This window comes from Myotis lucifugus, unplaced genomic scaffold, assembly GCF_000147115.1.
Source record: "Myotis lucifugus unplaced genomic scaffold, Myoluc2.0 scaffold_12, whole genome shotgun sequence".
In the NCBI taxonomy this organism is placed as follows: Eukaryota; Metazoa; Chordata; class Mammalia; order Chiroptera; family Vespertilionidae; genus Myotis; species Myotis lucifugus.
Window position 1 is genome coordinate 8,238,752 of NW_005871060.1, and position 144,179 is coordinate 8,382,930.

The following is a 144,179-nucleotide window of genomic DNA, read 5'->3' on the forward strand; positions in this document are numbered from 1 at the left end:
GAGTAACTAACCTCATCATAGTTTAAGTAACTCAGTATAAATACTTTCTTGATGGCAAGTGGAGGAGACACTGAAAATTTAGGGGGAAGTTTGCTAGTCCCTTGTCACACTCCACCACAAGCTATGTGGGGAGGGGAGTGTGAGTAGCTGATGCCTGGCAACCTTGTAAAGCTTCACATTTCTCTATTAAAATTTGGAAATTTTTATCATCATCATCCAACTAATAAGTATTCTTCACAATTTGAGATTTCCCAAATTCATACTTACTGGGGGAAGTCGTGGAGGTGGGAAAAATGGGAACTGAGGAAAAAATGGTAGTCCTTGGGGTGGGTAAAAGCTAAATCTCTGTAAGAAGAAACACGATGTCAGTGATTGCACACAATTGCAAACTTATTTTATTTTTTTAAACTTTTTTTAATTGCTTAAAATATTACAACAAGTAGTACATTTGTCTCCTTTTTTTCCCCCTTGACCTTCCCCCGGCCTCCCCTACCCCCCAGTGTCTTGTGTCCATTGGTTATGCTTATATGCATGCATACAAGTCCTTTGGTTGATCTCCTACCCCCACCTCCCCCAATTGCAAACTTTTAAAATGATGAACATGCCCTTTGAAAATACAACTAGAAGTTTACCTGACCACTGGAACTGCCTCCAGATTGTTCGAGCTTGTAAAACAATAACAGCAATGAGGTGAAGCAACATATGTGGCAAAACATTACTCATTACAAAGAGATTTTATTCTAACTGAGGGTAGGTAACAAGCTGCTACTGAGCATGATACTCATCAGTAATGTGGCTTCACCTCTGAAATAAAACACGGCTGAGTATCTAATAAGGAAAAGTTGAATTAATTCTGCCCAGTGATCAGAATGGAAATAAGTTTCTTCAGATTAATTAATACTACATGCCTGTTTTTCTTTGAATCAACAATGTTCTCAGCATCTGGAAGTTAAAAGTGAAGGGAGATGGAAGTATAAGTTTAGATTTGGTATCCCCAAACACAAATTTTGAAAGCTCCCTCACTTCTTCGAAAACCCCTCTGTTAAAAAAAATGTGCAGGGAAGAGGGTTTCTTGCCTACTTGGTGTCCTACGTATTCAGACTATAATAGACACAGGTTAGACTCATAGATCTCACTTGTATAGATGTAGAAAGCACGGCTATAGTCAACCTGAGGCAGTTTGGGGTAAGGGTATCCTACACAATAAAAGCGTGGTATGCAAATTGTCCCCTGGACAGGGAGGTCGTCAGGAGTTTGACCAGGGGGTGGGGCCAGCCGGGGGAAGGGAGGGAGGCCCCAGCTGGCAGCTGACAGCCACTAGGGACACTACCAGTGCATGAGTTTTGTGCTCTTGTTATAAATGAAACTCAATTCAAACTGTGTAATTAGGACCTAGGTCACGCCCTAGCCAGTTTGGCTCAGTGGATAGAGTGTGTCAGCCTGTGGACCAAAGAGTCCTGCATTCGATTCTGGTCAAGGCCATGTACTTCGGTTGCAGGCTCCTCCCTGGCCCAGGCCCTGGTCAGGGCTTGTGCAGGAGGCAACCAATCTATGTATGTCTCTCACATCGATATTTCTCTCTGTCTTTTTCTCTCTCTTCCACTCTCCCTAAAAATCAATGGAAAGATATCCTGGAGTGAGGATTAAAAAAAAAAAAGAGAGACCTAGGTCACTGCAGAATATTTGTTCTCTTTTGCTAAGTTTATTTAAGAGTTTCCTGTGCTCCAATTAGGACTCTTCAGTGCTCCTGCATTTTTATCATTCTCTGCAGGTCCTGAGGTAGCTCTTATAACTCACTTTACAGACTGGGAAGCCACGGGTTTCTTCCTCGCTCAAGGTCACGCACTTAGCAAATGGCACCATGCAGCTGGGATTTGTATTGGGAAGACCCTTGGGCTGAAGGAAACACGGGACGTGTCTGGGTCTACAACATTTCGGGACTCCACGATCCTCTTTTGTGAAATGAGAACATATAGGAAATGCTTTCTAGCCCAGAAATACTGTCTCTAGAATGGAAGTGGAGTGGGCAACTGGCGGGGAGTACTCACAGGGATGGGCAGAGCAGTGGCAGTGCTCAAAAGGCCAGCCAGGATGAGAAATTCCATTCTGAGGGAGGAGTCTGGAATGAAAGCGTTAGGACAGTGGTCGGCCAACCGCGGCTTGCGAGCCACATGCGGCTCTTTGGCCCCTTGAGTGTGGCTCTTCCACAAAATACCACGTGTGGGCGCACGTACAGTGCGATTGAAACTTCATGGCCCATGCGCAGAAGTCGGTTTTTGGCGTGGGAGAGTCTATTTTGAAGAAGTGGCATTAGAAGTGGGGGTACGTTCGCTGAGGTCGACCCCTCAGATTGAGGATGTTTTTAGCAAAGGCCAGCTTAGGAGTACCCTAATTAAGTTAATAACAATGTACCTACCTATATAGTTTAAGTTTAAAAAATTTGGCTCTCAGAAGAAATTTCAATCGTTGTCCTTTTGATATTTCGCTCTGTTGACTAATGAGTTTGCCAACCACTGGGTTAGGAGATCATTATCAGGTTTTTTTTTTTTGCCTACCTCCTATTCCCATTGTAAGAGACTGTTTAGGGAGAGGAGTTGAAATCGTGGTCAGGCTAACTTCTGCCTCTAGATTCAGGCTCTGTAAGCCTAGACTGTGCTTTAAAATGCATTGAATGCCTTTAGATGAGACACACATTCTCTGGTTTCATAGCATTGCATTCCTACTCTTCCTCATAATCTATTCCAGTGGTTCTCAACCTTCTGGCCCTTTAAATAAAGTTCCTCATGTTGTGACCCAACCATAACATTATTTTCCTTGCTACTTCATAACTGTAATGTTGCTATTGTTATGAATCGTAATGTAAATATCTGATATGCAGGATGGTCTTAAGCGACCCCTGTGAAAGAGTCCTTCAACCGCCAAAGGGGTCGCGACCCACAGGTTGAGAACCGCTGATCTGTTCTGTTCGGTCCCTGAAGTTATTTGAATTTGTTATGCTACCCACAGATCTTCAAACACCAGTGTTATATCATGCTTAGTATTGGGGATGTACCATTACTGGCTCAAATGAGATTCCTTATGTAATATACAAATAAATCCACCTTGAGCTTCTATGAACCCTGTGAGACTCACCATGGTCTGGATGCTGTTACTGACAATTTTAATTTCTCAAGGAGGAAAGGATCTGGAAAAAATCTTGTAAGGCATAATGGGTTGGCAGACAAAAAGCATAATATGAGTAGATTCCATAAAGCAAATCAATGTCATCTTTACTGGCTAGTTGATTCAGAAAGCAAACCTTTTTATAGTCCTCAATCACAGTTAATTTAAATGAACTTACCTTGTGAGTTTCCAGTCAAATCACTGAACTTTAGAACTGAATTTTGGAAGAAAAATTCATGTTCTTATTAAAACTTGTTCCCAGGATCTGAAGCAAGATGTACTTCTTTATATATAAGTCACTCTTCAACTATTTCATATGTATTTGAAACTGAAACTGATTTAACTTTGTGCCATTTTATTTTGCCTGAATTTAAGCAACTTATCCCCCTCTCCCTGCTTTCCCCACATCTCTCCCTTGTAGTTTTCTTCCTTAGATTCAAACCCTTGAATTTCTTTTTTCCTTTGTCAACTGAAACTATTAGAAATCATTAAATTCTCCAACACAAGAATATCTTACATTCTTTTATCTAGTGCAATAGAATCAACCCAAATGACACTGTATGTCTTTTTAAAAAATTACCTTTGCTTCAAATGGCTCTCGGAGCAAGAATTCAAGGAGCAGTGTGATCTCCTAGTACCTCTATGCCCATCTAGTATTTAAGCTGTATTACTAATGCCTTCATGGGTATGGGCAATATGAGTCATAAAATTCAAAGCTAAAGTGAATAATTGTTTCCAGACTAGAAACTCCAACTCATAAAGTCTCTCAATTGCACAGAGATAGGATTAAAGACTGATTACTGAGAAAATAACTTCATCCCCTTGGTTGGGATTAGGGTAATGTCTTTATCACAACCCACAATTAAACACTGTGACCACCAAGAATATTAAAGTGCTTCTACAATATGTCATTTAGGGCAGTGATACACATGGGAGCCTGAACAGATAGAAAATGTTAAGCTTCTAAAATTTTCTATTTTTAGATAATATTTTTTATTTCAAAATAAAACATTTTTAGTAAATATTTAGGTAGTGTCTTCAGCATTAAAAATCACTTTTCACTATTCCAAAACATGCAAAACATTTAAAATGATAATTTAGATCTAATTAATACCACTAAGTACAATTTCACTGTTCCCAGCAAACTCATGAATACAAACTTGTTTTGTAATTAGTTAAGACCTCCCATGACATTTCTTTAGAGCTACATACAAAAACATTCTAAATTTGGGATAATTTCTAAAATTATTTCCCTCATTGGAAAAATATAATAATTAGATTTTGACTAATCAAATTGAACTTAATTACTTAGACATGACATGGTGTGATGTGCTCTGGTTAAGAACAAGTGACTCACTGAGCTAAGAAGAGAGATAAATAAAATTTTGAAGTTAATCAGGGAAGATTATCCTGATAAAAACAAACTCTGCCGTAAGTATCCTACAGATAAAGTTCTTAGGGGCACATTCTCTCAGTGACTATCAGAGATAAAGCTCTTACCAACAACACATTTCTGATTGTTGAAAGAAATAATCAGAGATAATTGCATTGATGTCTTTTCTTTCATGTAAGAAAATATGTAAAAAAACATTTTATTTTCTTTCAAATATTTAAAGTAGAGTAAGGGAGACAAGGTCTTTCAGATCCTAGAAACTCTATTATGGTGTCTTTTATATTTTTGCAATCTAGCTTTTACTGTAATAATAGTTACCAAAAATGAGCTCAAATGAGAACACACTTTCTCTTAAGACAAATGTTCTTGCTTCAATTTACAGTAGTGATGTTTACCGCTGACTCTATTGGACATCAAGGCAATTCAGGAATCTCCACTGTCCGTGTTATCTTTACACTATTTTGAGGACATGAAATGTGTAGAATTTTTACAGGGCCACCCTCTCTCCCCAAAACACATGGACACCTGCATAAAAGCTAAAGTTGTTGTATCAAGCAGTGCACAATCGTCTACATTTTTTAAAAAAATATATTTCATTGATTTTCCACAGAGAAGAAGGGAGAGGGATAGAGAGCTAGAAACATCGATGAGAGAGAAACATCGACCAGCTGCCTCCTGCACACCCCCCACTGGGGATGTGCCCGCAACCAAGGTACATGCCCTTGACCGGAATCGAACCTGGGACCCTTGAGTCCGCAGGCCGACGCTCTATCCACCGAGCCAAACCGGTTCGGCAATCGTCTACATTTTTAATTGAATCGATAAAGAACACTTGAATTCACTTGTTCCCTGTTTAAACTTACATTATGACAAAGGACATTCATGAGCAACTACCATTTAACAACTGAACATTTGTTTCCCATAGGAAACGTCTCTTCCAACCACGTTCACACTTGTATTTTTTTTAACTAATAGGGTCTAGGAAGCACAATTATAATTTGATATGAAGCGTGAGCCCTGGGTTGATCTTTCACATATAGTTCTTTAAATAAGTGACTGGAAAAAAACTTGAACAAGTACTTGGATTTCTATGGATTTTATTAGGGTATTAATACATGGAAAATAATACACATTCACAACAAAAGGGCATTGTTGCATTTTCTCGACATGCACATGGTATTACAGACAAAAGGACGTATCTCATAAATTGATACAGTGTGATGAGTTAAACTGTTTACAAACAGCATACAGCATTTTGCATATATCAACTTCACTTAATGTTAAAGTCTTATTTCCAACATCAATGTTAAATGGCTGGTGCATATACAGTTATCTAGCAATTACTCATTGTCTTCTCAGACATGCAAACATTCTGCTAAATATAAATCTACACGTATCACAGCTGCATGGATTTCAGAAGTGGTCAGCATAGAGGAGGATGCTGGGAAGTTTGAGTTCTTTCAGATCTTAATTCAAAACAGTAGGTTTTCATCTATGTCTTCTGTAAAAAAGCGAAAACAAAACAAAGCACATTTTTAGGAAGTAGCCAGAGTAGTAATAGAAACAAACAACATTGGAGCTGAAGGATTAGAACAGGCAGCATGATGGTTCTCAGCCCGGGGAGGGCATTGGTCACCTGTGAAGCTTAAAAAAATATATAATTTCAGGCTTCATGCCTGGCTTCCTGAATCAGAACCCCCAAGGGTGGGCCAGTGGCGTGTGTACATTTAGAAAGCTCTGCAGGTAGTTCTGATGGAGGGTTGAGAACCACTGATAGAGATGTTGCAGGGATGCCCAGACAAGTAATGCCAAGTATACTAATCTGTAAGGGTTGTTAAGATATAATGGAAATAAGTGGAGGTCCAGTGACAAATCAAATTTCCAATCTAGTAATTGGAAAAGAACTTGTTGCTGCACCTACGGAAGAAGACAGCATCCTCAGGGGGCTATAAGACTGCCCCTTACCAGTATGGCCCTCCCTCACTCAGTAATTGTTGCAGACTAAGCTACTACCCTGTCTGGGGCACCAGGTAATTCTCCTGCCCAATATAAATCTTCCTCTCACTCCAAGAGTGGGAAAAATGATGAGTTTGGTCTATTTCTTCGGAGCACTGGCTTCATTTGTAAAATTGGGATAATAGTTTCATTACTTATAAACTAATTTATATCCTATATAATAAAAGCCTAATGTGCTAAGTGTCCAGTTGTCTGGTCGGCCGTTCAACCAAAGTGTAATATGCTAATGATATGCAAAGGCAACTCAACTGCTCACTATGACATGCACTGACCACCAGGGGGCAGACAGTCAATTGGTCGACCAGTTGCTATGATGCGCACTGACCACCAGGGGGCAGACGCTCCAACTAGTAGGTTAGCTTGCTGCTGGGGTCCGGCCAATTGGGACTGAGTGAGATGGGGTTGGACATGCCTTGGAACCTTCCCACTAGCCCTCCCCACTGGCCAACCTCCTGCGTCCCTCCCAGCCTCGATCGTGCACTGGTGGGGTCCCTCAGCCCTGCCTGTGCCCTCTCGCAATCTGGGACCCCTTGGGGGATGTTGGAGAGCCAGTTTTGGCCCAATCCCACAGGCCAGGCCAAAGGACTCCACTGGTGCATGAATTCGTGTACTGGGCCTCTAGTTTGTTTATATTCTTGAATATATCTTGAATAGGTTTCTAATATATAACTTGAATGTGTTTATTTTTCGTTTCCTTAATGTAACTGCCCTAGTTCAAGCTCTCATCAACTCTTGCCTAAATCTACCACAACATCTTCTCAATTGTTTTTTGGCTTCTCCACAATGCAACCAAAAGAATCTTCCTTAAATATAAACCCAATGAAATCACTCCCTGTTTAAAACACTTTGGTGATCCTCCAGGACTCCTAGGGTGATGTTTTTAACTGGCTTAGTAGGACCTGCATGATCCAACTTGTTTACCCTATTAGTCCCACTAGGAAGGCTTTCCTAAAAATTAGTGTGGATATGTGTCAATAAGTATACATACACATGTTATGTCCTGGGCAGTAAATAAGTAAGACTCCACCACCTCTTAAATGAACCCCTTTTTAGACATAGAAGGAAAATGAGACCTGTGGGGGACGAGTGGCATACCCTAATTCACATAGCCAGTTAATGACAGAGCTGGAATATTTGAGCACATTTAGTTCACATCAAAGGCCATTAAAATTCAGGAAAAGTCTGGCTAAAATTATCGTGTCCTTCTGTTGATTTCTCAGCCCAGAGGGAAGGAAGGATATACTTATAAACTGAGACATACCTGTTTTTGCTTTCCCTATCTGTATCCCAAAGCAGTAACTTGTTTACTGGTTCTGACTGAATGTTTCATATCTGCTTTATTGGCTTACTGTGTGATAATTCTTTCCCTTCTTCATAATAACGTAATCACAGCCAAACCACACTGAACAAACAAGACCATTAGGAGCTTTGCAGTCACTGGACTTTAAGCTCTTCCTGCTCCTCCCAGACAACCGCCCAGCCCAGAGCCTGAGGGAGCCTGCGTGCTGAACAGTGGCCACAGTTTCCTTAAATAAACGGTCTCTGTTCATATTTGTCTTTTGCTTCCTTCTTTAAAATCAAGTGCCATCTAAAAGGGCATACACAAGTACGTCCTGCCCCAGCCACGTTATTCCCTCTCCAGAATGGTGGGTGGCAGGGGGAGACGTGCACGCGTGCGTGCACACACACACACACACACACACACACACACACACACATCTCAATGTGAGAGAGAAACAAGAGAAACACCAGTTGGCTGCCTTTCACACGTGCCCCAACCGGCAATCGAACCTGCAACCTTTCAGTGTACAGGATGATGTCAACGAACTAAGCCACTCTGGCCAGGCTAGGTGATTTGTTATGCAGCAACAGACAACTAATACACAGAACTGGTTGCTTACAAAAACATACATTCTTTGCTCATTATGGTTGTGCTTATTTCACAGAATAATATTGTAGAGAAAAAGAACTAATACTTTCTGCTTGCCTATTTATCAATAAACTAGAGGCCAGTGCAGGAAATTTGTGCATGGGGAAGGGGGTTCCTCAGCCTGGCCTGAGCCCTCTCACAATCCAGGACCCCTCACTCCTAACTGCCCGCCTGCTCGCTCCTTACTACTTGGCTCACCACTCCTTAGCGCTGCTGCGCTTGCCAGACATGAGTCCGGCTTCTGGCTGAGTGGTGCTCCCGCTGTGGGAGTGCGCTGACCACCAGGGGGCAGCTCCTGTGTTGAGTATCTGCCCCCCTGGTGGTCAGTGTGTGTCATAGCTACCAGTTGTTCTGGTCCTTCCGCCGTAAGGGTCGCTGGGCTTTTTTATATATAGACTAGAGGTCCAGTGCACAAAATTTGTGCACTCAAGCGGGGGAGGTGCCTCAGCCTGGCCTGTGCACTCTTGTAGTCTAGGACCCCTCAAGGGATGTCCAGCGGGAGTAGGCCTAAGCCTGCAGTAGGACATCCGTAGTGCTGCTGTGGAGGTGGGAGGGGCTCCCGCCACCATGGCTGCGCTCACCAGCTGTAAGCGGGCTTCTGGCTGAGCGGCGCACCCCCTATGGGAGTGCACTGACCATCAGGGGGCAGCTCCTGCATTGAAAATCTCCCCCCTGGTGGTCAGTGTGTGTCATAGCGACCAGTTGTTCCACTGTTCAGTCAATTTGCATATTAGCTTTTTATTATATAGGATATATAGATAACTAATTCATCATATTCACAGCTCTTTCTAATTTCAAGGCATTATACATGTGCATAAAGACTACTTTAAAAGTGAAGTTCACATAAGTTATCTCTTTTGGGGAACTTCTGATCTTTGAGGAACTTAATTTACTGCTTGGTCATATGTTATTCTACATGTATATTGTGAATATATGTCTGAAACCTCAGTCTTAAGGATTTGATCTTCACTGTTCATTTACATTGTAAGCAGTTTTGATTTTCTATTTTTAAAAACATCTTTCAGCCCTAGCCAGTTTGGCTCAGTGGATAGAGCCTCGGCCTGCAGACCAAAGGGTCCAGGGTTCAATTCCAGTCAAGGGCATGAACCTCGGTTGCAGGATCCTCCCTGGCCTAGGCCCGGGTTGGGGCATGTGCAGGAGGCAACCCATTGATGTGTTTCTCTCACATCAATGTTTCTCTTTGTCTCTCCCTCTCTCTTCCACTCTCTCTAAAAAGTCAATGGAAAAATATCCTCAGGTGAAGATTAACAACAACAACAACAAAAAAAATCTTTCAAATTTTGATTATTGAAAACATGCTTGCTCATAAAAATCAACTCTAACTTAGGAAAAGAAAAGCAAGTAGATTAAGACATAACCTAGCAAAATAAATGTCTAAATTTAAATTCCTCCACTGTGGGAGTAAGTAAAGAAAAACCCTCTTAATTTAATTTTTTATTTTTGTCACTGAAGATGAAGTAATGGGTCACTTTTGGGTTAAAGGAATACTATTGGGATACAACTTGTGATGTAAGACCCAGCTCTTGTTGGTGTGTTGGTAATGAACTCTGAGATTCTTCTGATGTCTCCCATCGGCAGAAGCAGGCTGGCTGTTTTACTCTTCACATATGATTTTTTAAAAGTTTGGTCCAGCCTGGCTGGTGTAGCTCAGTGATTGAGCGTTAGAATATGATGAATTAGTTATCAAACCAGGAGGTCACAGTTTGATTCCCAGTCAGGGCACATGCCTGGGTTGTGGGCTTGATCCCCAGTGTGGGATGTGCAGGAGGCAGCTGATCAGTGCTTGTCTCTCATCATTGATGTTTCTCTCTCTCTCTCCCTCTCCCTTCCTCTCTGAAATCAATTATATATGCAATGCCCAGGTTAAGGAAGGATATCAAATCCTTTTCTCAGAAGGGCAGCCTTCTGAGATTTGCCACAACTCTCTGGGCTCACATCATTTTATTAGGCTTAACCAACTGCTGAGACCTCAATGCAGTTATCCTCTAAATATTCACACTTGCTACTCTTTGAGCAGCATAAAGGGAGTCAGAGATAACCTTGCCATGAGAGTACTTTCTCTGAAGGAGTCCTGCCTGGGATGCTGCCACTTTGCAGTTTCTAGGTTTTGATGGGAACACACAGCAGGCCGTCTCTATGAGGGCTACAGGGCTTAGGTTCCAGCGGTTCTCAACCTGTGGGTCGCGGCCCCTGAAAATACATCCTGCATATCAGATATTTATATTACGATTCATGACAGTAGCAAAATTACAGTTATGAAGTAGCAACGAAAATAATTTTATGGTTGGGGGTCACCACAACATGAGGAACTGTATTAAAGGGTCGCGGCATCAGGAAGGTTGGGAACCACTGGTAGAGAATGATGATGAATTTACCTTCTTTAATTCCAAAGCAGTGGCCCCACTCCTTCAGGGTGATGTGCTTATCCTTGTTGGGGTCACACTCATCAAAGAAGCGAGTGATGCAGTGTTCCATGGGCACCAGAGATGCTCGCAAAGGAGCGAGCTCCGAATGTGTCAAGACTCTGCAATGAAATTCATGGCAGCCTATTAGCTGAGTAGCTTGTGTGTGAAAGTTAACTCTTAGAATCACCAAGGGCGTCTTTCTTCCACAAGATTGCTGACTATGCCAAACGAATAGAACGCTCATGAAAAGTTGCAAATGAAAGAAACTATCTTTGGGTAAGATAGACAGCTTTTGGGGTGTCAATTCTTAAGGTTTCCTTTTTTATTGAAAACTGCCCTCCCGCCATTCTAAATTTGTAGGGGTGCACCCCAGAGATCATGTTTCTGCAAACTGGCCCTACCTGATTGTTCCAGATGTAGCACTTGACCCAAGTTGGGCCAATCAGATTATCTTGGGACTTTAGGATCAAGAGTGAGAGAATTAGAAGAGTCTCAGTGGGAAACGTGTGAACTTGGGAGCTGGGGTGTGGCCAGACTCTATTATTTTCAAAGCAGTTTTGTGTTTAAACACCAAACCACATTTATTTGACATTTCAGTCTTCTAGACTAGAACTGGGAAATCCCCTAAATCTGTTTAGAATTCTCTTTGTCGATATAATTAGACATTAAATCAGTGAAGTGACCTGGTCATGGGAAGGTAAAGAGTTCTTACCTGTCCATAGGATGTTGGTCAAGTTCACTGAACTGCCAGTGTACAGGATACACATACATGTGGTAGTTTTTCTTAAAGTCCCTTAAGAGAAGGTCAATGGAATGGTCCCCAGCCAAGAGTCTCTTTTCATCCAGGTAAATTTTCTTGACCTGGAATTAGGAAGGGAGAAAGATCATCAGAGAAATGTAATCAAATTATCCCTTGCTAAAGCTTACTTGAAGAGCAATGTAATACCATGACGGAGGAAAACAAGCCCAGGCCATTGTATGAGACCAAATGAAATGCCTTCTAATCAACAACAGCCTTTCTTTTTTCTACATAGAATAACAGCCAACAGTAAAACAACTTAAGTTTTCAGAAGAAATTTGTCCTTTTTGATTTTTTTCTTTTAACTAAATAATGTTTATTGCATTCCTTAAAACTATGAGAAGATTTTAACTGATTTAGGCAAAATTGTTGATTACTGAGTGAAAAGCCCACTCTCCCCCCGTTGGCATACTCCATTCTTAATCCTCGGGGTATTGCCATCCACTGCCTGCTCAGGCTCAGTGCAGCCCTAGTGCGATACTGTTTGTCCACCCTACCTGAAAGTTCTGTTTTGTTTCTAATGCTCTCACGGCTCTCTGTGATGATGTAATAAAAGAGAGGGGATAGAAATTATTTTGGGGAAATGTGTGCAAAACTCCTAGCTTGTGGTGTTACCCGTTATTTCACTGAGTAATTGGAAGCAATCAGAACAGAACTTCTAACCATTCCCATGACCACATCTACCACCTTCCCTCCTTATCAGTGTGCATGAACTTCCTGTGCTCCTAATCTAAGCCCTCCCCTCACTGGTGCCCAGAGCCCACCCCTCCCCACCCCTCCTCATCTACTCAAGATAACCTATGGCAGTTGGGCACCTTTCCTTCTTCACTGGCTTATTTCCAGAAACACAGGAGATCCTCCACCATCTCCCACTGGGAGCTGGAACTCTTAAACTTACATCCCCCTCCAGCTTCCTCCCTATTTCACTGTTTTCCTTTGCAGCAAAATCTCTTGAAAATATTGTTTATACTTGCTGCTTCTGTATCCTTCCTCTTATTCTATTTTGAACCCTGTCCACTAAAGTTTTTCTCCTCTCCATTCTGCATTAATAGCTCTTGTCGAGATCAACTATGATCATCACATGCCAGATCAATGGCCAACTCTTAGTCCTCCTCTTACAACCTATAAACAGCGTTGACACAGTTTAGGTGCACCCATCTTCTTGTTTTATTTTTTCTTCATAGCACATTCCATCTCACCTGGCATATTTTATACATTTGCATGTATGTTCATATTTGCATATGCAAATATATACATATGCATGCACAAATCATATATTTACACATGCACATATACACTTATTTGTTAAGAGTCTGTCTTTTTGCCTAGAATGTTAGCTCATGAAGGCAGATATCTTTGTTTTGTTTATTTTTGTATCTCCAGCACATAAATCAATTCCAGCTACTGGAATAAATTTTTCCTGGGACCTTCTGGAATCAATATTCTGCACATTTTAATATTAATATATTACTGACATTGTGAGTAATGAATTCTCTTATACCATAAATCTATGTCTGGCCTATGAGGGCAAAAAGACATTTAGGTTTAAATAATATGTCTGGGCATGAATATATAAATGCTGAATTGAGGTTCAGCTTGCTTAAACAGAGGTTGCTCTAGGTATGAGTTAGACAGCTCTCCCTCAGGCTACTGCCCTTTGCATCGGAATGGGGTGGTTTAGCATGTCCCATATCTTGTGGCATGAATGGTCACCGCTACTATTCCATATGTGCCAACCAGACTGGGGAGGCAAAGTGGGCTTTTGCTATACGCTTAGGGAGGTAACCCCCTCCCCACCTATGCCCTCACACCTTTTTTCCTCAGGCCTTCTGGACAGACGCGTAGGGAGCTGACCTGTGCATAACTTACTTTATTTCTCTGCTTCTCATTTAAATATCCAGCATGTTCAGGGTTAGGCTCATAAAGTTGCATGAGGATATTCTTGAGCCAGTCTCTCATTCTTAGAGGGAACTGAGTCACTTCAAAGTCCGTACAAGTAGGAATAGCTGTTTCAAGCAGAAAGTAAATCGATGTTAACCTTTGGGTCTTACTCCTGTCCTATGGCAAGTCCTCAGAACAGGAAGTGTGTCGACTGACAGCACCCTCACGGCCCAGCCACCACAAATGGCCCTTAACCCTGGCGGCACAGCAGCACTGCCCTGGGTGTTGAAGAAACCTATCAGATGCCAGCTTCCACTCAAAGAAATTCTGATTTGATTGCTCTGGGTGGAGCCTGATATCAGGATGTTTCACAGGCTCCAACGGTAGCTTAGATGTGCAGCCAGGGCTGAGTACCGCGTCTCCAGAACCGGAGAGCTGGGACTTAGAGGTGGAGGACACGGCTGTTTATCAGGAGAAAAGAGAAAAAGCTAGAAGTTAGCTCTTACTGTGGTCACCATGCAATACTTTGAAATTCAGTGGCTTAAAGGAACCAACATTTGTTTTTTCAGTTCTGCTGAGATACAATTGACATACAACACCGCACACATTTAAGGTGTGCAGAGGAACGTCTTGACATGCATATATTGTGAGATGATTCCACAGTAAGTTTAGTTAATATCCATCATGACCTCACATAGTTACAAAAATTTTTTTTACTTGTGATGAGAACTTTCAGGATTTACTCTCTTATCAAGTTTCAAATATATCAGACAGTGGTATTAACTATGCAGTCAACATTGCATCGACGGTTTCTTTCTTGAGACCACTGCAAGCCCAGCACAAGTTGGCAGGAGGGCTCTCTGCTCATGGCAGTCTCTCTGGGCTTCAGCACGATGGAGACGCCACCTCTCAACACAGGGAAAAGGGAGCGGGGAGAACCACACAGCGGCTCTGAAATGCTGCTGCCCAGAGTGCACATGGGTGATTTTTGCTCAAATTTCCTTGGACAAAGCAACTGATATGGTTACATCTAAAAGCAAGGGGCCTGAGACATTCAGTCCTCTCCTGGGTCTAGGAGAGGAGAACCGGAAATATTAGTGAGCACTGCTGATGTGGAGAATCACTTAGCAGTGAGGAGATCCAAAGACAATTGAGAATATCCTGGGAAAGGAAGAGGATTAAAAAAAAATACAAAAAAACTTCTGGAAGAATATGTTGTCATAAAAGTTCTTGGCAGAGGCTTAACTTGACTAGGGAAAAGGACAAATAATTTAGCAAAATTCCAGTGATTCATCTCAATTATTAAGTGGATAACATTGTATAGTGGTCCTGAATCCCAGCCACACATTAGAATTGTCTAGGTTACTTTAAAAACAAATGGAAAAAACAAAACAAACCAAGGTTCCAACCCAGTTCAATAAAATTGAAATCTCTTATGCTTAAAGCCTGGGCATTCTGCTTTTTCTTCTTCTTTTTTTTTAAGTCTCCCAGGTTGGTTTTAATGTGCAGTCTGGGTTCAGGACTATATTAGCTTTCTCCTGTTAGCATATGTATGAGCACATGTAAGTATGTTGTTCAGATATGCACAGATTCACCCAACCCTCTGAGCAATGGTGGCTGGTAGTAGTGATGGACTCTTACATTTGCAGGCTCCGAAGTAATCCAGCTGCAGTTGGTGCCCCTTTTTGGTCCCCTCCAGTCTGCACTTAGTAGCAAACAGATGGCAGGAGCTAGCATAGGTCTGATTGTCAGTGCCGCAAACCTAGGAAAGACAAGCACGAGAAAAAACTCATGTCCCTGCATGCTCATTGGGAAAACGCTCAGCTCCTTAAAGCTCACTGTGCTGTGCCCCACAGGTGGTCAGGTAGGTGAGGCTATTAAAATTATAACTATCCCATTGGGCACAAAAAATTAACTAAGTTATACCAATGGTGATGACTAGTTAACTTCAGATAAGCTCAGTAGAATGAAACTGAAGATGTTCCAAGGATAGTGACTTTTAAAATGATTTCTATAGATCAGTGCCATTATTACCTTTCTAGGGCACAGTTGAAATTTTTTGATTTGGCTGCCATTTGTTCCTACTTAATATTAATTCAAATATTAGATGATAACCTGGGCTTTTACCTTTTTATTACAAAAAATTTCAATAGCTTCTTTCATGTAAATCACTAGTTGGTGTGCCGTAGAGACCAGTTTGTAGAATACTTACCTGGTCGAGGAGTTTTGTAGGAGGGCAAGTCATTGGATCTTGGCAAACACAGTGGGGTTTTCCTTGTTGGTCAGCCTTGCACATGTGTCCTCTTTTACACTGGAAGTTCATGCAAGAATCTAAGATAAAAGTTTGGACAGGGTAAGCTAAATTGAATATATAAACTCAAATTCACCCAGATAATTAGCTCCACTTTCATTAAGAAGGGAAAATTTGGGAAAACTTCAGAAACCATTTTAATGTCAATTTTCAGGTCAGGTCCTCTGGCATAGACTATGTTACACAATAGTCTAGATTGTTCTATACACTTTGGCTCAGAAATTTAGGAAAAACAAACAATAGTCATAGTCTGAAGTCTATAGTGCAATTTGTCTAGAAGTTAAGTAAGCCATGAGAATTTTGTTGTGTTGGAATTAAAAATATTTGTGATTGGGAATTAGGTTTTAATTAAATATGGGATCTAAATTTCCTAGTAAGTTATGGATTTAAGAATCAAGAAGGTAGAATTAATTCCTCTCAGAGGCAAAAGGATTTAGATAAAATGAATTCTAAATTCAGTAATATTGCAACAGGACTTCCATTTGGTAAACACACATACTCATAGCTATATCGTAGTCCCCCTCATCTGCAGGGAATACTTTCCAAGACCCTCAGTGGATGCCTGAAACCATGGATAGTACTAAACACTTTATACTACGTTTTTTTCCTATACATACATACCTATGGTAAAGTATAACTTATAAACTAAGCATCGTGAAGTAGCTTTAAGCTACTATTGACCTTCTGGCGATATGCCAGGGGGGAGATTGTTGGTTTTGGGAGAGCCTGGATCATCATGATGATATTGATGGCTGGATGTCAGGAGCAGATGATGTTCATCACTGGAAAAATTTAATATTTTTGGACCGATGTTGACTGCAGATAGCTGAAACTGGAAAGCAAAACTGCGAATGGGGTAGACTACTGTATATGAAATGCGGGCAAGAGAATGTCTACAACAGGCCCTGACCAGGTAGCTCGGTTGGTTAGAGCATCGCCTGCCTGATATGCCAAGGTTTCAGGTTAGATCCCTGATATACGCATACAAGAAGCAACCAATGAATGCATAAGTAAGTGGAACAACAGATTGATGTTTCTGTCTCTCTTCATTTCTCTCTCTCAAATCAATTTTTAAAAAGAGAGAGAGAATGTCTATAATTTATGAGAGCATTTCCTTAGGGAGAACTGGGGAGAGGAGAATTCTGTGAAATAAAGGGATAGGGGTAGCCTGATATAGCCGATTCCATCTCTTCCTTGATATAGTCACAAACAGCCCATACTCACCAACATCGTATACTCTAAAGTTGCCTTCAGTTGAACTTTCATCTTCATTCAGTGAGCTCTCTGCTTTTTTGGCCTTTATAATAACAAGAGGAGAAGGTTAAGTCTATTGGCAAGCTGTTACCTATTTTATATTTCTGATGTGCATACATTCACTGAACTTTTCATATCCAAATCACGTCAGATCTCAAAAAGAGACACCAGTCATAACTGTGGAAATAGACAGCAATCCTTTGAGAACAGGAGCTATTTCCATCTTCCTGCACTGGATTCAGGCTCTATCTCTGGGGATTACGCAATAAAAGTTGGAACTAACTAACATCAGGAGCAAAGTTGGAACCTCCCCTTGGGATTGGGGAAAACAGTAGAAATAGAGTATCATCGTGCAATTCTGTGGGTAAGACATGTTACCTCAGTAATCTCTGTGAAGCTCCTGGTAAAGGTTCCTTACAGGTTCTAAAGTGAAGAAAATTCCTCTCTTAGAATGCAGCAGAGTTCTCAGAAATCGAGGTTATTGACCTTGCCCACCAAAAGCTGTCAAGACTTCCTGGTGGGTGGCTGCCAAGGTTTTTCACAGAAGCTCCAAATGATTAAATAACCAAATAACAATATGCTTCCCCCTACCCCTCTCTCATTCTGCTGTCTCCCAATTATCATTTTGTGTCTGTTTGCTTCATGAGGTTTGTAGCTCAAGTGTTTGTTCTTCATCTTTATAACTAAATCAGCAGACATTGCTGGATCTCCTGTTATGTTAGAGGCATTTTGCTAGAAGTTGGTAATCCAACTTGATATGACCTGACACCTACCTGCCCTCAAGGCATTAGAGCAGTCAGTGTCTCCCACCCCTCCTATCTGTCAGAGTCATTGTTTACCATTCTAGTTAGCTCCAGGGACTTCCAACGGCCAGCATCTGTGTCTTTGTGGCTTCAAAACTATGGAATTCTATTTAGCCTGCTCAAAGAACAGACTGCAAGTTGTAGGGAACTGACACCCCTCTAAGCCTGAATAAATCAGGTACCTTTGATTAGCTTCCTTTCCTTTCCTGTGTCACTTCTCCACTCCTCTTTGTTCCCTGAACTTCTAAAAAAACAAAACAAAAACAACAATTCTGCCCCCCACCCAAACACACACACACACACACACACACACACACACACACACACAACAAAAACAAAACAACAACAACAAACAAAACCTGCACTAAGATTCAAGATCTGCTTCTAGGGGAACCAAAATAAAGTAGTCATTTTCAGCCTAATAATGGAGATGCAGAGAAAAATAAGAAGCTGCAATATATTTAGTAGTGTACTGATAGAGGTAAGTAAGCATAGGAGACTGGGAAAGCACAGAGAAAGGTCATGGCTGCTTCTTGATAAAGCTAACTGCTTTATCAGACAAGCATCACTGTAAATAATCTCACCCCTTGGGATTCTCCAGGTTCACTGGCATCTTCATTCTCATTCTCAGGAGCTCTTTCTCTTTGCTCCTCATATTTGATGTGATAGCTATCAGAAGTAGCCCTTTCAGCCTCCTGGAAGGCCTCGCTTGGGAGGAAGTAGTCGTCGCTTGCACTGTGCCTGGGGCCATCATCACCACCACCAGCAGCAGGCTCTGCGAGTAAAGCCTCAGAAACAGTCTTTTTCTCCTTCTCCTCAGGGTTGCTGATAACTTCAAGGCCAGCTTTTCCCTCTTGGCTCTGCCATTCAGTATCTTGATTGTGCTTCTTGATTTTTGATGCAGTCTCCTCTTCCATTTCTTCATTGGAGTTATCCTCTTCTTGTTCTTGGTGACCCTCCTCAAATTCATCTTTCTGCATCTTGCTTACTTGAGTTGGTTGACTGGACTCTTCCAAAATATCGTCAGATAGGGCAGTGTCTTCTTCCTGCTTGCTGTTAGAATGCTCCTGGGGAAATTCTCCCTACTTCGCTTGGCTCTAGTCTCGTCCCTTCCTCTTCTCCATTTGGAATGTTTGGATCCTGCTCTTGGTTTTCTTCATCACCTAGGTCTTCACCATGTTTGCTGCTCCTGTTTAGATGATGATGTGAATCAGTTATAAGCTGCTCTTGGTTTTCCTCTGTCTTTGTGATGCTTTCTTGTTGGTTAGAATCTACAGTGGGACTAACATCAGGAGCAAGGAAATCAATATTCTCTGGGAGTTTTTCCTTTTGAGGCTCACTCATATCTTCTTTTAGGTCCAATGTACCTCCAGCGAGTGCGTCCTCTAAATTCTCACTTAAGTCACTTTCACTTTCCTCTTGATCCTGTAATCCCTGATCTGCTGACTGGTCATGATTTTTCTCCTTTAATTTTTGTACTGCAGATTTTTCAGCCTTAAAAGAAAAATGTTTATTTTGAAACAAATGATAATTTATTATATACCTCACATTTACAATTCATAAAGCCAACATTTAATATTTATTATTCTTTGTTAATATAATGACATGTAAACTTACATTTATAATGTTCTTCATATTCTATAGCTACAAGTTTTACCTGAATTTGAATTTTGTGAAATGAAACAATTATATAGCACCTCAATTGAAGGAGTAAAACTCATTAATTCTCACAATTCTTTTAGTGATCGGAGGCAATTGATATGATATAAAAAATTAAACTGAGATGAGAATGAAATAATCCCTTTGGCCATGCTTTGAAATGGAAAACTTTGGAGAATTTGGAAATTATCTTAGCATAACTATGTGACTTTTACCTGATTGTTGGGCTGCTCTTCTACAGATACCATAGTTTCCTTTTCATCTTCTGCATCTTCACCCCCTAAAATGGGCACCGTAGTGTTGCCAGGTGTTACTAACAGTTCAGCCTGTTGGATGGAACGCAAGGACTCAGCAGTTGGTTGGGAATGGTCAGATAGGAACCTTGCATTTGTCTGAAAATTAAAAAATTGGTTTGTTATTCATGTATAGATGTTAATGTTTAAAATTTTTAGTTAGTCTGTTATTGTCATCACTAGAGGCCTGGTACACGGGATTCATGCACTGGGGGTGGGGGTGGGGTGCAGGGACTGCGGGGATTGGCCCGCTGTGGGAGTGCCTCTCACCCTGGTCAGACGAGTGGCTGTGGACCCCCACTCTGAGCGGCTGCTCCACTGACCACTAGGGGGCAGCTCTTGTGTTGAGCGTCTGCCCTCTGGTGGTCAGTGTGCATCATAGAGACTGGTTGACTGGTCATTCTGGTTGTTTCGCCATTCAGTCTCTGGGCTTTTATTATATAGGATTATTAGTAGCAATACACTTCATTTCAAAAATAAAAGATATTCTCTAGAATTTATAAGGATACAAGCAAATGTCCAGAATATAATCTTAAGTGAAAACAGAATCCCAATCATGTTTAAGAAAAAGTTATACATGCAGAGACTGGGTGAAAATAAAGTTTCAATAACAATAAATTTTGAGTTTTGGAATTACTTTCTGTGTTTTTCAAACTTTTACAAAGCAATTGTACTTTATAATTTTGAAAAATATTGTTTGTATAGCAGAAAGTTGAGGTTAAATTAAGTTAACCATAGGGTATAGCATTGTACGTTTGCTTAAGTTAATTACTCACTGATAATTAGCAGAAAGGCTATAAACCTTTTATTCAATATTTGTTTACTTCCTTAACATTATCAGCCTATATTCATCAAGAAATCCTTTAATAAAAATAATTTAATGTCAACTAATTAAAAAACTGTGGAACAGAACACCAAGTCTAGTAGGGAAAAGTAGTTAAGGTGTATTATTTCCACTAGATGGATGGCTCTGTCTATTTCTAGCAAGATCGGAGGCATGCTCTGGCCAGTGTTCACAGTGGTTAGAGCACTGGCACATGCACTGAAGGATTTAGGTTCAATTCCTGGTCAAGGCCATGTACCTGGGTTGCAAGTTTTATCCCTGGCCCCAGTAGAAGTGCATGCAGGAGGCAGCCAATGGATGTGTCTCTCTCACATCAGTGTTTCTCTCTCTCTCTCTCTCTCTTTCTCCCTCCCTCTCTACCACTCTCTAAAAATCAATGGAAAAAATATCATTGGGTGAGATTCAACAACAATAACAAGAACAGATCAGAGATCTGTTTGGAGAAGTTGAGATAAGACACCTCCCTTCAAGTCTTGACTCACCTATTTACTATCTATCTGTAGTTTTGTTCCTCTTTAACCTGTCTCTCTCAAGGTGAAGTAAGCAGAAATATCAGGATAAGGTCGTGCCCATCAGTAGATGAATGGATAAAAAAAATCTGTGGAACATTTATTTTATGGAATACCATACAGCTGTAAAAAAGAGGGATCTCTTACCCTTTGGGACAGCATGAATGGACCTAGAAAATATTACACTAGGTGTAATAAGCCAAACTGAGAAAGAAAAATACCACATGTGGCTTCAAAACTATGGAATTCTATTTAGCCTGCTCAAAGAACAGACTAATGTGTGGAATCTAATGAACAAAATGAATTGACCAACAAAATAAGACCCGAAGCAGGGAGGCATGGAACAGACTGACATACCTCAAAGTGGGGCTGAGAGGATGAGAAGAGATAAACCAAAGAACTTACATACTTACTAGAGGCCCGGTGCACAAAATTCATGCACAGGGTGGGGGGTGGTGGGGAGTCCCTCAACCTGGCCTGCTCCCTCTCGCAATCCAGGACTGCTTGGGGGATGTCCGACTGCCGGTTTAGGCCTGATCCCTAATCCAGGGGGATCAGGCCTAAGCCGGCAGTCGGACATCCCACTTGCAATCCGGGGCCTAGTGAATTAAGCTATTCACTAGGCTCCTAACCACTGGCCTGCCTGACTGCCTGATCACCCCTAACTGCCTCTGCCTCAGCCCCCACCGCCGCAGCTTTGTCTGGAAGGATGTCCGGAATGACGTCCGGAAGGTCGTTCGGCTGTCCGGTCTAATTAGCATATTATGTTTTTATTATTATAGGTATGCATAGCCCATAGACACGGGCAATAGGGTAGTGAAGACCTGAGGGAGGTGTAGGGGCTGGGAAGAGTGGGGAAAGAAGGGGAAAATGGGAGATATATCTAATACTACCAACAATAAAAAATACATAAAAAAGATAAGGTCATGTATATTAAAATACGTTATAAGTTTTAAGGAGTTACCTAAGTGAAAAATTACTATGGCTAGTAGCAATAGCATGCAGTGGTAATAATACAAAGTGTCTGGTATCTTAGGCAGGTAGTCTCCATGAGTCTTTATTAAAGAGATGCTGTGGACACTCAGATGTCAGATCAGGTATAAGTACTAGTATAAGACTCAGATTCTATTTGGATGGACTAATCTTTATTCCATTAGCAGGTCCTGCAGTGCTGATTGTGCAATATAAGGAAAGGCTGGGAGTACAGGATTTATTTTAGATGTGGTTTGCTCTCCTGCTTCTTATTACCAACTAAGAAGAAGGATAATATGTTTTAAAATTTCCAAAGAAGCTATTTGTAAGAGGGAAAAGGAGAAAGAATGGCAGCCAGGTTGGTAAGTTGCTGGCAGGGGCATCACGTAAGCCAAGGCTGGAGGAGATTTTAGGCTTATTAGTGGAGGACTGCTCCTCCTCTCTGCTCCCTTCCTCTCCAATTTCCCCTCCTCAAAATGGAAGAGATGCACAAGAACACGGCAGCTTCTTTTCTTTCAGAAGTTTCTTGAAAATGAAGTTGTTTTGTCCTTAGGCTCACATCTATATTTTAAACAACGTACCCTCTGGATATCTGCATGGAATTTGTAACCACACAGAATCAACGCCCTGACTTCTGGAGAACTCGCAGGAGGGGGGAATGATACAAGATTTCTAATAGACAGAGCTAGGAGAAGGTATTTTGAGCATTTTCTAGGTCTGTGTGATAAACAAATTGTCCTAGAAAAGAAACATCTGGAATGTGTCTCTATGCAGGCAGGTCATTCAAACACTTCTTTCAAAGCCTACTTTTGATGCCCGTTTGCATAGCAGCAACAGCTTCGAGGGCAAAACACATTTTCAGGGGAAAACAATGGTTCTGTGGGAGCCCCTTTCTGTGCTGAACATAATGTATCCCTTGTTTGTAATTTCCAAGGACAATGTATAATTTCAGCTGGAGTAGCTCCACACTATTTACACATGACTCTTGGCAGTGGTCATAAATTCTGTTTCCTCAGAACTGCCTGGTCTGGTGGCATGGCGTTTGTCTTTGCTGACACATCTGTCAGCCAGAAGCTATTCACTAGCTGGGATCGCGTCTGAGAGGGAGGGACAGCAGGGACAACAGATAAACTTCTTTGTCTATTTAAAGGAGCCCTATTGCTCCATTTGGTGAAAAAGAAAAAAAATACACAAATCCTTTCGTTTGGTTAAGGATGGATGATATGGCTCTTTGGGGGGACATTCAAATGGTCACCAGCCATGGAGAATATATATATATATATCTTTTATTTTCCACATTATTTTGAGGCTGCTGATATGTCTCAAAGGATTTGATTTGTACAGCTGATTTATTGCTGTGTGAATGGTGGGGCCAGTATATGTGACTGAAAAAAAAAGATGTTTTAGTCCTGTCTATTTTCAGTGTGTTTATTTGAACAACTCCCTAAGGACGAGTTAAGAACTGATTTGTGGTTACCGTACCATTTCCTGTCCCTAACCCCTTGGTTCCTGTTTTTATTACAGACTCAGCATTTCTCATCCAGGTTGTATTTGACCTTGAAGAAAATGCTGCTGGAGAGCGTGGCTGTGCCCTCCACGATTTCTCATACGAATTTCTTAAATTTCTCATGCTAATGTGATGAGCTTCCTGAGGAGAATTTATTTCTCCCTGTGCTCTTTTGTATTTGGGCATATTTCCTGACTAATAAACTGATAATCAGCACTTTCAGCTACATATATAAGGCATCTTACAGAATCTGTTAGTTCTGAAAGAAATATATATATTTAAAGTACCATATCTCAATTTTTCTAAGCATCCATTCCTCACTTGGGCAAAAAATATGTAATGTGACTAAAACAAACAAAAACATTGTAAGCCACTATATAAGAACATTTTATTTTTTAAAAATTGCCTTTATTTATTGAGAGAGAGAGAGAGAGAGAGAGAGAGAGAGAAATTGATGTGAAAAAGAAACATCAATCAGCTGCCTCCTGCCCCTTGCCAGGGCTTGAGCCCAAAACCCGGGCATATGCCCTGACCAGGAATTGAACTGGTGACCTCTCGGTGTGTGGGATGACCCTCAACCAACTGAGCCACATCGGCCAGGGAAAGAACATTTTCTTTTCAATGGAGGATTTCTAAACTAATATCAGGAGGGAGAGATGTAATAACAGAAAAAAAATTTACCGGGATTGCTGCTGCAGTTCCCAAAATGTACAGGAAAAAAAGCACAGTCTTCATGCTTCCAAGACCTGTGAACCAAGAAGATAATTAGTAGTAGCGGGTAAAGTTTCCTTACGTATGAAAGGCTAAAAGATAATCTTAGCAAATATTGAGTGTGATACTGTCCTCTGTATTTACAGGTGACTGCTGTCTTTGTGGACTAACGTGTCTGCAAAGACAGATTAATGACAGTTTTGACCCAACGGTGTCCCTGTGAGGACTCCTTGATTTCTTGGCCCAGCTGTATTGGTGGAAACTGTCTGTGCTTATGACTGTGTGTCCTTGAATGAAAGCTCTACGCAAATCTCGGGTCTTAAGACTTGAGAGTATTCAAAGTGCAGTTAGCAGTCACAAAGTGAAGAAATAGGGTGTGAAAAAAAGCCTCTTTGGTGGTGAAGAAACCCACACATTCAGGGAAGAGTTTTAGGCGTGAGACATCCTACCGCACTAAAGGGGCCACCAACGTTCACCTAATTTAGAGCTTTCACATTGGCAATCTGTGAGTTGGTGGTGGCCTGCAAATGGGTTTGGTTTGGTAGGCAGTGTGCATTTTAAATTAACATTGAAAACTCTGGAGGTTTCATGTAAAAGATCCACATATGCAGTTTCTTTTGACCTATTGGCCCTCTCGGCAACAGCAGGCTCTCATGGCGACAGCTGGCTAGGTCTGAGTAGAGACTGTCCTGTGTAAGGGACGCTGGCATTTGTATCTGGTTTGTTTCACTTTTGTTATTTGCTTGCATTTTTGAGTTCGGTTAGTTCCAACTAACTTTTTCAGTTTAGAGATGAGACAAGTGAAACAAACAGGCTAAGTAAATTGGCCTCTAGGTGAACTCTCTTAAAAGGAGCGGGCAGTCTACAATTTCTTACAGTGTCCTTAAGCCTGGTAATCTGAACTCTGACTGAGATTCACGATACAGTTTTTAATCACTAATAGAGATTTTCTATCTCTGAAACTCCCAGAAATAGTAGATAACTCTTTTAAATTACTTCTTGCAATCATAGTTTTATACATACATGTATTACAGAGTTTTAAATGACATTAAATAAACCTTTAATGAGGTTTAAAAAGAAAGTGAGTAGTTTGATAGTTACCTCAATATTTTAAGCTAACATGCTTAAATGGATATTTAAAAGAAGGTCTGGGGGATGGGAGTGGGGTGGAGGGGATCGATGGGGGAAAAAAGAGGGACATCTGTAATACTTTCAACAATAAAGATAAATTAAAAAATATATATGCGTATGTTTTGTCTATCTCATTTAATCAACAGAGATTTTTGTTTCTTCATCTGATTTATATTTTTATTACTTATTATTCTTATTTATTTATTTATTTATTTATTTATTTATTTATTTTTAGGAAGCATAGGAATTACTACAGGTATTTGGTTCTAACTTCATTAGCAAATAATGTTTAAAAAAATGTATTTTTATTGCCCTACCTGGTTGGCTCAGTGGATAGAGTGTCAACCCACAGACTGAAGGGTCCTGGGTTTGATTCCGGTCAAGGGCACATATCTCGGTTACAGGCTTGATCCCTGGCCCTGGTCAGGGCATGTTCAGGAGGCAACCAATTGATGTGTCTTTCCCACATCGATGTTTCTCTCTCTCTGTTTCCCTTGTTTCCCTTCCTCCCTGAAAAATCAATGGAAAAATATCCTCGGATGCAGATTAACAACAACAACAAAAATATGTATTTTTTATTGATTTCAGAGAGGAAGGGAGAGGAAGAAAGAGATAGAAACATCAGTGATGAGAGAGAATCATTGATCGACTACCTCTTGCATGCCCCCGACTGGGGATTGAGCCTGCAACCCAGGCATGTGCCCTGACCAGGAATTGAACCGTGACCTTCTGGTTCATAAGTTGACGCTCAACCATTGAGCCACACAAGCCGGGTAGCAAATAAAGTTCTTATTGAAGAAAAGGAGGTTATAGGTGTGAGCACAGAAACACGCCAGAAACAAATTAGAACTCAGTCTCACCTATCCCACTACTTGAACATCACGAGGTAGACCTGGATTAGGGAACAGTGCTTTGGAAGGATGGAGAGAAAAGCTGCACATAGAAGGTAATTTGGGATGGAGTATGGAGGAAAAACTCAAATTGTGTATAACCTTAAATAATAATCCATTCTAGTTTTAATAAAACTAACATGTACTCTGCTTGGAGAGTTTAATTCCCCTAAAGGCCGCCTCTGAAAATGACTCTTCATTACTTAAGTAGAAATTCAGAGTACTAACAGTGAAATGTGTGTTACATCATTTATACCTTTAAATAAACATTATGTAGAACTAGTAATGGTGTATACCAGATACCAGATTATATTATCAAAGTGCATTGGGTTTATCAGATTTATAACTGGGTTATTATCTTATTTGATCATTTTAACAACTTCATTGATATGGTAGATGAACAGGCCTAGAAAGGTTATGATAGGTCACACTCAGGGTCAAAGAGCTGTTAAGAAGAGGAATTGGATTGGAACCCAGCTTTCCTGGCTCCTGTTCTGGTACTCTCCCAGCTCACTTGTAAATAAAGATCTCCATTTACCTCTTACAGAAAGATGTTGGGAAGGAGAAAAACAACAAACAAATAACCCCAAACCAGTATTGGAAGAAATTCAGAGCTCACTTTGAATTAAGGGGTTCCAAGCATTTTAAGGTTTAAGGTTTTTGCCGATGTGGCAAATAAATATTTTTCTGCGTTGGGGGGAGGCTGATCATAAAAGATTGGCTGGTTTATTTGATAGCAAAAGTCCCTTTCAATAATGCCTTTTAGTCCAAACAAGGCCTTTGCATAGAAATTAGAGTTCCCTTGAATGAAGAACATGTCTAAATAAAAGCTTGTAGCATGTTAGAAATGGTCTTTGGGAAAGTTATGTATGAGGATAGACCAGTGAAAGACTTAATAGGAGGAAATAGCAATATTAAGGTGAGAGGTGGTCAGAGCATTGAATTTTGGCTGTGGCCTTGGAAATGGAGAAGAGAAAAATAGATTCAGTTTGTACTGGCCCCTGAGAGTCAATTGTTAAATTTTCAGAAATTTAGTTGACTATTAAATAAAGCCATTATTAAAAATTAAATTATACACACATATACTTAAATTAATAATATCAAACAAAGGAAATAAATACTCAAAACTCATCACTTCACATGTATTATGTTACATTTTACTGTTACGTACTCTCTTATGGTTATTTATGCCTGTTGTATCTGTAGGTGGAAATACTATATAATGTGCTACTGTGCATCTGTTCCCAATTTTGTTCAGTGATGTCATGCTAGTAGTATGAAATTAGCCATAGTAGGAGGATTATACCATGGAAATCATCAAATGCTGCTCATTTTCTCTCCATCTTTCCCCAAAGCTGATTGCTAAACATTCATCAGCATATTGAGTTGTACACTTGAAACCTGTATGGTTTTGTTAACTAAGGTCACCCAAATAATCTCAATTAAAAATATTTACCAGCATATCAATGGAAAATATTTAAAAGCAGAAGAGATAAGATTTAATAACCACTTGGATATTGTTGGAAGAAGAGAAGGAAGAGTCTTAGGCTATCACATTTCTAATTTTGGCAAATGGGTAAATGGTAGTATTAATCACTAAGGTAAGGAATTAATAAGAGGAAGATCGGGTTTTAGAAGAAAGGTGATGCATTCGTTTTGGACTTGTTGAATTTGAGTAGAGCTATACTTGAATAAGTGCGTCTGCAGGTAAGCATTGATCGGGGGGGTTAAAGATATACCTTGGGTGCTGTGGGCATGAGAAGCTATATAATGAGTAGAGCAGAGGGCTGAGGCCAGAAGCCTGGTGAGTGAAGACCATTAGGTCCATTAGAGGATGGGAAGAGCTAACGATACAAAGGATGAGAGACAGGAGTTTCACATAAGAAAAAGAGTGTTAAATGTCCCAGAGAGGCCAAAGTAAACAAGGCCAGGAAATTACCCCCTGCCTTGGGAATTACAGAGGTTCCTGGAGAGTTGTGGGAGAGGAGTTGTGGGGCAGTAGTGTTGGTAGAGCCAATCTGTAGTGACTGAGGAGTAGGTAGACAGTGATGAAGTAAAGACAGCGGGTGTGAAGATGGTTGTCTATGAAAGAAAGGAGAGTAAGGGGAACGTGTGATTACAGGCAAATTTTATTTGTATTAAAATGTAGTCATCCAAGTGCTTTTTATGCTTACAGGAAAGCAAAAGAAACCCAAATGAGCCCGGCTGGCATGGCTCAGTGGTTGAACATCGACCTATGAACCAGGAGGTCAGGGTTCGATACCCATCAGGGCACATGCCCGGGTTGTGGGCTCCATCCCCAGTGTGGGGTGTGCAGGAGGCAACTGTTCAGTAATTCTCTCTCATCATTGATGTTTCTATCTCTCTCTCCCTCTCCCTCCCTGCAATCAATAAAAATATATTAAAAACAAGAAAAAAAGAAGCCTACATGAAAAGATAGAGGAGAAGAGAGGAAATGTGGTAAGCAATGATTGCCCCAGTGACCCACAACTCCTGGGCTGTATGCCATGGACTTTGGCCTTGGCCTTGTGACTTGCTTTAGCCAATGGGAAATTAGCAAGCACGTTGCCAGCAGAGGCTTGGCAAGCACTTGCACACTAGAATTTGTCCTCCTGTGAAAGCCATCTGCCATGCTATGAAAAAGTTTGGACTACTGACTAGCTCAATCGTTTAATGATAAGCAACCATGCAGAGAGAACCTTGGAGGATGAGAGACCATTTGGGATGGCTCAGCCTCAGCTGAGCTCCCACTTGCTGGAGCCACATGAGTAATTCCAGACAAAATCAACAGAAAAACCACCCAGTTGAGTGCAGTTCAGACTACAGAATCATGTGCAAATAAGGGAGCTAGTTTTAAGCCATTTAGCTTGGGAGTGGATGGTTATGCAGGAATAGATATCTGAAATAGGGGAAAACAGTGAAGTTGCCTGAATCATTGTGTAGCTAATATTGCACAGCAATCCATGACATAAACTCTGAAACAGGACTTCCTAGACGTTAATACTGAATTTGCATAATCCTGAGTAAATTATTTAGTTTTTTTTAAGCCTCAGTTCTTTACCTGTACAGTGATGATGAGGATAAAGTGAGGTGATAGAATCTCAGTAAGCCCTTGATAAATATTTGCTGGTCTAATGTTAAAGCACAGGTGGAAGGTTTAACTCTGAAGAGAAGGAGGGATTCTTACTTTCTTTCTTTTTTTTCCAGAATAAACAGAGAAAAACTTAACTGTAAGGATGTGTTGAGACAAGGCCCCAGGGATATCAATTCATTCAGTCAGATGTGGCTACTCCTGCCTTATATTTATATAGCATTTTATAGTTTATAAAATATTTTCTTATATGCTGTCTCATTTGATCCAATAAGAAAAGGAGAGTAGATAACATCCTATATTATAAAAGCCCAGCGACCCAACAGCAGAAAGACAGAACGATGCTCAACGCAGGAGCTGCCCCCTGGTGGTCAGTGCACTCCCACAGTGGGAGTACCACTCAGCTGACTGGGATGAGCGGCGCTCCCGGGAACAGCTGCTTAGAGGGCAGGTCCACAGCCAGCCATTCCCACAGTGGCCAATCCCCCCAGGCCACACCCCCACCAGTGCACAAATCCCGTGCACTGGGCCTCTAGTTTAACTATAAGAAACAGAAGTTTGGAGAACGTAAATTTTTACTTGGCTCAATGTGCAAGGGTACGAGGTGAGCAAGAACTAGACACCACACTTTGGACTCAGAACCCAGGGTTCTCACATGGTTCTGCAGAACAAGCTGCAGACTAGAAATCAGAGGTTTTGGCTTTGGGCCCTGGCTTTACTAAGAACTAAATGCTACTTTGAGCAATTACTTCATGTCTCCAAACCTCATCTATAGAAAAGAAATGACAATTCCTTCCAGTGTCTAAGGGAGCCATTGAGGTGGAGGAGCTCTCCGTAAACTCTGAAGTAACATAAACATATAAGTGATGATTATTCCATTGCTCTGCCTGGTGCCGCTCATCAGTATTATCACTATCGTCATCTATGCTGTGTATTAAGTGATAGGAAATGAACCTTTAGTGTTCCCTTACTTTTTCTCCTCTCTCCTTTCATGTCTTCTTCCCCTTGCAGGATTTCAAGCTGCCCAGGCCTCCTAGTTACATAATATTTTCACATTTAATTCACTCATTAAACAAACTCACTTGTCTTATATTTCATGCATTTAAATTCCATTTAAAAAATATATTTTATTGATTTTCTACAGAGAGGAAGGGAGAGGGATAGAGAGTTAGAAACATCGATGAGAGAGAAACATTGATCAGCTGCCTCCTGCACACTCCCCACTGGGGACACGCCAACAACCAAGGTACATGCCCTTGACCGGAATCAAACCTGGGACCCTTGAGTCTGCAGGCTGACACTCTATCCACTGAGCCAAACCGGTTAGGGCTAAATTCCATTTTTTAAATATGCATCTCATCTATACTTAGAATATAAGAATGTTCCTGAATTAATGTCTTTTCTAGTCTCAGGTAAGAGGTATTTTCACCGTGGCTTTAGCCCAAAGGAGCTACTAGATAGAATGCTGAGAATCTTGGCATAGCTGTGGGAGAGACATATTAATACAAAAAGTATAGGGTTTGTCCCATGACCTTCAGTGGCCAGCTGTGCAGGGTTTTTTGAGAGTCAACCTCAACATTTCCTGCATGGTCCCTGATCATTTACTGTGTCCCAGGATGGAACTATTTTCAGGGGTCTCATGTTTATTTATATTTCCCTCTGGTAATTGAAAACAAGACTTAAAGACAGAATATGGTTGTCACTTAGAATGATCCAAGTGGGAAACTACCTCAAGGTGTTAATTATAAAGCAGATGCCTGCGTTGCATTTTTGAAGATAAGACCTTGTGGAACAATCCAGTACCTAGAATGGAGAAGGCCTTGAGTTTCACATTGTCCTTCAAACCAGTCACTGGGCATTTCTGTCTCATGAGCTAATTGTATTTGCCACACACACTGATATAATTAATTTCCCGGCCTTTAGCTTCTTATTTTAAGAATTGAACAAATGTGCTGGGAAACAAGAGATATTTTGAAAACAACTGTCATACTGAAGTCTACAAGGAGGCTTAATTAGCTGATGCTTGCAAAGTACTTTGAAAATGAAATCCATGATGTTCTTGCTAAGTATGATGAATATAGTTTATTATTGGATTAGTAAAAAATCATATACAGCATGTCTCCCAAAATGTATACACACTTTAACAGCTGATGGCTCAATTTTGAAAAAGAAATGTATGTTAATAAACACTGCATTTATATATTTCAAGACATTCAAATTTGGTGAGTACTTTCTACAAAAGCAGATTGTTATTTCTGCAGAAAGAGCAAATAAAATTCTAGGAGAAAAATGCAAAAATTAGACACATTTTATTTATTTATTTATTTATTTATTTATTTATTTATTTATTTATAATCCTCACCTGAGGATATTTTTCTATTGATCTTTTAGAGAGAGTGGAAGAGAGGGAAAGACAGAGAGAAACATCAATGTGAGAGGAACACATCAACTGGATGCCTCCTGCACACACCCTAGCCAGGGCCCAGGCCGGGGAGGAGCCTGCGACCTCAGTACATGCCCTTGATCAGAATTGAACCCATGACCCTTCAATTTGTAGGCTAATGCTCTATCCACTGAGCCAAACTGGCTAGGGCAAAAATTAGATACATTTTAAAATGCAGAGTTATTATTCTTCAAGGCTTAAATACACAGTGTTTGCATGAAATTAGATAAATATTATTTTGCCCAAATGTCTGAGCTTATTCAAAGGCAGTGGCATAGCTGAAAGAACACTTGGTATAGAACTGGAAGATCTAAGTTCCAGACCTGAGCTACCTTAAGCCAGCCAAGAGACTTTGGGCAAGTGACTGGTTTCTTTATCCACAAAACAGGAAAATGATAGTACATTTCCTATTTATTTTTAGGGTTGTTTTGAGATCCAAATGTGATCATGTAGTTATCTGGTAATTTTACCAACTGTAAAAATGAGTTGAAAGATACCATTTATTTGAGACACTCATATGGCAAAAAATGGCTTAATAACCCGAATAATTATTACTTCTCAGAGACTTGAATTGATTTCTTTACTTAGTTATTTCTTTCTTTCCTCTGCACTACTGTTTCTTTTCATGGGTAGAGAGAGGTTAAAGGTGAGAGACGCTGGGGAGCTTTGAGGAGAGCCTTTTCCTTCACAGTGGTTCTCAACCTTCTGGCCCTTTAAATACAGTACCTCATGTTGTGACCCAAACATAAAATTATTTTCGTTGCTACCTCATAACTGTAATGTTGCTACTGTTATGAATCGTAATGTAAATATCTGATATGCAGGATGGTCTTAGGCGACCCCTGTGAAAGGGTCGTTCGACCCCCAAAGGGGTCGTGACCCACAGGTTGAGAACCACTGTGTTAGGAGCAGAGTGCCAAATACCAAACTTTCAGGAGAACCTCACCTGGATTTCTGAAAGATGACAGCTAAACCGCCTTTCTTCAGTATGGCCTTCCTGGGGGAAGCCAGGATTTGGAATTTCAAATGCCGGGAGTTCTTCAATTGGCTGGAACCATATACCACCCAAGCAAATGTCCAGATGGAACATTTGGCATGGCAGAAAGAGTTTTACCATTAAGAACCAAACATCCACAACCATCAACTCTATCCAAGTCATGTGGGTAGCTGTTTGGAGACAATTTCGAACATTTCCCCTTAAACATGTATAAACTCCATGGTATAGCAAAGATGGCTGTAAGTTCTTCACTGCTCTTGCGTGGAGGTGGAGTTGAATTTCCCTCCCCTTGAATCTGGACGGGTCTTAGTGACTTAGTCTCTCAAATTGTTGTGACAGAAGTGATTTCAAAGGTTGGTTCATAAGAAGCCTTGAAGTTTTGACCTGGATCACTCGGAACCCTCATTTTGGGAGCCACAGGCCACTTTGTAAGAGACTGGAATGCCACAGAAGACACTGTTCAACAGTCCCACAGATCCCAGCTTTCCATCTGTCCTCACAAAGACACAGGACATGTGAGTGGAGCCACTTCAACTCTCTAGAGCAGCTCAGCACCTCTGGGTGACCTGCCCAAACTCCTGACCCACGAAATCCCGAGACATTATGAGACGGTTGCTGTTTTTAGTCACTAAGTTTGTAAGCAGCAATAAAGAATTGGAATAAACATTAACTATCTTGAGTGAAATAGTACTCAAGTATATTCATTAGTAGTAGAATCACTTATGTTCATCAAAGTCTTATTTTATTGAAAAAGTAGGTTTTTATTATTGACTATTTAATATGGTAGCTAATGTGATGGCTTAGAGTGTTTGAGATTTTATTATATGCCAGGTACAATGCTAAGCACTTCGCAGTGTACATACATGTATTCCCACCTGTCACCTGATCTCCACATCATGTCCATCCCGTGAGAGCTTCCTGAACATCCCTGTGTGCCACGGAGCCCAGTCATGAGTGACTGGATGTGAGAATTTCAAACGGGTGGCTTTCCAGGGACACTCTCAAACATCTCTTTCTCTAGCTCAGGAGAAGTTCTACATTCTCCTCTTCTATAATGTGTAATTGAAGGATTATTTTAATTATATTTAGAGGATCCCCATGACTTATCTTTGGCTAAATTGTGCAATAGCCATGTTTCCACACTTCTTCATCATTGCCTTTCAGAATTCCTCATCTTATTGTACTGCTCACCACTACTGACCTCGCTGGGTCCCATTTCACAACTCCGTATGGAATGCGTTCATGGAGGCATACTCTGTTCTCTCCCTCAGGCATCTGCTAACCCTTCAGAAAGTCTCCGCCACACCCTGCCTTGTGGTGTAGAGGAAGAAATTATTTTGGTTATATTTATTTTTCTTTGCTCAAATCGTATTATGGTATATGTCCTCTCATTTCCTCTTTATCTGTGAAGGCAGGATTTTCTCCCCCTCTCCTTTTTGCGTATTCTTTGGGGAACAGGCATTTGAGTATGGCCAGACATGGATGTACGACGAAACTAAAAAGGTCTCACTTGGTACAAGCTCCTTACAAAGCCCTGTACTTGATTTTGATTTTTTCCTATTTTTTTTTTAAAAGAGAACCCCACACATTGTGTAAACATCCTGTTCATAAATTCTGAGTCCACTCCTGAGTAAGGCTCACCTGAAGGCCTGTAGCATTTGCTGTAGGACTTAATATCTGAGTGATTTTCTGCATAGTATTAATAGCATGACAACTCACCGTTGGAAGCCTACCTTATCACTGAAATGACCAGAAACATTAATCTTATTCTTTTTCTGCCAGCTCTCCTCTCTACCCCCTAATTTATTTTATTCTCTACCTTCCTGGAATTTCTTTTTCCCTGAATGCCAGGTTCTTAGCTTTCTCTTCTGACTGCTCTTATTTGAATTTCCTTTATTTGTTAAACTCTGCCAACATAAAATAAAACCTCTTTGGATTTGGTGGAAATTGTCTCTCTTCTTTTTTAAAAATATATTTTTATTGGTTTCAGAGAGGAAGGGAGAGGGAAAGAGCTAGAAACATCAATGATGAGAGAGAATCATTGATGGGCTGCCTCTTGCACTCCCCCCAGTGGGGATCAAGCCTGCAACCTGGGCATGTGCCCTTGACCTGAATCAAACCTGGGACCCTTCAGTCTGCAGGCTGATGCTCTATCCACTGAGCAAAACCAGCCAGAGTGTCTCTCTTCTTTTGTTAATAGAGCAAGTTGGTTGTCAAGTTCTGCTAAAGTTGGGAGAGGAATTTCAAATGCTGTCAGCTCTTTGAATGCATGAAGAATTATTTACTGGGGTAGTTGTCTCCCAGGATTAAGAAAAACAGCAAATCATACCTAAAAACAGTTCCAAGTAGCCTCATTCTCATGGTGTTGGGACCCATGGGGAACAATGGTGGGCTTTGATGAGTAGTTCTTGTGTGAACCACTAATGAAAGCACTAGGTCCAGGCAGCAGTCCCTCCAGGATTCAGCACGCTGTGGGCACTTCTCATTTGCATTGGTGAGGGGCAACACATTGCAAAGGAGAAGCAATCGGGTGCCCCAGTGGTGCAATGTTACTCATTACCTGCCTTTTCTGAAAGAAGCAGAAACAATAAACCCTAATGGATTTCACGGCTGGGGATTGAAGAATTCTTTGAAAATAGGTTGGAAACGCTTAGCTTATTTATGCCTGACAGGGGTAGTGCTAGAAAATTCATTAGAGCAAGGAGAGGAGACAGCTGGCCTGCAGCTGGGAATCCTGTCTCTCCCACATGGGGAAGGGAGTTTCTCTCTGACTATCTAGATATTTTTCATTTGTTCCCCAGATTCACTCCACATCCACTCTCCAGCCTTATCCATCCTGAGCTGTCCCAGGGACTGTGTGAATTGCATAGTCAGGTTCTCATGCCTGAAGGTTTATGTTGGGTCTGGCCAATGGGGAGATATTTGAGGAAAGGAGATTAAATCAGGATATGTATTTCCCCAGCTCCTTCTCTGTGACTGAGTCCCTCTCCTGAAGGTCACAGCCCCTCTCAGTGACCTCCACACAACATTTTCTGTCTGGGTTCAGAAATTGCTCCCATCCCTGGATCCTGCAAGCTTAACTCTTACTAGCCTGTTCCTATAGCCCCTTGTAGCTGCTCCTATCCTGCCTACACCTTGGTAAATAATCCTTTAATTACACTCTCCTCCAGCACTTAAATTTTTTTTGCCCGGATTTATCATTTCCTTGCAGAGACCTGGACCAATACCACCCTTGATTCAAAGTTTAGGATTCAAGGGTTTGAATATTTTCAGATCTCCTGCCAACAAAGCTGCCTCCTGCTCCTCAGTGCTGCCCTGTTTCAAGTCTTTCTATAGTTGCTGTGGGACCTACCTGGAACCTTAGCGATGGTATCAAAATTATTTTTTGACAAAGACATTTGAGATTCAACAGATGCAAAAGGAAGTTTTTTGGAGCTTCCCTTATTGCACTAAAAGTAGAAACTTCTGAGAAGTGAGAACTGCCATAAATTTCCTTTGGAGTGGCATCTACTCCCAGGCACGAGAACACATGAGAAAACCTACTATGAGTCCCTTTACAGGGGAACTTTATGACTCAGAACAAGACAGAAAGACCATCTATACATCTATGGAAAAACGTCACAAACTCTCTTATCTCCCATTGTGTCTAAACATCCATTTGTATTTCCTAAAGAAATATTTTTGTTCTTCCCACAGAAGCCGTTTCTCCTCCCTCCCTTTCCCCTACTAAGTTAGATATATAAGCATCCAACTTTAACAGTTTAGGGAGTTAGTGCTTTTGTTGGCTCCTATGGGCATATGAATAAGTCATTTTCTTCTGTTGACCTGTCTCTTGTCAGTTTAATTTGCAGGGCCCAATTACTGAACATAAGAGGGTAGCGGAGAAAGTTTTTTCTTACTGACATTGCCTTAGTGGGTGCACATTTTTCTTTTTAAAAGGAGCATAACAGCCTCATCTTTGGGAAAATCAAAAGCTATAAGGCATTAAAATGTGATCAGCACTCAGTGAAGATGCTTTCACTGATATAATCACAAGATTTGAAGGTGCTTGGAATTAAAGAGATTTAGAAGGAGATATGGGCAACCAGCTCTGAGAGCATTTTGTGTTGGAAGAAGGTATGCTTCACTCTATGGTACTCCCATTTCTCCTTTCATGCAGTCCTCTGCAGTATGAGGAAATGACTCAGCACAGAACGTTATGACACTGGATTAATCTGGAACCTTGGGAAGTAAATTAGTCTCTCTGTTCTTTTCTCTTCCCACTCCAGAGGGAACCCAATTCATTAGCTCAATTTGACTGAACATTTTAAACATTGTTCTAAAAGTACTGGGTTTGGGTGGTTAGTCTTAGAACATGTAGAAATTTGCCTAATCAAAAGTAGTCTAACTAGCCAAATTGAAACAAAGCTGTATTTTGGGTAAATAATACTATGCAAGGCAATCTGTTGTTAATTCTTTTTGGACAATGACTAATTTTGTTTTCATGGCACTAAAATGTGCACACCACATTTAAAAACTAGGCTATGAATCCCTAGAGATATTAGCCCTCTTATCAAGATGCTGGGAAGCTGAAGGGGAGTCAGCCACCTCCAGCCATAACCACAACCTCAGACCTTACTGTGGCTGTCATCCACACACATGGGATTTGAGAAAAAGAAAACAACAAAGAACCAAACATAGCGTAAGCATGGGCTAGAAGTTGTTTTCAGATCACAAGAAGACATTAATTAGGTGTTTTTAATCAGTGAGCTGATGCTGGTACTCCACCCCCTACGTCTCCCTTGCATTTCTAAGAAGCTACTAAATGCAAGATCACTAGGAGTACCAAGCTTTAATCCCAAACCTTCCCCAGTTGAAACAAATCTTCTAGTATTCCTCTACCTATATTTTAAGAAATTACTGAAGGGGGATTCCAAAATGGCAGTGGAGTAAGTGGAAGCTACACTGACACATTCCTAGGCCCAAGCTGGAATTACAACTAAAATACAGAGAAAGCATCCTGAATAACCAACTGAAGACTAGCTGGAAAGAACCCTGATAACCAAGGAGGGAAAGTGGAGACCACAGAGAGACTGGTAGGAAGTGCAGAGGCATGAAAGGGCTGGCTGGACTCCCACAGGCAGCAGCTGAAGTTCTGGAGGGATATCTCAGCTGTGGGGGGTTCCCACTGAGAGCTCTGGGGTCTAAACCCCAAGCTGGGATCCCCAGCTCAGAGCACCAGAACTGAGAAAGGTGCCCACAGAACATCTGGCTGTGAAAAGCAGCAGGGTTGCTATCTGCCAGAGAGAGATGGATGGAAATGCATGTACCCTCTTAAAGGGCCAAGGCAGAAAATTTTATGTGCAGCCACTCACCTTGGGTCCAGCAGAGAGAAGGCAGAGTGAACTGGAGCTGTGTGAGCAGAAGCCAGGGTTGCAGGCTCTGGGGTTAGAGCTTGGGAGGTGGACACACTGGTTTACTGTGCCGAGTCATTTCCTCATACTGCAGAGGACATCTTTCTGACCTTTACCATCTAGGCAGCTTTTGCCTAGGGGTGAGGGTGAAGCAATTGCCCACCCTATTGGAAAAACCCTTGCCCCACTCTGTGGAGTTTCTGAGGCCCATTAAGAGACTGGGAATAGCAATCAGCCTGCAGGCAGAAGCAATGACCCTACCCTGTTGGGAAACCTCCCAGTCCATTCTGTTGTTGATAGCCTGAGGCTAATCAGGACTGAATAACAATCAGACTATAGGCAGAGGCAGGTCTCTGGAGGCTTTGAATATTTTCCTGATCTAATCTGGGGCCCAGGGCTAAGACAAGCAGATCTTGGTGTACATCTTGGTCCTTTCCAAAGGCATCCAGCCCCAGCAGAGGGAGACAAAAGCTGTGGATTGCTGATTGCTCCAAACAGGGTACTCAGGAACAGTGTCTGACATTGGGAATCAGAGCAGATCTATCTAATACATAGACACAAACTCAAACAGGCAGCCAAAATGGGGAGACAAAAAAACAATCCCAAAATGAAAGAACAAGAGAATCTTGCAGAAGAAAAGCTAAATGAAATGGAGATAAGAACTTCAGCAGACATAGAGTTCAGAATAATGATGGCAAGGATGCTCAATAGCACGAGAAAAGATATAGTAACTATGAAGAATGACATAGCACTAATAAAAAACAGTGGAAGGAATACACAGAAGATTATGGGAAGTTGAGGATTGGATCAATGAATTAAAAGACAGGATAGAAAAAATCATTCAATCAGAGAACCAAAAAGAAAGTAACAATTAAAACCAGGACAACTTAAGGAAGCTGTGGGACAACATGAAATATAACAATATTTGCATCATAGGAGTACTAGAAGTAGAAGAAAGTGAGCAAGGAATAGAGAATGTGTTTAAAGAAATAATGGCAGAAAACTTCCCTAACCTGGTGAAAGAAAAAGTCACACAAGTTCAGGAGGCACAGAGAGTTCCAACCAAGAAGAACTCAAACAGGCACACACCCAGACACATCATAATTAAAATGCCAAAGATTAAAGATAAAGAGAGAATCTTAAAGGCAGCAAGAGAAAGCAGTTTGTTACCTAGAAAGGAGCTCCTATAGGCTGTCAGCTGATTTTTCATCAGAAACTCTACAGGCCAAAAGGGAATGATATGAAGTATTCAAGGTAATGAAAAGCAAGAATTTGAAACCATTATTACTATATCCAGCAAGGCTATCATTCAAAATAGATGGCAAAATAAGAGCTTCCCAAGCAAAAAAGGCTGAAATGAGTTTACCACCACCAAACTAGCACTGCAAGAAATGCTAAGGGACTGCTTTAATGAGAAGAAGGAAGAGAGAGAGAGAGAGAGAGAGAGAGAGAGAGAGAGATACAGAATTAAAATGGCAATAAATAAGTACTCATCAATAATAACCTTAAATGTAAATGGATTAAATACTCCAATCAAAAGACATAGAGTAGTTGAATGGATATAAAATCATGACCCAAATATCTATGCTGTCTACAAAAGAACCACCTCAGAACAAAAGATTCACATAGGATGAGAGTGAAGGGATGGAAAAAAGTTTTCCATGCAAATGGAAATGGAAAAAAAAAAAGCTGGGGTAGCAATACTCATATCTGACAAAATAGACTTCAAAATGAAGGCCATCACAAGAGACAATAAAGGTTGCTACATACTACTAAAGGGATCCATCCAACAAGAGGACATAACCCTGGTGACTATGTTTGCGCCCAATATAGGAGCATCTAAATATATAAAAAACATCTGGAGGACATTAAGGGAGAGATAAACAGCAATACAGTCATAGTAGGGAACTTTAACACCCCACTGACTTCACTGGATAGATCTTCCAGACAAAAAATTAACAAGGAAACAGTCACTCTAAATGACACACTGGATCAGATGGATTTAATTGACATTTATAGAACATTTCACCCCAAAGCTGCAGAATATACATTCTTCTCAAGCACACATGGGTCATTCACAAAGAGACCACATGTTAGGACACAAAACAAGTCTCTATAAATTCAAGAAGACTGAAATTATATCAAGCATCTTTTTTAGATCACAATGGAATGAAATTAGAAATCAACTACAGTAAAAACACTCAAAAACATTCAAACACATGGAGGCTAAATAGCATTTTCTGAAACAATGAATGGGTTACCACTGAGATCAAGAAAAAAATTTAAAAATTCCTGGAAACAAATAAAGATGAACACAAAACAACCCCAAATCTCTGGGATGCAGCAAAAGCAGTCCTGAGAAGGAAGTTCATAGCAATACAAGCCTACCTCAAAAAAACAAGAAAAATTAATAATAAACTATTTAACCCTATAATTTAAAGACTTAGAAGAGAACAATAAAAAAAGCCCAGAGTGCCTGACCAGTATGGCCCAGTAGTTGAGTATTGACCTATGAACTAGGAGGTCACTGTTCAATTCTCAGTCAGGGCACATGCCCGGGTTATGGGCTCAATCCCCAATGTGGGGCAAGCAGGAGGCAGCTTATTCTCTCTCGTCATTGATATTTCTATCTCTCTCTCCCTCTCCCTTACTCTCTAAAATCAATAAAAAAATATATATTTAAAAAACAAAAGAAAGAAAAGCGTAAGTAGAAGAAAGGAAATAATAAAGATTAGAGCAGAAATAAATGAGTAGGAGACTAAAAAAACAATACAAAAGATCAATGAAACCAAAACCTGGCTCTTTGAAAAGATAAACAAGATTAATGAACTGGTAGCTAGACTCATCAAGAAATAATCAGAGAAGACCCAAATAATTAAAATGAGAATGAAAGCAGAGAGGTAACAACTGACACCACAGAAATACAAAGAATTGTAAGAAAATACTGTGAGCAGCTATATGACAAAAAGCTGGACAATGTGGATGAAATAAACAAATTCCTAGAAAAATGCAATCTTCCTAAACTGAATCAGGAAGAATCAGAAAACCTGAATAGCCCAATAACAATAGATAAAATTGAAGCAGTAATAAAAAAACTCCCAGCAAACAAAAACCCTAGTCCGGACAGCTTCACAGGGGAGTTTTACCAAACATTCAGTGAACTAAAACCTATCCTCCTGAAACTATCCCAAAAAATCCAAGAGGAAGAAACACTTCCAACCTCTTTTTATGAGGCCAGGATTATCCAAATTCCAAAACCAGATAAACACACTACAAAGAAAGAGAATTACATACAAGCCAATATCCCTGATGAATATAGATGCTAAAATCTTCAACAAAACATTAGCAAATAGGATCCAGCAATATATTAAAAAGATCATACACCATGACCAAGTGGGATTTATTCCAGGGATGCAAGGCTGGTACAATATTCGAAAATCAATAAATGTGATATAACACATAAACAAACTGAAAGACAAAAATCACATGATCATATCAATAGATCAGAAAAAGTAAACAAAAATCCAACAACCATTTTTGATAAAAACCATCAGCACAGTGGAAATAGAAGGAACATATCTCAATATAATAAAGGCCATATATGACAAGCCTACAGCGAACATCATACTCAATGGGCAAAAACTAAAACCACTCCCCCTAAAGACAGGAACAAGGCAGGGATGTCCACTTTTAACACTCTTATTCAACATAGCACTGGAAGTGCTAGCCATAGCGACCAGATAGGAAAAATACATAAAAAGCATCCAAATTGACAAGGAGGAAGTAAAACTCTCATTATTTGCAGATGACATGATATTGTACATAGAAAACCCTAAAGAAGCTACCAAAAGACTAGATTTAATAAATGAATTTGGCAATGTAGCAGGATACAAAATTAATACCCAGAAATCGATGGCATTTTTATACACCAATAATGAATTCTCAGAAAGAGAAACTAAACAAATAATCTCATTTATCATTGCAACAAAAAAATTAAGATACTTAGGAATAAACTTAATCAAGGAGGCAAAAGACCTGTACTCAGAAAACTATAGGACATTGAAAAAGAGATAGAGGAAGATATAAACAAGTGGGAGAATATACAATATTCATGGATTGCTAGAATTAACATTATTAAAATGTCCATACTACTCAAAGCAATCTACAGATTCCATGAAATCCCCATTAAATTACCAAAACCATATTTCACAGATCTAAACTCCAAAAATTTATGTGGAACCAAAAAAAGACCCCACATAGCCACAGCAATCTTGGGAAAGAAGAACAAAATTGGAGGGATTACAATACCAGATATCAAGTTATACTACAAAACCACTGTAGTCACAACAGCCTGGTACTAGCACAAGAACAGGCATATAGCTCAATAAAATAGAACATTGACCTAAGCCATTATGGACAATTAATATTTGACAAAGGAGGCAAGAGCATACAATGAAGTCAATACAGTCTCTTCAATAAATGGTGCTGGGACAGATACATGTAAAAAAAATGAAACTAGACCACCAACTTACACCAAACACAAGAATAAACTAAAAATGGATGAAAGACTTAAATGTAAGATGTGAAACCATAAAAATCCTAGAAGAAACCATAGGCAGTAAAATCTCAGACATCTCTCATAGCAATGTTTTCGGATACATCTCCTGGGGCCGTGGTAGGCAAACCGCGGCTCATGAGCCACATGCGGCTCTTTGGCCCCTTGAGTGTGGCTCTTCCACACAATACCATGTTCGGGCGTGCACGTACAGTGCAATTGAAACTTCGTGGCCAATGCGCAGAAGTCGGTATTTTGTGGAAGAGCCAGTATTTTGTGGAAGAGCCACACTCAAGGGGCCAAAGAGCTGCATGTGGCTCGCGAGCTGTGGTTTGCCGACCACTGTCCTAGGGCAAAGGAAACTAAGGAGAAAATAAACAAATGGGACTACCTGAAAATACATGGCTTCTGCACAGCAAAAGAAACCATCAACAAAATGAAAAGGGGGTCCATTGTATGGGAGAACATATTTGGCAACATATTTGTCAAAACATATCTTATAAAGGGTTAATATTCCAAATATGTAAGGAGCTCATACAACTTAACAAAAGGAAGACAAGCAATCCAATTAAAAAATGGGCAAAGGACCTATATAGACACTTCTCCAAAGTGGACATACAGATAGCCAAGAGACTTGTGAAAAAACACTCAGTCACTGATCATCAGAGTGATGCATATTAAAACGACAATGAGGTACATACCATCTCACACCTGTCAGAATGGCTATCATTAAGAAATCAACAGGAATGTAGACTGGTGCAGCCACTGTGGAGAACAGTATGGAGTTTCCTCAAAGAATTAAAAATGGAACTCCCATTTGACCCAGTAATCCCACTTCTAGAAATATATCCCAAGAAATCAGAAACACCAATCAGAAAGGATATATGCACCCCTATGTTCATAGGAGCACAATTTACAATAGCTAAGATTTGGAAACAGCCTAAGTGCCCATCAGCAGATGAGTGGATTAGAAAACTGTGGTACATCTACACTATGGAATACTATGCTGCTGTAAAAAGGAAGGAACTCCTACCATTTGCAACAGCATGGATGGACCTGGAGAGCATTATGCTAAGTGAAATAAGTCAGTCAGAGAAAGAAAAATATCACATGATCTCACTCATTTGTGCAATTAATGAACAACATAAACTGGTGAACAAAAACAGATCCAGAGATAGAGAAGCATCAATCAGACCGTCAAACCTCAGAAGGAAGGCAGGGGAGGGTGGGGAGAAGGGGGAGAGATCAACCAAAGGACTTGTATACATGCATATAACCTAACCAATGGACACAGACACTACGGGGGTGAGGGAACTAATAGGGATGGGGTGGGAGGGCAATGGGGGGCTCAGGACACATAGTATGTAATACCTTAATCAATAAAGAAGAAAAATATATATAAAAAAGAAAGAAACCAACAAATGACAAGTGCTGGCAAGGATGTGGAGAAAAGGGAACTCTAGTATACTGCTGGTGGGAATGCAGACTGGTGCAGCCACTATGCAAAACATTATGGAGTTCCCTCAAAAAATTAAAAATGGAACTGCCATTTGACCCAGTGATCCCACTTTTAGGAATATATCGTAAGAAACCCAAAACACCAATGAGAAAGAATGTGTGCAACCCTATGTTCATAGCAGCACAATTTACAGCTAAGATCTGGAAACAACCCAAGTGCTTATCAGTAGATGAGTGGCCAAAAAGTCTGTGGTACATTTACACCATGGAATACTATGCAGCTGTAAAAAAGAAGGATTTCTTACCCTTTGAGATAGCATGGGGGACCTGGAGAGTATTGTGCTAAGCAAAATAGGCCAGTCAGAGAAAGACAAGTATCATATGATCTCATTCATATGTGGAATCTAATGAACAAAATAAACTGATGGACAAAACAGATCCAGAGATAGAAGCATGTAACAGACTGTCAAACCTCAGAGGAAAGGTGGGGATGAGTGGGCGTGTAGAGATCAACCAAAGAACTTGCATGCATATATGCATAACCCGTGGACACAGACAATAGGGTGTGAAGGCTTAAGGCAGGGGCTGGAGGTGGGCTAGAAGCAAAGGGGGTAAAGGGAGCATAGATCATACTTTCTACATAAAGCTTTTTTTAAAAAAGAAATGACTGAAAAGTTTTCTAGAAAGAGCTTACTTGCACCCCACTATGAAGTCTCATTGTGTGCTAGATTGGGATCAGGTAAGAAAAAAAATGGAAAAGAAGATGCCTGGAGTTTAGCCTTTGTGTTTTGTTTCTTCTGAATTCCAATAGAATGTGGTGTTGCTTTAGAGTTAGCTCAAAGTTGTTTGGTCTTTGTTTTTGTTTTTTTAAAATATATTTTATTGATTTTTTACAGAGAGGAGGGGAGTGGGATAGCGAGTTAGAAACATCAATGAGAGAGAAACATCGATCAGCTGCCTCCTGCATGCCCCCCACTGGGGATGTGCCCACAACCAAGGTTCATGCCCTTGACCAGAATCGAACCTGGGACCCTTCAGTCCGCAGGCCGATGCTCTATCTACTGAGCCAAACCGGTTAGGGCAGTTGTTGGGGAATTCTCTTGATTTAACTTGAGAGTTAAAAATGATTCCAATGTGCTAAGAGAGTGTGAAGATCTAACCACACCATGTCTTGAAAGCAGTCACAGATTTTCATTGACCCATACTCAAGATTCAAGTTTTCTGACTTTTGTAGATCTCAGGCCACCTTCCTACTTGGTCCCTATCATTTTATTATGAATGATTAGGTAACTCAAGTGGAATCAAGTATTTAAAAATGCTTTGCTTTCAGAGCTATTTGAGGGTCACTCTCAATGGTAGATTCTTATCCCTCTTTATTTACTTTTATTAACAGTACAGGCATAGCACTTTTATTAAACCTAGGATAAACTTCAACCTATTAAAACAACAACAATAAAATAAAACATTTACCACTTCTCACTCTACTCACAAATAAGGTATTAGTTGACTGAATGCTCCTTCTAAAAATTTTGCCCATTTTTTGGGGGGGATAAGCTGCAACTCTGGGTTTCATACCTATTCAGTGGATTACAATGATTGCATAGCCGTGATAGAGATGTGATTAGTATGAGGTTACTAATTTTATTATTTCAGCAATTATAGACTTATGCTATGTCCTTGTAAAATATGTATTTCCATAAATGACTATTTTGATAACTGTCTCCATTTTTCTCAATTCGGTGTTAGAGATTTTGGGAGACACTTCTCCCAGCAGCACTGCATTTCTTCATTATCCTCAAGCAAGCAGATTGGCTGGAAGGGTGGCACAGAACAATAAAGATGTCAGAAACAGATTATAGGAGGCTTAAATAACTCACTACCTTTTTTTCTTGTCTAACACGACATTCCAAGTTCAATAAGAGAAGTTATCTGTCTGAATAAAAAATGGGTGTGCAGAGAGTGGTTCAGAATTTGTTTTGCCCATCAAATGAATCCTTGAAAAATCCCCAGAAAAATCCCGCATTAGATATGAAAGAATTCTTCCTTCTTAAGGGAGTTGTGGTAGCAATAGATCATGACCACTGTTTCCAAGCCAAGCAAGCCAAGGTCACTGCAACCTTTCTGTCTAGTTGCCTCCGAGGGAAGGCAGAACACAGGCACATCCCCTGCTTGAAACCTCTTTGTTTTGCTTCCTTTTACATCAAAAGGATTGGCTCTGACCATGGGAGAGGTTGTAATAGGATTTTCACCCTGACAGGAGGTTGTAATTAGATTTCTCAGCAGGCCTACAAGTTCTGTCCCTGGAAAAATAAGGAAAGGGGCCTGAATATTTTTCCTGTAGCTGGAGAGGTAGCCCAGGCAAGCGTGCAGAGATTGGTCTGAAAGGCACAGGCAGAAAGGGCTATGCCTGTGTCCAGCACCTCCAAGACAGAGTGCATGGCCCTTCAGGTGGGGGTAGGAAAGCCGTGCATGTAAGAGCAAATATTCCTTGGACATTGCATTTGTTAAGGAACATAGGATATTTCTGTGAATGAAACCCTCTGATTCCTGGTGTCCTAAAATTTCTATCTCCCAGAGAAAGGGAGGGCACTTAAAGTTTGGAACATCCTAGAACATCACTCTCCATCTAGATTTAGAAGTGAATTTGCACACAAAAAACCAGAATAGGCTTTGGGTAATCTGGTTCATTTTGAGTTCTTATTTGTAACCAGAGGCCCAGTGCACAAAAATTTGTGCACTCGGGAGGGTCCCTCAGCCCGGCCTGTGCCCTCTCACAGTCTGGGACCCCTTGGAGGATGTCCACCTGCTGGCTTAGGCCTGCTCCCTGGAGGAGCAGGTTCAAGCTGACAGTCAGACATCCCTCTGGAAGCCCGGCAGCCCTCGGGGGATGTCCACTTACCAGCAGGGAGCAGACCTAAGCTGTAGTCGGACATCCTTAGTGCTGCTGAGGAGGCAGGAGAAGCTCCCACCACCACCGCTGTACTGGCAGCCATCAGCCTGCCTTGTGGCTGAGCAGAGCTCCCCCTGTGGGAGCACACTGACCACCAAGGGGCAGCTCCTGCATTGAGCGTCTGCCCCCTGGTGGTCAGTGTGTGTCATAGTGACCAGTCATTCCCAGTCCTTCTGCTGTTAGGGTCAATTTGCATATTACCCTTTTATTGTATAGGATAGAGGCCTGGTGCATGGGTGGGGGCCGGCTGGTTTTCCCTGAAGGGTGTCCCAGATCAGGGTGGGGGTCCTGCTGGGGTGCCTGGCCAGCCTGGGTGAGGGGCTGATGGGTGTTTGCAGGCTGGTCACACCCCCTTCAGGGTGGGGGTCCCCACTGGGGTGCCTGGCCAGCTTGGGTGAGGGGCTGATGGCTGTTTGCAGGCTGGTTAAGCCCCCCCAGTGGGGACCCTCACCCCATGGAGGTTTGGCCAGCCTGGGTGAGGGGCTGATGGCTGTTTTCAAGCTGGCCACACCCCCTTTAGGGTGGGGGGGTCCCCACTGGGGTGCCTGGCCAGTCTGGGTGAGGGGCTGAGGGCCGTTTTCAGGCTGGCCAAGCCCCCAGGAGACGGGAGCTCCCAGCCTCCCCTATTTTTCTTTTTTTTTATTCTGGGATTTATTTACCTTCTATAATTGAAACTTTGTAGCCTTGAGAGGAGCTCAGAGCCAGCCAGGGTGGGCAGGAGGGAAGCTTGGCTTCCTCCATTGCCAGGGGCAACCCAAGCCTCCTGCTCGCTCCAGCTCCGTGGCCACGGCTGGCTGAAAGCAGGTATCTGGGGTTTATTTACCTTCTATAATTGAAACTTTATTGCTTTGAGTGGAGCTCAGAGCCAGCCGCGGCAGGTGGGAAGCTTGGCTTCCTCCATCATTGGGGCAACCAAGCCTCCTGCTTGCTCCAGCTCCATGGCTGCTTGCTGCCATTTTGATTGGATTAATTTGCATATAGTCGCTCTGATTGTCTGGTGGGCGTGGCTTAAGGCATGGCGAAGGTACGGTCAATTTGCATGTTTGTCTTTTATTAGTGTAGATTGGTTCCATTTTAGTTTCTATAATAATTTCTAGAAGTTTAAGTTAGAATAAGATTAGGTCAGAGTAGATTTTTGTATTTGATTTCTAGTCAGTTTCTATAGCTTTTAAAGAACATTAATATAATTAATTTAGATCATTAATTTAAATTTACATTTAATATAGTAAATGTTATTTTTGAAGTTCTGCATGTTGCCTTGCCACTTAAATCTACTTACCCTAACCATCTGTCTCCACTGAGCACTTCGTGTCTCACTATACCTCTTCTCTCTCTTTACTTTCCTTCTCTTTCTTTTTCTCTCAAGCGTTTAAAAAGCTGTCTGACCACTGAACTTGAGTGGCCACCCATGCCTCCAAAGGGAGGAACAGGCTTGGGGACTATTGTTTTCCCTCACTGTATTAGCCATAACAATGGCTCCTAGGACATTTCAGTGCTGGGGGTTATCGCTCCAAGTCCTTCTAATTGAATTTTCCTCATTTTGCCTGAGTTCCTCTCCAGTCATTGGCTCCTTGGTTGGCAACCTCAGCCAAACTTGCAAGTCCTCCTCCTTTCCTTCTGGACCAAGGAAACTTGCTTCAGCATGCTTGGTTTTCAAGGCAGATGGGTAGTACTTAATTGTTCATCCTATCTGGTCTCAAGGTGAAAGACATACCACATACCCTAGAAGAAGGAGAGGTTTCCCCCATTATTGTATTTTTCTTCCCACTATTGGCATATCACTTCCTGGAGTCTGTACATTCACACTTCCAAATAAGGACAGGTATCTTCTGTTGAATTCGTTTATATCAGAGGAAGCCTGTAGGCTGCTATTTTTGGTAATTACTATAACTATGAAAAAATTTTCTTTCAGGGAAATGTAGTAAACAAAATGATTATTGTAAGTGCTTCATAGTCATCCTCAAACAGACCATTCTCCTTCACCCTATCTTTATATGATAGCCAAAGCCTTCGGTATCAGAGAGAAAATCCTTTAGTCTTATTTTGGCTAACATATACCTGTTATTACCTGATCTGGAGTTAACACTGATGCTTTAGGGCTTTTAGAATATTAATGAGCCTCTCGGGAGAGCTTTACAGCTTGGGGTTAAAGTCATCTGAAGGATTAAAAAAGATGCTCTTCTATTTCGAGTTCTCGGTTGAGTCACCACTATCGGACATCAAGATGTCCAGCCCCGTGCGTGTATATAATACACTCAGTCTCAAAGTACAGACTTTTCTGGAGTTCTGACCTTCATTCTTCCTAACTGAACCTTTCACCATGGGGGTCTGAGCTAGTGTTAAACATGGGTCATGCCTATAGGAACTTTAACTCTAACCAGAATTCAACAAAAATGGTAAAGATACACATTAAATCAAGGAGAGGATAAATACCTATAGTGCTCAGGTAAGAGGACATTATGCGGAGTTGCTTGGGGTCTGCATTTCTCACTGCTCTGCCCTTTGTGCAGAGGCGCTGACCTTCTGTTTGTTCCTGGAATAGGCCATGACCCCTCCTGCTGCAGGGTCTTTGTGCAAAGTGTTTACCCTCTCGGAATCCTCCTGTCAGCATCCACTCACCCCAACTACCACCACCCAACATATACCCAGCCCCACACCACAGAGTTAACCTTGTTTAACCTTTGGATCAAGGAAAGCCATCACTGACCTTGAGCAGAGGTCAGGCTCTTCACATACTTAGAACAAAAGTGCTTTGCCTTCTTAGCACTTACTTCAGTGTATAATTATATGAAATGCACATTAGATATAATTTGAAAATTTTCACCCCCTAAAATCACGCTATAAAAAAGAGAGACTTGTTTTTATATTCCAGTCATTCTGAGGTCTCTCACATTAAAGGCCATTTTCTCAAATACTTCATTTTGAACAACAAAGTACCATTTCAAGAAAACAGCCTAAGATGATCTCTAATAATGCTTATTTATGTTCTTAAGATGGTCACCATGACAATAAAAAAGGAGATAAAGATATTGAAAGCAGATTAGTAATTATTCTTGAGGTATGACTTCATTGCAAATGTTGGAACTGAACAATTTTAGAAAGCCACACTTTACAGACTACAGTGGATTCAAATAAGCCCTTTTTAAAGAGCCCTGGTAAAAGCAACCGAGTAAGCAATTACATGTAGAGATCCTTGCCAGAGAATGAGAATGCCTGCGTGGGGATCCAATGTGCGGCGTCAGCAGCTTTCTAAGATGTGCAAAACAAACAACATCCAGAGGATTGATGACATACTTGCGTGAAATAAGTACAGAGTGGATCCAGTGAGCAAGGCACTGATGTTAGAGTTGCATATAGAAAGCTTTAACAAAATTATTTCATGAAATAGGAGAATGTTAATCAGGATGAGAAGCATCTTCTTTACTCTTTATAAATGTAAAAAAAAACCCATTTCTTTTTTTTCTCTTTGGGAATTCAGTGGTTCACATTTATACAATAATGCTTATGAGGCCTTCGTTTATAACTGGGAGAGTCCAACTTGGAAAAAGCCATTCTTATTAGAGTTAGACCTCATGATGAAAAATATTAAGAGAACTACTACACTCTGAGCAGTTCAAGTCACTATTATTTCAGTTAATCCTACAATCTTAAGAATTTCCTGTTATCTCCATTTAACAATTAGGGGGAAGTGAAGCTTGTCAAGCTTAACAGCCAACCATTACCACTGTTCAGATACTGTAATAAGAGCCTTACATACACTATCTCATTCAATTCCCAAGATAACTTTATGACTATTGTTATCATCTCTATTTTACATATTAGAAAACAAAGGCAAAGAGTGGATACGATAAACAAACTAGAAAGTATGAGCGCCAGGATTCGAGTCCAGGCCGCCTGCCCCAGAATCCCCCTAGATAACCAACATACTATCACACATCGTGAAGTTGGGAGGAGGCGGTGGGAACTGGGAAAATGGATTTATTCCGGGTATGAAGTATGTGCTATGAAGTGAGGTCATTTTTCTTTCTCTTTCATTGCCTTCCCAGTTTTTCTCTTACACTCCACAGTGTTTTAGTAGTTTCCTTGTTCATTTTCTTAACATCTATTCATTGAATCTTTAAAGGAAACATTTAACTGCTGCAATTGGTATACATAACATGGTTGCATAATAGGAAGGAAACAAGCCAGGACTAGAGACTACATTTCTAAAGAAGGATTTTAAAGCAGGCTAAGAGTTATTTCACAGAGTGGTCACGAAACTCGAGTCTCTCCATACCCTTTCATTGCTATGACGACAGGCTGCTCCTGCTACATGTAGCCAGAAAAAGCAGCTGACATTTCAATGATAGGAACATAGGGGGAGAGGTTTACAAAAACAAAAACCAAGCCCTCTGGTTTGAATTTCAGTTAGAGAGGAAAACTACCCCCGAGAGCAAGTCAAAACCCCTATTCTTGCCTTTAGAAAAGATAAGAAAGGAGAAATGCTGGGGGCCTTCTCCCCTGTCCAAGTAGGCCAATAAAAGAGAATTAACTGCAAAGCAGCATTTCTTCTCACTCTCCCTAATGGCAATCCGAAACAGAAAACTCTCTTTGGTTTCATTTGACTTGGCCATTAAGAATCAACTAATTGATGAAGCATAAAGACTCACAGTTACACATGCTTCATGTTGAGGCCCCCAGGGGAATACAGTAGTGTCAGATTTTTTTTTTTTCATTTCTTTGGGTAAAAAAAAGATAATTCATTTAAAGAATATTTCTTTCTTGGTCCCCAGTTTTACTACCAGAAAAATCATTCCAAGTGCATAACCAAACACTGTGTGTTCAGTACTCTGTCAGGAGCTATATTTAGCATTAAAAAAATTCATTTAATTCCTACAAAAACCCAAGTTGTGGGTTGTATTATCACTATTTGCTTCATAAATGGGCAAGCTGAGTCTTGGAGGTGTGATGTGACTGCCAAGCTCACATCACAACCTGTAAGAGGCAGAGTCAGGATTCAAATCCAAGAGTGTTAGACTCCGAACCCATGCTCTAGCCATGCTGCTGTGCTGACTCTGAGGCAGAGACTTGGCATTGACATTTCATTACACAGCAAAGCTTGTACGTATAAGGAAGAAACCCCGAGGGAAAACCTGGTGCTAATTCCCTTTCCACGGGGTTCCAATCAGGACATGTAGGTAGCCTAGTGCTTTAATATTAGCTATGATCAATTGATCACTTCATATGTACCAGGAGTAGCTGTTTGCTTCACTAAATTATTACAACGTGTTTCTAATGTTATGATCCCCACTTCCGCAAATGAGGGAACTGAGGCGCAAAGAGTCCTTTGTCCAGAGCCTGGTAAAGCCCAGATGTGAACCAGGTCAGGATGCTCCCAGAGTCTTATTCAATTTATTATACCACCTACCCACAGTCGCTTTGTTCTCCAGAATTCTACCTTTTTAAATATATATATATATATTTATTGATTTCAGAGAGGAAAGGAGAGGGAAAGAGAGATAGAAACATCAATAACATCAATGATGAGAGGGAATCATTGATTGGCTGCCTCCTACATGCCTCCTTCTGGGGATCAATCCCATAATCCGGGCCTGTGCCCTTGACTGGAATCAAACCCGGGACCCTTCCATCTGCAGGCCGATGCTCTATCTACTGAGCCAAACCGCCTGGGGCTGTCTACCTTTCGATGCCCAGGACAAAAACCAGGCTAGCCCCAGGTGACCACCATTGCAGACTCAGCTTTTGGGGGAAGATGCCCTGTGGGCCCTGCATGAATGAGACTCTGGCCTAGTTGGGCATCTCTTGGGCAGCTAGGTCTACTGGGGAAATTCTCCTGGATATATGGGGTCCCCTTCTCCTTCGCTAAGGGTTGTTGCAGAATGATATGTGAAGTTAAAGGGCACCTGAAGTCTTTTAACAACAGTTTTTTATGTTCTTGGTGAAAAAAGATTCCCAACATGTTCGGAACATTGTGCTAAACTTCACTAAAATAGCAGTGTTTGCATAGTCTTACAAATCAACTGAATAAAAATAACACCCAGGCAAGAGGAAAAGAAAATGAATAGTTTTTTGGAGTCATCCAGATACATCACTATTTATTTTATTTTTGTCATTGCTATTTATTATTTTTACTTAGCTGATAACTGAAACTGCTCACGAGAAACTATTGGGGATTATATCCCAAAGGACCTGGAAAGGAAATCTAATACTCTAATTGCTAAATGGCAGTACAGAAAGTTCCTGAAAGATAAAAGGCAAGATTTATTAATAACATGTACATATTCTTTTCCAAAATGTGGAAAGCAGCATTAGTTGATTGGATGATAAGTAGATGAAACCCATGGCTTTGCTTTGCTAGATCTTGTTGAATGAAGAGAAATATGTACTTAAATCTTCCCAAGATGGGCGTTCCCCCCTTTTTTTTAAATAGTCCTCGTTAACAATGTTCATAACCATCAAGGTTTAGCTGTGAACTGAAAAAGCCGGTATCCATGAAAAAGGTGCAATTAAAAAAAAAAAAGATTTTTGCTGCGTTGGACCAAGGGAACATTTCTATGCAGTGTACTTCGGCCCTGGGCCAGAGGAGAGCTCAGCTACAAGGCCAAGGTGACATATTTAACCTCTTTGCAGATTAAAGGCTGTACGAGAGAGATACTCTTTCTGCAGTACCTCTTGGTTATACTATCAACAGTATCGATCAGCAGCTGAAAGCATGGTTTCCTCCTGCAGGGTGACCTCTAATACCAGGAAGAATGAATGAGCATGACTTGCATTTTAATTTTTATTTTAGAAGATAGAGCAAGAAATGATAGTGCCTTACAATATAAGAGCTGTCATAATCTCTTTAGCTCTTTAAGTCCCCTCCCTCTTTTCCCCTTCTTAAATAAGACATCATTGGGAATTAGAGAAATTTTATGTTATGTGTGTGAACATCTTAAAAATGAGAGAAGGAAATAAGAGACAATTTGTCATAAAACTATAAGAGTGAATCAGGAAAGGAAAAATAGTCACAATAACTAAAAAATAATCAAGGATGAATACTTGATTAGGGATTTGTCTACCTTTTGGAAAAGCAAAATGTTCCATTTCTACATTGCTGTTAAGCACAGACTGGGGCAATGGTGGTGATGAATAACTTCACATGATTTAGATATGGAAAATGCACAAATTGCTTTGATTTGAAAGTTTTTAAAAAGACTTTCATTATGATTTATTTAGTATAATTAGTAAAGTATTTCTACAAAACACAGCTCAGGGTTCAGACTTAACCAAGATCTGAATGAAATTCTAGCTGACAATAATTCTACATTTGTATTCTTGCTCTATACTAAAACCATCATTTATTAGTACTTGCTATTTAATCTTGGAGAAGAAAAGGAAACACGAATACAAGAGTTAAAATTCCCTATTAAGTAGCTTTTCTATAAATCATACAAAAGTTTAAAAAAAATAAATGAATGGCTTTGTATTAGTCAAAAATCTTAGATATTTTGATCAGATCATGCAAATCAGTTAAGCACATGCAATTAGATGATCGAGTAAACTTGTTAAAATTTACCTTCAGGTAGGCGGCTGGACCCAGAGCCTTAGCAGAAAATGGAAGTTGAATCCCCTCTTTGCACACAGCCAGTGAATAAAAGTTTGACAAATTCCCAATACTCTTTAAATCTCTTCCCTCATTAGCTTTGCTGCTTTGCACAGAAACACATTTGAGCCTATTGGAGTTGAAATTCTGCTGCTCTGTCAACTAGTCAGGGTCTGAGGTGACGGACCAGTTAGGAGGTGGCACCGGGTGTATTTCAGACTGTCATCGCTTTTGTTGCAGATTCCTGCAGTTCTCTGGCAGGCTGGCCTCTCGCGAGGGAGCGATGAGCTTTATGAGCAGTGCAAACCAACAGGGAGAGAGTTAACAGTCTTCCCCTCAAGCTCTTGTTCTCAGAAGCTCATAACTTGGCCAGAATATAAGCGCTTGGCTCTTTATGCATTTTTCTTCCTCCAAACAACTCTAAAAGGTTTTATAAGCAGGATCCCTTTTTAGGGGATTTTTATTTTAAGACTTTGAAAAGAAACTCCATGCTGTTCTTTCTTCCTAAAGGAAATTAGGGGTGGGGGTTAAGAAAGGAGAGAAGAATTGTAGCAGATGCATTTCCACATTGCTTAACTAGAAATTATTCTCAGGAAAACAGTCTGAATGTTAATAATAGCAGGGTACTTGAGATACTTTAACCTTTCTGTAAATGACCTTCAGAAATTTATGTATGGACAGAGCACCATTCCTTCATATTACAGATCACTTGTATGCTGATTCACAAATGTTGCAGGTCATAAACTATGCTTCCCCAACACAACTCCTTACTGAAACCCCTTGTATAATGATTGGTTTATAAGAAGGATTTTTCCCATAAGTAGGCATGCATTTATTTTTGATTTGACATTCTTGTTATTTATATATGAGTCTGATCTCCTCTACTGCTACTTCTACATTTATTGCACATTTATAATGCTCCAGACACTGTGCTAACATATTTGTTATTGTTAATCTTCACCGGAGGATATTTCCCATTGATTTTTAGTAAGAGTGGAATGAAAGGGGAGAGACAGAGAGAAACATTGATGTGAGAGAGACACATTGATTGGTTGTCTCATGCACACACCCAACCAGGGCCAGGGATGGAGCCTGCAACTGAGGTATGTGCCCTTGAATGAAATTGAACCCGGGACCCTTTGGTCTGTGGGCCAACACTCTATCCACTGAGCCAAACTGGCTAGGGTTGTGCTAACATTTTTTAAAAAAAATATTTTTATTGAGTTCAGAGAGGAAGGGAGAGGGAGTGAGAAATAGAAACATCAATGATGAGAGAAAATCATTGATTGACTGTCTCTTGCATGCCCCCTACTGGAGATTGAGCCCTAAAGCCGGGCATATGTCCTTGACCAGGATCAAACCTGAGACTCGGCTGGGGCTGCTAACATTTTTTTAATGCATTATTTTAGTTGGTCCTCACAATCTATATGAGGTGAGTATTAGTATGTTCCCACTTGAGGGAAGTGTATATAGTGATAAAGTATGCATGCTTTGAGGCCACGCATCCTGGGTTTGCATCCTGGGTCATACACTTCCTAATTGGTATATAACCTTCCTAAGCTTCAGCATCCATATCTATAGCATGGGGCTGTGTTGAGTTATTCAACCTCCAGGCTATAGGCTATAATACCTCCTGAGTGAGCTATGAGCTAGTTGAGGGTAGAAATGTGCCCCCTCTCTATTCTCCATGTGCCTAGCACAGTGCTTTGCATACTGTAAGTGCTTCATCAACATGGGGTGAATGGTTGTAATGTAATTTAATTTAGATTTTCTACATTTATGCCCAATTCAGGCCAAAAGCAAACCAACAACAAAAATAAATAAAAACCCACCTCTAGTTCTAGGTAAATCTGCCTTCAACAATTGCCTCCAAGCACTTTAGAAACCTTTGCCCTGTTTAGTTTTCAGAACACCACAAGAGAAAGGTAACAAGAATTATCTCTCTTTTGCAGTTGGGGAAATTTGGGAACAGAGGAAACTGGGCAATTTGCCCAGGAACTGAAAACAAGTCATGGCGCAGCTGGGAAGAGTCTCACGCCTCTAGAATCAGGATGACTTGTTTCAAGCTGCCTTTCCAGGCACAGGATGAAATGACGTGATGTCCTTTTGCCTCAGACAATGGGATGTTTTTCCTCAGCCAAGGTCTGGGGTGTGGACAGTCTCCTTGGAGAAAAGATCAAAGGGGTAGGCTGTATTTGACTTTGTTTCTCTGCCTCTGTGCACATCTGGGTCTGAGAAGTGTGGGAGATACAGACACCATTTCCCCAACACTCCTGAGGGCCACCGGTGTGGCGGGACTATTGCAGGGTATGCAGGACAAGCATTTCTCAAGATTTTGCCCAGTTTAGCTAAGGGAAATTTTTCTTGGACCCACAATGTCAACTCCTTATTCTAATACCATTCCCCACTTATTTGAGATAATTCTACGAGATTTATTTTAGGTGATTTATTTTAGGTCAATGAGAATATAGAGAAAGTTTTAGCTAGAGGGCAATGGAAGAAAAGATTTGACTGAAAACATATTTTTTCTAATACAAAAATTGGCATTTTATGCTTCTATGAAGTGATTGAAATGAAATTTCTTATAGAAATTTATGTTAACATAAAAAATAATTTGGATAGAGAAAACTGGATTTATCTCTTACTAGTAAATGTAAATATGTACCTAGGGGGTTCATTTGTAGATGGCAAAGCTTGAGAATTTCAACTCTGTTATACTGAATGTTTTCTCTAGGTCTTATTAACTTACAGCACTGTATTTCTTTTTTTCACTGTATTGCTTATAAATAGAAAATATAAAATTTTTAAAAATCCTAACCCCAGGCTATGTTTTTCATCATTTATAGAGAGAGAAGGAGAAAGAAGAGAGAGAGAGAGAGAGACAGAGAGAGAGAGAGAGAGAGAGAGAGAGAAACAGAGAAGCAGTGATCATAATCAAACCTACAACCTTTTGGTGTATGGGACGATGCTCCAACCAACTGAGCCACCTGGCAAGGGCACAACAATTTTGAAACAATAAAAGGACCTTGAATCCACAATGTCCTTTAAGTACGGTTTTATTTTGGGAATGTTCGTGGGCAAATATCCAAACTCTTATTGTTTCTTGCAGCTGTCCTTTATAAAATACAGCTCGTGAAGCTGAGGACAGTAAACCTACAACAATGCTCATTCAACAAATAAAGTTGGAGCTCAGATTGAGAAGCTTATCCAGTGTCTAAATGTGATGGGAGAACTTTGACTAATAAAGAACTTGTCACATCTCTGCATGTGAACTGACCTATATAACATCAGTATTGGGGAGAAGGGTTTAGTAAAGTCAACAGCAAAGCTTGCATATTTTTTAACCTTCTAGTGCTATGAGTCCCTTTGAGAGTTTGTTGAAAGCTGTGGGTAAGCTCCTAAAGCCTAGCTATGAACTCCTGCACTCAGGGGTTCCATGAAGTTAAGATCTTCTGATTCAAGTGAAGGACTAGAGAACCCAACAGTCAATCCTCAAGCATCGAATGAGGCTTTTTGTTATACATAGCACAGTTTCTGGGTGACATGAGAGAATATCATTATTCCTGCCTATTAAGGGTGTAAGAGACAAGGCATATACTCCTTGTCAGAAGGAAGCATGGCTCCCTGGGAGTAGTGGAAAGCCCCAGGAGGTAGTGAGTATAGATGAAGGAAAGTTGTAATGAAAATAGTGTTGATAATTATCTTGGCCAGGAGCCGGCATGTAGGACCCTCCTTGCTTACACCATGCACTAGTTTTCTAGGGATACCATAACAAAATACTGCACAGTGGGTGGCTTACATAACAGAAACTATTTTCTCACAGTTCTAGAGGCTAGAAGACCAAGATCAAGATGCTAACTGAGTTGGTTTCTCCCCAGACTTCTTTCCTCTGCTTGCAGATGGCTGTCTTCTCACATGGCCTTTTCTCTGTGCTCATGCATCCCTGGTGTCTCTTCCTCTTATTATAAGAATACAAGTCCTATTAGATTAGAGCTCCAACTTACGACCTAATGTAATCTTAATTAACTCTTTAAAGGCTCTATCTCCAAATTCAGCAACATTGGGGGTTAAGGTTTCAACATATAGGATTTTGGGATGATGGTGGGGGACACACAATTTAGTTCATAACACCTATAGGAAGGACCCTCCTCCTTGCTTACACCATGGGCTAGTTTGCTAGGGCTACTATAACAAAATACCACTCACTGGTAACTTAGATAACAGAATTTTCCACATGGTCTTTATTCTGTGTGTTCCTGTAGCCTAAGTTCTTCTAAGGACATCAGTCATATTTGTTGACCTAATTTAAAGACCTTATCTCCAAATATCGTCAATTTCAGAGATACTGGGGATTAGGAATTTAAGATATGAATTTTGGGGGAACACAATTCAGTCCATAACAGGAATCATTCTTCCTTTTCCTTGAAGAATAACACATGTTTGTAGCCATAATAAATTTTGGAAGTCTGACAGCCTTTATTTCATTCTGTCCCTCTTCCTGCTGGTATAATATTCTCAAGAAATTGTTGGTCTCCTGTGCACTCTATAGGGGTCCAAACCATCAGAAAAGAGGGTTCTTTCTAGATAAGTCCATCTGTATTTCTGGCTTCTGCTGAGAAGGTTGACCAGATCCATGGGTCACATTCACAAGCCTAGGTAGCAGAAGGTTGTCCAGCTATACCCTTGATGTTCTTTCGCTATCTGAAGGCTGAGAATTTTCAAAATCATTAAGTTCTACTTCATTTTTGAGAGTAGCTTCTTCCTCCACTTATCTCTTCCCTCTCACATTTTACTATAAACAGCAAGGGAAACAGGCTCTGCCTCCCATATGTTGGAAATCTCCTTAGCTCAATATTCAGGTTCATCACTTACAAGTTTTGCTTTCCACCCAATAGTAGAAGATAATTAAGCAAAGTTCCTGCTGATTTATAACAAGGACTGCCTTTTCTCTAGTGTCCAGTAACATGTTCATCATTCCCTCTGAGACCTCACCAGTATTACCTTTAACATTTATATTTCTACCAACATTTTGTTCATGATAATATATGCATTCTCTAAGATAGAATATTTCTCCGTGGTTCTCAATTCTTTCTAAGCCCTTACCAGAATCTCCTTTATGTTCACATTTCTATCAACAACCTCTTTAAGGAAATCTAGACTTTTTCTATCATATGCCTCAAAATTCTTCCAACCACTACCGATTATCTAATTCCAAAGTCACTTCCACATTTTTGGGAATTTGGTATAGCAGTGCCATTTATCAGTACAAAAACTTCTATTAGTTCCTAACAGTTGCCAGAACAAATAACCAAAAGTTGAATGGCTTAAAACAATAGGAATTTATTTTCTCAAAGTGCTAGGGGCTAGGAATCTGAAATCAGCAGGCACAGGCTCCTTAAGAATGCTTTAGGGAATAATCCTTCCTTACCTCTTCCTGGCTTCTGGTGGCTTCCAACAATCTCTGGCATTCCTTGGTTTGTAGCTGTATCATTCTAATCTCTACCTCTGTCTTCACATGGCTTTCTTCCCGCATGTGTCACCTCTGAATCTCTCTGTCCTATTTTCCTAGAAGGACACCAGTATTTGGATCTATGGTCCATCCTCATCCAGTATGACTTTATCTTAATTACATCTGCAAAGACCCTATTTCCAAATAAGGCTCCATTCACACGTACCAGGGGTTTGAAACATGAACATACCTTTCTAAGGGAAACATTTCAACCCACTACAAGGTTAAGTTGCAGATTTGACTCTAAACTTCTAGTTGACCAAAGGAATGAGGTAAATATGATTAGTGGTAGAATTCATAATGTAAAAAAAATTCAGAAAATACATGCAAGACACTAGGTAAAACAGCAAATGGTACCCTTACAGCATCCTTGCAATATCATGTTTCTTTTAGGTGTTTCCTATAGCATCCCTTGGTGGATAGGTAATGGAAAAGGGCTGAAGTGCAATTAAGTAAAGACATTTTGTGAGACAGTGACAAATAATCTGTGATATTTGTTCTTCAATATTGACATCTGCAAAACTCAAAACTCAAGAAAACAAACAAAAAATACACAACAACACACTACACTAAAAATAACAACAACAAACCCAAAAAACTAACTGCTATTTGTAATAATTCTTACCTTTGGTCTGTGGGTTCAGTTTGAACCTAGTTGTCCCATCTAAAAAATATATATAGCTTTACTTCAGAACTGATAAATTCTAAATTGAAGAACAATAGGAGTTGAAGTTCAATGTCTGCCATTTTCTTGTACCTCCAATCTTTTGTGCTTACCTCCCTATCAGGTGCCAGATTAACAAAGTATATTCAGCAGGCCTAATAGGATCGTGCTAATCACTGATGCCATTGAATACTACCAGAAATAAGTTCTACTACCTGGCAATCTAAATTACACCAATCAAATCCTTGGAAGATAAAGCCCATGTTCAAAATCCTTCTTTTCTCTGGAAAAGAAGGATTGATTCAGAGAGCAATTCCCAGCTCTGAGACTTTCTAGCTGTGTGACCTTAGGCAAATTACCTAACCTCTCTGTGTCTCCGTGTCTTATCTGTCAAATGAGGATGATAGTCATACCTACTTCATAGGGTCATTTTGAGGAAAAGAGGTGCTTTGTCCAACTGTGACTGGACTAGGGTTTAATAAATAATGATGATGATGATGATGAAGGCCATCAATATGGAAGCCGAATGTTGCTGGAGATTGTCATGGAGCCTTCTGTAATAGACATTAGAACGCCTCCTCTTTTCACATATACTTTGTGAGGGATGATGACTTTCATGCAGAGGGATGAAACACATCCTTTTAGTCAAGCTCTGTAAACACAGCAGCTGCTCACATCAATCCCTGGAGTCCTACGTTCCCGTCTTTTTTCAGACCGAACCCTCATTGAGTTTGGAAAACAGGGGTGAGCTACACACTAGCAATGTGAACTGTGTAGCTGCTCTCTTGTTCCAACCTTACCTTGGGAGAGACTTTGAGCCCAATCCATCAAATGGCCTGGTGTGCCGATCTCTTGTCCAAGTGAGCTGCAGCTGCATCTCTTCATATTTCTGTGCATTTGACCTGCAGGATGTGTCTCGTTTACCAAGACTGGAGTTTATATTCAGGCCTTCTCACGGGTGAGGTCACTTGCAGTTGCTAGCCAAAAGCTGCCCCACTCCAAGTCTGTCTGATGTTTTTTTGGCTCCTGTGTTAAGTTCCCAGAGCAAGATGTTTTAGACTAAGAAGGACTGTTTGTGTGATGAAGCAATCCTACTCTGGAGATTTGTTCCAGTGGTTGTGCTTTCTTCTAGGTTTTGAGCAACAGCATTTGTATTTTTCTAAATATTTCAGTTGTGAAAGAGACCTGAGCTGTTATAGAGATTTCGTGTGATTTGGATGTACATGTGAGAGCTGGTGATACTACACTGAAGCTCTAAGCTGTAGCAAATGGTAGGAGAACCAGGCTAGGACTGGTTGGAGTTTTCACTGGCATTAATGGGCTGGCCACTCAAACGGAGACAATGTGAACAATTTGTACCATGTCTGTTCTCTCTAGTATTTCTCAAAAATTTCTTTCATTATCACTTTCCCAAGGGGTTTTTTGAATATGTTTTTTCCTGTCTCCACCCTCCCCCCACTCCATGAAGTTGTAATGCCACAGATATACTGTATATCCATTTATGTACTATATCTATAACTGTAGTACATATATATTTTAAAAATAATAGGATTTTTCACCCCTCCCAAGAACCAATTTTGTCCCCTTGACTAATGAGCCTCACCAATTGACTGAAACACAACTCACACATAAAAATGTGCAGATTACTGTGGTGTGATCAATTACTGTGGGTGGAGAAACTTAGTCATAAATGTTTCCCTATTGAACTCTATAAAATACTTATAATAGTATTCATTACTCCAAAAAGTTTATGAAGGAACAAGTTGGAATAACTTTTGAAAACATTATAGTTGCTTTTCTGAGGAAATGCAATATTTTAATGATTACAATTTTTTCATCTTGTTAGCACTTCTCATGTTGTGTGTTAATAGTTGAGATTCAGCAAAAATAGCAGGACAAATATCTCTTGTACATGCTTGCAATAGCTTCTCACTGCCTACCAAGTCAGTTCTAAACTCAGGAGCCAGCCATTTAAGGCCATGTGCCCCTGCATGCATTATCTTCCCTTCACTCTTTCCTTGCTTTGTAATTTTCTGCCTTGATGCTTTTGCTTGGTAGTTCCCTCTGCCTGTAACCTTCATCCTTAATTCCTATCATTTTTCAAGGTCCAACATAGATGTGTCCTTTCCAAGAAGCCTTCTCTGCTACCTCTGATAAGAAGTTATTTTTTCTCTGGATGTCAATAGTCTCTCTTTCTCTCTCTCTCTCTCTCTCTCTCTCTCTCTCTCTCTCTCTCTCCACATATATATATATATGTGTATATATATATATATATATCTCCTATATAATAAAGAGGTAATATGCAAATTAACCCTCACGCCCTCACAAAGATAGCTGCCTACGACCAGGCCTGCAGGGGGGTTAGTGAGGAACAACCAAACAACTGAACAGCAGGCTGCATGGGGCAACCATGTTGGCAGGGGGGCTGTGAGGGGCAACCAGGCTGGTCGATGGGGGCAGTTGGGGGCAACCAGGCCAGCAGGGAGGGGCAGTTAGGGGTGACCAGGTAGGCAGGCAGGTGAGCCATTAGGAGCCAGTGGTCCAGGATTGTGAGAGTGATGTCTGGATTGGAGAGGGTGCAGTGTGGGCTAGGGGACCCCCCACCCCCCAGTGCATGAATTTCATGCACTGGGCCTCTAGTATATATATATAATTTATCTTTATTGTTGAGAGTAATACAGATGTCTCCCATTGACCCCTTCCATCCAGTTCCTGCCCCACCCCAGGCCTTCACCACACTATTGTGTTTCCATGGGTTAGGCATATAATTAGTATATATTTTTAAATGTTAAAATGTAATTGGCTTTATTGACCAATTTATGAATTGGGCAGCATTCCATTGAGCAAGTAAAAAGGAGCTTCAAGGAGCTACAGAAAAGGAAAGGTGTTTAAAGGTGAGACAAGGAAGTAAAAAACTTAAAAAAGGATTGTTTCTGGAGAGGTCACCTCATTTGGGGGGACAATGGGATCTATTAGGCAGATTACCTCACTGATGCAGACAAGAAAATTCCAGATTAACCACTTAAGATGACGTTCCTGGGAGAGGCTGAAACTGAAATCAGGTTAGGTATTAGCATTAGATCTTGGTTTCAACAGCTTATTTTAAAAAAGATTTTTTATTGTAGTAAAATACATATAAGATGAAATGTACCACCATACGCATTTTAAGTGTACAGTTCAGTGATATTAAATATACAAATACATTAAATATACAAATAAAAAATACATTCATGACAGTGTGCAACCATCAGCAAGCACTACCTAGCTCCATAACTCTCCATCTTGTAAAACTGGAACTCTGTACCCATTAGACAATAACCCCCATTTCCTCCCTCCCCTCAAAGCTGGCAACAAGGTTTCTATTTCTGTCCCTATGATTTTGACTACTCTGAGCATCTCATATGAGTGCAACCATACAGTATTTATCTTTTTGTGACTGGCTTATTTTACTTAGCACAATGTCATCCATGTTGTAGCATGCATCAGAATTCCTTTCCTTTTTAAGGCTGAATAACATCCCATTGTATGCATATACCACATTTAGCTTATTCACAGTGACAGATAGCATCTGTCAATAGACATAGTATTGCTTCTACATTTTTGCTATTGCAAGTAATTGCTATGAACATGATGTACAAATGTTTCTTTGAGACCCTGTTTTCAATTCTCTTGGGTATATACCCAGGAAGGGTATTGCTGGGCCATATGGTAATTCTATTTTAAGTGTTTTTGGGAATAGTTATATTGTTTTCCACAGAGGCTGTAGCATTTATATTCTCTGCAGCAGTGCATAAGGGTTTCAATTTCTCCTTATCCTGGCCAACATTTGTTATTTTTTGGATTTTTTTTTATGATAACCATTCTAATGGATGCTACAGGAGCTGAGCAGGGCTTTTGAGGGTGGAACATTGTGGACCTCACTCATTCATAGGGTCACCAGGAGTTGAGCAGACTCAATGGCACAGAATGCACACACCACTCTAATGGGTCTGAGGTGAATAGCATATTTTTTTATGAAGTGCTCAGAGCACCTGACACAGAGTAAGTGCTATGTGCATATTAGTCCTGCACTAGAATGTACTGACTCAGAAAAAGCAGCACATCATCTGTCACCCTTCACGTCCTATCTCTGGCTTTGTCCTGTGTCACAGGGAAATAACATATTAATTCAATTTGGGGGGTATTTATCACTTTCATCCTGTAATAGAGTTATATTATACAGGTTACTGCTCCCCTATTAGATAGTATTTTAAAACTGAGATTATTTCTTATGTGACCTTGCTTTCCTTCAGTGGTAATTAAACTCAATAAATATATGTAAAATGAGCATTTTGTGACTGTTGATTGCTTCACCCACCAGATCATTCCTTCCCACACTCTCTAAAAGTTTCAGATCTACTGGTGTGCTAGTTGAAGGGCACAGATTGAGAAAAGGCCAATCGAGTTAAGGAAGGGTAATGAGCAAGGGATGGTCAGGCCTCTCATGTGTGTGCATCAAACCTTCCACCAGCTTTAGGTCAAATGCTGAGCTTTTTACACAGTGATAATTGCAAATTTAATACAACACCTATTGACCTTTGTTTTAAGGGAATGCTACTGCCCCACCCTGTTAAATATCATACCAGTTGTCTAAAAAAAAGAAAAAAAAAGAAAAAAATTGGTCTCACCTTCTAGAGAACTAAGGAATAAATGATTCTCAGGTTACCCAACTTGAAATCTGCTCATTTGCCTGTTTGTGTGTGCAAGCCGGAAAATTGTAAAGTGGCCACAGGAGGGCAGTGTGAACCAAGGTCTTTCTTTCACAAATGAATGGAACCCATGAGTCATTTTCTCTCCAGCTGAATGCATGCTCTACTCTGAACAAGTCAATTGAATAATCATCCTTCTTCCAGCTGATTGTCAAAGGATGAATGTGGGTTTGCCCTTTATGTGTTCGCAGAGAATATAATCTTCAACTCTCTGCTGTCCAATCATACCATAAACCCGACTGGAAGAAATATTTATGCAGGAGGACCTGGAGGACATGCAGTCCCTCTCCCTCAATTTTGCTAACATTATTTTACTTTTGCATCGGAATCCAGAGAAAACTGAGTTCTCTGATCACCTTGTTTTGCTCCATTTAGAATTGTTTATATTGAATGGCAATTTGGCATCTTGTCATAGGCCTCTGTTGAGAGATGGTGTAAAAAACAGCTGTTTGAAATGTATTATATCAATATAAGGATGTCATCTACAAATTCACACAGTGTTATGCTTTTGAGAAGCCAATTTTGCTCAAAACTCAGAATGAAGGAAAAGCTGTTTGCTTTTACTTACGACTTTGTAAATATTTTAACTTTTCATGCTCATCTCTTTTCTTTGACTGCTGGGAGGCTTTTGTTATTCAACTGATATTCATGGAGTGGCCATCACATGTCAGGTGCTGCCGGAGATACGATGGGGCACACAAAGGGAGGATTACTGTCTTCACGAAACCTCCATTTCGGTGGGAGAGACAGATCGATATTCATTAATCACTCAGATGAATGTGTAAACTACAAACTGAAAAGTGCTGTTGAAGAAAGGAAGCTTCGTACCAGGAGAGTGCAAAACAGCAGGTCTGGACTTAATTGGAAAAAGTGCCCTTTGAACCCAAGGATGAGTAGGAGTTACCTGAGAGACAGGGTGGGGCACGAGCAGTCCTGACCAGAAGGGGACAGCACTGTTGTGCATTCTGGCACCTGGCAGAAGAATTCCGGGGGGGAGGGGGGGGGGGCGGGGGCGGTGCTGGAGTGCACGGGAAGGTGGGGCAGGTTTGGGGCAAGGCTGAGAGGACAGCGAGGTGTTGGCAGTTGTACTAGTACATGTGTTTCTGCTTGCTACTCTCACTCAGGCTTTTGTTTTACCCTCTATCTCTCGTCTGTGTTATCCTTTCATAATAACTCTACTTTTGCGGAACAGATGGACACAGGTGGGCTGCCCACTCCGGGTGAGCCCACGCACGGGAGAACACAGGTCGGCTTTGCTCTGCGGGCTGCTGTTATTCTTCCTCTGCGGCACGTCAGGGTCCAGAGGCAGAGAATTCTTCTTAGAAGACAGATTTGTTGACAATTTCGAAATAGCCATTTCGAATAGCCTCCGGTTCTGTAAAAACAGTATCGCCAGCTGCCTCTTCACGTCAGGAACAAAAAAGCCAGGTGAATAAAAAGGCAGTATTTTAAAGTTGCTTTTCTGATTATAAATCTCCATTCTGCCAACTTTGCTGAGGATTAGAACGTGTTGGTTAAGGATTCCTAGAGGAAACCTGGGTGGTTAGCTGCTCTTCCCTTCATCTATGGCCCTTGCTCTTGATATAGAGGTAAACCAAGGCTTTCATGGGAACAAAACAAAACATATCAATGTTGCTTACCTTTCCTAATCAGGAAAAGGTCTATTTCTGAACCTTTACTCGGAGTGGTAAAACATGTTTCATTTAACAGAAGGCGGGGAAAGGAAGAAAGAAAAACTGAATTGGAGATACCAGTTGAAGCGGTTACAAATAGGATTACCCACATTCTCTCTTAGCTGGACTGAGCCACTTCCTAAGCCTCAAAGCACACCAGGCACATTGCTGCCACAGGACTGCAGCACCGGCTGCTCCCTCTACCTGGAATTCTCTTCCTCTGTTTAACAGCAAGTTAAGTTGCTCACCTACTTCTAGTATTTGATTGAATGTTACCTTCTCAATGAGACTCACTTTGATCATCTTATTTAAAACTGATGACATACTTGAGCTTCTGATTCCTTTTATCCTATTCCAGAACTTGACAATTTATGACCCTTTGTGCAAATAAAGTTTTATTGGAACACAACCATATCCATTTGTTAATGTTTTGACTGTAGCTGATTTTGCCCTACAACAGCAGAGCTGAGAGACAGTGTGGCCTGCAAAGTACGTGGTGGGTCTTCAATAAGTATTTGCTGAATGAATGAATGCGTGGATGGATGGATGGATGAATATAAAGTGTTCCGCAGAGATTAGACAGTTATAGTTCATTATTATTTCAATATATCTACAACTTTTCAAAAGGGGAGGTTATGCATCCTACCAGCATATATTCTCAACCTAACATGTGGGAAGTTGTGAATATCACAAGACTTTCTCCGAGATTGCAAGGAGCACGCTCTTGTAAGTTTGCCTCTGAGCCTTATATACCTGCTTACCTCTCCTAGAACACCCACATGATTCTAAAATAAACACTAGAGGAAGAGGCTTTTTAAATTTTTTTTGAAAGTAAACATCTTTTGCAGCTCTAAGACATTGCTTTTGTTGGGAAGTGCTATTTTCATGTGCAGACAGAGGAATGGCTATTTTTACATTACAGCCAGACAAGACTTAACTTTCGAGCTAAATGGGTAGGTGTGTTTTCAAACGATGTCTTTATTTTATCTAAAAGAAGAGGGAAAATGGATAGGCTCACCTTTTGACCAAGGAAATAAAAGCTTCAGCCTTCCAGTTCCTCAGCAATTGAGAACATTTTTTTTTCATATGGGTTACGTTTTGATCTCATCAACAAACACTAATTTATATAAAGTAGTCTCGTTGATTTATGCAAAATATCCACATAGTCACTGCAAAAGCATTAAGGTTGGATTGTATCTAAGCAGAATTCTGAAATTTATTTTTCATGTCTGCTGACTTTTAATCCCCACTTCTGTGGTAGCTTTAAAAGCACAGCGATATCAACCTCCTTATTGTTTTTAGGCAGTTTGTGAGGGTGAGCATGAGCCAAGAGCTATGTATAGCACAGCGGGGCCAGCCCATGACAGCCAGCCTCAACTGGGTGACTGTGCATTTCACAAATTCTGGAGACATTTAGATGGGCATGACTGGGAAGGTGCTACTGGCATCTTCATGGTACTTAGTATCAGCGGCAATGCTGCTAAGCATCCTACAATGCCTAGGATAGGGCCTCCCTCCCCCCCTACATGTGACAAAGATTTTATCTTGTCTAAAATGTTAGTAGTGCCAAGGTTGAGACACTTTGCCCTAAATATAGTTAACGTTTTCCCCTTTCCTTTCAAAGCCATTTGCTTTCTTGTTGCCTTGGCGATGTCATCACATGCAATCTAGGGTTAATAATAAGTGCTCATTTCTTTCTCCAGTGGGAGGGGATAATGACCATACGGCATCTTAAAGCATTCAAAGTCCCAAAGGGAAACAACTGTCACTTTTTACTAAGAGAGAATGGTATGTCTCTGGATTTCATGGCTGTATTGTCTCAGGGCTGCTTTTTAAAAGTTTAAATAATTTAGGAAAGCTAAAAACCTACATGTTAGCTGTCCCTTTGTGAGGTCAGAGAAAGGCCACAGAACACAGGATGCAGAAATCCATGTAAACGAATCTGCAGCTGACATGCTTGCTCTTCTTCGTCTCTTTGTGGCTGTCCCATTTCAGTGTTTCTTCTCTCTGTCCTCATCCCCGGCCTCCCTGGCTTCTTTCTCCCCTCGAAGGATGGCTTTGCTCAACCCTCTCATTCCTTCTCCCTTAATTCTCTGGTATTTCGTCAACTTTCGTTTGTTACTCAAGCATTCCCTTGGAGTCTCACCCTTCACCCAATAGCTTATCAGCATTTTTTTTCTGAATAAATACAGTGCTCTTACAAGGTGGATAAAATGTTCTTCATATAAATATAAATATAAATATAAATATAAATATAAATATAAATATAAATAATACAAATACAAATGTAAATATAAATATTTCCCCTTGAATGTTTAATAATTTTATGCCACCTAGCCCATCTCAATTCAGTAATGGCTAAATAGTAATTAGTACAAAATGAAAACCAGAGAAAAAAATCACTTCATGGAATTATTTATTTGGGGCAGAAAAGAGAACATTCTGACTTTAAAACAGGTTCCTAATGTCTAAGACACCTAAGTCCTCAAACTATATATATTTTTTTTGGGGGGGGGGAACCTGTGTTTGTTTGCTTTTTAATTTTATATAAGTTTTGGGTTATGGGGCATAAGGCTGGCATGATGGTTGTGACTGCTACATAAAAGGAAGACCCAAATGATAAGCCTTAGGGATGGACCCTCCTATCTTATACCTATCATCTCTCACAAGAGTCTATGCAAACTAAAAGCATATATCTTAAGATGGGATTGTGTGCATGTCCACATAGGTGTCTGATGGATTTTAGAGGAGGTTAGCGATTAGGATGTAGCACAGAGCTCTTCTACTGAGCAAGCTGGAAACACTTTAGATGTAGAAGATTGAGTTGGATAGGTCATTGGTCCTTCCCATTAGGTTATTTCTTACGTTTTTATATATTTTCTTTAAAAAGGAGAGATAGTCTATCTGTATCAATTAAATTCAAGAGAAAGTGTAATTTACTTCCCATCTGCACTCACATTAACATCCAAAGTCTTTGTCTTGGCCTATAAGGTCTAGAAGCTATGGCTGCTACTGTCTCGCCGACTCATTTCCGACTACTCTCCAGTCGCTCACTCACTCATTCTGTTCCACACTCTGGCCTCCTTGCTGCTCCTCAAACCCTTCTGACACCTTCTGGCCTGGGACCTTTATTCTTGCTTTTCCTTCTGCCTCAAATGTTCTTTCCTAGTTTATCCATTTGGCTCACTATCTCCCAACCTCAAGTCTTTGTTCTAATTTCTCCTCAGTGAGACCTCTTTTAACCATGCCATTTAATATTGCAAACCACAGCTTTCTGTTTTCCCCTTAGCTCTCTTGATTCTTCTTCCTGGCTCAACATTTCTTCTTCTTCTTTTTAAAAATATAATAATAATGATAATAATAATAATAACAATAATAATTTAACAACCTAAGTAATTTACTTGTTTATAATTCACTGTGTTTATTTTCTGCCTTCTCCTGCCCTGCTAGGATGTAAGCTTCTGAATGGTAGGAAATTGATCTGTTTTGCTTACTAACATTGCTCAAGAGCCCAGAACAGTGCCTGGCTCACAGTAGCCATTCCAGACATATTTGTTGAATAAGTGAAGGGTTGGTTAAGCACAGGCAGGGACAGAGCACTATAGTTAGGGCAGGAGCTTTTATGAGGAATTTACAAGTGTCAAGAGGGCAGCTTGAAGATACCATTCAACAAGGAAAGAAAAGAAGACAAACAGCCTTGCTGGAGGGTACCTGAAAATGCTTGGTTATAGTCACTCATAAACAGCTGTCTCCAGGGTATTTTAGGAGTGTGTATGTGTGAGAGAGAGGGGGGCAAGGGGAAAGGGAGAGAGAGAGAGAGAGAGAGAGAGAGAGAGAGAGAGAGAGAGAAGAGAGACGAAAAGGCATTGCAATGGTATTGCTAAGAAACTTCCCATCACTCACTTGACCTCTCAGACCTTATACTCACTTTTGTGCTCATACCTGTAGCACGCCATCTGGTTTTATTTTTATAGCCAGACAAAGATGACAAACTCAAGATATCTCTGGATATAACCAGGGCCACAATGAGACAAAACAACTTCATTTTTACCAGACACAAGACAAAGATGAGTCATCAGACAAAACAAATGTACTTTTCCAAACCCACCTGTTCCCCCTTGGGAAGTTGTTTTAACTCGATATTCCAGCAGCGCTGGCTGAATTAGGAGACAGAATGAAAATGTTATGGGAAGAAGATGACGTTGCATTAGTTTGTGCTCTTCCCCAGCATGAGGACGCTCCCCGTGAGCACAGCTCTGTATTAATTTGGACGGTAGGAATCAGACTGCCTGGGCGCTATTAGTTCACAGCGGTGGGACTTCAGGAGTATTATCTAATCCTTTTAACCCTCTGTTTCCCCATCTGTAAATAGTACCAGGAGATCATTGTGAGGATAAAATGAATTAATGTAGATGTAAAGCACAGTGCATTCATAAAGAATATCTCTTGGGCATGTCCTATTGTAATATAGGTAGTCAGACTGCCGATATTAAAATTCTGGCTTTACTACTTAACGTGCCATGCAACTCGGGGCAAGATGCTATATCTCACTTTCCTTCAGCTTCATTTTCGAGAGGCAAATTATTTGTCTCAAAAGATTGTTATGAGGATCCAAAAAAAATAGTTTTGGCAAACAACTTAGGAAAGACCTGACACATAACAAGTGAGGAAAAAAAGGCACTTATATTATACATACTTGCCAATACAATTACTGCTACTATTACTATTATTATGGGAAGGCTGGGAAAAACAACAACAACCCCTAAACTTTATTCTCAAGAAAACGTCTGTTTACAGTTTTTAAAAACACTTTCCCTCACCTTCTTATCTATATTCCTTTGTTTAGCACTCAGGTATAGTCACTTATCATTAGAAATTGGTCAATGCTATGAGATACTAAAGTATGGGGATACCCTTCAGATTCTGGACTCTAGAAGCACTCATGGAGTTTCTTGGATTGTCATTTGAACAGCATATTTGAGGGCAAAGGACTTTGTTTTCCAGTTTATTTCATTTCTACTTAGGCTTGGTGACCCACTGAAAATAATGGAAGAGATAAGAAGCTGGATATAATTGAAGAATAATTAACTGGTTACTGTGGGAGAGATTATGAGTTGTCTACCAATATCTATTTTGTCCTTCTTTCTGCAATATTAAAACTGCCGGGTCATAGCTGGGCACTCTCTGCTTTTTAGCTCAAGACTCTATTTCCCAGATTCACTTGCAGCTAGCTATTTCTTTGTTTCCCAGATTATACTGAATCTTGTGGCTAGCTATTCCTTTATGACTAAGTTCTTGACAACAGAAGTGATATGTGTCTCTTCCAGGTTACACCCTTAAAGAAGTGGATAATGCATAGTTCTTTTCTTTTCATTCCTTTTTTTTCTTTTCTTTTCTTTTCCTTTCTTTTCTTTTCTTTTCTTTTCTTTTCTTTTCTTTTCTTTTCTTTTCTTTTCTTTTCTTTTCTTTTCTCTTCTCTTCTCTTCTCTTCTCTTCTCTTCTCTTCTCTTCTCTTCTCTTCTCTTCTCTTCTCTTCTCTTCTCTCCTCTCCTCTCCTCTCCTCTCCTCTCCTCTCCTCTCCTCTCCTCTCCTCTCCTCTCCTCTTCTCTTCTCTTCTCTTCTCTTCTCTTCTCTTCTCTTCTTTTCTTTTCTTCCTTCTGACTACTTGGGATATAGATATGATGGAGGGCACAGAGCAGCCATTTTAGACCCAGAGGTGGAAGGTTCTTAAAGAGAATGACAGAGATCATCATCTCTGGACCTTTATGTATGAGACAGCAATACACTTTTCTCTTGCATTAGCCACTAGATTTTGGGATCTCTTAGCCTGCAACAATTACAGTCAAATTAACTCAATAAAAATGACATTCTAACTCAACTACAATCATAAAGGAAGACAATTTCAAACAGTCTGAATAGAATAAAGACAGGTTCAGAAAGGAAATACATCAGTCTTTGAGGGAGATAAATTTAAATTCAAGAGATCAAAGAAAAATGTGAACTTTAAAGCAGTTTCCAAGTCTCCCCGCCCCCACCCCCCCAACACCATAATGAAAGCCCTGCTCTAGGGATCAGAATAACTCAATTGTCATATTTTCAATGTTATCAATTACCAGATGTCTTTTGGATTTGTGGTTAGATACCATTTCATATGGTTAGAATTCAAACAAGTATCAATGTGATTATCTAAATAATTTATATTCAGTCCATAGATAGAGTGAGATAGACCCTAACATTTAGGATAAAAGATCAGTAGATTACAATGTCAGCAAGAGGTCAATATAAACACAGCAGGGAATGAGGTGCTCAAGACTTACAAGTTTGAATTATTTATTGTGAGCATGTACTGCTTTTATATTTAAAACAACATATATATTTACATAAATTATATGAAATTACATGGTAAGGTTGCAATTGATTTTCCACAACTTTAGAATTAGCCTGCAATTTAGAGGTAGTTTACTGCTCCATAAGAGTAAGCCCACACACCCTCAGGAAGTTAGCATGTTAAAATATAATACATGAAAACTAGTCAGTACATCAGGGAATTCTCATGATAACCGAAGTTGAAAGAAGCAGGCTCATGGTGCAACGTTAAATCCAAATGGAGGTAAGTGACCCTGCTGTAGAAAGGGATTAAAAGTGGGTCTTTTCTTTAGCATGGTCATGGCCAAAGCATGATTTCATGGTACAGGCTGTGATTGTGATTCACTGGGGAGGATCTAAGGAGAAGGGAGCCTCTATCAGGCTAGCACGGTGTCATAACAATGCCTGCAAGAATGTCCTGTGCTTTCCTTCTGTAAACCTTTGCACTGAGAGTTGGGCTCTTAGGTAGACCCACCATGTCAGAGGAAATAATACCATCTCTGCAGGCCAGGTTTGTCTGATATTGTTATGCCTGACATTCTAGCCTGTACATAAGTCTCTTAGGAGTTTGTTTGGTATGGTTCAATACTTGTAAATCCTTTTATCTCTAGGTCAATGAATTAAATAAAGGTTTTAAACCATTAGAGCTGAGACCAGATCACTCAGTAAAAGCCATTCATTGAGATTTCATCTGAAATAGCTATCCTTGGGTTCATATAACCACTTCTGATTTTATATTTTGGAAACATGGTTTTTTATTATTTGAGCAGTTCTCAATTTCAATTGGGCATATAAAGAAAGGAAAGGTTATACTGATCTTGAAAATAGATGATTACCGCACTACACATCAATTAACCTGGAGGGAAATACTTATAATACTGATGCTGTCAAGAATGCAGAGAAATTGGATCACTCAAATATTCCTGGTTAAAAGGCAAAATGGGGCAATTACTCTGAAAAACAGTTTGACAGTTTCTTGTATAATTAAGCATATACTCATCATACAGCCTAGCAGTTGCCCCAATGAGCATTTATCTGGAAAAATGAAAACATGTTCACACAAAAACCTGTACACAAATGTTCTCAAAGCTTTATTTATAATCGACCTAACTGGAAACAACATAAATGTCCTTAAAAAGGTGAATGGATAAACAAACTGAGGTAAATCTATACAATAGAAAGTTACTCTGAAATACAAAGAAATCAACTACTGATTGTTGGATCAACTATTGTTGATGGGTTCTTTCTAGAAGTCATTTAAAACGAGCAGTTAGCTAGTAACGCAGTGATTTTTAAAATCTGAGATCCAGTTAGGCAAGACCAGACATCAGCTTGGATGGACCTCAGGGCATTATGCTAAGTAAAAAAAGGTACTCAAAAGATTACACATTGTTTGATTTCACGGATATAATATTATTGAAATAGGAAAATTATAAGAATCAAATTAGCAGAGAACAAATCAATGGTTGCTAAGAGTTAGAAATGGGGATGGAAGGAAGGTGTGGCTATAAAGGATATCATGAGGGTGTTCCTTTGTGGACACAGAATGTATTTGTGATAAGATTTCATAGAACCTGATGAAACAATGAGGGTATGTGAAAGCCAGTGGATTTTGAGTAAAGTCTGTAGTCTACTTCAGTGATTTTCAACTGGTGTGCCGCAAGAATTTTTAAAACATACAAGACCTGACTTTTTAGTCAGGGGCACTGATCTCTTTTCCTTTAGATTGTGAAGTAAAACAATGACAACAGCCAACACAACAATAGTTGTCCAGTGTGAATGAATCAAGATTATATCTTTTTTTTGTCAGATTGGCAAAAAAATATAACATACTTTTTGGTGTGCCACAGAATTTTAATAATTAGTTTATGTGTGCTATGAGACGAAAAAGATTGAAGTTGCTGGTGTACTTAATAGTATTTCTGGTTTTGATAATGCATGATAGTTCTGTATGGTGCTTCTTTTGGGGCAAAGGGTTCATAGGACCTCTCTACTATTTTTGTAACTTCTTGTGAATCTATAATTATTTTAAAATAAAAAAATTAAAAATAGTGATTGCATTTAGTTCACCAACTATAACAGTTTATTTTTAATCTATTTATTTTATTTTATGAGGAGGGGGGAGCAGATCAAACTGTTTTAATCAGAACAGTTCTGCTTTTATCTGTCTATCCCTCTGGGAAGATTTATTCTGAATAGAGAATTTCTGGGATAAAGTTTGAAAACCACTTCTAAAAGGTTGTGGACATTTTTTGAGACAATCAAAATCAAAGCATGTGCAATGGTTTAGTTTTTAATCAAGAAAAGGAGGCGTGGTATGCTTTAGAAGGCATTTTGGTTATTTATTATAACAGAGGGCTACAGATTTCAAGGGAAGTGATTACAAGTGACCACATATTTTAGACATGGTGTCAGAACTGGTTTGTTATAAAATTACAGCTGCTAATGTTAACCATAGCTTATATAGTGCTTGCTGCAGTATAGGGAAAAGAAATTATTGATGGATTCTCCCTAGAAGTCTTTAAAAAAGCAGTTAGCTAGTAGCACAGTGATTTTTAAAATCTGAGATCTGGTTAAGCAAGACCAGACAGCTATAAAACTCCTTAGCTTAGCACAGAATTTGTTGCCAACATAAACTGTATCTCTACACATTCAAAAAAATCTTTATTTGCTGTCACGAGATTTTGTCCTCAGTCAGAGATTTTGGACAGCGGACAATCTGAGGTGGCCGTCAACCACTCCCTGTAGAAGTGTTTCTTGCAGCATCTGTGGAGGCAAAGCTTTCCTGGTAGGATCTGACCAGAGGTGGTTGGACCCTTCGCTCTCCAGGCCCCACATATCTACCCAGAGCCCCAGTAAGTCTCTTCTTCCGGTGACCGAGGCCTGATGACTGGTACTTAGACGGGGCCTCTGAGTAATTACAGGGTTGGCCTTGTGGTTGTCTTCCAGGAAATGGCAAGTACCACTTGCCCTAGTGTGTCCCCGCAGACTACACTCGGGGACAACAGGAAACAAATGCCATGTAAGGACATCCTGTAGCAGCTGTGGACAACTGGAAGGTGGACATGTTCTCTGGCACCATCGCCGTTTCCCCTTCCTTAGTCAATTTGAGGCTTATCATGAAGTGAAACTTGTGTTTCTACAGTGATCTTCCAAAGGACCTATGTGAACTTTCACACTAGAATTGGGAAGACTTGATTTTGACCTTCCTCTACTTACAGTGACTCTGAGAATGTTTTTGCAGCTTTTTCAACACTATTATCTTACTGCCAAGTCTCCTGGAAAGTTCTTCAAAGAGCTTCTCTGCTTTCATCATTTATTTGAGAGAACAGTAGCTTTATTAGCTTGTGGCCAAAAACAAATTTTAAAAATATAACCAGGGTTATTCTCAGGGTTAAACTTATCAGTTGCAGAAATCCAACTTCTCTCTGAACTGTTAAATTTGGATGTGTGGTGTGAAATTGGAGCAGGAGAGCAGGAAGTCTGTTGTTTGTGGGGAGACAAGTCAGACAGGATCTTCTCAGGTGTCCTCACCGTCTATTGCTCTTGGCTACTTGTCCTGTTTTCCTATCACAGGAGGAAACTTGAGGGAGTTATAATGTGAAAAGAGGCCATAGCGGGAAAAGCTTTGGAAGGCCCTGGAATACTATGGGCCATTAACACGGAATTAGAGCTAATCCAAATGATTTTCAGGAATTTCCACAAATTATTGTTGAGTACAGAAAACAAGATGCAGGGGAGTGTGATGCTTTATGGAGCACTCAGCATTGGTCTCTCTTGCTTGCAGGTTGAACATTAGGCAGGGGTAGTAGCTAAATCAGCATTGTTGAATAGGAGCATAGGCTGGGCACATGCATAGCCTCTCTCCCTGACACAAAGCCACTTCCTCCGTTTTCCCATTGTGCTAGCAGTGGGTGGCTGATGACAGAGGATGGCTAATGTCCACTGGCCAACTCATTTTTGTCTACCTGGTTGTTTGGTACCCCTCCCATGTTGGTGCTCTTGGGTGAGTGTTTATATGTATTACGTATGTTATGAAGCTTCTCAGGCCTTGTGCTCAATCTCTAATGTTCACTATATGCCTGTTTCCCAGACTTCCTTTTTCCTGATATTCTAATTTTTCTCTTTTTAGAATGAGTTGAACAGTGCCTCTCCAAAATCCATGCCTAGCTAGAACCTCAAAATGTAGCTTTATTTGGAAAGATTGTCTTTGTAGATGTAATTAGTTAAAAACCCTGAGATAAAATTACCACAGATTTAGAGTGGGCCCTAAGTCCAAGTAAGGTGCTCTTACAGAAGAGGAGAGGACACTGAGAGATACAGAGGGAAGAAGGCAGTGTGATAATAGAGGCAGAGACTGGAGCGATGAAACTATAAACCTCCAGGAGATATAGCAGCTCAACCTAATACATAGAAACAAGCACAGGGGAAGCAGCCAAAATTCAGAGACAAAGAAACATGTCACAAATGAAAGAAATGGAAGCAAGCAAACTACTGGATACAGAGCTCAAAACAATGGTTATGAGGTTGCTCAATGATCTTAATGAGAGCTTCAATGGACTTCATGAGAGTTTCAAGGGACTTAGTGAAACTTTCAAGAATCTTAGTGCGAATTTCAAGTACATAAAAAAGGACCAGTCAGAAATTAAGTATACACTAACTGAAATAAAGAATAATTTAGCCCAGCTGGCCCAGCTGAGCATTAATCTATGAACCAAGAGGTCATGGGTTTGAGACCTGGTCAGGGCACATACCCAGGTTGCAGGCTTGATCCCCAGTAGGGGGTGTGCAGGAGGCAGCCAATCAATGACTCTCTTGTCATTGATGTTTCTATCCCTCTCTCCCTCTCACTTCCTCTCTGAAGTCAATAAAAATATATTTTTTAAAAAGGATAATTTATAGGGATTCAACAGTAGAGTAGAGGGTTCTGAGAATCAAATCAATGATTTGGAATATGAGGAAGCAAAAACACTCAATCAGAAAAGCAAAAAGAATAAAAAAATATGAAGATAGTATAAGGAGCCTCTGGGAGGAATTCAAGTATACTAACTTTCACATTATGAAAGTGTCAGAAGGAGAAGAGAGAGCAAGATATTGAAAACCTATTTGAAGAAATAATGACAGAAAACTTCCCCTACCCAGTGAAAGAAATAGTTTTACAAGTCCAGGAAGCATAGAAAGTCCCAAACAAGAGGAGCCCAAAGAGGCCCACACCAAGACATATCATAATTAAAATGCCAAGGGTTAAAGACAAAGAGAGAATCTTAAAAGCAGCAAGTAAAAAGCAGTTAGTTACCTGCAAGGGAGCACCCATGTGACTGTCAGCTGATTTCTCAACAGAATCTTTGCAGGCCAGAAGGAAGTGGCAAGAAATATTCAAAGTGATGAGTAATAAGGATCTAAAACCAAGATTACTCTACCCAGCAAAGCTCTCATTTAGAATTGAAGGTCAGATAAAGAGCTTCACAGACAAGAAAAAGCTAAAGGAGTTCATCATCACCAAACCAGCATTACATGAAATGTTCTGTATTCTTGAAGAAGGAGGAGAAGGAGGAGGAGGAGGAGGAGGAGGAGGAGGAGGAGGAGGAGGAGAAGAAGAGAAATAAAAATACAAACAACAATATGGCAATAAATACATATCTATCCACAATTGAATCTAAAAATAAAAATAAATAAATAAGGAATCTAATGAACACAATAAACTGGTGAATAAAATACATTAAGAAGCATGGAAAAATGGAATAGACTGACGAATCTCAGAGGGAAGAGAGGAGGGGGGAAGGGAAGAGTTTAACCAAAGGTCTATATGCATATATCCATTACCTGTGGACACAGATAGAAGGGTGGCAAAGGCCTGGGGTGAGGTGGGAACCATGTGGAGAGAGGCAAAGAGGGGAAAATGGGGACATCTGTAATACTCTAACAATAAAGATTAAAAAAAATAGTAGTATTACTCAATGAAGTGCCAAGGATCCTTAATGCCTCAATTTAAGAATCATTGTATTAGAGTCTGTTATAAATATCATTATTTGACCCTTTTTAATAATAGTTCCATTTTGCTAACATTATTTGTTTCCAATATATTGAAATTGAAACTGGACAGGAATAGTTAGAAAAATGTTTAATTAGCATAAAAATATCTTCTTTGATTTTTATGTGTGTATTTTTAAAATTTTTATTCAATTTTCAATAGTTTTTCAATTTACTTAATGCTTTCTACATGCCAGGAACTGTTTTAAGCATGTTGTTTGTGTTATTCATTTAATGTTCACAGAATCCCCATGATATATTCATTAGTATTTCCACTTACAAGTGGGGAAACTAAGGCATAGGTTCCTGCAACTAATAAGTACAGTGCTGGATTGTCACTAAAGTTGTCTAACTCCTGAGCTCATGGCTTTACTTCACTTGCAATACTGTCTTCAGTAAATACCAGCACAATTAATAGAATAATGTCCTAATACTGTCCTACACTAATGAAACTAGAACACAGAAAACACTTTTTCCTCACAGAAAAGTGGAGAAGTTCTTATTGACCCATATTTTAAAGTTTCTTGTTAAAATACTTTGGAAAAACTTGCTGCCTTGAATATTCAAGGTCTTCCAAGTTCATGATTATCTGCTCATAAATTCAAGGAGAAAAGATGATTCATTGCTGCTTAAATTAAAGTGCAGCAGCTTCTTAGAAAAAACAGCCCTGGGTTAGCTGATGACTAAATCTAAATGCCACATAGAATATGACTTTTTATTTTTAGGGGCCCCAGGAAGCAAAGATATCCAGGTACAAACACATTACCAGCTCTCAGTGGGATTTGCCAGACAGCATAACTTATGCATTTTATTTTGAGTATAAAGAACTTGGTCTTTTTGCCCTGCAAATGTCACACCATTTGCTTTCATACCATGTCCTTTTGTCTGTGGTTATTACTTTCTTCTAAAGTACATGGATAGAAACTTTTGCTTGTACGAAGGAAGCTTTTCCAAACTCCTATTTCCTTTCCTTACCACATTCCATAGTAAAACAATAATTTTTTTAAAAAAATCTCAAGTTGCCTTTCCTCTTTCTACAGCTATTTTAGTATTTCCAGGACTTGAACACACACACACACACACACACACACACACACACACACACACTCTCACCCCGCCCACAATCACCATCTCTTAAAAAACAGTCTTGTGAGCTTATAATTTCTCTATTCTGCAGTTTTTCCCCTCAAGTGCTGTAACAAAGTTACCTCTCAGGGCATAAGCAAGATAGGCTGCTTACCATTAGTTAAACTCTAGGTCATTCTTTTTTGACTTAAAACAATATGCTAGCATATAGGCCTAACCAATGGACACAGACAACAGGGGGATGAAGGCATGAGTTGGGGGGATAGAGAGTAATGTGGGGATAAGGACACATATGTAATAACTTAATCAATAAAAAAAATAAAAAACACACACAACAAAAACAAAACAAAACAAAAAAAACAATGGTGCTGTGAAGCTTGCAATGCCCAACGTTAAGAAGTGGGTCCCCAGGGCAATGTGGATATTGGAGATTTTGTTTAGAAACAACAGTTTGACAAAAACCACTAATCTTGTGACACATGCTAACCTATTCCATCTTGTTAAAACAATGCTGGGGACCCTGTACATTGATTTCCCAACCAATAGTTATCGATGACCCACCCATGCTTTGTCAGGTCATGTGGCATCCCTAGCATCTCAGGATGGGGCTTTCCACTGGGCCCAACATCGGAACTACTCGTGGAACTTCTCAAAAGTACAAATGCTGGGTCTCATGTAGGACCCACTAAGTCAGAATATCCAGGGAGTCATGAGGCCAGTTTCGGGAACTTTTCGCTTGACAGCTATGGGAGTGCCATTGGACTGGGGGCGTGGCTAGAATGGGTTCGTTTGTCACTGAGAAGTGAGATAAGTGAAGTGCAGGGGTGGATCCAGATTTTGTGAAGCCTGAAGCCTGTATAATTTTGGAATTCTTTTAAAGAAAAATAATAAAATAATAAAAAATTAGGTAAGAAAAATAAATGTTTTTGTAGAATGAGAAAATAAAGCACAGCAAATTACAAAATTTAAAAAGCTCACAAATTTCACAAACATAGAGAATTCCTCAAAATATTTTTATTAATTAATGCCTTACATGGCTCTTGGATTCTTTTTATTTTACATTTATTCAATTCATGGTATGACTTATGTTTAGAGAGAAGAGAACAACTATTTGGTCTTTCCTTTGGCATAGTTGATTGAAGTTTGTTATTTATTGATGATAGTTGAGAAAACTTCCTTCTAGCTTCCCAACTTGCTACGGAAATATCATGTAAAATTTTTAGGTTGCTGTCTGTATTAGTTTTCCAGGGCTGCCCTAACAAAATAGCACAGACTGTGTGGCTTAAACAACAAACATTTAGTTTCTCACAGTTCTGGAGGTTGAAAGTCCAAGATCAAGATGCAAGCAGGTTTGGTTTCTCCCGAGGCCTCTCCTCTTGGCTCACAGATGGTCACTTTCTTGCTATGACCACATATGGCTGCACCTCTGTCTTTGTTGTCTGTGTCCTAATATCCTTTCCTTATTGACACACCAGTCAGGTTGGGTTAGGGCCCACTCCAAGGACCCCGTTTTAACTCAATTACTTCTTTAAAGGCCATATCTCCAATACAGTCACATTCTGTGGTACTGAGGGTTAGGGTTTCAACATATGAATTTTGAAGGGTCTCAAATCAGCCCATAACATTGTCAAATTTGGAAAAAAGATCTCTCAAATGTCTTTCATTTCTGAGTATAAAGATGTCAGTATATTAAACTTTTCCCCGTGTAATGATTAATTGTAAATACTCTGAGTTGGTGACACATTAAACTAGTTGGTGTCTATGTCCTCATTATATTGATTTATTGTTATATCTTTGTAGATGTCAAATCAGCAGAAAGAAAATTGAAAACATTTTCCAATGATTTACTTTTCCTCATTATTTAGATTTCCAGGCCAAATAAGTGTCTACTAGTTACTTATATTTGAAATTTATCACTTTCTCTTAATTAATTTTTGCTTTTGGTATAATCTGAAAAGGATGTTACAGTTCCCTTCTCAACATTGGATTTATTTCAATGTATTTCATTCTCATCTTTACTGCTTTTGCCTTATAGTCAATTAATTTTTATTTTATATTTTTCTTTAGTTATAGATCAAATGAATTTAAATTATAAAAGAAGTTACGCCTTATATAAAAACCAAATTAGAAGATTGTAATTTCTCACTGTTTAAAAAAAAAACACAAGCTAAATTTCTTGCCATTTTCATAAAAAAAAACAAAAAACAAACGACGTATGGCCCAGGCCGGGTGGCTCAGCTTGTTGGTGCATTGTCCTGTGCACCAAAAGGTTGTGAGTTTGATTCCCTGTTAGGGCACATACCTAGGCTACAGGTTCAGTCCTGGGTCAGGGTGTCTTTGGGAGGCAACTGATCTATGTTTCTCACTCGCATAGATGTGTTTCTCTCTCTCTCTCTCTCTCTCTCTCTCTCTCTCTCTCTCCCTCTCTCCCCCCCTCTCTAAAAATCAATAAAAACATATCCTCCAGTGAGGAATGTATGGTGTTTTTTAAAATTGTATATACTGCATCATTGAGTATATAATCTTGACAAGAAAGAACTTCTGCTTTGAGAAGATATAGAGGAGACCTGAATCCCCCACTACCGTTTTGCCTGTCTGATGTTAAAAGCCCTTTTACAGACTAATTTCTGTCTCCTTGCATTTCAACCCTTGCTTCTCAGTGGTGACCCACATGCCTCTGGGGCCGTCTCTTGAACTGGCTCTGACCCTGCCGCTTGGTGAGGCCAGGTGAGCTGGCTCCGCGGTGGTAGCGGTATTTCCGGAGCCATTTCTCCACGGGGACAGCTAACAATAACTCCACTCTGCACAGAAACCAGCGTGAACCACATAAATATCCCACTCGGCTCAAAATGAGTGTATCCCCATCTCACCTTTTATTTTAACTAGACTCCAAAAGTGCCTGCGGCCATGCAGCATTGGTGGACATCAAGGAAGTCAGAGTGGAAAGAAAAAACAAAGTCTCCACTGATTGTGGTTAAAATCTGTCACTTTTGCATATTTCAGAAAATCATATGACCACATGAACAAATTGTTAGCCCCCCCCCCCCCCCCAGGGCCCTGAACTTTAAGCTTTATTGTCTTCATGGAAATCAACGGCCTTTGAGATTTTGAGATTTCCATCTGGTACTGTGGTTCCCAAGCTCTTGTCTTCGAGTTAGTGCCAGTCCCTGTCAAAGATTTAAAGACTATAAAGTGAAATGAAAAGGATAGAGACAGTGATATATATGTATCACTAGGGTTGTCAACTGTGCTCTCTTGAGAAAGACTAAGTTTTAATGAGAGTATATTCTTCCTATTGGTTTGGTGTTAAAATATGCTTCCTTATTTGAAATATGTGGTGACAATAGAAAGTAAAAGGTAAAACTTATGTCAGTCCTTTTACCTTCTGGGTAGATGTCTTCACTGTCTGCATGTATGCACAGGGGGAGGGAGAGAAATGGAAGACTGCACGGGACAATTTAGGGGCAAGCTTAGACGTGCATTTGTCTCTTTTGCCCACATTCTTTCAACCAGAGCTCAGTCCCATGGATCCACTCCAGATGCACGAACAACTGGGAACCGTGTGTCCAGGAAACGAATGCTTTGGTGAAGGTAGCATTTTCTCTATCACACCATCTTTTCTCGGATTCTGATGAAGTTTTAAGCAGAAGTAAGAAGTGATCGTGTTTTTAGGCCTCTTGTCTGTTTCATTACCTTTTGCCACATACAGTGACAACCTCAACACCTAGTGTATTTGTTTTCTACTGTGATCTACCAAATTATCATAAATTTAATGGCTTAACACAACACTAAGCTATTATCTCTCAGTTCTATGGCATGGCTGGATTCTCTGCTCAGGGTACTACAAACCCAAATCAAGTGTTGGCAGGAATGTGTGCTTTTCTGGAGGCTCTGAGGAAGAACTCACTTCTGAGCTCATTCAGGTTGCTGGCAGAATTCAGTTCCTGGCAGCTGTAGGACTGAGGTTCCCATTTTCTTGTGGCTTCCTCCCTCTGCAAGTCAGCAACAGTGCACTGATTGCTTCTTATGCTTTCAATGTCTCTACCCTGTCCCCTCTCTGACTCTTTAGGGCTTGTCTTTTAAGACACCTTCAATTTGGAACAGTTCCCACTCCTAAGTTGCCTTGGGCCCCCCCAAATTATCTAAGATAATTTCCTTACTTTAAGGTCAACTGAGTCATAACCTTAATTATACATGCAAAGTCATGTGTTTTTTTTGCCATGTAAGGTAACATATTCATGGGTGTAACACTGGGGGTCAAAAATCACAGGGGTCAATATTTTACCTGCTACACTTAGTATCCCCCAGGGAGAGCCTTCCTTCTCTTCTTACTCTTTTTCCAAATACACTAGATTCCCCCCCCACCCCCAGCACTTTGCCAGCCTTGCAGCCGGAGGTTCCGCATGTCACCGGGTTTTCTCCTCTGGTCCAATTGCAGGTGCATGCAGAGGAGTGGGCTGGTGTGTCTCACCATGGGCCGGGTGGGGACTGAAGGGGTGGGGAGGAGTCTGGTGCTGTACATGGTGGTGGGACACTGCTGAGCTTGATTCTTCTCTATTTAAAAAAACAAACAGGCCTTGGTATGGAGTGGGGTACATTTTCAATTTCACTCTCATTCTTATCCTAACCCATGGGACCATGAAATTAAATAAAAAGAAAAGATCCCAAGATAAAAATGATTTTTCTAATACTAGAAAAGACTATTTCTGGAATTCTTTAAAAGATAATAAACTCATGTTTCATATACTAGTACATTCATATCCCAGGAGGTCTCCAGAAACCTGCAAACCTCAGCCCAAGGTATAGCATAGCACTGGTTTTTCTCCTCTGCCCAAATGCAGGCATATGCATAAGTACATTAGGTACACATTTCTGGCATACCTCGAAGCAAGCTGATTGCCAATATACAGGGCTTGTAGGCAAGAACAACTTGTTGCATGCTCCTTTGTAACTCTCAGGGAGCTTTTCAAGTTGCTATGAACATATTAAAATTTGATAAAGTGTAGTGTTACCATTGCAATTTATAAGCAAATAAAATTGAAAAAACAAAATCATAAAATGAGGCCAGTGTGTGTTAGAAAAGCTATAAAGATCAGAAAAATAGCAGATTCATGCCATGTATTTGGAAAGTAGTTTTACTTGTTATGTCTACACTCCAGCATGACTTGTTGTAAAAGGGTCTTTTCTGTGTTCTGTGCCACTAGTTTATATGTTTTAAGATAGCATCACATAAACTGCTTCCCATAAAAATAGTATTTTCATTGAAAAACAGTGTTTTTATAGACAGATAATTACAATTTCTGCATTGTCTTTCAAAACTAGACACACCATTTGACTCAAAGTTAGAGATTGATCTCGAGGTAAATACACAAAACTCTAGCAGGAGTAAGTATCTGAGTGCCACTGATCACCTTGGTGGAGAATTATTTGTTAAAATCATGTCAAGTGGCAATGTAACTCTCTGAGATTTTTGCTTTTCATTAAATTGTCTTAAGATTCTATCAATATAATGAAGATGCTTATTTTTAATTTTTTAAACAATTTATTGTGAAATAGTCCCAAACTTATAGGACAGTTGCCAGAACAGATAAAAGAATCGCTATATCCCTTTCACCCAGATTCCTCGAATGTTATTATTTACTTCATGTGCTGCATCACCCACACTCATTATCATTAGCCTGTTTCTGAACCTTTGGAGATTAACTGCAGAAATGATGTCCATCACCCCTAGATACTCCCATGTGTATTTCCTAAAAGTAATGACACCCTCATATAAAAACAACCCACAGTTCTCCAAATAATCATGTCAACGTTGGTAAAATACAACTGTCTTACCCTAAGACCCCATTCAAATTTTGCCAAATGGTTCTTTTTGATTCAGGATCCTATCCAGGAAAAGGAGTTGCACTCAGCTGTCTTGTCTTCTAAGACACCTTCAATTTGGAACAGTTCCCACTCCTTTTATAAAAATTTTTTTTAAATAATTGATTTCAGAGAGAGGAAGGGAAAGGATGAGGGAGATAGAGATAGAAACACCAAAGATGAGAGAGAATAATCGATTGGCTGCTTCCTGCACACCCCTTACTGGGGATCAAGCCTGCAACCGGGCATGTGCCACGACCAGAAATCGAATTGTGATCTCCTGGTTTATGGGTTGACACTCGCCACTGAGCTACACCAGCCAGGTAGCTCCCACTCCGTATCTGCCTTTCACATGCTTGGCAGTTTTAAAAAGCTGAAGCCTTACATTCCATAGGATGATCTTCAATGGGGTCCATTTCTCTGTTCTTATAACCAGATGAACAGACTCAGGCCACCTGTTGTTGGCAAGTGTACCAGTGGAATGACACTGCTCTTCTCAGTGCCTCACATCAGGGGGGCACGTGGGGCTAACCCATCCTACTGCTGCTGGTGTCGACCTCGATCACTTGGCATGTTGCTCTCACTAAAAGTCCTCACTTCCCGTTTGCAGTTAATTAATATTTGGGGCATATATAAGGGGGGTTATTTGGACATTTTGCTAATATCCTGTACCTCATCCGATATATGCCCACATCTTCAGCAACCATTGATAATTTCTGTCTCAATCAACTTCCTTTACAATGGTTGCAGGATGGCTATTCTCTGTTTTCTACATTTCACAGCAAAATGGAAGAGGGGCGTTCATTGGGCAAGGTATGGGGAGGCGGGTAAGGGAATGGAGCCTCCATGCCCACTCTGGGGCACCACCCTCTCAGCACTTGGGATTTGCAAGACATTTCAATGAAAATCCCTCTCATTGGATAATAGAATGACCATTCAATTAAGTCAGGTCGTTGTAGAGCAGGCACCTCATTCATCTAGTTCAGCTCTTCTCTTTCAAAATAAGAAAAGTGAGGCCAAGGGAAATGAAATGACTGTTGCTGTGGTACCTGCATTTATTCATGTAGATGAGACCTTAAGTGGAAAGGAGAAGAAAACTGACATTTAAGTGACTGTTTGGGGGCAGACACCATGCCGAAAGAGTTTATATTCACCATCCTGTTTTACTTCCTAAGAATTCTTTTTTAAAAAAATATATTTTATTGATTTTTTACAGAGAGGAAGGGAGAGGGATAGAGAGTCAGAAACATCGATGAGAGACAAACATCGATCAGCTGCCTCCTGCACACTCCACCGGGGATGTGCCCGCAACCAAGGTACATGCACTTGATCGGAATTGAACCCGGGACCCTTCAGTCCGCAGGCCGACGCTCTATCCACTGAGCCAAACCAGTCAGGGTGTTCCTAAGAATTCTTGCAGGTGTTATCTCCATTTGACATCCAAGCAAATTACAGCTTGTCACAAGCCATAAAATTAGTAAGTAATAGAGCCTGGATCAAACTCCTGTGATGCCAGGAGCAATTAGCTTTCTACAATCCACTATAAACAATAAATATTACATTGTAACCCAAATACATATGCAAAGTGAAAGAAACCTTTAAAAAACATATTTACCATGTGTGGTGTCCTATTCTATTCTTTCATCACAAAAACACTGAAATAGATTTTATGATCTATTAATAGGTTGTGACCTAACATTCAAAAACACAGCATGGTATTTTCCCTTTCCTATTAATTGTATTAATATTTTGGAAGACCCTTTCTGTTCGAAGCTTCATCAGATCTTACATACCAAAAGTAAAAGGGATACTATCTTAGCTAGTCTTTGCTTATTTAAATTCATAGTAGCTCATGCAAAACATTGTAGCTCAATTCTTCCTGTGGCCTTAGATATTTTAGCTTCTTTCTCTCTCTTTCCCTTCCTTCTTTCTTCCCTCCTACCCTCATCCCCCTTTACCACATCCCTGTGATGGGGAAGATACAACATTAAAATTGAACCCTGCTATTTTCTGAACTGAAGGGTGGTTTGTTATTTGAGGAGAGTCCAAGCCCATGTCTATAACAGGCAATCGTAGGCAAGTTATCCACTGATTTACATTTGGCTGAAAACCCTCTCCGAGTGGGTGTTTTGGGTGGTGGTAGTGGTGGAGTTGGGCTGTGTATCACTTACCCTGGCAGTACTCCATGGGACAGAGTGTGCTTGGGTGGTCTGGCATTCCTAACCCATTTCCTGGTGGGTGCCATGATGTGCCCATTGGAGTCACATCCATTCACAACTCTTCCTTGAGTGACGGGAATTAGGGACTTCAATTTCTTGGCCCACTGTCGGATTGCTTTTAGAACCCAGTAACACCATGGGTCTGTCAGTGATTATGCCAGATTTTAATTATTATTGGCATCGATAGTCATCTGGGTTTCAAGAACTGCATCAAACACGTCACACCCGTCATCATTATTGAAGCCTCATAGCAGCCCTGTGATGGGGATGTAATTATATCATTGCATATTAGCAAAAGACTAGGTTGGCAGGTGACTTTTGTTCAGTAGGCACTTAGAAGGATAGGGGAGGGTTGAATCAGAGAATGTAATGAGGAAGGAAGTGATAGAGATGAAGTTTACACACACACACATACACACACACCCCAAAAATAAAAGTTTTGCTGTCCAAGTTAAGCCTGTCTTGCTTTCTTCTTTTTCTGACCTTGTTTGTCTGCAAGAGGATAAAGTATTACATTGTATAAATCTTTATTTGTGGAGGAATGATCTTTAGTGCTGCCAAATAAAAGATTTAAGCACCAATTACTGTGGTAGAAAACTAGCATAAGTTGCCAGCTTTTTGTGATGATTGAGAAGAGCTGAGTACAGGACATTTAAGTCATCCGCACAAAGTCAATACGGAAAGCAGAAAAGTCCTTAAAATACAGGCCATGCCCTCGGTATTCAGGACATCTGGCAACCTGATCCCAGTCATGTCTTTGGCACTGCTTCTCTGTGACCTTCCCCGTCATGCTCAGGGTCTCGGGGTTTTCAAAGGGGAGTGGCCCAAGGTGAGGCTGGAGTGTAAGAAGTTCCAAGCCAGATGAAAGAGTCACTCAAAGGTTTGCATCTAGCCCCAGCTGGGTGGTTCTGCTGGCTGGAGCATCGTCCTACACACCAAAAAGGTTGTGGGTTCGATCCCAGGTCAGGGTGTGTATGGAGGCAACCATCAATGTTATACTCTCTCTCTTTGGAATCAGTAAAAACATATCCTTGGGTGAGGATTTAAAAACACAGTTTGAATCTAAGTAGTGGCATGATTAGATGTGCATTTTAGAAAGATCACTCAGGCATCAGCGTGAGAGGTTTAGGAGCAGGGCCCAGAGACTGGAAGCAAGTAAATCTGTTAGGAGTCATAACATTCAGTCGGAGAGAAAGAATGGGAGCCATTATACTTTTGTTTTCACTAAAGATTAGTAAGTTACTTATACTATTGAATAAAATACCTGTCAAAGTTTGGGCGTCTTATTTAAAAGGCATCACTTTGCCAATAATCCTAGGAAAATTTGGTCAGTGACAAAGGACTCGGACTTAGTGAAAAACCATGAAATTCATAATAGCTCCCCCTATAAGGAGTTATGCGTGTGTGCTGGGCACTGAGCAGTGTTCCATGTATTACCATCACAGTGTCATTAAGAAGTAAGCAGTTAATTCAGCGCAGTGGCTAAGAGTCAGGTTCTAAGGTCAGAATTCTGGGTTTCAAATCTGGGTTCTGTCACTTAATGGTTGTGACACTTTAGGATGTAGTTTCTTTATCTCTATGATGTAGATAACTGTGTTATCATGTGTGATCATTTTAAGGATGATGAGATAAGCTTAGATCATTGTGTATATATAAGTGCTCAATACGTTAGCTATTATAACACAATTATACAGATGAGGAACTGAATCTTAGATGAGGTTACACAGTAAGTGACAGGTAGGGGTTGACCCAGATATATCTGACTTCAAAGCCTCTAATCTTAATTATTGCTCTCTAATAGCTCTTAATATCTAAAACACAGTTTTCAAAAAAGGGGAGAAAATATATGCAAATGAAAAGAGAACAGTTGAAGTATTCCTTTTTTCATAGGAAGAAAAGGTTATGTGGTCTAGTAACTGTTGTATTTGCAGTCATAATAATACAATGGAGCCCTGACCAGTTTGGCACAGTGGAGAGAGCATCAGCCTGTGAATTAAAGGGTCCCAGGTTCGATTCCAGTCAAGGGCATGTACCTTGTTTGCGGGCACATCCCCAGTGGGGAGTGTGCAGGAGGCAGCTGATCAATGTTTCTCTCTCATTGATATTTCTAACTCTCTATCCCTCTCCCTTCCTCTCTGTAAAAAAAGAAAAAAAAAAGACAATGGAAGCTAAGACTGCCCCAAAGACATGTCTGTTACTTGAGGTCAGTTATAATGTCTTTTTAAAATAAAGATATTTCAAAGACATTATGCCAACTGTAGACTTGAGGGAAATGGAATAAGAAATTCTAGAAGAAATGTTTGCCACTTTTAAAAAAAACCAACTATGGTTGCTTTTCCTCAAAAATTAATATAATATCTGTTTTCCCAATTGCACGGGCATTAATTCAACAGTGGACAATGGAATTGAAGGTGTGTTTTTTCCTCATTTTTTCTTGTTAATCCTCACCAGAGGATATTTTTCCATTGATTTTTTTTTTGAGAGAGAGAATGGAAGGGAGAATGAGAGACAGAGAGAGAAACATTGATGTGAGAGAGCCAAGCCGACTAGGGCTAAATTGAAGGTTTTTGCCTTTTAAGCTTTCACCAGTCAAAGATGCCCGGCTGGGATGTTATACATCTGCCCCCACAGAGAAGCACGACTCGCCTGCCTTCTGCTGGTTTGTGAACCAGTTTGAGTCAACAAGAAGTAATCTGAGTTGGGACATTCTCTCAGGCTCTGTACTGCTATTGTTATTCTTGCCTTAGTTTTGGCACTTGGCTCAGCTACTGTTTATCCAAATTTAAGAAAACAGGAAAGAAGGTAGTTCAAAGTCATGGTAATAGAGTAGCCACTAGGTTGAGTTCCATTCCAAAATTCTTTCCTTAGGGACAGAATAACAATCCTAATTGAGGGTTTTTTAGATAACTTGTTTAGTTACTAAATTGATATAGATATCTGAATACAGATCTTACATTTTGGTTTCCATAATCAATTGAGGTCTATGTTTCCTTTTGGGGAGCCCTTATTAAAGCCATAGTTTTAAGTTATCAATTTATAGGATTTGAAATTATTTAATTACTTTTTCTCTGTAACAGCTTTTTTGAGGTGTAATGGACAATAAACTTCACAGATTTAAAGTGTAAAATTTGATGTTTTGACATATATACACCTATGAAACCATCATCCTATTTAAGACAATGACAAGTAATCATAAAAATTTCCTCATAATGCTTTATAACCTCTTCCTTTCCATGCCTCCCCCCCTCCCAGGCCCCATGAAGCCACTGATCTATTTTCTTTTACTATAGATTAAAATGTATAGCAGGCAGAATTTTCTTTTATTTTCACTTGAGGACATGTTTTTATTTATTTATTTTTTTTTAGAGCAAGAAAGGAGAGAGAGAAAGAGAGAGAGAGAGAAACATTGATCAGTTGCTCCCAGCACAAGCCCTGACTGGGATAAAACCCAAAACCTGGGTATGTGCCCTGATGGGGACTCGAACCCCCTTTTGGTGTACTGGACGATGCTCCAACCAACTAAGCCACCCAGCCAGGGTCCATTTCTTTTTGAATAAGCTTTGGTGGTTTCACACAATCTAACCATTTCATTAGAGTTATTGAAGTTATTGGCATAATGTTGTTCATAGTATTCTCTTTTTAATCTTTTAATGTCTATAAAACCTGTAGTATTTTCATCTCTTATTCTTTATATTAATAATTATGTCTTCTCTCTTATTTATCTGACTAACTAGGACAGAGTCTTATAAATTTTATTGAGTTTCTCAAAACAACAGCCACCAAAACAAAACAAAAATCCAGATTTTGCTTTCATTAACTTTCTCTATTTAAATTTTTTTTAATCAATTTCAGTTCTGATCTTTATTATTTCATTTCTTTTGCTTAATTTGAATTTAAGTTTTTTCTTATTTTTGTAGTGTCTTAAGGTGGAAGGTGAAGTCATTGTTTTGAAACCCTTTTCTTTTCTAATACAGGAATTTAGTGCTATACTTTTCTCCCTACAAACTGCTTTAGTGACGGTCTGCAATTTTTGATAAATTGTTGTGTTTTCCTTTAATTCAATACATTTTGAATTTCCCTTTGGTTTCTCCTTTCACGCATTGATTATTTAGAACTGTGCTATTTAGCTTCTAAATATTTGGGCTTTCCAGAGATCTTTCTATTACTGATTTCTAATTTAATTCTATTGTGATCAGTAAACATACTTTGTATGACTCACATCCTTTTAGGTTTATTGAGATTTGTTTTGGGACCTTGAATAAGGTCTATCTTAGTAAATGTTCCACCCGTACTTGAAAAGAATGTTTAATCTGCTGTTGGACAGACTGTTCAACAAATGTCAATTGGATCAAGTTGGTTGATATTTCTTTTAAAAACTTGTTATCTGTACTGATTTTTCTATCTACTAATTCTATCAATTATTGAAACTCTGACTATAACTCATGTTCATTCAAATGAAAGGGAAAGGAAGGCAGGCTCAGTTCACTAACCTCCACTGGTGTCTGTGTGAGAGTGAGGGTGTTGTGTTACTCCCACAAATAACCTAAGACTTCTTAAAACTTGGTTAACTCTTTTAAGCCACCCACATAAACATGCTGTCTAAACAAAAACAAAACGCTTGCTATGAAAACATAGTTTCCAGGCAAATCCTCTTTCCATTCTCCCTCCTATCCTCCAACTTTACTGCTTTCCCTGTAATAGTCTTCTATTTAATTCTGTAGTTATTCTGTACTACTGTTGGGTAGTAGTATATTAAGTGGTCCAATGTGGTTCATATCTTTTGATGTTATAATGTACAAAAATACCAGATAATTCCTGAAAATTTTGAACAAGTTCATGGAAAGACATAGATTGTCAAGTTTTTAAACTCACAAATTGGAGAAACCATTTAGAGATTACAGTACCTGCATCATAGTACATGTCGGGGGCTCAAAACAATGCTGAGTTCAAGTACCAAAACTTTCTGCTAGAAATATGACCTGGTTTTCTATTTTGTCTTGCACAGCTGACAGAAAACAGGTCATTGATAGCTCAATCTTTTGTCTGTACATCCTTTTGCACATCTAAGTACCTCACAAAAAATTTTGGTATTTTAAAAACATAGTTTGAATAATAAATTGATACATTTTAAAACTTCACGTCAGTGTCTGGGTCAGAGAGAATTTATGGAGTTACTATTTATAGATTGTTAAAGACACCTCTCAGAACAATATCAAGGCTGTCGTATGTGGACATTTCTGGGATTATAGCACAGACACTTTAATACCCACCTAAGGAATGACAGGGGTCTTAAATAGGCGGTCATATTTACTAGAGAAACCTAGAGTTTTCTTAGATTGCCAACCTTAGTAAGACAAGAAATGTCAGGGTGACAGAGTTTAAGTGGCTCTTTTCAGATATGTTACACTGATTCTCTATATTTAAAATGCAAAACAGCCTCCCAAAGCTATTTAATTAAGTGAAAGTAAGTCTAGTCCCTTTGGAACCAAATGGTTCAGTGAGCAAACGCATATCAGCAAGTGGAGGGAGAGGAGGAAGTTATTATGTGCTTCACAGACACGGTGACACGCTATAACCCTATATCAGGGATTCTAAACAGTGATTGGTGGAGAAAATTATCAAACTGAGTTTAAATTTCGGCAGGTACGAAATTATCATGCAAAAGTCTAGGACAGTGTGCCACTCAGGCTCCAAAGAAAAAGATAAGAAATCCTGGATTTTCAAAGTCCCTTTGAAGGCTTTTAAGGTAAGATGAAACATCCTCTTTACTCAGAACCAACAGATACCTTTAGAAAGAAATTTGAATTTCAGAGAAGCCAACTAGACTTTAAAAAGTGAATAAACCCTGTATGATTAGATTTTTTTCCTCCTCTTTTGACTTGTCAAATTAAGAGTTTGTTTTAAAAGATCTCGAGAAATTATGTGGTAAGCAATACTGATTCCATCTAGCAAAATATTGCATTACTGAAGAGTAGGTTTTTTTTGAAAAAATAGCCAGTGTTAAAATACCAGTTGCTAATAGAAAGAATATATGTAAGATGAGGCAAATATTTTAAATCTAAAATCTTAACAACAGAATGAGTGATTAAAATATTTTATGTATAACTCGCTAAAGTGCCATTACTGTTATTTTTATTCAGAAACCCAGTTTTGAGAACCTTGAGCCTAGTTAAATGATTTTTTTAGTCTCATCAATGCAATGTAAGACATGATGGGATTGAATGAAAAGGAAACAATCTCTTCCTTTTTTTATTTATTATTATTTTTAAAAATTATTATTATTTTTAATCCTCACACAAGGATATGTTTTTATTGATTTTCAGAGAGAAAGGAAGGGAGAGAGTTAGAAACATTGATGCAAGAAGCATCTATTACTCATCTCCTGCATGTGCCCTGACGGGATCAAACCTGCAACCTAGGTATGTGCCTTGACTGGGAATTGAACCCACAAACTTTTGGTGTATGGAACGATGCTCCAACCAACTGAGCCACCTGGCCAGGGCTCTTCCTCTTTTAAATAGTAACAATAGTAACACTTAAACACTGATTATGTTAAAAAATAAACATGAATTTGATTTAGCACATTAAGTTATATTTATTTCAAAGTTTGTCTAATCAATTCGGTGATAAGGCCCATGTCTGTCTTCTAGAGCCTTTATCTGGCTCATATTAGATCTTCAAATGCTTGTTGAATTCATGAATGGATCTCAGTTTACATATAACTTCTTGGTCCCTAAAAAAACCCCAATGTTTGACCTAAAAAATTAATTTTTTGCCAGTTGACATTAGGGCTTTAAAAGCTGTACCCAAACACTTCTACTCAGAATAGCTAGAGATTCTGACTTCTGTCAGGCTTTTCCATTTTACAAGATGATAGCTTTGAAAAAAGAAAGATACATTACTAAAAAATTGGCAAACTGAGGTGGAAATTTGATCATTATCTGGTGCTTTGGTTAGTTTTGTTAAGAAATTAGATAAGGCAGATTTAAAAAACCCATCTTGGGCTTTCAAACAGGACTTTAATTAGGTTTTGCTTTTCACTTAAAAAAAAGTTGTTCAGAATAGGTAAAATTTCTAAATCTCATTTAATTTGTGACATGAAATAATCTGGAGGGGGTACACATAATTCTTAAGACTCTGTTTTCAGGCTGACAAAATTAAGGGCATTTCTTTTTCTTCTTTTTAAAAAATATCTTATTGATTTCAGAGAAGAAGGGAGAGGGGGAGAGATAGAAACATCAATGATGAGAGAGAATCATTGATCGGCTGCCTCCTGCATGTCCCCTACCGGGGATTGAGCCTGCAACCTGAGTATGTGCCCTTGACCGGAATCGAACCCAGGACCCTTCAGTCCACAGGCCGACGCTCTATCCACTGAGCCAAACTGGCTAGCGTGAGGTTATTTCTATAGGAATCTTTCAAGCCATTTACCTACCTGTGGAAACAGCTGAGCATCATCATGCATCATTCAATTGTTCTGGAGCGGATATGAAAGGGATCTAATGTGGTCAGATTTCTGGATTGCAGTTTAGAAACGGGCTGCACATAACCCCGGCCTTCACTACAGGTACCTTTCCAGGACACCATGGCTCCTCCAAATCACAGTGTAGACTGGCCTTCGGCAGACTCTCTGTAATAATTAGGGTTGAGACTGCAAAGTACAGTATAATTCCTGCTTACTAAACAGCTGCCCTTCAACATCCATGCCAGAGCTCTGCATTATGCTTGTCCTGAGGCCACCTCGGCCTCGCTTTTCATCTACAGCATTTTGGAAGGAGGTCTTGGCTTTCTGCTGAGCGGCCACAAGAGTAAGCACTCCCCCCGCCCCTCTCTCAGTAGCCCTGAAACTGTGTCCTCTCTCCTGTGAAGAAATGCCAATGACTCTATGGCAGGTGATGTTCACGGAGGCTTCATTATGTTTCCACTAACAACAGTAAGTCCAATAAAGGCTATTTTATAACATGCAGCGTTAGAAACTATAAACCCAGTGGGAGTTCATGAAATAGGAGTAAAACTCTCCTTTCCTTTCTACAGTAATGGAATCATTACATCAAGCAATCCAATTTGCAATAAATGGGAATTTATTCACAAGTTTTGATTCACATGGACTATACAATGCCTATTCCAATGTATCAGAATGTATATCCGACCATTTCTGACTGTAAATTCTAACAGGAATAAAGGGTCATATGCTTATAAGTCCCTCATAATAATTGCTATTATTTATTAAGAGATTGCTCCATACAGAGGGCAGTGCCAGGTATTGCTTATATTAGTAAGTATTTATTCATCAACAATATTCAGAAAAGGTCTTTTTCTGTGCTCTGTATTGGACTACAGTGATTTCTAAGACATTCTCGTGGGTCTCGGGAGCGCTCAGTGGGGAACGTGCAGGTAGCCAGGCTATTTTAAAACAGTACAATAAACGCTGAGAGGCTCTCTGTATACTTTTCTTAATTGTCTGGCTGAAGTGTTTTTTTTTTATTCACCTCCAGTTTGAAAATCTGACTATTTTTGTAATTATGTTCTCTGTATATTTCATCCGAAACTTCTCATTTACAGAAATTGTATCTCTGTGATCATTTTCTGAATTCATTAACTGTTTTAACAAATTTAGGTTTTTAGCTTTGAAAAAAAAACCCCACCAAAAACAGCACAATAGGCTACCAGTGAGGTGTGTAGATGCTGCTGCATGTAAAAAAGAGACACTAAGCACCCTCAGAAATGGAGCCATAGAAGGCTTCTCCGAGATTTTTCTGCTGAGATGGTTGGGGCAGTCCTGCAGTGCAGGCATTACTATTATCCCAGATGCAGGAAACAAGGCTGAGTAAAGTGTTTAAATTTCTCAGACTCACACAGCAAGTAGCAAAAGTAGAATTCGAGCCCAGGTCTCTAATCCAAACTCTATGTTTTCCACGAGCCTAGGCCCCCTCACGCCTGTTCCTTACAGTAGCAGAACCCAAATGGATGAATTTAGAGAGGGGATGATAAGTGCTTCATCTTTTAAACACAATCTTAGTACCATTAGTTAATACTTGAATAAAACTATTCGGAAGAGACAGATATTATTACCATTAAGAACAGCAGAAGGACACAAATTATGGTGATGACTTTGTGGCTATATGGCTGCTCCCCTTCACTGGCAGAGGCAAAAAAGTCTAGATCAGTGGTCCTCAACCTTCCATGACCCTTTAATATAGTTCCTCATGTTGTGGTGACCCCCAACCATAAAATTATTTTCGTTGCTACTTCATAACTGTAATTTTGCTACTGTTATGAATCGTAATGTAAATATCTGATATATAGGATGTATTTTCATTGTTACAAATTAAACATAATTAAAGCATAGTGATTAATCACAAAAACAATATGTAATTATATATGTGTTTTCCGATGGTCTTAGGCAACCCCTGTGAAAGAGTCGTTTGACCCCCAAAGGGGTTGCGACCCACAGGTTGAGAACCGCTGCTCTAGATGGTTCCATTGGTGCTGAACCTGAGGATGCCCGTACATCTCCACGACCACTCCAGGGAAGTTCTGGAACACGGAGTCCTGGCAGCTGCCTTCTTATGCTCAATAAATACTTCTTGCCTGAGAAAAAGGCAAATGCTTACAAACCAAATGATACATTACTGCGGTTATTCTCTTTTGTTCTGTAAGCAATGTTGTGCTATTCTCTTTTTAAACAGCCATTAACTAATATTTTTGAAGAAAATGAAGATAATCATCTGTTTTTGCATTTGGGCAGCAGCATGGGCCATTCCGGTGAGTATGCCATCTTCAGGAAACCTCCTTATTTGGCTATCCCTTTTAACCTAACATAAATATAGAAGCCTTTGCAGGTAAGCTGAGCCTAAACATTCAGATTTGCATGAAAGACTTGACAGGATATCTCTGGGGGTCTCAACAAAGCCAAACATGACTCCAAGCTCATGCTCCTATTTCTCCAATCAAAACTCATGCTGCTCAGAAGGATTCTTATTTAAAAATTCATTCAGATCAATTTACATTCAATCCCCAGAAATCATGAAAATTTTGTTCATCTTTGCTCATGTGCCCCAAACTGCACTCTAATATCAATGAAACCTGTATTGCTTAGAAAGTTTTCAAGAAAGAAAAGTAGCATTCTTTAACATAGAAGAAAAGTAACAGAGTTAATGTTTATATGCTCACAGTAGAAAATTTGGGAAAAAAACCAACACCAACAAAGAAAAATTAAGAAAATTCAACCATTTGTAATTTTATTAGCCAGCTGCTATGGTTAACATTTTTTACATGTTTTCATAATACCAAATGCTTTGGTATTAATGTAGTTGAGAATTTCCTCAACTATTTCAAATGTGCTCCTGAGGACACATAGTCTATTACTTGGTTTTTCTTATGCACTGGCTCTGGTCATACCAACTATCCTCCTGGGGGATTTGGCCAGGATTATACTTAGGGTAGGTCTTGTACTTTGCAAGAGGCTTATTGTAGAGAAACACCCAAGATCTACCCTCTTATCTTTAGAAAAGTCTGTTCCTCTTCTGTAGTTGAGATGAATGGTCTGGTTAATTCTTCAATAAAATTGACAACACCGTTGTGAAAACGATCTGTATGCCCGTTGTGAAAACGATCTGTATGCCCGTTTAAATTCCATATAAACCCTATAAAAAGTCATTTCTCTTTTCCACCTAATTAGAGCATATGTTGGCCTTTGTGTTATATCTCCCCCCCACCCCCCGCCTTCATTTAGGGAAAAATGTGTGTGTCTGTGTATGTGAATGCACACAAAATAAGAATGTTTTTGATTTTCATAGGTTCCTCAAATCAAGTCATTGGAGAGACATGCTGTTGGCCAATCTGTGAATTTAAGTCTTCCAGCAAAATTAAAAACGCCAGTACAGGTATAGGGTATAAAATGTGTTTCTAAGGTGTTTTTAGATTTCATTACCTTCCAAAAAACTGATGCTCAGCTTTTCAGTTTCACGATGATTTTCACTATTTATTTTGAATTGTTTCTTTTTCAGGATGAGTTATATGCTAATGATACCACCAAAGAAAGTGGTGTCCCTATGCATGAAAATGAAACGGGAAGGCAACAGTATACCAAAGATGGTTACAGAGTAGAAGGAAATGGCCCTGAGTGGGCAGGAGTAGGAAGGGAAAGTTCTTCTACACATTCCATGTCAGTAAATGAAGAGGGGAATCCCGAGGATGTGAATGGGGGCACAGAAAAGCCAGAAACATATGGTCATGATGGAATACATGGTATTAGGAGACAAGTAAGCACTATTGACATGACTGGCGCAGCAAATGGGAGCAATATTAATGGAAATACTGATGAGAATTTTAAAAATGGGGATGTTGGAGATGCAAGTCAGAGTGAGAATGCCACTGTGGTTGACGAAGATGAGCATCAAGTATCTGGAAGCAGTAACAGTACAGGCCGTGAGGATGACATGAATGGGAATTCCTGTACAAATGAGGGTGACACAAGTGCAGTAACACCTCAGAAAGAAGGTGAGAGAAATGGTCATGAGGGGGCAGGGGTAACACCAGGGGGAAGCGGAGCTGGCCATACAGAAGATGCTGGCCTCGATAATTCTGATGGGAGTCCTAGTGGGGATGGAACAGATGAGGGTGAAGACAAGGGCTCTGGTGATAATGAAGGTGAAGAAACGGGAAATGGAAAAGATGGCACTGATAAAAGCCAGGGCCAGGAGGGCCAGGGTCATGGAAAAGAAGGCGGCAATGATAATAGCTCAAGTAAAAATTCAATGAGCAGTGAAGATGATGACCCTGAGGACAAAGAAGATCCCCACGACACCGATGGAGACAATGACTCCGAGACTGAGGAGGATTCTGATCGGATCCTAGAAGAAAATGATAGCCCAAGAATGGAGGACATCCAGAACACCAATCACAGAGAAAGCCATGGTGTGGATAATGGAATTACCAAAGAATCAGAGCCAAGTACGAATGGGAAGAGCCAAGATAAGGTTAGTTTGTGAAGTTGATTTTTTAAATAGCAGTTTAAATTCTCTCTTCCACCCAACTAATGGTAGCACAAAAAATAATCATGACTAGCATTCATGTATTTTCGTACCTAAATTACTTGACTATCTGATGGGAAAGCCAGAGTTCTTACTAGATTCTGATATACAACATTTAAAAAAATATTTTATCAATTTTTTATAGAGAGGAAGGGAGAGGGATAGAGAGTTAGAAACATTGATGAGAGAGAAACATTGATCAGCTGCCTCCTGTACACCTCCCACTGGGGATGTGCCCGCAACCAAGGTACATGCCCTTGACCGGAATCGAACCTGAGAACTTTCAGTCCACAGGTCCATGCGTTATCCACTGAGCAAAACTGGTTAGGCAATATACAACAAAAATATACAAAAAAAAAATCAGATATTTCTGAAAATTTGGTTAAAATTCTAGAAAAGTCTTATGCTAAATAATGTCTGCACCATAAATGTTCCTACTGGGTGAAATATGTGGCTGGGTTGTTATATAACCCAAACACTAGAGCATTTTCAAGTACTGAATCCAGCACATTTTCACAAACAGATGTTTCTGAAGTACTGGAAGCTGACCTTGTGTTTCACTGGTCAATTTTCTCAGCCAGTGTTCCTCAGACCAATGCAATTTTGCAGTATAACATTTACTAATTACCCATTCTTCCACAGGGAATAGAAATTGGAGGTCCCAGCAGTGGCAATAGAAACAATCTTACCAAAGAAGCTGGGAAAGTCATTGGCGATAAAGAGAGTAAAGGACAACATGGAGTGATTGTGGGCAACGGAAATGTCCAGACACAAGGGGAGATTGACAACATGCAAGAACCTGGCCAGAAGTTAGAACCTGGAAACAAGGTTGAACACGGCCAAACAGGTAGTGAGAGTAACAGTGATGGTTATGATAGTTATGAGTTTGACGATGAATCCATGCAAGGCGATGATCCCAACAGCAGCGATGAGTCTAATGGCAATGATGATGCCAATTCTGAAGGTGACAATGACAGCAGTAGCCGAGGAGATGCATCTTATAACTCAGATGAATCAAAAGATAGTGACAACGACAGTGATTCAAAAGGAGAAGGAGATGAGGACAGTGACAACACATCAGATGCTAGTGATAGTGACAGTAACGACAATGGTAACAACGGAAGTGATGATAGTGAATCAGACAGCAGCAAAGATAAATCAGACATCAGTGACAGCAGTGACAGTAGTGATAGTAGTGACAGCAGTGACAGCAGTGACAGCAGTGACAGCAGCGATAGTAGTGACAGCAGTGACAGCAAATCAGATAGCAGTGATAGCAGTGACAGCAGTGACAGTAGTGATAGTAGTGACAGCAGTGACAGCAAATCAGACAGCAGTGACAGTAGTGACAACAGTGATAGTAGTGACAGTAGTGACAGCAGTGACAGCAGCGATAGTAGTGACAGCAGTGACAGTAGTGATAGTAGTGACAGTAAATCAGATAGCAGTGACAGCAGTGACAGTAGTGACAGCAGTGACAGTAGTGACAGCAGTGACAGTAGTGACAGTAGTGACAGTAAATCAGATAGCAGTGACAGCAGTGACAGTAGTGACAGCAGTGACAGTAGTGACAGCAGTGACAGCAGTGATAGTAGTGACAGCAGTGACAGTAGTGACAGCAGTGATAGTAGTGACAGCAGTGACAGTAGTGACAGCAGTGATAGTAGTGACAGATCAGATAGCAGTGATAGTAGTGAAGTAGTGACAGCAGTGACAGTAGTGACAGCAGTGACAGCAGTGATAGTAGTGACAGCAGTGACAGCAGTGACAGTAAATCAGATAGCAGTGACAGTAGTGACAGCAGCGATAGTAGTGACAGCAGCGATAGTAGTGACAGCAGTGACAGTAGTGATAGTAGTGACAGTAAATCAGATAGCAGCGATAGTAGTGACAGCAGTGACAGCAGCGATAGTAGTGACAGCAGTGACAGCAGCGATAGTAGTGACAGCAGTGACAGCAGTGACAGTAGTGACAGCAAATCAGACAGCAATGACAGTAGTGACAGCAGTGACAGTAGTGATAGTAGTGACACTAAATCAGATAGCAGTGACAGCAGTGACAGCAGTGACAGCAGTGACAGTAGTGATAGTAGTGACAGTAAATCAGATAGCAGTGACAGTAGTGACAGCAGTGACAGCAGTGACAGCAGTGACAGCAGTGATAGTAGTGACAGCAGCGATAGTAGTGACAGCAGTGACAGTAGTGACAGCAGTGACAGCAAATCAGACAGCAGTGACAGCAATGAAAGCAGCGACAGTGCATCTGACAGTAGTGATGAGAGTGACAGCAAGAGCAAGTCTCCTAATGGCAACAACAATGAAAGTGATAGTGACAGTGACAGTGAAGGCAGTGACAGTAATCACTCAACCAGTGATGATTAGAATAAACAAAAACCCCACAAGATTTCTTGTGTGAAAAGTTTGGTGAGTGACAGGAAATAAAGATTTCCAAGAAAGTAAGGAGAAGGGAGAAGAAAACAGAAGGCATGTAAACAACCACAGAATTAAGTCAAATGGATGGATTCAGTCCAACTCCCAACTCCCTCAGAGAGAATCTGAATGAGTGGCCTTTGGTACATGCGTGTTAAAATATATTCTGAAAAGATTTTGCTAAAGTTGTACATCTAAACATAAGAGAACAATTAAAGTATTATTTAATACTTTATACAGATATCTCAAGTAATCACGTACTACAGGATAATCTCAATCCAAATGCCAAGTGCTTTAGAATGTGGCAAGTAAATACTTCTTATAAACAGCTTGTGACTTTGCCTTAATCTTTTGAGTAATTATATTTTCTGAATAGACGGTCTGCTCACTGCTGAGTAAAGGATGCTGTTACTATACCCACCTTGGCTACTAATTCATTTACTTATCCCAAGAAATGCACCTGTAACGAAAAAAAAAGCAGCAATATTTTAACCTTTTTGGGAATAATCTTTGTAATTATTGAATAGAGCAATTCCAAGTTAGGGAAATTCTAGAGTGTTAGAGAGGAATCGAAACATTGATTTAAACAAAACCTGATACTTAGTATTACATTCCTGCAAACCACTGGAAATTTGGCACAAAGTCCCTAAAACTACTGACAAAACTGGTGCAGTGCTTAGAACAGTGTCTCGCCTCCAGGAGCCACTTTCCAAATAGTAATAAATAAATGGAGACAAGAATGGACTTTGGGTGGGGCGGAGTGGGGAGGGATGGTGGTGTTCAATTTTGAACTCTGTTAAGTGAAATCAGTTGTCTTCTGCCTCAATCTCACAAAGTCAAACTTGGTTCACATTTCGCTTTTAAACCCCCACAAACCAAAACTTCCAGATCAGACCTAGCGACTCTCTTCTCACTACTAATCTCTTTAATAAAGCCAACAGTTGCTGGTGACCAGTGTTTGGAAATGACTCGTTTTTATTATTATTTGAGTCTTATACGTATGTAGCTAAAATCTGAGCATGGATCTTCAGCCTTTTCATGAATGAGGGTAATTTTTAGTTTTGGGATGAAGCCCAAATGCTAGAATGTGAGGATCTTAAAAATGTATGAGCCTAGAGTCTACAGTGGTCGGCAAACGCATTAGTCAACAGAGCCAAATATCAACAGTACAACGATTGAAATTTCTTTTGAGAGCCAACTTTTTAAAACTTAAACTATATAGGTAGGTACATGGTTATTAACTTAATAAGGCTTAGGAAGAGCCACACTCAAGGGGCCAAAGAGCCACATGTGGCTCGCGAGCCGCAGTTTGCTGACCATGGGCCTAGAGTCTAGGCCAGCCGTGGGCAAACTACGGCCCGCTGACTCAAACTAGGACACTTTTGAGAGTAAAAGGGGTGCTATCAATAATTACTTGGGGACAGGAGGTGAAAATTGGACTGTCTGGGGACACTGGAGATACAATGAACATAACCATAAAACTTTAGGGTATATTTTCAAGATTTAGTAGTGATGATTTTTCATTTCCCTCTTTTTCCATGTAGGCAATTATTTTAAGTTTGTTCTATTTCAAAGTTAAACATCTATATAGGGAAGTTTTGGATGCAACTATTTTTTAAAAATGTATTTTATTGATTTTTTACAGAGAGGAAGGGAGAGGGATAGAGAGTTAGAAACATCGACCAGCTGCCTCCTGCACACCTCCCACTGGGGATGTGCCTGCAACCCAGGTACATGCCCTTGACCGGAATCGAACCTGGGACCTTTCAGTCCGCAGGCCGACACTCTATCCACTGAGCCAAACTGGTTTGGCTGGATGCAACTTTTTAAATGTTAATTTTCAACCAGGCATTAGTTGACAATGTATGCTCTAAGATTAGGCGTATTTTACCCAAAGAGTTTCAGTAGGTTGTTTTTTCTGCCTCCTTCCTCCCATATGCAAGAGTTTCTTCATTAGGGGATCAATACTGCAAAGAATATCTCTGAAGGCTTTAAAACACTGCTATTCATAAACTACTTGATAGCTCAAAATACTGTGAAATTTCAGGTTTCAATATATGCAAATCATGTCAATCACTTCAAACTTCTTTTGTGAAAGTATGCTCTAGATTTTGAACTCCTTTAAACTTTAGGTTATTTTTTTAAAAAAATGTATGAAGTGCTGCTTCTAGTATTTGTCCCACCTATTTCAAAAGGTTGTGATGAGCACTCAGGCAATGGATGTGGAACTCTGTAAGTTGTACAAGATATGTAAATGACAGATAATGAATTTTGGTGTTATAATAAACATCTGTTTATATAATTGTCCTCAAAGAAATCTCCCTTTATCTTAATGAGTTTACATAACATGTTATAAAATTAACTTTAAGATAAATATATCTTTATTGATTTCAGAGAGGAAGGGAGAGGGAGAGAGAGAAAAACATCAATGATGAGAGAGAATTATTAACTGGGAATTGAACTGTGACCTCCTGGATTATCTGTCAACACTCAACCACTGAACCACACTGGCCAGGCAAAAATGAACTATTTTTAATTGAAAAAGTAATATATGTATATACACAAAATAAAAAATTCAAACACTATGAAAAGGTGTACAAAAATATTAAATCTCTGCAATCCTAGACTCCCAGTCCTCTATTTCTCTTCCCTAGAGGCAATTCCCATGACTAATATCCTGTTGAACTCTCCAAAAATATTTTATACACATATAAGCATATATGTCCCCTTTTTAAAACACATGGAAGTCTACTATACACAATGCACTTTTTAACCTAAGAATGTACCTTGAATAGAACACAGATTGATAATCTGTGTTGTATTTCATTTTGTGAACTGCCATAAGTACTTAATCTCTGCCTATTTTTCTATTACTTTCTGAGCCATTCATGGAGTGAACTCCTCAGGTGTCACCAGAGTCTAATGGCCCAAGCTGCATACAGTTTCAGCCAGTTCTAATAAAGATTTCATCTTAAGAAGTGTTCCTGGGGGTGGAAGATGTTCAGAACTTAAAGCTGATGCCAGAAACAGTGAAGGAAGACTATGATCCTGATTTTCTTATGTAATGAAATTGGCATCAGCCTCTGGACCTTTGAGGCAAAAGTGGAGACACTTTAAAAGAATGTCTCAAGAGTAGACCCTTTGTACATAGGAAGTCTGCTGTTAGAAAACACAATTAGTTTGGGGTCATTTTCTGGAATAAAGATTAATAAGCTATCTGCTAATATTGCCCACAAGAGTAATTTTTTAAACTGCAGGTTGTCACTAATTTTTTAAAAATATATTTTTATTGATTTCAGAGAGGAAAGGAGAGGGAGAAAGAAATAGAAACATCAATGATGAGAGAGAATCATTGATCAGCTGCCTTCTGCACACCCCCTACTTGGGATTGAGCCCACAACCCAGCATGTGCCCTTAACCAGAATTGAACCTGGGACCCTCAGTCTGCAGGGCAATGCTCTGCTCACTGAACCAAACCAGCTAGGGCTTGTCACTCAGTAAGTACTGATATCAGTTTAGTGACTTATGACCAAAATTTTATAAAATGAAATAATAAAAAAGGAAAATATAGTGCATCAGATGTAGTGTTTTGTGAAACTTGACATTTATCTCTATATACGCACTAGAGGCCTGGTGCATAAATTCATGCACCAGTGGGGTCCTTCAGCCCAGCCTGCAGGATTGGGCTGAAACCAGCTCTCCAACATCCCCCAAGGGGTCCTGGATTGTGAGAAGGCACAGGCCAGGCTGAGGGACCACAATGGTGCATAATTGGGGCCAGGGAGGGACACTGGAGGTTGGCCAGCCAGGGAGGGACTGTGGGCTCCAGGGCATGTCCAGCTCATCTCACTCAGTCCCAATCAGCCGTACCCCAGCAGGAAGCCAACCTACCAGGTGGAGTGTCTGCCCCTTGGTGGTCAGTGCATGTCATAGTGACTGGTTGACCCGTGGACTATCTGCCCCCTGGTGGTTAGTGTACGTCATAGTGAGCAGTTGAGCAGCCTTAGCATATCATTAGCATATTATGCATTGATTGGTTGAATGGCCAAGCAGACAACTGGACACTTTGCATAATAGGCTTTTATTATATAGGATATACACACATATGTCTAAGTATGCTTATACCAGGACATGATGTAAAATGTCATTCTGGAAGGAGAAACCAAGATGGCAGCATAGGTAAACACCAGAAATTGCTGCCTCGCACAACCACTTCAAAAATACAACTAAAAGACAAAATGGACATCATCCAGAACCACAGAAAGGCTGGCATAGTGGAAATTCTACAACTAAATGGAAAGAGAAAAAGCACACTGAGACTCAGAGGAGGTGCAGAAGTAAAGTGCAGAGGTGCAGAGGTACAGAGGTGCACATGGAAAGGGCTGGAAACTGAGGATGTGGTTGTTTCTTTCAATACAGAGGGAGTCTCAAGCTCCCAACTGCTCTGAACTCCAGTTCCAGGCAAGTGACTGGGGACCCAGACTCATACAGGGAGAAACTGGACTGTCTGGCATCCGGGAGACCTCGAGAGAGGCTTTCTCTCAGAGGTGCTTGCAGCGATTACCACGGGACACTGAGACCCGGGGCTACTCCCAGCAGGGCTGAGGACCAGCCATAGCTGTTTGCTCTGCCCTGTTGATTCCCTGAGACCCTGCCCCACCCAAGCTGTGCCCAGAGGCTTTTGCATAAGAAAGGGTCTGGTCCGTTGCAATCTAAAATTACCTAACAAATTGCGGCTGAGTAACAGAGACCCAGAACAACCAAAAGAAGGTCCAAGGCCCCACAGCAGCTTGCATTGCTTCACAGCTGGGCCTCATCTGAGCATCTCCAAAATCCAAACAAAGAAGAGGAATCTGCAGATCTCTCCATAGCTCCTGCTGGGTAGCCTCAGGCAGAGGCTAAATTAGCACCTTCTTAGAGATCCAAGAGCCAGTGTACCCAGTGGTCAGAGTGGGACCATCCAGATTATAGCTCCTCATATCCATAAGGGACACTCAGGGGGCAGACTCAGTGAGCACCAAAGCCCCACTGAAGCAAGTCTTGCCCCATAAGTCTCCAGCACAAAAGTTCTCCCACTGCAGACACAGCTGATTCTCACAGCCAATTGGCCTGAAGGTCAATTACTCCCAGTGATACCTTGTTGGGGTCCAGCCCCAACAGGTCCAGGGGTTCCCAAAAGTGTGGACAAGAGTCAGCGAAGAATGAATGACACGGAGACAGTGTTCAGGTGATCAGCAGCCTAGCCAGGTTCTCTAGCCAGGTTTTGTTTTTATTCTCCTGTTACATCTGTATTTATACCATTTGATTTTAATCCTATCCATTCTATTCCAAAGGTTAGGGCACTTGTTATCTCCATTCCAAGATCACTATTCTATTGCTCTGTTAAGCTACAAGGAAGTAACTGAAGGAGATTATCCTAAGTAAAGTTTATGTAGCTTAAGCGTGATTGTTCATAGTTAAAGTGATTAACTACCTGCCTGGCACCTAGTTAGGGGATTTTACTGATTTATTACCTTCCTTAGTCCTGTTGATCCCTAACTCCAGGGAAAAATTCCCACCTGGGGAAACAACCTTTCTCAGAGAGGTGACTTTGGTTAAAACACATACCACTAAGAAGGGGAGCAAAGATATTAAGAACAGTATGCCATATATGCCAGGTCCATTGAAACATATGCTGTGCAGATGTTTCTTTCCTGCAGTGACTGTGTCAAGCAGCAAGGATGGACTAGCTTCCAGAAATACCCACAACAATCAAGGCTTAACTACAACAAGACTGTGCAAACAGCCCACAAAGGGGTGCACCAAGAGTGTCCACCTCAGGTAATTGGGGAGGCTGAGCCACTGGGCCCTATAGGACACCTAGCACAGAAAGCCACCCTATTAACACAGGGAACCAGCCAAAATGCGGAGAGAAACAAACAGGTCACAAATGACAGAAATGGAGGAAAGCAAACTGCTGGATATAGAGTTCAAAACCACGGTTATAAGGTTTTTCAAGAATTTTCTAGAAACCACTGATATATTTAGTAAGACTCTCGAGGATATGAAAAAGAACCAACTAGAAATGAAGCATACACTGACTGAAATAAAGAATATTACACAGAGATCCAACAGCAGAATAGAGGATCACAAGAATCAAGTCAAAGATTTGAAATACAAAGAAGCAAAAAACACCGAACCGGAAAAACAAAAACAAAAAGAATCCAAAAATATGAAGATAGTGTAAGGAGCCTCTGGGACAACTTCAAGTGTATCAACATCTGAATTATGGGGGTGCCGGAAGAGAGAGAGAGCAAGATATTGAAAACCTATTTGAAGAAATAATGACAGAAAACTTCCCTTACCTGATGAAAGAAATAGACTGAAGTCCAGGAAGTGCAGAGAACCCCAAACAAAAGGAACCCAAAGAGGACCACACCAAGACACATCATAATTAAAATGCCAAGAGCAAAAGACAAAGAGAGAATCTTAAAAGCAGCAAGAAAAAGAAAGTCAGTTACCTACAAGGGAGTACCCATACAACTGTCAGCTGATTTCTCAACAGAAACTATGCAGGCCAGAAGGAAGTGGCAAGAAATATTCAAAGTGATGAATACCAAGAACTTACAACCAAGATTACTTTATCCAGCAAAGCTATCATTCAGAATTGAAGGTCAGATAAAGAGTTTGACAGATAAGAAAAAGCTAAAGGAATTCATCACCACCAAAACAGTATTATATGAAATGCTGAAAGGTATCCTTTAAGAAGAGGAAGAAGAAGAAAAAGGTAAAGATAAAAATTATGAACAACAAATACATATCTATCAACAAGTGAATCTAAAAATCAAGTGAATAAATGATGAACAGAATAAACCGGTGAATATAATAGAATCAGGGGCATAGAAAGGGAGGGGACTGACAATTCTCAGGGTGTGGGGGGTACTGGAAGAGACTGGAAAAAAATTGTACACCTATGGATGAGGACAGTGGGGGTGGGGGGTAAGGGTAGAGGATGGGGTGGGAACTAGATGGAGGGGAGCTATAGGTGAAAAAGAGGAACAAATGTAATAATCTGAACAATAAATATTTAATTTAAAAATTATATATATAAAATACCTGCTCAGCCCTAGCTGGTTTGACTCAGTGGATAGAAGCTGGACCTGTGGATGGAAAGGGCTACGGCAGCGGTTCTCAACCTGTGGGTCATGACTCCTTTGGGGGTCCAATGATCCTTTCACAAGGGTCGCCTAAGACCATCAGAAAACACATATATAATTACATATTGTTTTTGTGATTAATCACTATGATTTAATTATGTTCAATTTGTAACAATGAAATTGGGGGTCACCACAACATGAGGAACTGTATTAAAGGGTCGCAGCATTAGGAAGGTTGAGACAACTGGACTAAGGTTTATTTCTACCTCAGTTGCTGGCTCCTACCCAGCCTGGCCCTGGTCCGGGCTTTGGCAGGAGGCAACCAACTGATGTGTTTCTCTGTCATCAATATTTCTGTCTTTCCCTCTCTCTCTAAATATCAATGGGAAAATAACCTCAGGTGAGGATTAAAAAAACAAAGGTGGGTAACCTGTTCAGAAGGTCAAATCTTCAAGCTGCTCCTCCCAGGGGTTCGGGAATGAATGTCCTTGAGCATCTCCAGGAAGACCTTTGGGGATGGTGCCTCCACATTCTGGAAGGTGTTCTGGACTCTGCCGAACAGGATGAAGTATTTCACCTCCAGACAGATGAACCCGAAGTGTTCTCATCAAACAGGATGAAGACTCAAGGGAAACTTCTGGGGTAGGCCAAGCCATAGAAACACATCCTGCAAGTTCGGGGGTAGGTGTGGAGTCTTGAGCACATGCTCACAGGCAGAACAAACGGGACAGGCTGCTCCATCAAAGCTGAGCTGGGCAGTGCTCTGCCAGCCATAGCCCTTGCTTTCTTCAGTCCTGTCTTCTTGCTGCTGCTGCTGCTGCTGCTGCTGCTGCTGCTGTTGCTCCCGGATCACCTGCTTGTCAATCTCCTGGACCACCCGGGAGAGCTCATTGAAGTTGTGGAAGATCTCACTATCTGGCAGCTGGATACAGCACAAGAGGTGGATCTCTAACGTCTCCTTGGAGTTTCCCGTGATCTTCGTGACACTGGCATACTTCCCATGGAAGCTGAGCATGGCAATCATTAGGCCGAAGACATCGTAGTTGCCTTGGAAGAGGCCTGGCCAAATGAGGGGGCCCGGGTGACTCGGCGGGAGGTAGAAGCAGTGGTAGGTCAGGCAGTCATACTGATATCTGTCCTCCTGCGTCAGCACCAACCACCATTCTCCCCTAAGTCTCATTGTTAAAACCTCTTGGTGGTCTCTATTGTTGCACCGAAGGGTGAGCCTGTCCTTTTGAATCTGCATGTGGCGGTTGTGGGGCCTGCTGAGGCGGCCTTCCATGCACTCCACCTTGGCAGGTTTCCTCTCTGTCAGGCAAATTCTGAACGAGGGGGATTGAATTGCAGTGGGCCATCCACATGGGTGTTAAGGGAAAGCCCGTAGGTCCAACCAGTAATGCATAAGCCATCCACCACTACATTCACTAGTGTTCTAAAGTGATCAGTATCTAGCTGCCACAATCCCAAAATGTTTTTGTATGGGAACAGCTTCGCATAGACTTCTCGATAAGACATACCCATCATCTCCAGATTTTGCATGTTGTCACGAATGCCAAACTCCTCCTGGCAGCGCCTTCTCCAGATGCTGTCGGTGTGCAGGATGTGGTGGAATTTGGTGCAGGCCTGGGCCAGGCTGGGCAGATCAGTGCCCAGAACCCAGGCAAAGATCTTCACCAACATCTCCACTGGCAGGTCCTGCAGTGAGCAATGTGGGGGCGGCACGGGGCTCTCTATTCCTCCACTCCCACACAGCACCGCAATGCCGCATCCCCCTCAACGTGCTTTTCTGCCAGGGTTGGCTTGACCTCGGCCGCTGCCTTCTCACCTCGGCGCTGGCGCTTCTGAGGATACATACATCCTCCCAAAGAGCCCACACCGCAGAAGCAAGCTCACCCCTCCATGTCTCCAGAGGTAACAGCCACCACAATGTGGGCTGCTGCTCCTCAGCCAGGCTTTAAGAGGGCTAGTCCAGGCCACGCCCCCTCAGACAGGAGCCAATTGTAGGACTTTAAACCCATACCCATTAACAGTCACAGTCGCCTCCCTTTCCCAGTGCCCCCTCTCTTCCATCCCGCCCTAGCCCCAGGCAGTCACTAATCTGGTTTCTGTATGGATATGCCACCAGGGATACGCCTATGGGCAGAGGGTGTGTGTGTGTGTGTGTGTGTGTGTGTGAGAGAGAGAGAGATGGGGGGGGGGGGGAGACAAGGACAGTTCACATAAATGCAGTCATAATATCTAGTCTTCTGTGACAGGTTTCTTTCACTTGGCATAACATTTTAAAGTTTTCTGTATGCTATATACTAGTGTATGGGTATACCACCTTTTGTTTACCCATTCATCAGTTGATGAGTATTTGGGTTATTTCCGGTTTGAATAACGCTGGAATGAACATTGTGTACAAGTTTATTTGTGTGAACATGTTTCCATTTATTGTGGGTATATACCTAGAAGTGGAACTTCTGGGTCATCTGGTGAATCTTGTTTTCCAACGTGGCACCGCTATTTTACATTTCCACCAGCAATGTACGAGGGGTCCAATTTTAAAACATTCTCATGAATGTTTTTTATTTTATTTTATTTTATTTTTATACAAATGATTTTTTAAAAAACATATTTTATTAATTTTTTAGAGAGAGGAAGGGAGAGAGATAGCGAGGTAGAAACACCGATCAGCTGCCTCCTGCACACTGCCCACAGGAGATGTGCTGCAACCAAGGTACATGCCCCTGACAGGAATCGAACCTGGGACCCTTCAGGCCGCAGGCCGACGCTCTATCCACTGAGAAAAATGGTTAGGGCATGGACTGAATGTTCTTGAGCATCTCCAGGAAAGCCTGCGGGGATGGTGCCTCCGCATTCTGGAAGGTGTTCTGGACTCTGCCCCACAGGAAGAAAGATTTCACCTCCAGAGAGATGAACCCGAAGTGGTTCTCATCGAACAGGATGAAGACTCCAGGAAAGCGCCAGCGGTCGGGTGAGCCAAGTAAGGTAAAAGTGTCCACGCCAAGAAACACATCCTGCAGGTGCGGGGGTAGTTCCAGTCTCTTGGGACCACGCCCTCAGGCAGAACAAACGGGACAGGCTGCTCCTCCGAAATTGAAGCCCTGGACTCCCCGACTCTGGGCTGGGCAGGGCTCTGCCAGCTGTGGCCCATGCTTTCCTCAGTCCCATCTTCTTGCTGCTGCTGCTGCTCCCGGATCACCTGCTCCTCAATCTCCTGGACCACGCGAGAGAGCTGGTTGAAGTTGCGGAAGATCTCGCCATCTCTCAGCTTGATGCGGCGCATGAGGTGGATCTCTAACATCTTGTTGGAGACTCCCGTGATCTTGGTGACCCTGGCATACTTCCCATGGAAGCTGAGCATGGCAATCATTAGGCCACAGGCATCGTAGTCGTATTGGAAGAGGCCTGGCCTGATGAGGTTGTCCGGGTGGCTCGGCGGGAGATAGAGGCGGCAGTAGGTCAGCCAGTCAAACCGCTGCCTGTCCTCCAGCACCCATTCTTCCCTAACCCCCGTTGAGAAATCAGTTCGGTGGTCTGTGTTCTTGCACTGGGTGGTGAACCTGTCCTTCTGAATCTGCAGGTGGCGGTTGTGGGGCCTGCTCTGGCGGCCTTCCATGCACTCCAACCTGGCTTGTTTTCTCTTTGTCAAGCGAATTCTGAAGGAGGGATTGAAATGTACTGGGCCACCCATATGGGTGTGAGAGGAAAGCCTGTATTTCCAACCAGTAATGCATAAGCCATCCACCACTACATTCACTAGTGTTCTATAGTGCTCAGCATCTAGCTGCCACAATCCCAAAATTTTCTGTATGGGAACAGCTTCGCATAGACTTCTCGATAAGACATACCCATCATCTCCAGATTTTGCATGTTGTCACGAATGCCAAACTCCTCCTGGCAGCGCCTTCTCCAGATGCTGTCGATGTGCAGGATGTGGTGGAATTTGGTGCAGGCCTGGGCCAGGCTGGGCAGGTCAGTGCCGGGAACCCAGGCGAAGATCTTCACCAACATCTCTACTGGCAGGTCCTGCAGTGAGCAATGCGGGGGCGGCACGGGGCTCTCTATTCCTCCACTCCCACACAGCACCGCAATGCCGCATCCCCCTCAACGTGCTTTTCTGCAGGGGTCGGCTTGACCTCGGCCGCTGCCTTCTCAGCTGGGCGCTGGCGCTTCTGAGGATACATACATCCTCCCAAAGAGCCCACACCGCAGAAGCAAGCGCACCCCTCCATGTCTCCAGAGGTAACAGCCACCACAATGTGGGCTGCTGCTCCTCAGCCAGGCTTTAAGAGGGCTAGTCCAGGCCACGCCCCCTCAGACAGGAGCCAATTGTAGGACTTTAAATCCATACCCATTAATAGTAGACTCCCTTTCCCAGTGCCCCCTCTCTTCCCTCCCGCCCTAGCCCCAGGCAGTCACTAATCTGATTTCTGTATGGATATGCCACCAGGGATACGCCTATGGGCAGAGGGTGTGTGTGTGTGTGTGTGTGTGTGTGTGTGTGTGTTTGTGATGGGGTGGGGTGCCGAAGCCGGTCCATCCTTGCTGCTTGACACAGTCGCTGCAGGAAAGAAACATCTGCACAGCATATGTTTCAAGGGACCTGGCATATATAGCATACTGTTCTTAATATGTTTGCTCTCCTTAGCACTATGTGTTTTAACCAAGGTAACCTCTCCGAGAAAGGTTGTTTCCCCAGGTAGGGATTTTTCCCTGAAGTTACGGAGGGGATAAAACCCCTCAACTAAGTGCCAGGCGGGTAGTTAATCACTTTAACTACAAACAATCACGCTTAAGCTACATAATCTTTACTCCCTGGAATGGAGATAAGAAACACCCTAACCTTTGCAATAGAAATTGACAGGATTAAAATCAACTGGTATATTGCCCTGACCAGTTTGGCTCAGTGGATAGAACGTCGGCTTGCGGACTGAAGGGTCCCAGGTTCGATTCTGGTCAAGGGCATGTACCTTGGTTTTGGGCACATCCGCAGTAGGGAGTGTGCAGGAGGCAGTTGATTGATGTGTCTCTCTCATTGATGTTTCTGACTCTCTATCTCTCTCCCTTTCTCTCTGTAAAAAAATCAATAAAATATATTTTTAAAAAATCAACTGGTATAAATACAGATGTAACAAGACAATAAACACAAGAACTTCGCTGGAGATTCTGACCAGAACTTGGCTGGAGATCCTAGCCAGAACTTGGCTAGAGATCCTGGCTAGGCTGCTGATCAACTGAACGCTGTCTCCGTGTCATTCCTTCTTCGCCGACTCCGTCCACACCTTGGGGAACCCCTGGACCTGCTGGGGTTGGACCCCAACAGTGGGGGGGACAAGGACAGTTCACATAAATGCAGTCATAATATCTAGTCTTCTGTGACTTGCTTCTTTCACTTGGCATAACTTTTTAAAGTTTTCTGAATGCTATATTCTAGTGTATGGGTTTACCACCTTTTGTTTACCCATTCACCAGTTGATGAGTATTCGGGTTGTTTCCGTTTGAGGCTGTTATCAGTGACACTGCTATGAACATTGTGTACAAGTTTTTTGTGTGAACATGTTTCCATTTCTGGTGGGTATGTACCTAGAAGTGGAACTTCTGGGCCATTTGGTGAGTCTTGTTTTCCAACCTGGCACTGCTATTTTACATTTCCACCAGCAATGTACGAGGGGTCCAAATTTAAACATTCTCATGAATGTTTTTTATGTTATTTTATATTTATACAATTGATTCTTTAAAAAACATATTTTATTAATTTCTTACAGAGAGGAAGGGAGAGAGGTAGAGAGTTAGAAACATTGATGAGAGAGAAACATTGATCAGCTGCGTCCTGCACACCCCCCACAGGGGATGTGCCCGCAACCAAGGTACATGCCACTGACAGGAATCGAACCTGGGACCCTTCAGGCCGCAGGCCGACATTCTATCCACTGAGCCAAACCGGTTAGGGCATGGACTGAATGTTCTTGAGCATCTCCAGGAAAGCCTGCGGGGATGGTGCCTCCGCATTCTGGAAGGTGTTCTGGACTCTGCCCCACAGGAAGAAAGATTTCACCTCCAGAGAGATGAACCCCAAGTGGTTCTCATCGAACAGGATGAAGACTCCAGGCAAGTGCCAGCGGTAGGCTGAGCCAAGTAAGGTGAAAGTGTCCACGCCATAGAAACACATCCGGCAGGTTCCTGGGTAGTTCCGGTCTCTTGGGACCACGCCCACTGGCAGAACAAATGGGACCAGCTGCTCCTCCGAAGCTGCAGCCCTGGACTCCCTGATGCTGGGCTGGGCAGGGCTCTGCCAGCTGTGGCCCATGCTTTCCTCAGTCCTGTCTTCTTGCTGCTGCTGCTGCTGCTCTCGGATCACCTGCTCATCGTTCTCCTGGACTTCGCGAGAGAGCTGGTTGAAGTTGCGGAAGATCTCGCCATCTCTCAGCTTGATGCGGCGCATGAGGTGGATCTCTAACACCTTGTTGGAGACTCCCGTGATCTTGGTGATCCTGGCATACTTCCCATGGAAGCTGAGCATGGCAATCATTAGGCCACAGGCATCGTAGTCGTATTGGAAGAGGCCTGGCCTGATGAGGTTGTCCGGGTGGCTCGGCGGGAGATAGAGGCGGCAGTAGGTCAGCCAGTCAAACCGCTGTCTGTCCTCCAGCACCAGCCCCCCTTCTTCCCTAAGCCACGTTGGGAAATCAATTCGGTGGTCTGTGTTCTTGCACTGGGTGGTGAACCTGTCCTTTCCAATCTGTATGTGGGGGTTGTGGGGTCTGCTGTGGCGGCCTTCCATGCACTCCACCGTTGCCCGTTTCCTCTTTGTCAGGCGAAATCTGAATGAGGGCTTGAAATGTATTGAGCCACCCACATGAGTGTGAAGGGAAGGCCTTCATATCCGACCAGTAATGCATAAGCTGTCTACCACTACATGCACTAGTGTTCTAATCCCCAAATGTTTCTGTATGGGAACAGCTTCGCATGGACTTCTAGATCAGACATACCCATCATCTCCAGGTTCTGCATGTTTTCACGAACGCCAAACTCCTCCTGGCAGCGCCTTCTCCAGATGCTGTCGATGTGGAGGATGTGGTTGAATTTGGTGCAGGCCTGGCCAGGTTGGGCAGGTCGGTGGTGGAAACCCAGGTGAAGATCTCCACCAGCATCTCCACAGTCAGGTCCTGCAGCAAGCAGTGTGGGGGCAGCATTGGGATTGCGATTCCTCCACACCCTGCACATCAGAGTGCTGCTGTGTTCGCCTCCACGTGCTTTTCTGCCAGGGCTGGTTGCCTTAGGCCGCTGCCTTCTCAGCTTGGCTTAGTGCTCCTGAATACACCGCTTGCCTTAGGCCTCTGCTCTCAGCTGGGCCCTGGCACTCCTGCGGACACCGACATCCCAGTGAAGAGCCCAGGCTGCAGACGCCAGGGCACTCCTCCATGCCTCCATGTGTAACAGCCACCACAGTGTGGGCTGCTATGCCTCAGCTGGGCTTTATGATGGCTTGGTCATGCCCCAGAGTCCAGCCACACCCCCTAGGGCCTAGCCATGCCCCCTCAGAGATGAGCCAATTGTAGGACTTTAGCAATACTTTGAAAGAAACTCATACCCAATAACAGTAGCCTCCCTTTCCCAGTGCCCTCTCCCTGTCTTCCAGCCCTAGCCCCAGGCAGTCACCAATCTGATTTCTGTATGGATATGCCTCCAGGGATATGCCTATGGTGGGGGGGGGGAGCATTTCACATAAATGCAGTCATAATATCTGGTACAAAATAAAATAAAATAAAATAAAAAATAATAAAATAATAAAATGTCATTCTGACTGTTGGTTGTCATAAAAAGATTTGGCTGCCATTGGTTTGGAAAAATATTATTATTGCTAGTAATCATTCCATATTTACTTTTCACATTCACATTTCTCTGTACAGCCACCTTTCTTGCCCTCTTTGAAGCAGTGTTTAAAAAATAAAAGAAACATAGGAGTAGTTGTGTATGTTTAGAGATTGGGGCAACAGTGGTTGTGAGGATGGGTTTTTGGATTGATTTGTGCTGCAGTAAAAGAGGCAAGGTAACAGTGTCATCTTTTGAGCTGGCTCTCAGAGGTCCATCTTGATCCTGACCCTGGAATTCCTTCCACACCTGCTTAGACCACAAATAAGGAAAGGTAGTAGGATGTGTGTTTTGTTTTGTTCGTATAAAATCTATTTCTTAAAAACAGATTATAAAAAGATAACCTTTAGAGAGTCATACCTCACCATATAAATACATTTAAAGTTATTAACTGGGATGGAATTTCCCAGAATTCAAACTTGCTTTATGGTTTGTAATGGAAGTTTTGAAAAACTTTAGACCAAAATAACCAGGAACAATTTTCCTCTCCCTAAAAGGAGCAGGAACAAAATGGAATAGTTCGGTCATAGATGAAAATATCATTGTGTTCTCACAGAGATCCATTCACTGCTGCTTGCAGGCAAATCCTCCAGAGAAAGAAACAAGTCAACAATACAATGTTCCCAAACTCTCCGCTCTGAATAGAGATCTTGGGTTCACATGCTAAAAAAGGGAGAGAAAAATGGAAATAAAAAAGAAAATTCCTATGGGGCACTCATGTAGCTCAGGAAAATGGTGTAGTCTAAAGATCACTAACACATTAGACTCCACGTGTTTTCCATTAGTTGGCAAGTCCACTCCAGCACGAAGCACTGCATTTACAGAGTGCTTTATTCCAGCTCCCTCCTTCACTTCCAAGTCCATTATTTTGGTTATTGCCATTGGGTATACCCCTCCTTCCTTTACCCTTTCCCTCTTTTTCTCTCTAGTATTTTTTTCTCTTTGAAGAGATGAAGAAATGTCTGCGGAGGAAATGCTTTGTCCTTTGCAGAATTTACTTCCCAGGCATCTCCCTGGGTGAGGCTGCAGGCAGAGCCCCCAGGCAGAGTTTGCTGTGTTGAGCTTCCTTTTGCCAGTTCCTATATCAGCGGTTCTCAACCTGTGGGTCGAGACCCCTTTGGGGGTCAAACAACCCTTTCACAGGGGTCGCCTAAGACCATTGGAAAACACATATATAATTACATATTGTTTTTGTGATGAATTATTATGCTTTAATTATGTTCAATTTGTAACAATGAAATTGGGGGTCACCACAACATGAGGAACTGTATTAAAGGGTCGCGGCATTAGGAAGGTTGAGAACCACTGTCCTATATTGTAGACAACCAGCTGGGTTCCAGCTCCTGCCTCCCTAGTACTTTCCTTAATTGAAACCACTGAATGTTTCTTTGCCACTCTAGTTCCATCTCCCTATCCTCAGACCAACCTGAACTGGAGGCAGATACTCAGGCTCTCACAGACCAACACTTAGCCTTGCACCAAAGCCCATTTACTTCTTGTCTTTTTCTAATAGCCTGATTCTGGAAGGTGGACTCTTAGCTTGTCCCCACATGGCAATCCCCTTTGACCTTTCTCACTGGGCTTCCACATGGCTTCCTCATCGCTCTGTGGTATGCTGATTAGAATTTTCCCAGCCCAGCCAGCCTGCGATGACCAGGAGCAAGTTGTTGTCTGACACAGTCACTTATCGATCCAACCCAAGGAAGGAGATTGCGCATCAGAGCAACCTCGGGCATCTCAGCAAACAAAGGAAAAGATAGAACTACTATAGGGTTTGGGGAAAGGGTGGAATTTAGATAACATTTAAAAGTGTTGGAGAGGCTCAAAGCAAAGCAAGCTGTGGCCAAAGGGGTCAACGTCAGGTTTGGACTATGCAGGTAAATGCAGGTTCTCATGTCCTTGGAAAGTGCAAAGTTAAGATGGATGTGGACTGTTGTAGCCCGAGAACCCTTATTTGACTCTCTGCTCCTAGGTTGTAAGTTGAGAATGGTTCTCTGTGTCAAAGTACCTTAGATCCTCCAAGCAAATGTGAGGTGTTTTATCTTTACTGACATTTTAAAAAGCAAAATATCTGATAATCTATGGTTCTAGAGAATAAAGCTCCCAGTAATTTATAAATCAGGAATAATTTAAAGTAGGGGGTTGTTATGACACTGTACAGCCTAAGTATCCTTGGGAGAGATGTCTTCTGTTAAGTTTGCAGCTGACTGTGAGTCCACTCTGATAAATGGTGGGGAGATTTTTACTCTCTCAGCCCGAGCTCATTTATACTTTCTCAGGAAGTATGTTTCTGCTAAAACCAAGACTCTGCTTATCTTGCTAGTCTTTTTCCCAAATTCTGGCAGAATTCCCAGATGTCCACCTGCTCTTTGAATATTGCCCATTCCAGCAACTGTTGGACTTTGCATTATTCCCATAAATTGTGTTTCTGTCTTGCTGATTGCTCTCTATACCTTGAAAACACATTGTCATTTCCTCTTAGTGCCAGTGTTCTGAACACAGATTTCCCCCTGTTTAAACCTGAGCATGGCATAACTTTCCCACTGCCATTTCTCACCTGTCTCATGTAGACCAGAGGTCCATGTTCTGTCTCCGTCCTGTCTATTTCATTCTGCTACTAGGAGCTCATCCCTAATTGGTCAAGTTCTGGTATTTAACAGTTCCCATCTCTAAATTGAACTTGAGACCTCTTCTAAATTTCCAGGTTGTTGTGCACTGATTTCATAGATTTTTTCCCTGCCCAGGAGTCTCTCTGACCCTGGGTTTCTGGTTTGTTGACATATTTCTCCTCACCTTTTGTGGTTTGTCTGAAGGACAGTTAGGAGCCTGATGTTATTAATGGGTTCTGGGCTTTATCTTTTGGTAAAACTCAAACATTCACCTGTCATTACCTGCCAATTGTTGGGACTGAATTTCGTTTTGAAGAAGGTAAATGAGTAATGTAGCCAGTTTGTTCAACCAAAGAATCTTATCCCCATCTTCTTTTCCGTTCTGACTAGACCTAAGACAAACAAGATAAGAGCCCCCCCAACCCCCCAACATGAACAATCAGAAACAGAAAAATAAATCCACAATAGTCTTCATGGTTCTCCAGTGGTTCTCAACCTTCTGGCCCTTTAAATACAGTTCCTCATGTTGTGACCCAACCATAACATTATTTTCCTTGCTACTTCATAACTGTAATGTTGCTATTGTTATGAATCATAATGTAAATATCTGATATGTGAAAGGGCGAGGGCTAGGCCCTCCACCTTGCCCCAGGGTAAAGGCTACGCCCTCCATCTTGCCCCAGGGTAAGGGCTACGTCCTCCATCTTACCTTGGCCACGTGCTTGGCAAGAAGGTTCTTCCCGGAAGTCTAAGACTCTGCTAGCCACACCCAGGAACAAGACATCGACTTGCGCCTGGCCAATCACAGTCCTTTCTCCTCCCCTTCCAACCCCCCCCCCCCTTTATAACCCGTCTCTAGGCGGGGTTCTGTCTCTCAGCCACTTGGTTTGCCGTTGTGTCGGTGGGTCTGGTGGACGGGAGCTCAAGCTAGCTTGAAATACAGATTCTTATGCTTTTGCATCGGATTGGCTGGGAATGGATACTTAGGGTGGGGAGTAATGGTAGAAGGAACATAAGGTTGGATCAGGCCAAATTTATTGATATGTGCTTGCTAAGTAGAGAATATGCATTTAATGTTGCAGCTTGGTGGTTAGAAAGGGCTCTAAGGGCTTGGTTGATTGGTGGCTGTTAGTGAGTGAAATGGAAATGTTTGGCTCCCCTTGGTTTGATGTAGAGGAAGGGATTCAGAAACTTAGGGAGATGGGGATACTGGAGTGGATTTGTCATTTAAGATGCATTTACCTATTCCGGGAGGGTCCAGCAGACACAGCTTTCATCAATACTCTGAGAAAGGAACTTGTTCTTCTCTGAAGGCCAGACCTTACATGGGATCCTTCAATTTGAAAACCTAAATGCAATAAGGGTAATGGATCTTGGAGGCAGGGTCCAAGCGACGGTCCTCAACTGCCAAAGACAAGTTGGTGTGGTTATGGTAATGGACAGCAGCGTCAAAACAGTAATCAGAAGTCTGACTTGCACAGACTGGTGGCATTGACTAGTTAATCATGGTGTTCCTAGAAGTGAAATAGATGGTGAGCTTACGAAATTCTTACTTTCTATGTATAAGCAGAGAAGTTCTACATCAAGTGAACAAAAGTCTAACTCAAATAAAAACAGAGATGGGTATATAGCCCCTCAACCAATTCCCAGACTTGAGACATTGCGTGCAGATCCAGAACCCCTTGAATGAAGGGGAGACCAGATTCCCTTGAGGAAAACCACCAGTCTACTACCAAAAATTTACACCATCAATATTTCTCCCAAAGAGATCTAGGACATTTCATGAGGGAAACCATACATCAATGCAGGAAAGGAAATAATCGGACCTGTGGGGACTACTGGACACTGGCTCCAAACTGACACTAATTCCAGGAGACCCAGAATGTCACTGTGGCCCATCAGACAGAGTAGGGGCTTACGGAGGTCAAATGATCAATGGACTGTTAGCTCAGTTCCATCTCATGGTGGGTCCAATGGGCCCTTAAACCCATCCTGTAGTCATTTCCTCAGTTGCAGAATGCATAATTGGAGTAGACATACTTCATCGTTGGCAGTATATACATACTGATTTCCTGACCTGTGGAGTAAGGGCTATTATGGTGAGAAAGGTCAAATAGAAACACTAAAACTGACTCTACCTAGGAAAATACTAAATAAAAAAATGAGGCTTCATTCCTGGAGGGTTTACAGAGATTAATGCCATCATCAGGGACTTGAAAGAGTCAAGGGTGATGATTTCCACCACATCCCAATTCAACTCTCCTATTTGTCCTGAGCAGAAAACAGATGGATATTGAAGAATGACAGTGGATTGCTGTAAATTTAATGAGGTGGTGACTTCTAGTGCAGCTGCTATACCAGATGTGGTTTTAATGCTTAACCAAATTAACACATCCACTGGTATCTGGTATGCAGCATTGCTCTGACCATAAAGATGACCAGAAGCAGTTTCTTTGCAGCTGGTAAGGCCAGCAGTACACCTTCACGGCAGACCTTCACTGTACCTATAAACTCTCCAGATCAATATTATAGTGTAGTTTGCAGGGATCTTGATTGCCTTTCCATTTCAGAAGGTATCATACTGGTCCATGGCATTGATACATGGATGACATTATGCTGACTGGGCAAGGTGAGCAAGAAGAGGCAACTGCTCTAGATTATTGGAAAGACATTTGTGTATCAGATGGTGGGAAATAAAGCTTTCTAAAATCCAGGAGCCTTACAAAAATTCAAGACCTCAATGGAATTTCTAGAGGTTCTGTGGTGTGGGGCATGGTGAAATGTCCCTTCTATGATGAAAGGTAAGCTGTTTCATCTGGCCCTTCTTATAATCAAGAAAGAGGCATAATGGCTAGTGGGCCTCTTTGGATTTTGGAGGAAATATATTCCTCATTTGAGTGTGTTCCTCTGGCCCATTTACTGAGTGACCCAAAAAGCTGCTAGTTTTGAGAGGGGCTGAGAAGAAGAGAGACTCTTCAACAGGTCCACGTTATTTTGCAAGTTGCTCTCCTACTTGGACTATATGATCCAACAGATCCAATGGAGATTAAAGTGTCAGTGGCAGATGGGGATGCTGCCTGGTGCCTTTTGCAGGCTCCTACAGGAGAACTGCAGTATAGGCCTTTAGGACATCATCTCAAGATAACTACCTTCTTTTGACAAAGGGCTCTAGGCCTATTACTGAGCCTTTATAGAGACTGAAGACTTGACCATGAGTTACCAAGTACCCTGAGCTTCCCATCATGAACTGAATGTTTTCTGAACCATGAAACCATAAAGTTAGGTATGCATGGCAATACTCCATCATCAAATGGGAGTGGTGTATATGTGATTGGCCTGAGCTCTGAAGGAACAAGTAAGTTATTTAAAGGAGTGGTCCAAATTTCCATGATCCCCACTCCCACTACACTACCTTCTCTCTCCCAGCCTATACCTGTCCTCATGGGGCATTCCTTGTGATCGGTTGACAGAGGATGAGAAGACTGAGGGCTGGTCTACAATGGAACAATGGTTCCATTGAACTGGACATTCTACAGATTATGCAGGTACCACCCAAAAGTGGGCAGCTGCCTGTCTGTAATCTCTTACTGGGACGTCCCTTAAGGAGAGCAGTGAAGATAAATCCTCCCAATGGGCAGGACTTTGGGAACCTTGTTCACTTTGTTTGTAAAGAGAACATATGTGCGGCTATATACCAATTCGTGGGCCATAGCAATGGTTTGGCTGGTTGGATGGAAGAAGTATGTGGATATATCTACCCGAGTGGCCCAAAATCGTGAAGATATTTGTGTCCCATGTGAGTGCTTACCAAGGGTGATACCAGAGAGGAGGATTTTAACAATCAAATGCATGGAATTACCTATTCTGTGAATATCAGTCAGCCTCCTTCCCCAACTACCCTTGTCATAGCCCAAATGGGCTCATGAGCAAAGTGAGCATGGTGGCAGAGGTCATGCATGGGCTCAGCAACATGGACTCCCACTCAAGGGCTAACGTGGATTTGGCCACCACTGAGTGCCAGGAACAGAGACTAATACTGAGACTGCATATGGCCCCATCCCCTGAGTAATCAGCCAGCTCCTTCTATATGGAAAGGGCAGTATTTTGTTCTGACTGGAATAGACACTTACTCTGTATATGGATTTGCTTTGTCTGCATGTAATACTTCTACCAAAACTACCATCCATGATTTACAGAATGCCTTATCCACAGTCATGTTATTCCACATAGCATTGCCTCTGAGCAAGGAATTCAACTCTCTCTCTCTCTCTCTCTCTCTCTCTCTCTCTCTCTCTCTCTCACACACACACACACACACACACACACACACACACACACACACACACATGAAAGAAGTGCTACAATGGAATTCGCTGGTCTTACCCACCACCCTGAAGTAGTTGGCTTGATAAGAGTTGTGTGGAATGGCCTTTGGAAGACTTAGTTACATACTTTCTAGGGCTGGGGCAGGATTCTACAGAAAACTGCATGTGCTTGGAATCAGTATCAATAGTGGTGCTGTTTCTATGATAACCAGGATTCATGAGTCTAGGAAACAAGGAGGTGGAAAATGGTAGCAGCATCACTCATCATTATCTCCAGTGACCCATCAGCAACATTTTTGCTTTCTATACCTGTGACTTTATGCATTGTTGGCCTAGAGTTCTTAGTTCCAGGGGAAGAATGACTCCATCAGGAGATACAACAATGGTTCCATTTAACTGGAAGTTAATTCTGCCACCTGGCCACTTGGACCTCTTCCTTAGGCTCCTGAAACAACAGGTAAAGAAGAGAGTTACAGTGTTGGCTGAGGTGACTGATCATGATTACTAGTAGGAAATTGAACTATTTACTCCATTATGGAGATAAGCAAGAGTATGTCTGGAATTTAAGAGATCTATTAGGGTGTCAGTATTACCATGCCCTGTGATAAAGATCAATGAAAAACTACAGCCACCCAATCCAGGCAGGACTACAGATGGTCCAAACACTTCAAGAATGAAGGTTTGAGAGACTCTACCAGGTAATGAACCACAACTAGCTTACCAAAGGCAAAGAAATCACAGAATGGGTAGTAGAAGAAGGCAGTTATAAATACCAGCTGTGACCACGTGACCAGTTATAGAAATGAGGATTGTAATTGCCATGAATATTTTCTCCTTGTTTTGTTATGAATATATTTATGTAATAACAAAGCAAATATCTTTGTTTTCTATCTTATTTCCTTATCATGTAACTTAAGATGTATTGACTTTATATCAATATTTAAATATTTTAAATTTTGTATCATGGGACTCCTTGGCCTCTGTAATCATGGGAGACTACTTCTGTAACACAGATCCTCTTATATATCTTTATATATCCTTTGGTTCTGATTGTCTGGTGAACACTTACTAATACAACAAAAGGCAAGGAGGGAATTCTGAGTAAGATGAACCACTGATTAGAAACATAATGTATTAAGGGTTGGAATAAATAGATGGATATGCCTGAAGTATAGAATTCATAGAAAAGTTATAAAAAAGATGAGATGGAGAGATAAAAAGGAAGTACTGTAGGGCAGTGCTGGTTGCTTCATTTTGACTTTTTGGTTTTTTTTAAACCTAAAACAGCAATTTCAAATGGTTCTACTTAAGTAATAATAAATATGAGGCTGGATAAACCTATTCATTTCTTAAAATTACACAAAGAAAGAAATATTATCTTTTTACAAAGGGTCTCATAGGAGTCTGTCTGGCCCTAATGATATTAACAGACAATAAAAAAAGAAGTTATTAGGGCCACCTAGAGAAAGAAGAGAGAAGGAAGTTGAAAAGCAGAAGAACAAAATGCAAAATTTTAAAAAGTTAAAATTAATTAATTAGGGGAGAAGTAGCATTAGGTAAGATTATTGAAAATAGGATTAGGAGATATAGTAAAATGAGCAGATAGATCACAACTGATATTTATGTATGCATTTTTATGTGTTTAGGAAAAGAACCTAGTAGACTAATATATATTCTATTGGTAAAAGAAGGAAGGAAGTTTTTTTGGCCTACTTTCAATGAAAATATAGGAAAGCTTTGAGAGGGTTAACATTTTTCATATCTGTATTTAAGTAGACATCTCTAATTTGGCTCAGGTGGATTCTTAAACATAGAGATCAAATAAAAACTGAGGACATGATAATATCACATAAAAGTTAATGCATATCTAAATGAAGTGTTTACCTGTCTATGTAATAATTATTGTTGTCAAAGGTGTTAGTGATTATTATGTCCCCTCTCATCAAATTCAGATACCCCCGAGTGGCAAAACACAGTTGATGTAACTGCTATGTGAATAAAAAATCAATTTTACCACCACCTTTCTTATTATCCCTTGTCATATTGATGATGAATTTGTGAATACTTTTGTACATATAAATTAAAATTAAAGAAATATAATGCATGCATAATCTAGTTTGCCAAAATTACATTCTTTTTAAAAGATATCTTTTTATTGATTTCAGAGAAGAAGGGAGAGGGAGGGAGAGATAGAAACACCAATGATGAGAGAGAATCATTGATCAGCTGCCTCCTGCATGCCCCACACTGGGGATTGAGCTTGCAATCTGGGCATGTGCCCTGACCAGGAATTGAACTGTGACCTCCTGGTTCATAGGTCAACATTCAACCACTGAGTCAGTCCAGCCAGGCCAAAATTACATTCTTTATTAGCAAAGTGAAATAACTATGAATAAAAGTAAGAATAAAGTAGTTGAGAGGAAATATGCTCTACATACATGTTTGTGTTCAGAACCAACACTATATGTCTGTCATTTCATGGTATCTGAGATGCTTTGACACCATCACTTTATTGATCTTATTAAATGGTATTAACAAAGATTTTCACACGACTCTGTCATGATTGCCACTGGTCTATCACAGACAGTCAGATGCATCTTAAGAGACTTTTACTTTAAAATTGAGCTACTCTTTTCCAGACCAGTCTTTTTCATTTTACAAATTGAGAGTTGACTCTTTTGGAATCCTTTCATTGTCTCATGGAGGTCTGTAGAAAGGAAGGCTCAAGTAGGACAACTTGGAGAACTGATGCTGTAAATCTATTCTAAGCATTATTTTAGGTTGGCAAAGAAAAACAATGGGCATGATGTACTCAGAATTATTCTTTTTTATTCTACTACCAATTTTATTCAAGATCAGAACATTCTGAGGTCTCCAGATTGGAAAAGATTCAATTTCTGTGGTAGACTGAAATCAATCTTTTTCAAATAACTAAGTTGCAGAATTGTAAGTTCCCAAACAATCTCCAAATAGGAAAGTTAAAAATATTTTTATCCACTCCCAAGCCTCAAAACAAAGAATTAATTTAACCTCCATTATGGAGAAGAGATAAAAAATTTTATAAAAACTCAAAAAATTCTGAAATAAAAATATTTACAGTCTTAAGATTGGAATGTTGGCTTAAGATTAGAATGGTAAAATTACTTTATAAGCTCACAGAAGAGCTATTTTTAATGATCATATTCAATATTAATTTTCTAAAAACAGAAAATTCATCTTAAAGGCTTTTTATTATGAAATATAATATACATACCCTAAAGTATTAAACAATTATACAACTTTAACAAACCTTATAAAGCAAATGCTTGTGTAGGCACTAATTAGGAGTTTTTCAAATTGTTTTGTTTTTGGTATCATGAATGCATAAAACTCATGGATTTAAACATACTTGATATGTGACTTATTTTTTAAAAACATATTTTAAAACTTTTATTGTAAAATAACTGCATATACAAAAAATTCCTCAAAATGAGTCTATAGTTTAATTAATTGTTATAAGGTGAATATTCTTGTAATCACTATCCAGCTCAAGAAGTAGAACATTGCCAGTCATCCCAGAAACCCTTCATGTGCTCCACCCCAATTAAACAATTTTTATGTCTCAAAAAGTAATAACTGAATTGTGCAGAAATCACTTCCCTGATTTTTAAAGAGTTTTATCACCAAGTGTGCAAACCTAGAACAATAACCTAGCCTTTCCTGTTGAAAAACAATTGCTATGTATTTTAAGTCTCAAAATAATTTGTTATGCTTCTATTTCTTCTCTTTCTCTTTCTAATAATTAATCTGTTGAAGACCCTTCAGTATTTGAATTGTAGAGCTGCCCACAGTCTATATTTTACTGATTACACACATGGTGCAATTCCAAATACTTCTCTGTTATCTGTATTTCCTTCAACTTGGCAGCTGGATCCAGACATTTAATTGACCTTGGATTTGCTCTATTTGGCCAACTATAGGTAATATCGTGTTGTTTTGTCAAGAAGCAGATAGTTTGGTTGTCTCTCTTTTTTGTGAGTCATTGATGTGCAATACCCAGATTCATTAATCAATTAGGGGATGTAAAATGGTGAATTCTATCATTTTCTTTTAATATGTTAATTGGAACTTTATAAAGATTTGTTTTCTTTTATCTCTAATTTGGGTCAGTTTTTATGGGACTGGACATATGCCTCATTCTTTCCATTTATTTACAGTATTTATACATAATATAAATTGGACGTTGTGATCATCCTAAGGTGACCAATTAGTGTTTTATTTTTTTATTATAAACTTATGGATTTAAAATAATTTGACAGTGCAAGATTAATGAACAGAAACCTCATTTAAATTGGAGTTGGGAGGGCTTTATGGGAGCTCTCATGCTCTACTACTCATCATCAATTACTCCAAACATGGGGAGACATATTTTCCACCTCCAACAGGAAGATGTTTTCTACTCTACTACTCAAGCAGGAAGAAGGATCTTCCTGTCAGGCAATGATTCAGCCAATGAAAGACTCTTACAACTCAGCCAATGGAAAGTCAATACACTTCCAATGGTCTTTTTGTTTACAACAGCCCATCTGAACTTCCCCTTTTCTCCATAAAAGAACATTTCTCTCCTTTGTTCTCAGGACTTGTGTGTAGTTTGTCATTTGACCACATATTCAATATAGCAATTCTTTGTTGTTCCCAAATAAAATCATTTTGCTGGAGAAATACTTGGATGTACATGTATTTGTGTAAAGTCAACTACAGGTTTCAGTCTGTGGTAGCTAGAATAAGTCCTCACTTAACATCTGTCAGTAGGTTCTTCAACTTCAAATGAAATGACATAATGAAACCAATTTTACCATAGGCTAATTGATATAAATAGAAATCATGTTCCTATACCACCCCATCAACATTATAATGACATAATGTTGAATGAAATATTGTTCAAGGATCTGCTGTATTATCTATTTTAAAGATTACATTGTTCTATCTTTGGTAGTGGAGGCCTATTTAAGTTGGCTGTTGAGTCTGTAATAGTCTTTGATAGCTTTCCTGTAATCTGGTATATGAGGATGTGCCAGACTTACCTTGTACATTTCTTGCCACAGACCTGGAATCAACTAGGTCCCTCAAAGATCCTAGGCACTAGGGTGTGATATGGGTGCTAGGGACACAAACTACTATTGTGTTTGTCATTGTTTTTAGATGTGTATAGGGACAGAGTTAAGATATACATGGTGTGTGTGTGTGTGTGTGTGTGTGTGTGTGTGTGTGTGTGTGTGTTGTTTATATAATTCCTGTGAAATTTCTTATTCTTTCCATTTAAATTCAGGATTACAGGATTTTTTACTTTCTCACTACTGTATCAAATCTGTATCTCCTTTCTTTGACATTGAGAATCCTAATTCTCAAGGACACATTGGTTACAAGGAAAAAAATAATTTATAATTAATAATTTACTTTATACCACAAATAACACAAAAACCATCCTATCTAATAAAGAGGGAATATGCTAATTGACCCTCACACAATTGCAAATATGGCGGTGCCCACAGCCAATAAGGAGGGAATATACTAATTGACTCCTCCGCCCTCAAAGATGGCAGTGCCCACAGCCACAAGATGGCCTGCAGGGGAGGGCAGTTGGGGGCAATTGGGCCAGCAGGGGAGGGCAGTTGGGGTGATGGGCCCGGCAGGGGAGCAGTTAGGCATCGATCAGGCTGCCAGGGGAGTGGTTAGGGGGTGAACAGGCTGGCAGGCAAAAGCGGTTAGGGGCAATCAGGCAGTCAGGCAGGCAAGTGTTTGGGAGCCAGCAGTCCCGGACTGTGAGAGGGATGTCCAACTGCTGGTTTAGGCCTGATCCTAGCCTAAACCTGCAGTCAAACATCCCCTGGGGGGTCCCAGATTGGAGAGGGTGCAGGCTGGGTTGAGGGACAACCCCCCCCCCCCCCGGCACAAATTTTGTGCACTGGGCCTCTAGTTTTCAAAATAACAATATTATTATGTGTTTTATTACAATATTAATATGTGTTTTTCAATCTCCTCATCTTTTAAAAGTTGTACTATATCTATGTTAAATATGTACCATTACATACTATATGCTCTCTTTTTTAACCTAATTTAATTTTATTTCTAAAAGTAACTATGTTTAATGCTTACCATCTATTCTTATGATAATTTCTCTCTAGTCATTTTGGTTGTCTGAAGCTTATTCTCTAGTAGATTCTCCAGAATGGTTCAAGAAAACTATATTCCCTGAGTACTTGCATGTTGGTTATAGTTTGTTTGAGTCCTTTATACTTGAAAGTTAATTTTGCTGGCTATAAAAGCCTTGATTTACATTTTTTATCTTGAATGTCTTAAATATGCTATTCCATATTCTTGTGGCATAAAACATTGTTGTCAAGAGGTCTTATGGTAATTTACTTTCTTTTCCTTGTAAGTCACTTGCTCCTTTTGCCTAGAAGCCAAAAGGATTATTTTATTTATCTTTTGTTGGATTATGTTTTGGAGTTTGTGGATATAACCTGTCATGTAGTGTGGTAACCAGCCTTCAAAATAGCCTCAACATTTCCTCTGCTCCTTATATATTTATTCTGTTCCTCACATCCAAAGGTAGGGAGTATTTTTCCTTCTGAATTTGGGATGCCTTGTGACTGATTTGACCAATCGAATGTGGAGAAAGTGATATTCCCAGCCACCTAGTGAGAAAACCAAGCTACAGAAGAAGCCATGTGAAGGAGAACAGAAATGCTCACAATAACAGCTCCTGCTGAACCCCCAGATAACCATCATGTGAGAGAGTTATCTTGAATATTCCACTCCAGTTGAGTCTCCAGACTCATAGCTCCAGTTATAAGAGATAATAAAATGGTCATTGTTTTAGGATACAAAGTATAGGAATGGTTTTTAATACAGCATTAGGTAAATAAACATTTAGTTTGCTGTAAATGTTGTCCATGTTTTTTAGTTTTGTTATGTAGTTGCTTTATCTGTTTGTATTTGGGGATTTGGAGAGATTCTAAAACCATGTCCTGTTATACCTTCTGCCAAAATCTTCCCAGAATCTGCTCTGACATAAGATTATAAGGTTCTTCAAGGATAGACCTCAGTCAAGGACTATGAAACCACCAGGAAGTGTAATTCAGAACCAGAACAGAACATAGGGAATTTATAGCTTCCCCATGTGAGCTTGGTTTTCTAATCAGCTTTAGAAGGAAATAAACTCTTTTCTCCTCAGTTTCTGCCCCTTAATCCCTTGCAGTTCGAATTGAATAAATTAAGAATCCTTATAGCCCTGGCCAGTGTGGCTTGATGGTTGGAGCACAGCCTGAGTACCAAACGGTTGCAGGTTCAATTCCCCATCAAGAGCTCGTGCCTGGATTTCAGGTTTGATCCCCGGCCTGGTGGGGACAGGTGTAGGAGGAAACTGATTGACGTGCCTCTCTTGCGTCGATGTTTCTCTCTCTCCCTCCCTCCCTTCCATTCTTTCTAAACATCAATGAAAATATATCTTCTGGTGAGGATTAACAACAACAACAAAATCCACATGTTTATATTAGTTTCCTGGATAAAATTGGGCACCCAATTCTCTATAACCAATTTTATCTGGTAAGAGTATCAAATAAAATTTCCAACAATAAAAATCTTTAAAAACAAATCAGTGAGTAATGTGGGTACTACATATTTTGACCCATAATTTTAAAACCAATCAGTTCAGTCCTTTATAAAAGTATTTATGGAGCAATTATGAGCCAGGAACTAGGTATTAGGGCACTGAGTATGCATCAGTAAGCAAAACAAATATCCCCAATCTTGAGGAACTTAAATTCCAGTGACTTACAGTCTTTAAATATTTGTTCACTGGTTGTCCTATTGTATCTTGAGCAGGCTCCTTTGAAGTGCCAACTCCACTTTCAGATCCCTACAACAAATACACTCCCTGAAGAGTCTTGATAAGTAGCATTTTATCCTTTTCATTAAATTTTCAGTGATGATAGAGAGTCCATTGGAAATTGGTTTCTTTATCAGGGGTGGAGAACCTCTGGCCAGTAGGCCCTATTAGGCCCACAAAATCATTTGGTCTGGCCCTGCCAAGGCATTAGGAGTGAGTTAATTAAATGTTTGACTAAATATAGCAGGCTAATTTTTAAGTTGATAATTTTGCATAACCCATGAATAATGTTATAAATACCCAAATGGTCCTTGGCAGAGAAAAGGTTCCCCACGCCTGCTTTAGAAGCTACCTAGCTAGTCTTCTCCTTAAGCCAACTCTGATTTCAAAGAGTCACCAGAGTTAAATCCAAAATATGGCAAGCAGTTAGGGGAAATAATGAGGTATTTAGATTTAATTTACTTTTGGTTAATAACAAAAGTTACTTAGGGTGGTACTTTAATATTTCCAGTCAGCGCAGAATTCTGTAAGTGGATATTTCATTAATTAGTAAAAAATTTGGATCTGTATGTATATATGGGGGAAGGGAAATGAGAGAAAAAGCAGATGAGGAGTAGAGGTGGTTAAAAGGGAAAGAAGGAAATGAATGAAAGCACATATTTTCAACACCAACAATTTAGGCAAATCTAGTATTTTAGTAGGTTCTCCTTGTACAACCTGGTAATGTACATTAACAGGAAACTTTCTACCCACTCCTTGACTCTCCTTTTCCCATCCTTGTGTCTGCTGGGATCTATCAGTGGGTGGAAGATATTGTCATTGTTTATAATGTTCATAAGACTGCATGGATGTGAATGACATATATTTAGAAATCAAAATAAAGCTTTAGGAAGATCTTCAATTTAATGGAAACTAGTATAGTCATTTGGGAACCACAAGAGCTTTTTAGGGAAATTCTGCCTCTGCAGGCTGGAGGAAGTGTGGGTGTGCTGGAGTCCCAGTGACACCTTGTGATGTCAGTCACCCCCAGCCTGAGGTTGATTGGCTATGAAGAGCTGAAGCAGAGTTTAAATTCCTGCACCATCAGAGAAGTGTTCAGAACATCAACAGAAGAGTGGTTTTGTTGGGCATCAATTTCCTTTGTGAGAACTTCAGCCTGATCATTGAGATTTTTTGGGACAAATCTTTGTGAACTGAAGACGGTAAGATATTTTCATGGTTTAATTTTTAAAAAATGACTTCTGCTGTGTTGTTGGAAAAATATTAAAAATGTGTACATGTTGAGAGGCATGCCAAGTGGAGAAAGATGGGGAAAACTGTGCCTTGGGTAAAAATGATTCCCATTTTTGTGCCTGCTGTTTATGCCATAGTAAATGATGATATTAAAATGACATAAGTCAATAGAGCCAGGTGTTTTCCTCAGTAGTACTTTAATCAGATCTCGGCATAATACTTTTGGAAAGGAAGGTTTACAGAACAGGAGGCAGGTGGAAAGTCATTTAGAAGTTTAGCTTTAATTAACAAAACAAATCAAACTTTTACATTTAGGTTTCATGGATATAGTGAGGTTCATGACCTATAAGACATTATAAAAGAATCTATAGTAGACTGGCAGGACTTTCAAAATATGGTGTTTTAAGTGAAAAACCATTTAATGCCATTCATCTGTAGAGCATTCAATAAAATTCATTATTAACTGAGTAACTGAAAGAAGATACTAAGACCACTGAAATAAACTAAGAGTGTGATTCTTATAATGCTTTTGTATTGTTTAGTTGGGTATTTATAGTAACATGATGCTTTGCATACTCTCAGAATTCAGTAAATGTTGAATATAATTGTCTTTTTAAAACATTTTTCAACCAAAAGGCTTGTCTGCATGCATATGAACATAACCAATGGACACAGACAGTAGGGGGTTGAGAGCATATGCTGGGGGGTGGGAGCGGATGAGGAGAGGTCAATGGGGGGAAAGGGAGATTCATGAAAAAGAATTTCAATTAAAAAATAATAATGGCCGAAACTGGTTTGGCTCAGTGGATAGAGCGTAGGCCTGCGGACTGAAAGGTCCCAGGTTCGATTCCGGTCAGGGGCATGTGCTTGGGTTTCGGGCACATCCCCGGTGGGAGATGTGCAGGAGGCAGCTGATCGATGTTTCTCTCTCATCGATGTTTCTAACTCTCTATCTCTCTCCCTTCCTCTCTGTAAAAAATCAATAAAATATATTTTTTAAAAAAATAAAAAATAATAATAAATGACAGCTTTTAACTAGTGAAAAAATTTTTCTAGTGTAGAATACTCCTGTCCATATGTATTTTTTAAATTATATTTTTTTGAGTTCAGAAAGGAAGGGAAAGGGAGAGAGAGAGATAGAAACATCAATGATGAGAGAGAATAATTGATCCACTGCCTCCTGCACACCCCCTACTGGGGATTGAGCTTCCAACTGGGGCATGTGCCCTTGACCAGAATTGAACCTGGGATCCTTCAGTCCACAGGCTGATGCTCTATCCACTGAGCCAAACCAGCTAAGGTTCCATATGCATTTTTTATTTGCTGCATTTAATCCACTTGATCTTTGTCGGAAGTGTCTGTCTTCCATGATGGAGAGCAGGGGCTATGGTCAGGCAATGCATTCTGGGTGACATATAGAAGATTCCATGTGTCATAGCAACGCTTATAGAAACCTGTCTTTTTCAAGAGCAATAACCTCTGGTAAACCATACATTCTGTTTAATTGATGGCCAAGTAGACCATTTTACTTTGATATGGTTGGTTACAACATGTGAACAAACAAAGTTTTCTAAAGGGCATTAGTCAGTCTACTTACCTAACTCAAAATGGTGATGTGGACCAATGTGCCTCAGATGCTTAGAGGTCTTCCAAATCTAAATTTATATTGGAACTTAAAAGTTATAAAACTGTGGTTGAAGGCATATGACATGGGATTGATTGTAACTGATCTCAAGACAATTATAATTGGAAAGATCGGACTTTTTAAAATTGATTTATTGGTTTGTTTTTCTGAATTCCTGATAGAATTAATGTCCTGGTCAAACTGCACTTTATTTTCAAAGAGTAATAATCAAACAAATTCTAGCTAATGTTCTGGTTAGTTGGGTTCTGGGTAATTTTCCTCTTATAAGACCAGCTCATTATTGTTATTATACTCTATTGCACTCTCAGCACCTAGAATAGTGTCTGGCACATACAAGGTACTTATAAATATTTGTTGACTACCAATGAATGGATAAAGTGTTCATTAGTATTACTAAGAACAATCATGCCAAGCCAAAACCAAGCAAATTAGGCATGATAATTTGAGTCAATGATTTTTTCAAGCTCTTCTTTCCTTCTTCTGGCCTATCCCTTCATTGTAAAGTACGTAAATTCAGTGAATTAAGACATGTACGTTAGATGTGAACATTAACTTTGAGGCAATTCCAGAACAAGTTTCCTTACTTGAGAGCACAAAGAAGTTTAGGCTATACTTGAGGGTAGCCAGAGAGAGAAAGAACTACAATTGCCTTCTCCAGATCCTAATTATTTTCTATCTTTTCAGCTCTGGGAAAACCATTGATGAAGGTTGAAAGTCTATAATATAGCGGTTCTCAACCTGTGGGTCGCGACTCCTTTTGGGGGTTGAACGACCCTTTCACAGGGTGGCCAGGACGATCGGAAAACACATATAATTACTTATTGTTTTTGTGATTAATCACCATGCTTTAATTATGTTCAATTTGTAACAATGAAAATACATCCTGCATATCAGATATTTACATTATGATTCATAACAGTAGCAAAATTACAGTTATGAAGTAGCAACGAAAATAATTTTATGATTGGGGTCACCACAACATGAGGAACTATATTAAAGGGTCGCGGCATTAGGAAGGTTGAGAACCACTGCTCTAATACATACATACACTGCCTTCCAAACAGGTGGAACTCAAATTGAGGTTGTTGATTTCCTTTTGTTCCATGCTCTTATGGTAGAATGATAGGGTGTACAATGTAGGAGTGACATTTACCAATCACCAAAGAAGTACTTGAGGTTCTGGATTAATATCTTTCAGGCTTGTAGCTACTTTGCTAATTTATTGCTCAGAATAGGGCTACTGCGTATCTGATTGTAGTCTGTGTAGGATGGCAGCAAAAAAGCTTATAAAAGTCTGAAACTCTCATTTGGAAATACATTTCACAAAAGAGTAATATTTTAAAAAATAAACAACAGTAATTAAATATCCTTTTTAAAAATATATTTTTTATTGATTTCAGAGAGGAAGGAGAGGGAGAGAGAGATAGAAACAGCAAAGATGAGAGAGAATCATTGATCAGCTGCCCCTGCATGCTTCCTACTGGGGATCAAGCCCACAACCCAGGCAAGTGCCCTGACTAGAATCGAACCGTGACCTCCTGGTTCATAGGTTAATGCTCAACCATTGAATCACACCAGCTGGGCAAGATCTGACTTTCTTTAATGCTTGATGACAGGTGATATTCTTTGGGATTCAATATCAGGTCTCTCAGGACCCCAAGGTATATTTTATTCTACTTTATCAGACTTTCATTTGGGAAATTATTACTTTAGGTCAGGATGTTAATGGTATTTCTAGAAGCATAAGCATATTGTGTTTCATGATAGTCCATTCCTGAGAAACTTGACCACTGGAAGCATATATTTCCTTTGTAAAAACAAAACAAAACAAACCAACAACAACAACAAAACACCCGTAACATTCATCTCCTCATTTTTTTGTTTTGTTTGTTATTTGGATAAGAGAGAAAAGAAAATACAAGGAGACAACTTAGTATTCATTGGCCTTTTATTAAGGCTGGAATATTTTCTAGTTTTCAGAGCATCAGGAGATCACCACCCTATTCGAATTTCACTTTGAAAATTAAAATGGCGAGCAGCCTACTTTTCATCTGACCTGTGAAGCCAAAACCATTGGCATGCAGTTATTTCGAGAGTATCATATTTGGGGGAAACTTTCCTTTCCTTAAGAAATAAACCTAAGAACTTAAAAAAATGTTTTGAGTGTGGAAACCACAGGGAAGTGTAGAGGAGGTAAATTCTAGTCTCTTAGGGACTTCTGCGGGGCCTAAGAATTAAACTGACCTAAGACAGAGTATCAGAAAAAAGCATACAAGTTTTATTAAAATTTTTACATGTACATGGGAGTCTTCAAAAGAGAATGAAAACCTGAAGTGACCAGAGCAGAAAGCTATTATACCTTTTAGAGACAAAGAAACACTACATTTGTGAAGAATTGACAAGAAAGGGTGTGGGGCTATGGGCAGTAAATTGTGCAGAAGTGACTGGGAAGATAAGGGTTAGTTTAACAAGGCTTGTTTGCGCCTGAGTCTCATCTCTGGAGATAAGATGCCTTCTTTCCTTATGGTTCAGAGAAAACTCGCTCACATGGGAGTTTGAGTTGCTATTTTCAGAAAGACAAAGGTGGACCAGTGTGCCCTTCTCACATCTGCTGTTTCTCAAGTGCCTTCAGCTCAAAATAGTTTCATGTCAAAGAGGCATATTTGGGGATGAGATGATCTGCTTTCCTTCAGAAGTAATATCTTGTTGAATTAGGCTTGCTTTAGGTGCAGGTAAGTATTTTCACGTTTTCTCAGTTGATATGAGGCAAAGGATTTTAACAAATTTAAATAATATCAAAATACAAGGACGAATATGACCTATATGGAATTAGGCTAAAGAAAATAGCACACATTAAGGATGGCAGTGTTGAAGAGGGATAATGCTCGTGACAGAGAACGAGAGGCCCTGCTGGACCGTCTGAGCTGCATGAAAGCAGAAATGAGGACTGTGTTCAGCCTCCTATCTTAGGATTTCTATTGTTTTCTTGAATACATTTAAAAAGAAGTTGAAATGACTTCTCAAGCCCAATGCTTCAGCCATTATTTAGCATATTCAGACATTTTTGAGCAGTGTACACTTCTTTCTCAGATCAAGGGTTAAAATCACCTGGCGTACCTTAGGAACAAACTTCATGCCTATTCCCACCCCACAGTGAGCTGAATACTTACTCAGCATTGGTATAGCTTCAAATCTCCCCAGAGAAACTAATGAACAGCCAAGGTTGAGAATCTCTGCCTGTGATCTTTTGTCTCTAGTATGGCATATATTTAACATTAGAAAAAACAAATAGACAATAGTGAAGTCTACAATAAACTTGCAGGATTTTTTTTTTTTTTTTTTTTTTTTTTTTTTGCAAAATGTATGGAAGTCCATCTGACCAGTTTGTTAGGGCAAATGACGTTCCTTTTAAATCTTTTCAATAACTCTTTAGCATCTAGTACTTTCATTTTTAGATATAGAACAAATTGTTTTCCAAGTTACCAGTTCTGGAGGTGTGAAATGAAGCCTCCAGGAAAATGCAGTTTGATTTGGCCTGTTTCTGGGAGCATGATTCACAAGTGCATCCAAGCCTCCAGTCTTCCCGAGAGCCTTCAGTACTGTGAATGACACTTAAAAGAATTTAGCATATTCATGTAGAATGTGTGACTAAATGTAGCACAGGAGATATTACGAGCTTCCTGGAGCTGTGATATGAAGCCTTCCATAGTGCACTTCTTGCAGATCAAGAAAAGAAAGGCAAAACTGATATATTTTGTGTAGACATTATTATGAGGTTATATGTGACTGAAAAGCCACTGTGTGTGTGTGTGTGTGCGTGCGTAGACAAATGCCCACCAGCTATCAATGGTATCCATAAATATAGTTTTTTGGGGAGGAATATATTTGTCAGGTTGCTCTGCTATACCAAGTTGCATAATTATTATGAAAGTGAATGGTCAGAAATTTCTTTATTCCTTTTTCTTTAAATTTCCCTTCATTTATCATATTTTATGTGTTAGTGAAGAAGTGTTACAGACCTCCTCATTGAAAAGTTTTCAAGTTATCTCTTAGCAGTAAGGTTTATTTTAAACAGCTTTATTGAGATATAATTCACATATATATTTTACCTATTTAAAGTGTACAGTTTAATAGTTTTTAACATATTCCCAGAGCTGTAAAACCATCACTGAAATCAATGTTAGAATATTTTCATCACTTCCAAATTCACCTCTTAGCTGTTATACCCAACTCCTGGCCAACCACTTGTCTACTTTTTATCTCTATAGATTTGTCTGGGATATTTCCTTTGAATGGAATTATACAATATGTGGTCTTTTGTGTCTGGCTTTTTTTCACTCAGTGTAATGTTTTCAAGGTTCGTCACTTTGTAGCATGTATCAGTATTTCATTCCTTTTTATGACTGCATAATATTCCATTGTATGCATAGAGTACATTTTATTTATCCATTTATCAGTTGATGGACATTTGGATGAATTATGTATGTGTGTGTGTGCATGTGATGAGTTATGTTTTAAATAGGCAGAAACTGTTAAAAAGTTGAAGCTCCTATATTTTGGTAGCCTGGAGAAAAACATCTGTCTTTCATCGCAGGTAGAGGTGTCACACCCAGCAATGAAGACCAGCATTCTGCTTATGTTCCTTTGGGGGTTGTCCTGTGCTCTTCCAGTAAGTATCAGGATAGGGATATAGGGGGAAACACACACACACACACACACACACACACACACACACCCTTTATACCTAAAACTTCACAATTTTCACTGGCTATGAGCCAAGGTGGCTGTGTATATCCCAGTCAAGATGAAAACAGTAGTTTCTTAGGAAGCTGCTTTCTTTAAAATATCATCCGAGTTATTCTTTATGAGCCGCCATTCATATAGCCACAAGTCTCAGTTTTCTTCCTCATAAGCAGCGGCTCTCAACGTGTCATCCCTAGACCAGCATCATCAGCATCAGTTACCACTTGGTTAGAAAGGTAAATTCTTGGGTCCTACCTCAGACCTACTGAGCCCGAGTCTAGGGATGGGGCACAGCAATGTGTTTTAGCAGGTCTCCAGGTGAGTCGGATGCTTGCTAAAATTTGACTACCATTGGTCCTAATTAAGTAAAGTGTTAATAGCTGCTGTCTTGGAAATTTTTCTGTAGGCTGACCATGTGTACTAAATTTTCTAGGTAGCCAGGTATCAACATACTGAATCTGAGAGCTCTGAAGAATGGAAGGTGAGTAGAAATATGATTTTTTGAAATATTTTTATTTTAATATATTATTAGTATAACCAAATCATCTCCACTGTAAATGTTGAAACTGTTAATGATTTAATGAACACATCAATAACTTATGACATAGGTAGTAAAAGCTATAATTTCTAGTTCACATAAGAAAATTTAGTTCATATAATGCTTCCTTTCCAACTTACTAGTATAATTTGGCAAGGAAGCATTTTTCCTTTGGCTTTATTTTCATAATGGATGTGTATCGTAGTGCCACAGGATGGTGACATGAACCAGGACTGCCCTTGGAGGATTAGGACTAGAAATGTGTCTTACCAGATGTCAGGATGTGGAAAACCTGTTGATAGCTCCTCCCTGCTCTGCTTTGTACCTTGGGTCTTCACACCCACCTCTCAGCAGCTTGGAGCCTCATGGGACTTTGGGATTTTGCCTTGCTCAAGGGGAAGGAGGAGAATAGGTGGAGATAGGGTATCAGAAGTGACTCAGGCATTTTTAGAGTTCTTAGAAGATTAAAGAAAGTGAGATAAATCAGAACTATGAGTAAATGAGTTTCAGACTTAGAATTTGTTTTTTCATTGTGTGACCTTATGTGACGAGAAAGGTTTAATGGCTTTCTCTGTTCAGTTTTGTCTACTATTGAATTTTATAAAGTAGGTGTTTTCAATGGATCATTAGTTTATATCTTATTGAACAGTTCTCACTATGTTTCTATAGGCATTAGCTGAATTCATCCTCACAGAAATCGTGTGGAGTAAGCACAGGGGTTGCTAATATTCTTAATTTATGAATTTAAGAAAATGATCTCAAACATGGGAAGTGAATTGTCCAAATTCACATGGAGTGACCAACCACTGAAATTTACCTGAGACTTTGGGGTTTCCTGGGACACATGAATTTCAGTGCTAACACTGAGATGTTAGTTTTAAGAGTTAAAACCAAAACCAAGGCACTAATTGAGACTTAAATCTGGGTCCTGAGTTCCTGCGGTGTTTTTCCTCTCTTACGTTTCCTCTGGGTCAGTGGTTGGCAAACTCATTAGTCAACAGAGCCAAATATCAACAGTACAACGATTGAAATTTCTTTTGAGAGCCAAATTTTTTAAACTTAAACTATATAGGTAGGTACATTGTTATTAACTTAATTAGGGTACTCCTAAGGCTTAGGAAGAGCCACACTCAAGGGGCCAAAGAGCTGCATGTGGCTCATGAGCCACAGTTTGCCCACCACTGCTCTAGGTTGTCTGAACACCTCGTTTCCAAGAAAGTAAAATTTTCTCTAAGTACCAGATATACAAAAATCTTCCAGGTCTTTTATATCATAAGATTTTTCTCAGGCCATCAGTCATCTCACACTCATTTTTTAGCGATTTCATCATAAAATGTCATTATTAGTCATGTAAATTCAAAATATATACCAAGAAACTTAAAAAAATACATAAAAGTATTCTAAATATTTGTGATGGCATGAATCATCTGTGAAGGTGTAACTTGTTTTCCTTCCTTTTTTACAGGGTCATTTGGCTCAGACACCAACACCACCATTGGTAACTATCTCATTTATTTGTTGTCATAAACATCTCATAAAGTAACTTTAACACTCTTCCCATCACCTCAGGCCATTTGGAAAGTTGTAAACCCAAACCACAAGCAATTTATGTACATCATATTTTTTCCTTTCCTCAGGAATTACTAAACAACTTTTTTTTTTCCTTTTAGGAGAGTAGTGAGTCATCAGAAGAAAGTAAAGTTAGCTCAGAGGAGCAGGTAATTAAACAGACCTTTCTTAACTTTTCAGACTGTTTAGGAATGGAAGGAAATGATGTTAGACTAAATTACCTGGCAACTGTTCTAAATATAATATTTTCTAACTATTGGTTATGCTGACTAAAAAGTCCCATAAAATAAGAAGGGAAAAATGAGTGGGAGAATTCAGATGTAAACATGCTGTTCATTCTATATTTGTTACTGGAGCCAGATTATAGACATTGTGGCCATAAATATCACTCTAGTTAAAAGAACACACACACACACACACACACACACACACACACACACACACAATGGACAGAGACTATGTTAGACAAGCAATAGTTCACTAGTTCATTAAAAATGCTGCTTTTACAATCAGAGCAGTTCAGATCAGGTAGAGAAAAGTGTTCTGGCTAACATGACATGGAGTGCCTGCTGGGCCTGGTGACCTCCTTCATGTCAGGACTCTGTTAAGGAGAGAATAGGAGAGCCATGAGGAAAATGGAATGAAACAGGGGCTTTAGAAATGACTTTCTCTTTAAAATAGTTGTGGTCCTGGGATTGAGAAAAGCTGACGTAGCTTAAATCTCTTTAATAAAAAAACTGTCTTTCTTCTTTTCCTCCTCTCCCTTCATTTCTCTAAGACTAAATGTCATTACTTTCTTAACTGTATCATTTCTGACCAAACTGAACCCTATGGGGCTCTGGAGATTCCAGGAATCAGGTTTTTCTCTGCAGTTTTGACCCATGTTTCATTTTATACGTGACCACAGTTGGAAGATGAATTATTAGCTGCCCGGGCAGTCACGCTATTGCAGTCTTCTAGCTGAGCCTTTCACTGGGATAATAAGATATAAACATGGTTTGAATGAGATAGATACCTTATTGCAATATTTTACTTTCATTTTAGCTAAA

The 144,179-nt window shown here is 40.4% G+C and overlaps 3 protein-coding genes across 4 annotated transcripts in view; 2 read left to right on the forward strand and 1 right to left on the reverse strand.

Annotated features, from left to right (window-relative positions):
* Positions 1-5,635: 5,635 nt before the first annotated feature.
* SPARCL1 (SPARC like 1) lies at positions 5,636-62,062 on the reverse strand. Its single transcript, XM_006084595.3, is given in 12 exon segments — positions 5,636-6,056; positions 10,898-11,046; positions 11,640-11,788; positions 13,596-13,732; positions 15,249-15,369; positions 15,820-15,938; positions 17,143-17,215; positions 18,560-19,055; positions 19,057-19,469; positions 19,850-20,026; positions 24,441-24,505; positions 61,937-62,062. Coding segments are annotated over 12 exon segments (2,025 nt in total). The 5' UTR covers positions 62,034-62,062; the 3' UTR covers positions 5,636-6,027.
* A 36,772-nt stretch (positions 62,063-98,834) lies between these two features.
* On the forward strand, positions 98,835-103,536 carry DSPP (dentin sialophosphoprotein). The gene is given in 5 exon segments (XM_006109720.1): positions 98,835-98,885; positions 99,920-100,006; positions 100,130-101,101; positions 101,798-102,848; positions 102,851-103,536. Coding segments are annotated over 5 exon segments (2,847 nt in total).
* Positions 103,537-140,895: 37,359 nt separating this feature from the next.
* The window catches only part of DMP1 (dentin matrix acidic phosphoprotein 1), a 5,068-nt gene continuing 1,784 nt past the window's right edge, over positions 140,896-144,179 (forward strand). Inside the window, exons 1-4 of one of the 2 annotated variants that reach the window (XM_023750292.1) lie at positions 140,896-140,953; positions 141,461-141,504; positions 143,027-143,059; positions 143,232-143,279. In XM_023750292.1, coding sequence (XP_023606060.1) covers positions 140,896-140,953; positions 141,461-141,504; positions 143,027-143,059; positions 143,232-143,279 — 183 coding nt within the window. The remainder of the gene's footprint in view (positions 140,954-141,460; positions 141,505-143,026; positions 143,060-143,231; positions 143,280-144,179) is intronic. The other variant, XM_023750293.1, reaches the window with a different exon arrangement.